Below are 142,803 nucleotides of genomic sequence, written 5' to 3'. Positions count from 1 at the left end.
AAGAATCGAAATTAACATAATCATCAAAATCATTTTTCTTGATTTCAAAAATCTCATTAAAAACAACATGAATGGATTATTCTATAATTAAAGTTCTTTTATTGAAGATACGAAAAGCTTTAGAAATCGAAGAATAACCAAGAAAAATTCCTTCATCGGATTTAGCATCAAATTTTCCTAAGGTATCTTTTTAATTCAAGATAAAACACTTACACCCAAAAACTTTAAAATATGAAACATTGGGTTTTTTATTATTCCATAAATCATAGGGAGTTTTGGTGAGTAAGGGTCTTACTAGAACTCTATTCAAAATATAGCATGTAGTGTTTACGGCTTCGGCCCAAAAATATTTGGGTAGGCTATGTTCATTCAATATGGTTCTTGCCATTTCTTGTAAATTTCTATTCTTTCTTTCTACTACTCTATTTTGTTGAGGATTTCTTGGAGTAGAGAAGTTATGGTTGTATCCATTAGATTCATAAAATTTTTAAAAATCACGGTTTTGAAATTCACCACCATGATTACTTCAAATTGATGAAATCATAAAACCCTTTTCATTTTGAATAAGTTTACAAAACTTGGTGAAATATCTAAAGCATTCATTTTTGTGTTTCAAGAAATAAGTCCATGTGTATCTAATATAGTCATCTACAATGACAAAGGCATATTTGCTACCTCCTTGGCTTGATGTAGAGATTGGTCCGAACAAGTCCATATGGATCAATTGTAAGGGCCTAAAGGTGCTTATTTGATTCTTAGATTTGAAACTACCCTTAATTTGTTTTCCTAATTGACAAGCATCACACACATTATCTTTGATGAACTTGATATGAGAAATTCCTCGTACAAGTTCTTTGGATAATATTTGAGTGATTAGTTTTATGCTAGCATGACCTAATCTCCTATGTCAAAGCCAAGCATCCTTATTCAAAACCGAGAAACACATTTCATTGCAAAGATCATTGATGTCAATGGTGTATACGTTATTATGTTTTAATGCAATCATAGATGTGTTTTTGTGTGATTTTTCAATGATGCAAGCATTAGATTCAAATTTGACGATATATCCTTTATCACATAATTGACTAATACTCAAGAAGTTATGTTTTAAACCATCAACTAACAAAACATCTTCAACAAAGAAGTTGGATTTGTTACCTATGGTTCCTTTGCCAATGATTTTACCTTTGTTGTTGTCTCCAAAGGTGACATAGCCTTCGTCTATGCTAGTGAGCTTAGAGAATTGAGATGGATCTCCGGTCATATGCCTTGAGCATCCACTATCAAGGTACCATCTCTTGCTCCTAGCTTGTGATGGTATATGTCTCTACAAGAAAGGATAATTTTTAGGTACCCATTTACTTTTGGGTGCCTCAAAAACTGATCTACATTGTTTATTATGTTGCATAGAGTTTATCATGGTTCCTTTAGGAAATCAAATCAGTTTGTTCGGGCTAATTTTCTTGAATGGATAATGATACGTTTTATGTTCATGTTTGTAACAAAAGTTGCATTTACTTTGGTGTCGAACATGTAAGATATGGCCCTTTATGAAGGTGGTTGGATTTTGGTAAGGATTTCTCACAAATCTGATTCCACTTCTTTTAGGAATGTGGCCCTTATTTGTAAGGATCATGTTCAAAGACTTGTTACCAACCTCGAACTTCTTCAAGGCGTCCTTAAGTAGCAAGTTCTCCTTTTGGAGAGTTTCTAGATTATGGCATTTTTCACATTGAGCTAAACTATCATGATATTCAGTTTTAATTTATCAAAATTGCTAACAAGACTATCATGCTTATTTTTCAGCAATTTATATTTTTTACTAATTGTTTTACATTCATCAAATAAGTCATGGAAGCCATTTAATAATTATTCAAATGATAAATCTGCATCAATTAAATTTGTTACCTCTTCTCCGATGGCCATTAAGGCGTAATGGGCAACTTACTGGTGTTGGACTCCTCTTCTTCGGACGTGCTCGAGTCATCCCACGTTGCTTTGAGCGCCTTCTTCTTTGATGTTCTCTTCTTGGCTTGGGGACAATCACTTTTGTAGTGTCCTGACTTTTTGCACTCGTAGCAAATTACTTGGTTTTTTTTTTGTTTAAATTTATTTTTTGTGTCATTTTTAAACTTATTTTTCTTAATGAATTTTTTGAATTTTTTTGTTAGAACTGTCAAGTCATCGTCACAGTCCTTATCACTTGAGTTTTCTCTGAAGTGGTCATCTAAAGTTCTAAGTGTCATATCCTTCCTATTCTTTAGAATGATCTCTTCTTGCTATTCATGAGCCTTGCAAGTCATTTCATAGGTCATTAATGACCCGATTAGTTCTTCAAGAGGGAAGTTGTTTAAATCTTTAGCCTCTTTAATAGCAGTGACTTTAGGGTCCCAACTCTTATGAATGGATCTTATAATCTTATTTACGAGTTTAAAATCCGAAAAACTTTTGCCGAGTCATTTTAGACCATTGATGACATCCGTGAAATGGGTGTACATATCGCTAATAGTCTCACTCGGTAAGATTGATTTTTGATTTATCGCCAAAATGCCTCGGCATATCTACCGAGTCATGGTTCCTGGTGACTTAAGCTGCAAATCTTATAGATGGTTTGGAATGGGTAGGGAGCAAAGTGAGTCCAAGAAAACATTGTTATTAGCCAGCGGACCACCATGGCCATTGACTCGTATCGTGGCAAGCACATCGAATTGGCTGCATCACTAGGCATTCAGGTCAGCGACAGGAATGGATCTCTCAACCACTAAGATCAAGACTAATGGGTAACAAATAAAAAATAAAAAATAAAAAAAACAAAAGCAGAGATAACTAATGTGATTCATAGTTTGGCTCGCATGCTTATCCATCGCAAGGACTGTGCTTTCAACCAGCATTCTCCTTCTTCTACCTCATCTTATCCCAAGTGAAGAAGCCACACAAGTTTGCTCGCCGAGGGCAACAGCAAAAGTGATCGGATGCGGAACGTAGAATCCGACCTTTTAATCATTGCCAGTAGAGCGGACCAAACACGTTACTTCTTGTCTGCACCTGCTGCTACTAAACAAACGAAGCTTGCCTTGCCAAACCAAGGAACCTACAAAGCCGATAGATGATGGATGAGCATCTGCAGCCACACATATGTTCCAAAAGCTGTTTCACTTTGTGATCATAAAGCCTGCCACAGCTGGATTCATGAGCAAGCCTTTTGGCCGAGAAACCTAATCCTTGTCCACTTTCCATGCACCCAAATTAGTCTGAGCGTTGTTATCTGCATATTGCAGTGCGTGCAACGCCCTAACCTACGAGGAGGAGATCCTGCTCCTGCTTTCTCTTCCTATGGACTAAATCTATCTCTCGTCTCTTCCAAGGTTGCAAATCAAGTTTCAGCAGCTACTCGATCCATCAGGTGGAAGATACCATGACAAGAAATGTGATCTTCAAAAGTGGCCTCGAGCAAAGCCCAGAGAGTCCCAGCAGAGAGTCCCGTCAACTTGTCCAACTCGACTCCCATATTCCATTTCATCCAAAAAGACTCTTCCCACTATGAAGTCTGTGGTTTAGACTTCTGTTCGGGAGGAAGTGCATGCCATCATTCCCTTTGAAACGCCACTAGTTGCCATCTTGCTTGGTAAGTGCTTGACCTTACATGCTAATGCCATTTGACTTTCTCATAATTGGGGATGATGACGGTCCACCTCAACTACAATTCACCCAATATAATATAACGTAGTGGAAAAATGAGATCAAGAAATCACTTTCACTTCACCACTTTTCCATCTCACTGTAACGCACTCATTCAGCACTCTTTGTTCCCACTTGGTTCATCTCTACATTCTGACGAAGATGTGATCATCTAAACCAATTGTTATGGTAGATTGTTCCCTGTTTCTGTAGGAAATCAGTAACAGGTTGCGGTTTCCTGTCGAGTAGGATTCCAGCGCAAGGAGATCAAATTAACTTTACCGGTGGAAATAAAGAAATGGAATGGCATGGCATCATGTGGATGAAAAGGAAAAGGAAACACAGAACCTAAGAACAGTACCTTTTAAGGGATGAACTGGGTTCGATTTAACGCAAAAAGTAGAACCATTTGGCCTAAGTTGGAACATGATCATATCCAAGGTCTCCATTTAGACTCCCAGGGGAGTCACTTCGTCGTGTATGTGCATCCCTATCGTGCTTGCTTTAGCAAATCATTGCACCTCTCGGTAGAGAGGCACCAGCAAAAAGAGGAGAGCAGGCAGTGGCCAACCCCCATCGCCTGCTCATTAGAATTCCCCTCGAGAGCAGGGAGAAGTTTGGAGGTGTCGGTAGAAGCAAACCATCTTCCATTACCTTTCTGACTTGATACAGCTCCCGGTGGTAGCCATGCTGCAGCTCCTGTCGGCCGTGACGAGGAGGCTGAGATGGCCCAAGAAGCGCAGCGCACGGGTGTTCGACGAGGCGGCTCTGGCGCTCACTCCCGAGGATGCAGCGGCCGCGCGCCGCCCGTGGGGAGCTCTCGCGACGCTGCTGGCGATCGCTCGTGCGCCGCTGGCGGTAGCGACTTGCTTTGCATGCCAGGCTGAGGACATGGAAGCAGGGGGCCGTCTCCATGCAGCGGAGGTAGGTGATTTGATGGTCGGGGAGGCCATGCGCTTTGCCATCTATCTGTAGGCGTTCGGCTTTGATCTTTGTCTATATATAAGAATGATATTATGTACTTTGGAATACCGAGGAAGAAAAATAGAGAGGATTTCAAATGGTTTTCTTGGTTTCATTGTGGTGTTTACTCGAGACTTGGTGACCTTGTTTTGCGTGATTACTCGAGGCTTTCACAACATGATTTATACTTGACACCAAAGAATCAAGAAGATTTCTGATATGCTACTTTAATTTCTGGGTGCTTCAAGGTTGTCAAAGAAGGGAAAGTGAATGAAGTATTTGATCAACTATTGACATAGACTACCATGATTGTTTTGGGAACTCCTGCAACCACAAAGATGCTCTTGGAAATCAGGCTTCGTAGGATTTATTCCTCTGTTTCAGTCTTAACGTATCCTCAAGAAACTGCATAACATGATTCAGGCCACAGTTCACCTTGTTTAGAAAATGCAAACTTGCGGCAATCATCTCATTAAGTCCGTCTCGAATCAGGGAAATATAGTATTACCGGTTGCTTGAAAATTAATCCGATGGCAATTTTATGTTGCCTTCTCTTTATGAATTTGAAGATAGAAATGATCAACAGCTTCTTCTTTTTTTTCTTTTTAATGTGGGACAGGGAATGATCAATGTGTCAAAACTTGTCTTGATCCTTCGTGGTATGAGGTGATAGCGGTGGACAATCTGATGACTGTGGTGGGATGCATGGCCTTTGCCGGTCCTACATAGCATTTCTCCGAGATAAGTTTGCGATAGGATAGTTAGTGGGAGGCCAAAGTAATCCCAGTCCATGATATGTTTGACAATTCCTGGTTGATGAAAGTGACTAAAGAAAGAGATCGAATCGTTTTAAAAGCTCCAGAGAATATTTTTCTACTTTACAGAAAGCAAAAGGGAGAAAAAAAGGTGGGTGAAGAATGTTGCACTTCGATAGAGGAGAGCAACGACTCATTCTTGAAGTCTTTGCCATGCCACCATGTAGATTTAGGAGCAGAAGCAGATTTGGAAAATCTACTTAAGCAAATTTAATTTCTAGTAGCAATTAATAAGTAGCATATTTGGATTCGGGGTTCGGTCCGGTCTTAAGCTTGGAGCTCTTTCAATTTAGTTTTAGAGCTGGAGACTGGTGTAGCTGAGAGATTGAGGTGGTCTTTCTTGCATAGCAAGACTGTGTTCGCCAGCGCGGGGAAAATATACGATGCATGAGCATAAGATGAATGACAAACTTTTGGAGACATGTTCAAGATTCATTGTTAAAGTGGAGGGTCATCCAAAAAGTAGAGGACCCCACAAAGTTACCATATGCTTGACCTCCATTGTGGACTAGAAGCATATGCTTGTCCTTGTAGCCATTGGATGCACATAGTAGTTGTTAAAGAAGTGGTCACTCTCATGGTTGGGTACCCAAGGGGGGATTCCATGTACGCTTAGATGAAGTTTCTGAGACGCAAATGCAATCACAAACTCTCCTGCATGTCATCCTCCATATTAGCTAGGCATCAGGCCTTGGGTTCAGTAGATCGATCACACAAGTGAAATGTGTTCGTAGGGGAGCAACACTAATTAGCCAGAAATATCTATGTATGTATGTATGTATGTAAATTTGCTGAAAATTGCATGATGGCTTTATTATAGGGAACTTTGACTTGAAATTGACTAGAGGAATTTTGACTTAAATCTGCTCTAAGAAGTTATCATACACAGATAGTATGTGCAGATTGTCATACCGTGGCACATCAATTAGAAAAAATGCTTCGGCAGATGTTCCAAGTCGAATGGTTGCAGTTCCCTCAGATTATTGGCAAATTTTGTCCTAATATTCAAAGAGAAATCATAAATGAACTATCCAAAAGTTCATCTGTAGAAATGCAGAACAGAGCCCATGTTGCAGAGTGCGGATTATGCCGGCTTTGGAGGTAGTAATCGAAGGGAAGTAAGTAGCATGGTAGCGTCCATGAATTTGCTGGCCACATGGACGGACACCTTTCTTTCCTATAGAAGAGGAGAAAAAGGCACAGAAATAAATCAAGAATTGATGACATCTGTAATTTGTTAATCAGTTTCTGGAGAAGAAGATGAAGAAAGAAAAATCTTCAAGTTGAAAAGAGATGATGATCAGGAGAAAACAACCACTCATATCTGAGCATGATTGATGATGCAATTCTAGGAACTCGAATAACCTAGAGAAACTTTATCCCGCCTGCCGGGTCTTGATCAGATCCAGATCATACTTGGACTTGATGGGATTGATTTTATTTAATAATAATTTAATAATATTTTATTTTATTTATTATTTATTCACTCAGTGGTTTAAATCATTTAATCATTATTGTACAAATTTTATGAATTACTTGACTAGATCTACGCCATACTCTAACTTGATCCGACTGATTTTATTTTGTAATGATTTTATAATATAGTAATTAATCATGATTAGTTGGTATTTATTATGGTACAAATTTTATGAATGGCTAGTTTAGTATAATTTACTTGATACCAATTCATTAGTTGGTACCAGAGAAAATCTGAATTGTTAAAAAAATATATATTTTTTGACTTATTTACCCCTAAGAGTTTGCAAAAGTTATATCGAGGGGCAAGACCCACTTTGGGAAGAGGATGATTAATAGGTTTCCATATTAGTAGGATTCCTTTGGTTATTGGTCTTCGGAGGAAAAATCCGAGCCACCGCCGCTTGTATCCATCATCCCACCCCATCATCTTCTGCCGATAGAGATATCTCTCCGGTTGGCGCCTCTTGCTTCCTCCTCTTCCACTCGTAGAAGCAGCAAATCATCTTTTGTCGTTTGTCTATCGCAGCCCTCCCGAAGGGACTCCTAGCCTCCTGCCACCATCTATGAAGTTTGGTTTGGATCCAATCCATTCAAACAAATTTCGTTGATTTGATACCTGTATGAGTAGTGAAGCACAAGAGGAATGACAAGCACCGATTCTGACCCGAGAAGGTTATTGGGATGAGGTAATTGGTGCGCTGCATTGGAGTTGGAAGACTAAAGGTAGGCGTTGATGACACTATTTCTTGGGTTGCTCCTCCTAACATATTTTATTGATAGGCATGGGAGGAGCAAGGTTCTGATTTTATATTGCCTTCTGCTCTCTTACTCTCTTGTGCTTTCGGCATGCTTGCAAAGATTGCTGCGCGCTATTCACTGCAAGATGACACTTCACTTTTTTTCTGCAAAGAGTAGATTTAAGATTTGTTATTCCATCTAGATTTCTCCTTATGATTCGGGTATTTGTTGATAAAGGGATGCAAGGTATGCAAGGTATTTGTTGCAATGGCTGAGAAGGGTTGCCACCGACACGAGAGTCCTATTGTTGGGGGATTGCAAAATCACCACAAGACACATTTCGAAGACACATCATTATTGGAGTTGGAAATCAGATGGGAAGATAAAAGGGCAATAATTCATGCTGAATGACAGTCATCGGCTTGATTAAATTGTGGAGTTGCCAGAGAAGTGCTTGTTGGCCCTTTTATAACTTGATACAGCAGCAACTAACAAAGTCTCATATTTATCGTCGTAGTCATTGATGATGTGACTGTCTTTCGCCCATATGTTTCGTTGCTTTAATTTCATGCCATCGTGATCACCACATACATATAAGGGTTTCACGGACTAATTCAACGCAATATTTAAAATAATAATTTTTATTTTTAAATAATAAAAATCTGGGTAAGTATTTATTTCTCTTGCTGGATATGATTAAGTGTTATAGGCTTTGTTTTAAATATGATTTTCGTTCTTTATATATCTTATGATGTGTTAGTATGATTGTTTTAATCATGAATTTTTTATTATAAATTAATGTAAGTGATTATTGCAAGTGGTAAAAAATAGATGAGTGCAAATGTTATATATATTTATGTATTTTTAAATGAGTTTTTATTAATTTTATTATAAAAGTTTATATTGTTAGAATCTTAATGATACTAAGGAGGATTGAATTAGTATAATAATAATTTTAATTAATTTTTAAATTCGATCGAAAAATCAACATATTTTTAAAATCGAGACCAAGTTAATTTACTAGTAAAAAAAAAAAAAACTAAGTCACCATTAAACATATTCGATGTATGTTCACTCTTGATTTTTCTTTTCTCGAAGTTATTGGTTTTTACTATCGATTTTCTTTCCAACAAGCGAAAATTAATAATTCTTATTAATATTTTCTCCTTTTTAAAGTTCTTTTATCTTTTATAAATTAGAATTTCAATCGAGCTTTATAGAAGGAAACTTAAACTATGCTCAAAATGAAAGCTCAAATCATTTCATAAAAGATTTACACTTCACTAGTTTGGAATAGAAGTTCCATTAACAAAGCCTGAGTATGATATTTATAAGCTCCAAAAGACTTCATGAATTGAGTCAAAATTTTAAATCTTTGAAATTTTGAGATATGGATGGTATTATCGATACTTTTGACACGAGTTATGATTCTGGACTTTGATGGTACCGTCATCATAATTTTTGAATTTTAAGTGATATTATCATTGCCCTAAGTAGTACCATTGTTTTAAAATGTTAACAAAGAACAAATAGTGCTTGTTGGCTAGTTTAAGCGATACTATCACTTGGGTCTGCTAGTACCACCACCCAAGTTGTTTAGGCTCGCTAACATACATAATTTAGCTCCACTTTAAGCCCAATAGTTTTATTAATAAGTTGGTTTTGTTTTAGCTCAATACTAACTTAAATTGGGTTGAAATTACCTCGATTAAAACATTGATAAATTAATCATTCATCTAGTATATCCTTAAAGCTTTTGCATATTATCCACTCTTCTGACATGTCATCCGATCTTTCAACACTTTGTCTGAACTTTTAGTACATCACCCTTTCTTTTGACATATTTCACATTCCACCAGTATGTTGATTTTTTCATGACATTCAATCTTCTGATGTAGTATTTGATCCTTCTAGCATGATACCTAAACCTATAGCATTTAATCTAATCTCCAACACGTCGACCAATCTTCTAGCTCGGCATTCAATTTTTGATATGATAATTTTCTCGTACAACATCTAGCTCTCTTACTTGAAAGTTAGCCCCTCGATAGTCCAATTCCATGATTGAAGTATTTTCCTGTATCATTTATCTTAAAATTATATTAGTCCAATAAATTTATTAATTAATTTCATCATTAAAATTCATGATTCAAAAATCTCTTCCTTTTTTATGATGATAACCAATTGATAATGGGTCTTAACAAGTCTCCCATTATATTATAAAAATTATGAAGAATTTGAACTCAAAAATAAAAAGCATATATATTTTCAATACTTATCCTAAATTTAAATTGAAACAAATTCAATCTTTTTGATATTATCATTTTAAACCTAATTATTCAATGAAGGTTTAAATTTCTAGTTATAATTGTGATCATTTTAAATTTTAAATTTCAACCATTATCACGATATAATGTCAATCAAAAGATAAATGTAAATTAACAATTTGCATAAATTAAATATGAGTTGTATAACCAAAAAAGAAAAAAAATAGACAACATGATTCTACTTGTTCATGTATGAGTCACCACATTTCCCCCTTTGTCATCAACAAAGATAAATAAAAGTTAAACAATAGCCATTATTTCTCCCTCTTTGTCAACGATAAAAAAAACATAAGTTACTATTTCTCTCCTTTTGTCATCAGCAAAAATAGAGGAGTAGATCAATGATCCAATTGTGTAAAAATAAAAATTACTTTGATATCATGGTACATGAAAGATCTCAATATTATGTCATTAAAGATAAGTTCAATTCATAGACACTAAGAAATCAAGAGAAAAATCTAGTATAAATCATAATTCATTCGGATAAATCTCTCTCAGATATCAGTAAAAAGAAATAATCATAGAAGAAGTAGTAGTAAAAGGTATTTAATTATACATTTGAAAGATTCAACATTCCTACTTCTTTTCTAATAAAGTTAATTTAAATCCTACTTAGAGGTTTAGTAAAAATATCTATAAGTTGATATTTTATGTCTATGAAATCCAAAAAATATCATGATTACTTACATAATTCCTAATGAAATGATATCTAAGATCAATATGCTTGGTTCAAAAATGTTGAATAGAATATTTTGATTAGCAAATTGCACTAATATTGTCACACTTTATATAGACATTTTAAAAGCAAAATTTATAATCTTTTAAAGTATTTTTCATCCAAACTATCTTTGCACAAAATGCAATTGCCATAGCATATTCAACTTTAGTTGTAGATAGTGCAATAGAGATTTACTTCTCATATGACCAAGAAATAAGTACATGACCTAAGAACTAATAAATTTCAAAGATACTTTTTCCATCTTTTCCATATCCCACAAAGTTAGCATCAATATAGCAATCAAATCAAAAATTTTAGATTTATGATATCATAATCCCAACATTCCTTTTAAGTATTTAATTTTTTTTTACTACTTTATAATAAGATTGTTTAAGATTAAATTAAAATCTTGTACAAAGTCCTATCATTTGAAATCTTGTACAAAGTCCTATCATTAGTTGCAGTAAGGTATCGTAAACTACCTATCATACATCTATAAGTCTTTTAATCAAAGCATTCTCGTTCATTATCCATATCTAATTTAGCAGAGATATTCATTAGTATGTTGATAGCTTTATCATTTTTCATATAAAATTATTTTAATAAATTAAGAATATACTAAGTTTGACTAATTGAAATCTCATTATTTATTTGTTTAATTTGTAATCCTAAGGAAAATGTCAATTCACCTATGAAGCTTATTTCAAATTCTCAACTCATACTTTGATTCACATAAAAATTCAATAGTAGAACAAAAAATAATATCATTAACATAAATTTAAATAATAAAAAATTATTATTAAAATATTCAATAAACAATGTGGTATCGATGTTGTTCTTTGAAAAGTTATTTTGTATAAGAAAAAAACTAAGCTTTTTATATCAAGCCATAGGGGCTTATTTTAACCTATAGAGAATCTTAAATAATTTATATATGATTTGAAAATGATCATTTTTAAATTTAGATGGTTGTTCAACATAAATTTTTTCGGAGATAAAATCACTAGGAAAAATACTTTTAATATCTAATTTGAAATAATTTAAAATTTTTAAAACATACATAGGTAAAAAGTATCCTTATGCCTTCAAGTCTAGTTATAGGAATAAATGTTTATTCATAGTCTATATCTTCTTCTTGGTTGAAACATTTGGCTTATCATAATCTTGTTTTGAATCACGACATATGTTTATCTTATGTATTCCTAAAGACCCATTTCATGTTAATTATAAGATGATCACTAGATCTAAGAATAAGTATTTAAACTTTATTTCATTTAAATTGATTTAGCTTTTCATAGATTATTGAGATTCATGAGTCATATCTAAAAGCATTGTCAATGCACTTAAGCTTAATTTGAGATAAAAAATAGTATTTGTATAAACATTTTTTTTTTAAAAGAATGAGGTTGAACATGTTTTATTATATCCCCAATAATAAGATCTTTAGAATGTACATCTATATACTTTCATTTCTTAGGTAAGATTTCTTTAGAAGTATATATATTTAAATTGCTTTGAAGAGTAGAGAGTTCATTTAAATTTAATTTATCAAATTTAAAATTATTATCAAAATTAATTTTCTTAGTTTGAAGAGATTCATTGAAGACAACATGAATATATTCTCAATAACTAAAGATCTTTTATTTAAAATTTGATAAGTTTTAGAGGTAGAAGAATATCCAAGAAAAATACCTTTCATCATATTTTATATTAAATTTAAAGACATCCTTGTCATTTAAAATAAAATATTTATAATCAAAAGTTTTGAAATATAAAATATTGGGTCTTTTGTGGTTCTACAATTTATGAAGAGTTTTAGATAGATCAGATCTTATAAGAACCTTGGTCATGTCGCATTAATGACTTTGATCCAAAATTATTTAGGTAAGTTATGTTCATTAAATAATGTCATTGTAAGCTCATATATTTTCTTTTGTTGAATCTCGTATTTTGATGATGAAACTCCTTGATATATGTTTATGATTTAATCTGCGTTTTGAGTGACGCAAGATGCCTCAATCAGGATGAGACAATTAAAGCAGGAAAATCATGTTGTGCCGGAGGAACATGTCAGAAGATTGGACGTCGGGCTGGTGGATCGGTCGACGTATCAATAGAAGGCTTCGGGCCGTGGACTCGGGCATCGGGCCAAGAAGAGCGGGTATTGTGCCAAGGATATCGGAGTTGCGAAGCCAACTGGCCGATTGGGCAATAGGCCGCAGGAAAGGACGATGCGCCGAAGAATCGGACGAAGCGTCGAGGGACCAATGACATGCCGGACAACTTGGTTAATTACTTAGGATTAATTGTCTCGATCGAAGTTTTGTTTACATGTGCAGGATTAACTACGATGAAAGTAAGACATGCAGCAGGAGTTGCGCCGGAGTCAAGACAATGATCACGTTGGGAGTTCGAGAGTTCTACGGAAGTTCGGACGGTCGTTGGAGGTTCTGCGGGAACAAATCCGAGAAGTCCAGGAGCTTGCCAAAGAAGCTCGTCGGAACTCGTCAAGTGGATCGTCGCAAGTCCAGGAGTTTGCCGGAAGTCCGCAGGAGCATCACCGAGGGTTCATCGGATGATCGACGGAAGTTTGCCGGAAGCTCGCCGAAAGAAGCGATTGACGTACCGGAGCAAGTTGCAGTAAATGTCTTAGGAAATAATCATAGTTAGCACAATGATTAAGTTAGAAATGGAAGGTGATCCCATTAACTTAATCTTGGGGCAATCGGGCCCTTGAAAGACCCAAATTGGGCCGAATGAATCAACCCATTCGGACCTGAAATAGTGCTAGGAGGTAGCACCGCTAGGGTAGGAGGTAGCACCGCCCAGGAGGCAGTGTCCGAGCGAGACTGGGCGGTGCAACTGCCCCAGCCAGGAGGTAGCACCGCTTGGGCTCAGTCTCCGAGCGAGACTGGGCGGTGCAACCTCTCCTGACAAGAGGTGGCACCGCCTGAGCTCAAGTTTCGAGCTTTGCCAAGCGGTGCAACCGCCCCAGTCAAGAGGTGCAACCGCCTGAGCTCGGTCTTCGAGCTCTAGCAGAGAGGTGCAACCGCCCCTGACAGAGGTGGCACCGCCCAGAGGCTCAGTCTTCGAGCTCTGCCAGGTGGTGCAACCGCCCCAGTCAGGAGGTGCAACCGCCTGATCCTAGAATTTCGGGAATTAACAGTTTTGAGCTCCAAATTTGAACTGGGTTGGGGCCTATAAATACCCCACCCATTCAGCACTAAGACAGTAAGAACTTACCCGAAATCTTGATATTTTTCAGTGATTTTTAGAGCTCAAAACTGTTGTAAAGATCAAAAGTTCTCCTCCTTCTGTTCTTCAAAGTTTGAGTTGTAAAGAGAGAAGAGAAAACTTCTGTAAGGGTTGTCTCCTAAGCCTGTCAAAAGGAGTGAATCTGTAAAAGGGTGGTTGGCCTTCGCCTATTGAAGGAAGGCCTCTAGTTGACGTCGGTGACCTCGTCGGTGGAGGAAGCTAAAAGTGGAGTAGGTCAAGATTGACTGAACCACTCTAAATCTCGGTTTGCATTTCCTTTGAGCATTTTACCTTCACTGCAAACTTCTTAATAGCTTACTGCCTTCTGCGATTTTACGAACGAGTTTCTAAGTTCAGAACTTTCTGAATCTGCGTTTAGACGTAAATCGGCTTTTTTTGTACGATCATCATATTTCAGTTTACGTTTACGTTTTGATTTCAATCATAACTGTTTACTGCCTTCTGCGTCTTACGAATAAGTTTCTAAGTTCAGAACTTTCTAAATCTGCGTTTAGACGTAAATCGGCTTTTATCGTAAGAACGTCGCATTTCAGTTTGCGCTTGTATTCTGCTTTCCATCATAAACTGCAAACTGCCTTCATAGATCTACTTTAACGTCATCTCGCTTAATCTCAAGTTAAAGTAATCTTAGAATCGGCTTTCACATCGAAATCATTTTTATCGAACGAACGCAGCTTTCGTTTTAATCGCTGAAAAATTTCCGCTGCACTAATTCACCCCCCCCTCTTAGTGCTCTTGATCCTAACAATTGGTATCAGAGCTTGGTATTTCTCATTTTAGACTTACACCCAAGAGAAATGGCTCTTCGTGGCTTTCAAGAGGGCTTTTCGATTTTTCGTCCACCGTTGTTTAACGGATTGGACTACACCTATTAGAAGACCCGAATGAGGATCTTTCTTATTTCTATGGATGTTGAACTTTGGAATCTTGTCGAAAACGGTTTTTCAAAGTCTTCTCTTCCAATGATCGAATGGTCGGATTTAGAGAAGAAGCATTTTTCTTTAAACGCAAAGGCTATGAATGCCTTATTTTGCGCTTTGGACAAAAATGAGTTCAATCGGGTTTCTTTGTGCGAAACGGCTTTCGATATTTGACGCACTCTTGAAATCACGCACGAGGGAACTAGTAGAGACAAAGACTCGAAAGTTAATATTTTACTGCATGATTTTGAGCTTTTTCAAATGAAGCCAAGCGAAACCATTGGTGACATGTATACCCGTTTTACGGATGTCGTCAATGGTTTAAGAGCTCAAGGCAAATGTTTTTTGAATTCTGAACTTGTGAACAAGATTTTGCATTCTCTTTCTAAGAAGTGGGATTCAAAAGTAACGGCTTTACAAGAAATAAAATATTTAAATATTTTTCCACTTGAAGAACTAATTGGTTCATTGATCACATATGAAATGACATACAATACACGTGAAGAACTTGAGAACCACCTTCCAAAGAACAGGAAGGATTTGGGACATAGAACATTTGAAGACCACTCGAGTATAAGCTCAAGTGATGGTGAACTTAAACTACAAATGAAACAAAAATTAAAAAGCAAAAAGAATGGAACTACTTGCTTTGAACGCAAGAAGAAGAACAAAAATTGGGATGAATCGAGCTCCTCCGAAGACAAGGAGAAAATTAACAAAGGCGAGGTGGCAAACTACGCCTTTACGCCTTTCGACGCTGAGGTAATCAAAATGCCTTTAATTTACTTTGAAATTACATTATGCTTTTCATAAAGCATTTTTCTTTTTTATTTAATTTTCTTGAAAATTGCATGTTTAATAATTTTATAATGAAAATACAAACAATTAGGAATCATGCTTATCATTCTAGTAATTTTGAAAATAATCATGAAAATTGCATGTTTATGATAAACAAAATGATTTTGATTAAAAATACCTTATGAAATCATGCTATATGTGGTTGAGAAGTAATAATGTGTATCATGTTGATTTCCATTGTTATTTCTCGATTTTGAGTATATGAAATCATGTTTAATTTGAAGTTATGATTAATGAGTATATATTTTTGAAATTATGTATGATGATTCTTGATATTTATGGATTATCGATTTTCATGATAATAATAGTGGCTTTAAAAAAAAAATTGATGCATGTTTTCATAAATGAAAAGACATGCTAACATGAAATCGACCACTTAGAATGAAACACTTAAAAAGGGGAAAAATATATTATCAATGAAATCATGAATCTGTTTATTTTGTGAGCCATAAAAATTATTTTGATGATTTAAATTTGAAAAGAGTTTTATCAAAATCATGATCTTGATTTATCAAATTGAATGAATTGAAAATGAATGATGATTTTTCTCTTGAATGATTGTGACTTGTATTCCTTGTATTCATGATATGATTTTTATGTAATTCTTTGTATTCATGAAATATTTATCTCATCACCCAATTATTTCTTTTCAATATTCCTCAAGTGATGATATGAATGCATGAGATATTCATGAATTTATTTTGATGTATGCAAATGAGAAGTTTCGATCATGCATGGTAGGATGCAATGTGACAAATTAATACCATGATGATTTGAAATATTTATGATTTGGAATGATGCATATGCTTTTTATTATGATAATGTATGATGTATCATGAATGCTTAAAAAATTAAATAAATAAATGTTTATATCATGTTAGATGGTTTTACATATTATGCATGATAAGCTATAGTGATGAGTGAAACAATGATTGAAACAATATGAATGATGATTTGGAATCATGCATATAATAATGAGTTTATATGTTTTGAAAATGTGCATGTTTTAATTTGAAAATATAATGATGCACAAATGAGATTGATATTAACCTTTGTCATGATTTAAAAATTGATGTAAAGGGTTTTTGCCTTCTTTTTGACAATGACAAAAGGGGAGATAGCTAGCTTGCACAATTCAAGAAGAAAGCAAAAATTGCACTTCTCAAAAGAGAAGAAATTGCTATCTTGAACATCACCAAGAAGTGCTATCTTGCAAATCTCAAGACATACAAATGCAATCATGCAAAATTTGTAATTTTGCACATCATTAAAATTTATGATGCTTTGGTGATTATGCATGTTCTAAAATGTTATAAAATTCACTAGCTTGCATGATGTAGAACTTAGCTATATTGAACATCACCAAGGAATGCTATCTTGCCAATCTCAAAAAGCAAAAAGTTAACTTGCACATCTAGCAAAACTTATATTTCAAGAAGCAAGAGTTGCTTTCTTGAACATCTCAAAATTGCTAGCTTGCGGGCCTTAAAATGTAGAAATTTTTTGCTAGCTTGTATATGATAAACTTGCTATCATACAACCATGATGATGAGCATGCCTTATCTTCATGATTATATTTGAAAAACTATGACAAAAATATGTCCGAATGATTAAACGTGTTAAAATTATTTTTCGGACTTTTTTGATTGAATGATCAAATCACTTGATTGCCATAATGATTTTACACAATTACTTGCCATGATTACATGTTGGAAATTATGTGCTTGAATACAAAAATTTCCATGATAATAAGTATGTTTTACCTTCATGATTGTAATTGAATATCTCTAGTAAAACCCTGTCCGAATGTATAAAAGTGTCAAATTTTATTTTTGGAGTTTCTTGATACATTATCATCTTCCGAACTTAACAAGCATATGTCATATCAAGTTTAATTCACATCAATGATTTTTGACATATGGAATCATCTAGCAAATGCACTAATTCATATCAAGTTTTAATCGTTGAAAAATTTCCGCTACACTAATTCACCCCCCCTCTTATTGCTCTTGATCCTAACATCTTTAACAACTCCATTTTCTTACAAATTTCTTGGAGTTAGAGAAATTATAATTAAACTCATTTGAATCATAAAATTCTTAAAAATTATGATTTTCAAATCACTTCTACGTATAGAAGAAATTATAAATTCTCCTTCATTTTGAACTTGTTTATAAAGCTTGATAAAATATTTAAAATAATTATTTTTTATGTGTTATGGAGTATGTCTAAGTATAATTATTATAATCAATAACAACTACAAAAGTATATTTACTATCTTATAGATTTGTGATATTGGGTTTAAATAAATCTATATGAATTAGTTGTAATGGCATAGAGGTACTTCGTTTTTGAATTTGAAATTACTCCTTATATATTTTTCTAATTGGTATGTAACACAAAATTTATCTTTAACAAATTTGATTTTAGGCATTCCTCTTACTAGTTCTTTAGTTTCAATTTGAGAAATCAATTTCATAATAGCATATCGTAGTCTCCCATACTAAAGTCATGCATCATTATTCAAAGCCAAAAAATAAGTTGTCTCATGAAAATCATTAAGATCAATAGTATAAACACTATCATTTCTTAATGTTATTAAGGATTTATTCTTATTTGGTATATTTATGATGTAAGTATAAGATTCAAATTGAACTTTATATCTTTTATCATAATATTGACTAATATTTATTAAGTTGTATTTCAAACCATCTATCAAAATCATATTTTCAATCAAGAGATTTGATTTATTACTAATATTTTTATTTTTTATTTTTTTGTTATCTTCGGAGGTAACATATTTTCCATCTCGAGTAATGAGCTTTGAAAAGTTTATAAAATATCTGATCATGTGCCTTGAGTACCCACTATCAAGATAATATTTTTTACTTATTTATCTTATTTGGAGATATACCTATAAGAAAAAGAGATTTACTTTAAATACCCAGTTAACTTAGGATCTTTCATGGTTATATATATCCTTCTTGCCTTTTAGCTTTAAATCACTTATGATTCCTTTAATAATCCAAACTAATTTAAGATGATTATATTTCTTAAAAGAGCATACGTAAGTATAGTGACATTTTTTCATAAAGATTGTATTTAACTTTAGGAATCTATAGTATGGGTTCTTTTACAATTGATTTATGCTATATCTCTTGTTTGTTAGAAACATGTCATCTTCAGACTCTCTATGTGACATACTTGATGCCAACCGTCTTACTAGTCCAAACTATGTGGATTGACTCTATAACCTGAGAATAGTTCTCATAGTGAAAAAATATATGTCCTAGTCCAAACTATGTGGATTGGCTCCGTATCCAAACTATGTCCTAGATAAAAGTCATACCACAACTTGATGCAGGAGCACCTAAGGAAGAGTTTGCTCGATATGAGAAGAATATAGATGATTCCACTCTCGCTTAGTGTTACTTGTCGGCCTCTATGACTCCTGGGTTATAGAGACAACATGAAAACATGGATACCAGATTCATACTCATGCATCTCTATAAATTGTTTGAGGAGTAGAGAATGACTTAGCAATATGAGATATCTAAGAGTCTCTTCCACACTAGGATAACTAAAGGGCCATCGGTTCAAAACCATATCATAAAGATGATAGAGTGAATTGAGAAACTCACAAGTCTAGGAATAGTCCTAGATGATAACCCGTGCATTGATCTTATACTTTAATCCCTACCAGATTCCTTTTCCTAGTTCATTATGAATTTTAATATGGATAAACTTGAGGTGACTCTCTCTGAGCTCCTCAATATGTTAAGGGAAGCAAAGAGCACCATTAAGAAAGAGAAACTAGTTCTCTACAATGGTGAGACCAAAAGGAAAAGGAAGGCTAGAAAGTCCCTTAAGAAGGGCAAGAGTAAGGGCAAATGGGGTAAGACAAATGTTGCCAAGAATGACCCAACGAAGGACAAAGGCCAGTGCTTCCACTACGACAAAGACAGGAATTGGATGAGGAACTATAAGGAGTACCTTATAAAAAAAGGCAAAACAGAAGCTTGAAGAAGCTTCAGGTACATTCATGATCAGTCTCCATTTGTTAGATTCTTATGATAATGCATGGGTATTGGATACCGGTAGTACTTATTGTTGGGAAATCTTGGGGGTGACATCACATGCGCAGTGGAAAAACAAAAAATAAAATCCCCAATTTCCCAAAGATTTGTTTATCGTCATGCGAAGATTGGTGCGCAAAATCTGTAAAACAAAAAACTACATATAGTAAAGATTGTGTTACCTAGAGAGATCGTATATCCCTGAATCATTGCAGATCTCTAGGAGAGGGTGAAGGAGGTCAAGCACCCTCTTCTCTAGCGGTGATCTACACAATAGGGCTGCAACGACGCTCCTCAAAACTTCAGGCCTGCTTTGAGATGGGGAGGGGGAGGAGAATAGAAGAGGCAAGCAAAGGCTCTAGTCTATAATCCATTGAATCCCTCCTATTTATATAAGTCCCCTATCAACTTAATCATAATGGATCCTCCCCTATTGGGTATTAGATTTTCATCCAACTACTCAAGTCTCTTAAATTAGTGGATCTCTATCCAATAATATCTTTGGGCTTTTATTTAATCTCGTCCATGGGATCCAATAATTTAGGGGCTTATTAGATTTTCAATAAGATAGGGGCTCTAGCGGATATCTTATATCCGAACCTCTACTCATTGTAACGCCTACCATATGTGTGTGACCCTCTATGCCCAATATCAAGCCGGTCATGAGTCATACCTATCAGAACTCTTTATGGCTTAGTGAATTATTATCTCCATAATAATTCACTCGACTCATGGACTGCATACATATTAGGTCACTACGCTGTAGTCCCGATACGATATAGGGGAATCTAATCCATTGGACCTATCTATCCTCAGTTATCATGTCCCTATAGTCCCTCATCTATCTAATATCCCAAAGACCGTATATTGGGCATGGTGCTATCAAACCCATACGGTTTCTACTCGAGTCTCACTATAATCAGATTCTCTCGGAGAACTCTTTCTCTCTCAATCTGAATGACCCTAGCTAGGGATTTGTTTGAGCAAGAATACATGAGACATTCCTCTCATGACACTGAGAGTGGATGATCCTCTATCGACACTCAATAGCCCTCGTAAGGTTGACTATCACTCCCGAAGACTGGTTGTGCTAGATCTGGGACATCCAAACTTATAAGCCTGATATCAAAGAGTAGAGCACTCATATATGACATCCTTGATATCTCAAGTCTAAGAACCAGATACACCACTCGGACCACGGAATCTCTATCTAATAATAAGGTATCATGAACCATCCAGCATTCCATAGGCTAATCAATCAGTTAACTCATTCTCCAATGAGCACCTGTATTGTATCCCTAGTGTCCCCACACGAGCAGCTATGAGACCAACTGCATCCATCATATGGACAGATATATAGTACACCAATCTGTCTGATTATCTCGATGTCCCTCTCGAGTAACCTATGACCGGGATTATTTAGGATATGTGTTTAAAGGTGAATCGGTCTCATTATCACGATCTCATCATGATCCGATTCTCATTACACAAATCCAATTATATCACAATATATATATATATATATATATATATATATATATATATATATATATATATATATATATATATATATATATATATATATATATATATATATATATATATATATATATATGCAACAATCGATATAAAGTGATAAAATATTAAAATATAATAAACAAAAAGACTACATGTCAAGTCATACATGTCATCACTCACGTGATTGGCTTGCAGGGCACATATGACTAGCAATCTCCCATTTGACCTAAAGTCAATCACCTATGTGTCTGATCCTCATTAGACCCTTGTGATGCTCAAAGACAATTTAAGACAATGGCTTTGTTAGTGAATCTACAATGTTATCTTCGGATGGAACTCTTTCCATTGCTATATCTCCTTGGGTCACGATCTCTCTGATTAGGAGGAACCTCCTCAAAACACTTCTGATGAGATATGGGTTCCTTCACTTGAGCAATCGCCCCATTATTATCGCAATATAAGGAAATCGGCTCCTCACTACTCTGCATGACTCCCAAATCTATGATGAACTTCTTATCCAAACTCTCTCTTTGTTGCCTTTGTTGCAGCAATGTACTCCGCCTCCATGGTCGAGTCAATAGTGTTATCTTGCTTAGAACTCTTCCAGCACACTGCTCCTCCATTCAAGGTATACACATACCCCGAATTTGACTTGTTATCATCGATATCAGACTGAAAACTTGAGTTTGTATAGCCTTTAATCCTGAGGCTACTACTTCTATATACTAGTACAAGATCCTTAGTCTTTCTCAAGTACTTAAGGATATACTTTACTGTTTTCCAATGCTCCAAGCCTGGATCCGTCTAATACCTACTCGTGACACTCAAAGCATGCAATATATCAAGCCTGGTATATAGCATGGCATACATGATAGACCCTATTGCTGATGCACAAGGTATCTTATCCATGTTCGCCCTTTCTTCGGGAGTCTTTGGGGACATACTCCTATAAAGCGATATCCCATGTCTCATCGGTATGAGACATCTCTTGGAATTTTCTATGTCAAACCTTTTAACAATGCTGTCTATGTACCTGGACTGGGACAAACTAAGCATCCTCTTGGATCTATCTGTTAGGAACAAGAGCCGCACTAAGAGGGGGGGTGAATTAGTGCAGCGAAAAACTTTCGCAATTTCAAAAGACTTGTTTTGATTAAAACTGATTCCAACGAAAATGGTTTTGATTTAATCCATTTCAGAGAGAATTTGAACTTCAAAGCTTTCGTAAAATTAAAGCCGATCTCGGAAGGTGTTTACTTGAAAGAGTATGTAGGTATAGTAAAAGCACAGTGAGGAGAGGCAGTTTGCTATAAAAGTAAATTGCTCAAAGTAAATGCAAACCGAGTTTTAGAGTGGTTCGGTCAATATGACCTATATCCACTTTGGGATTCCTCCTCTGACGAGGTCACCTGCATCCACTAAAGGCCTTCTTTCAATAGGTGAAGACCGAACACCACTTTATAGCACTTTCTCCTTTTTCTGGGTTTAGAAGATGAACCCTTACAAGTCTCACTCCTCTTTCTTGGATGGTTATAAGGCTAAGAGATGAGGGAGGAGAACTCTAACTTTTACAACACTTTAAGACTCAAGAACTCAAGATTATGCCAATGGGTTTCGTGCCCTTTCATGCAAAAAAGGGTGGGATTTTTATAAGCCCTAGTGGCTTCAAAAATGGAGCCAAAAAATGTCTAATCCCTGATTTCCGGGGTCTTGGCGGTACCACCACCACTACTGAGTGGTACCACTGCCTGACACCTGACACTAGGTAGTACTACCGCTCAGTTTGGGTGGTACCACCGCTTGATAGAGCTCGGAGATCGAGCTCTAGCGGTACCACCGCTTAACAAGGGAGTTACCACCACTGGCAGTAATAACTGCCGGTGGTACCATCGCCCAGACCACTTGGGAGACTAGATCTTCTGGGCGGTGCCACCGCCGGCCATATTTTTCAGGGGCTGATTGGGCTGCTCAATCCGGCCCAAATCAACCCTATTAAGGGCCCAATTGGTCCCTAATTAAGTTAGTGGGATTACCTCCCAATCTTAATTTAATTTATGCTCTAACTATAATAATTAATACATGATCATAACTCTTCTTGTTCCAGTGCGTTAATTGCTCTTCCGGCGAGCTTTCGGTGTACTTCCGGTGAACATCCGACGAACTCTTGACAATGCTCCGGTGGACTCCCGGCAAGCTCTTGGACTTTACGATGATCTTCTTAGCTAGTTTCGACGAGCTTCTTTGGCAAGCTCCTGGACTTTTCGATTGGTTCCGGTAGAACTTCCGACGAATGTCCGGACTTCCGACGAACTCTCGAACTCTCAACGTGATCTCGATCTTGACTCCAGCACAACACATGCTTTATGTCTTATTGCTATCGTAGTTAATCCTGCACACTTTTCTCAACATATAGATTAGATCAAACAAATTACAATGGACTTCATCAACAAAATCCAAGATTCAACAATCTCCTCCTTTTTTATGATGACAATCAATTGATGATGAAGTTAACCTTAACTCCCCTTATCTATATGTCATACTTAAAAAAAAAGAATTCAAAGCCTTTGAATTCAAGTATCAAACTGATAAGTTAGATTCATTTAAACTTATCAACAAGCACATCATAATTACTTATCATGATCTAACATTTTGAAAATGATGTCAAGGCATGACATCCATTTTCAAGTTTGATATTTTAAATAAGAAAGATGATAAAGATAGCAATTCATCATTCTATGGCAAGATATCAATTGTAAAATAGCAAGTTAAACTCTAGATATCTTATCATAATGAAGAAAATTTATGGAGCAAATATTTCAAGTTTATATGATGAAATACATTGCATACATTTGTCATAAATTTATCATATTTTGGTCTTATTTCTCCTCTTTTATTATCAACAAAAAGGAGAACGATTCAATAATGCAAGTGTGGTAAAAATTCATGCCACGTTTCAATTTGTATACCAATTATATTTTAAGCATTCATTACATGGTATCATTCAAAAATTCTCACATTCAAAGTTTTAAATATTAAAGAGATAGCATCCATCAACTTTTCCCTTTTTATTTTTCATCAAAACTTCGCATGAAGAAGGAGAGTAAGGAGGAAAATCCATTGAGAACCAACTTTATGAAATGATTTGAATCAAGTTAAAAAAGTTTCATCTCATACTAAAAAATTCATAAAATTTTTCCTTCGTTAAGAAGGAATTCATGTGAAAGAATCATCATATGAAGGATAAAAGAAATTCCAAGAAATTTCATGAATGATCACATCAAATCCATTTCTCATTAAAAATTCACAAGAGATAAACCCAAGAGATGCATTTGTCAATTAATTCCATGTATCAAAAATCATTAAGTGATGGAGCAAGGGTACGAAGTGAACTTGATATGGTATAAACTCATGAAAGCTCCATTTAAGGAATACATTAAGTGAAAGATAGTCCGAAAAAAATATACATTACATTCATCCATTTGGATAAATTAACATTCCTAACTCTACAAATGATCATAATACATCAAGTCATAGATACCAACAGTTAAATGTCTCAAGGAATTTATCCATTCAAAAGATATATCAAGTCTAATTCTTAGATTGATATATTCATTAAAGTAAGCTCAGAATTTAACTATTAGCGTAGAATTTTACTATCAAAGTAAGTAGCATTTTAGTCATCAAAGCACAGCATAAGTAGCATTTTAAATTTATAATATTAAAGTAAACAATATATGATTACAACATAACAAAGAGGAATTGTGTCCACTTCTCCTTAAATACATACACAGCTTATTCAGGTGGTGGAAAGTTCAAATATCTAAACAAAATATTAAACTGTTGATGAATTTGCTACAACTCAGTTAAGATTTGATCTTGGTGTTGTTCAAGTCGATCTTGTCGTTGTTTAAAACATTATATCCGAGTCACTATGTTGTCAATAGATGAGGGAGATGCTTGCTCTACTGGAGGTGATTCCTTAAAGGGATCAGTTGGAAGAGATTAATTACTCCTAAAAATTAGTGTTTCAGGTTCTGGTTCTGGTTAGAGGGGATCAGTCCTTCTAGATAGTCTAGTCCATATACCATTTCTAAATGTACATCTTATCCGTCGAAGTAGATTTCTATTTATGATACTAAATCTGTCTAGTTTTATAATTTCTTCGTCGAGTGGAATGCCAATATCATAGGCATGGAGTAGTCTTGTGATTAAGCCACCATATGGAAGCATCATATCCTTTTTTGATAGTTCAATCATGTTTTGTTGGATTAGGTAACCAAAATAATTGTTATGTCCCTTCATAATCCAATACATGATACCTAGTTCCATTTAACTTACTTCATTATGATGATATTACTTAAGGAGAATTATACTTATCAAGATGTGATGAAGTATTTTGGTGCTTAAATGTAGTAAATATTCACAGCTTTTTAGAAGAATCGTTAAGTTAGGATTACCAAAAATTGTTCCTAAGGCATCAACGTAAGTAGTCCCAACTGTTTTATCATCCCATTATCCTCTAAAATAACACCCTCTTTCTTTTACCGGAATTCTTATGATGTTGCAAATGGTTCTATCCTTAATGAGTATATAATGTCCTAATAAATAGGTAGATACCCTTTCATCTTTATCTACATGTAAATTATTATAAAATAGCCTAACAAGTCTAGGATAGATAGGTTCACTCATTTGAAGGATTGGGAGAATGTCTAGATTTGTAAGCCATTGAATAGGTTCCAAATCACTTAATTCATCTAAATTAACATATTTTCCCTTATGAACATGTCTAGACTCTATGGATGAAAATTTTAGGGCATATTGATTAGAATCGAAAAGTATGGAGTCATAATTTTCATCTAATCTCCTCTTCCTTTTATCCCTAGAGGATCTTCTAAAACCCATTAAAACTACAATAATGAAGGCAAATAAGGAGCAAGAACAAGTAATACAAAGGAGAATCAATTTGGTGTAGAGATTACCATAGTAGTTTTCCTTTCTAGTGATCTTTCAAAGAATGTCAGAGATTGATCCTTGATCTAGTTGGAAGTGGGGATTTTTGGGTTGCTAGAGGGAGAGCAATGGGTTTAGAGCTGTTTGGAGGAGTGCAAAATGAGTTGGGGTCGGTTCTACCGTCGGCCCTAACTTGGGGTTTATAAGGGGTAGATTGTGGGCGGTGGCATCGCTAGCTGGGCGGTGCTACCGCCTGCCACCCATAACAACTGGCGGTGCTACCGCCAGGTGGGCGGTGCCACCGCCTATAGGTAGTGAGCACTGCTCACATAGTTGTGTGGGGGAAGGGGGGTGACATCAACTTTATCATATAAAAATCGCATCATAAGAAAAGAAAATTCACATTGAAGACTCTACGTTCATGATTCATCATATAAAATACATACCATACTCAAACGTTATATTGAACTTGTATTGTAAAATGCCTACCATAAGTTCATGATTCATCATTTGTAATGCAAACATCATAAAAACTCATATGGAAAAATGCATATGGCTCATTGCGCATACTATAAGATCATGATTCAAGTGAGTGATCAAGAGAGTCTAAAAACTAAAATTAACAAATTCATGATCTTGTTAGATAGAATTCGATTCGAAAAAAAATTTAGGAGGGAATGTATCCTAGAAATTTAGAACTCCAGAAGAAGTTAGAAAGGGAACTTGTGCATAAGAATTTTCAGGTTTGAGGGATCAAGATAAGTGTTTATCACATAAGATTTCAAATAATTATTGCATCATGATCTTATAAGTTTCATTTTGTAACTAACAGTTTTAATTCTTATGATTCCCTTTTTATTATTTTGGCTAGAGAGCTTTATGGGTTATTTTGGATCTTTGGTCATAAGCCTTGAGCATCCAAAATCAAAGTATCATCTCTTGCTCCTAACTTATGATGGTACATTTTTCTACAGAAAAAGATGATTTTTAGGTACCCATTTGACCTTGGGTGCTTCAAAAATCGATCTACATAGTTTATCATGTTACATTGAGTCATTTGAGGTTCTTTTAGAAACCTAAATTAATTTATGTAGACTACATTTCTTGAATGGACAATGATAAGCTACATACCCAAATTTGCAACAAAAGTTACATTTCTTTCGGGGTGAGACATGTAAAGTAGGGCCTTTAACAAAGGTGGTTGGATTTTGGTGAGAGCTACTCACGAATCCGATTCCGCCTTTTCTATGAACATGACCCTTGTTGGCAAGGATCATGTTCAAGGAATTGCTACCAACCTTAAATTTTTTTAAGGTTCCCTTAAGTAGCAAGTTGTCCTTTCTGAGTGTTTCTAGTTCATCACATTTTGTACATTGAGCTAAACTATCATTGTACTCAACTTTTAAACTATTGAAATCATTAACAAGAGAAGCATGCTCCCTTTTTAATAATTAATATTTTCTACTAATTAATTTGTATTCATCAAATAAATCATGAAAAGCATTTAATAATTCATCAAAGGATAAATTTGCATCAAATGAACTTGTTACCTCATCTCCAATGGTTATTAGTGCATATTAAGCAACTTGCTCGGTGATGGTAGGCTCCTCTTCTTCGGATGCACTTGAGTCGTCTCATGTAGCTTTGAGAGTCTTTTTCTTTGGTTGCCTCCTCTTTGCTTGGGGACATTGACTCTTACAGTGTCCCTACTTGCATTCATAACAAATCACTTGTTCTTTCTTAGGTTCAAATTTATTTTTAGTATTATTTTTATAAAAAAAATTTATGAATCTTTTGAACTTCTTTGTTAAGTGTGTCAAGTCACCATCCAAGTCCTCATCACTTGAGTTTTCTTTCAAGTGGTCTTCTTGTGTTCTCAGTACTATGTATTTTCTGTTCTTTGGAAGGGTGTCTTTAAGCTCTTCATGAGCTTTACATATCATTTCATAGGTTATTAGTGACCCAATTAGTTCTTCAAGAGAAAAATTATTTAAATCTTTGGCCTCTTGAATGACCATTACTTTAAGATCTCAACTTTTTGGAAGGGGTCTTAAAATCTTATTAACTAGTTCAACATCCGAGAAACCTTTACTAAGTCCTTTTAGACCATTGACGATATATGTAAATTGAGTGTACATGTTTTCAATAGTCTCACTCGGTTTCATTCGAAACAACTCATAAGAATGCACTAAAAGATTAATTTTTGACTCCTTACTCTACTAGTGCCTTCATGAGTCACTTCGAGTGTGTGCCAAATGTCAAAAGTAATTTCACAAATTGATACTCGATTAAACTCATTTTTATCTAATATACAAAATAAGACATTCATAGCCTTTGCGTTTAAAGCGAAAGTCTTCTTCTCCGATTCATTCATTCCAATTGTTCATTTGAAGAGAAGACTTTTGAAAGTAATTTTCTATAATATTTTATAATTCGAAATCTATTGAAATTATGAAGATCCTCATTCTAGTTTTTCAATACGTATAATCCGCCCTATTGAATATGGGTGGACGTGTAATCGAATGACCCTCTAGGTTGCTGGCAAATGTCATCTCTCTTGGATTTAAAACCAAATAAGAGTGAATCTTGCTCTGATACCAATTGTTAAGATCAAGAGCGACACAAAGAGCGGGGGTGAATTAGTGCAGCGAAAAACTTTCATGATTTCAAAAGATTTATTTTAATTAATACTGATTCCGACGGAAATGATTTCGATTCAATCGACAGTGGAAAACGCTTTATGTCCTCCTCTCTCGCTGAGCCCACCCTTCTCAATTGGACTCACCAAACTTGCAGAAAGAAGACGCCTCGAAAGTCTGATTCGGTGCCATCTCAAATGGTTCCGGGTATGGCCGGGTCCCGCTGCCGTCACCCACCCACGCAGAGCTGACTTGGCGACAGCTCCCTTGGGCGGTGGAGGCAGGCCCACCACTTGGGCACCTCCCGCTCGACGTACGAGGACACGCCACATTTGAGGTTCTCCACCGACCGGTCAATTCGGCCACGTCAGTCGCAGATCAGAAATTTCGATGCATGCCCGACGCGTCTTTTGTGTGTGTTTTTGGCTCCGCGGTGCGTCGAGATCGTGGCTTGTTATTATTCTCGATGATGATAGAGCAAGATCGGAGTGGCTTATGGCCAGCAGCATCATTACACTACACTGGGTGGACCTGAAAAGAAAATTTCTGGTTGCATCATCACAGATGGTGATGGGTTCTCCTTGCTACTTCGAGTGCACCGTGTTGTGATTGCGTGTGCCGAGAGGGATTTTGTTTGCTTCGTCTTGTGAAGTCTCTCAAGTTTGATTCCTTGCATCTGCCAGCTGCTTGTCTTAGCCCATGCGGTCTTGAATCCAAAAAAAAAAAAGGCGATGAAAGATTGAAAGGAAGGAAGGAAGGAAAGAGAGAAAGAAATATTCTGAAATGAAGGTAAGAGAGAAAAGGTAACCAACCCCAAGTGCTAAGGAATGTGATCTTGGTTGATATTCACCACATATATAATAACCTAATCCTAACTAAATTTAGGATATCAAGAGAATGTGACCTTAGTTAATATTCACCACATATATAATAACCTAATCCTAACTAAATAAAGGTTATTAAGAAGATAATGATGCGAGCAAAGTTTTGCAGCAGATCCCTAGCTTTGTCATCACTGCATGATGCATTGCTTCGCATCATATTATCCCTTCCTTGTCCTCGGAATCTCACCGGCAATTCCATCGTCTCGACGTGTTTTAATACCCAAGCTTCCAGCCCTCCATCAGTGCTTCCCTCTTCATCCCTTGTCTCGAGATGATGCATGTCCATCCAAGTTTAACCGCTTCCAGATTATGTGTTTCCGCCGTGCATCCCAAAGGCCTCTTACCTTGTTTACCGAAGAGGAACGGGTGCAGCAGGAAGCCTGGCAGGTCTCTAGTACTACCTGTAACTGCAGCCAAGTCCTCATCGGACATTGGAGGGATCAATCTTCGCCACCTTGAAAGGGCCATAAGACTGCATTCAGCTATCTCCAACAGAAGCATCAAGGAATTCGTAGAGCTGATCGGTGATGAATGCCGACATTGTTTTACGTCTCTTCCAGCTGACCCTTTGGAGCTAAGTAAGGTGAAACTTTACCTAACTCCATTTTACATGCCTGCGCCGATAACTCTTTGGTGAAGAATGAGTTGGTTTGTTGTAGAAAGCATTCCAAATGTTGCACTCTTTCATGGTGTACAACAGCGTGATGTTGGTGATCAAACCAACGGCGGACTATGGCGTTGATATTGGCATTAGATGGATCGCAAGTATGTTTACTAAAACCTTCAGTTTCCTGATATATATATATATATATATATATATATATATATATATATATATATATATATATATATATATATATATATATATATATATATATATATATATTTGACATTCAAGTGAAACCTATGTCTTGCAGATTTTGCGAAGGATAATTTACCCATGGCCTTTGGTTGCAGCATCTCTACAATGCATGTATATGAGGGCATTGTGTTTTGGAGGTGACAGATATTAATGATGGATGGATTATCATTTGCATAGCTTCTTTTGCTTTGACAAACAAATCAGAAGACTTGATTATGAGTTCTAAATTTGTGTTGCAGGAATGCGAAAAACATCATTGACACATTGATCCAAATGCAAGTTGCAGAGGTGAGTTCTATAGCACATTCTTTTTGTTTTTGTCACCAAAGAACATTAATATTGATTAACATCATCTGCTTTTTGTTTTTGTTTTTGTTTTTGTTTTTGTTTTTTTTTTGAACTTTGTCAGAGGTTGGAGAAGATTCTTCTGCCCATCATTGATAAGCTCGTACCGGAGGGTCTCTTCGAAGGGAAGGAAAGGGTTGCCCTAATGTATTCCTTGCTTAGTCTACTAATCATGGTTGTTTCTGTTATCATCCTAAAGAACACATTGGTGTAACATGTCACTTGCTGCGTATACTGAAACCAAACGATGAAATTGTTTCTCGACTCCTCTTGTTCATAAAGAAGATGAGAACTCATGAAAGCGTGTTCAGCAGGAGTGCATCTCTTTCAAGATTACACTGAACATGGGCAACGATGACAACGTGATCTTCCAGCAAGTAATCTCGCAGAATGTTGTTTGATATTAAATGCTAAATTAGATGGAAATCTCCAACCAGAATCCCAAAAGCAGGGAAAAGGTAAACTTTGCAGCAGGTTAATGCTAGATGGTACTTGAGCAAAGTTCATTGTCAGGCCGACAGAACTTGTTTACCTGCGTATAATTCAAATGTTAGGTTGAAGCCATCTGTAACGTAAGCAACTGAAATATCGATTAAAATCAGCAGTAAAACAAGAACATAATCTTGACACAATACAAGAGATGCAGAGGAAGAACAGAGAACATAAAGAAGCAGCAGATGTAACCAGCAAGGCAAAGACCACAGAGCAATGTAGTAGGCATGACCTCGAAGTTTTACCTAATTATTGTGACCTCCAAGTTTGAAAGATGAAACACGGCCAGGATCAACGTTTCAACCTGTAAGACCACAAAGACTCACCAAATCAAAGTTTAATCCCTATGCATTTGGATGATCATTAAGGTGTTATGATGTGCAGTTTGTGTGCTACTTATCACTGGTTTAGACACGGATACTACATCGGGATTGTAAATTGACTTGACATCTTTGATATTGCATCACGTAAGAATTATCTACCGTACCGAGTCCTCAGAAGCTTTAATCGTTTCACATGCATGTCGCGATGATCATAAATGGCATTGATCAGAAGTGCAGCAAAAAGTCCTTTCATGTCGAACTGGGAAAGAACATAATACTATTCAGCTAATTGGAGAAAGAATTATCATCATCAAAGTGTTCAGCTGTTTCATTATTATAAATTATCCAGTGTATTTTGTTTTTGTCTAATAATACATTGCAAGAGTTATAATCTGGCCATAGTATGTATGTATGACAGCTCAAAGTAATGAATGACCCAGATATATTATTTAGGTATTTTTTTTTTGGTTAAAAAAGAAAATATATTACTAAGAGTACAGAAGACGTTCGAAGCAATTGATTAAAAAGGCCAATCCCCTCGTCATTCGTTCGTTAACCGATTAATAACTTTGTTGTCTTATTATGAGGTTGAATCCTTACATGAGATTTTGTTGAAAGAAATTAATCATATTATAGATTATAATGGATTTGAGAGAAGTATGTAGTTGACGCAAGCTCGATATTGATGGCTCTAGCCATCGTGAGCAGGATGGTGGTATAGGTGATGAGGGGTTTGTTGTTGTTTTTTTGTAGGATGCAGAAGTACTATTGATAGATCTATCTTGCAATAATAACAAAGCTATCGCAATTAGAGAAGGGCTTTTGGGAACAAGGAATAAAGGCATACAAAGAATCCACCTTGAATCGATGCAAAAAAAAAAAAAAAAGTCCAGTCACAATATTGAATACCAACACTAACGTACCTCGAGATATTATTGATAAGTTGAATTGTGATGATAATTAAGTGCACTTGAAATGAATGAATATAATGTTTTATTTATATATGTGGAAAGGGAGGATTTTTCAACTGTCAAACGAGATTTTCTCATGCAATTGAGAAAATCTTATCCGTTATCATGTGTCCGCAAGATTGAGCTCCTGCCAAGGATATCAATCTTAGATCGATATAACGAAAATAGTTTGCGGACAAGAGGCTTTGTGAGTAAGTATGCTAGTTGATCAGTCGTATGTACGTGAGAGACATGTAGTTGATGTCTGACAACTTGATTAATGAGATAGACTACAATTTAAAAGGCTGTTGACCAAAAAGTTGGTGGCATAGATGCCTAATATAGAAGTGTGAGACTAGGTTCAACTATATGCCGATGCTTGCGTTCGACAAAACCAACTAATTAAGGAGTATGAGGGAGTGATTTGAGGTGTTGTATACCACAAGCTAAGAGACAAGATGTGAGGGCTTGATGTTCGCTTCCACCATCAGAGTAGACTATTCTAATTGAAGACCGAAAGAAATTCTCGGCCAACTTTCTAAAGTTGGTAAATATTGTTGAAACTTTATATTTTTGGTAAAGAGGATAAAACCATGTATACTTAGTGAAATAATCAATAAAAATGATATTAAATCTGAACTTATCAAAAGAAGGGGTTGGGGCGAGCCCCGAACATCGGTATAAATAATTTTAAACGATTTATAGCAAGATATGAAGGATATTTCAAAATGTAGTCTACGACTTTTATTACTATGGTAAGCATCACAATGAGTTATAGTGCTACTAGTATTAAATGTAGGAAGAAAGTAATAAAAAAGTACTTTTTGCTAGATATAGAACAATGGGTGACCAAGACGTCGATGTCATACATCAAATGGTGCGACAATTGAAGAATAAGCAGTGGGCTGGGTTATTTGTGAAGCTGATGGCTGCTCATAAATATTATCTTTATTCTGGCCTTGAATTAATGATGCCCCCATGCTCAAATCCTTGACAAAAAAAAATCAGGAAAGAATTTAATTGAGATATTATTTTGTTTGCAAAATTAAGAAACGGAAATAAGGTCGCATTTAATATGAGGTGCACACAAAACATCGTCAAAGTGTAAAGGTTATGGTAAGTGAATTAAGCATTATGGTACCAATATGAATAATGGGTATTCTGTAACCGTCACTAATGATGATATCTTCGTTTCCGCCATAATTATTGTGGATAGACAAGTTATGAAGATCGGAGTGTTGAATCTCGGATATTGATGATGAAATCAATTTATAATGTTATGATCTAATCTACGTTTTGAGTGACGTAGGATTATTTTCGATCAAGGAGAGACAAATTTATTGAAATAAGAGGAATCAAATGTTGGGCTGGAGTTGAACATGTTAGAAGATTGGACGTCGGGCCAAAGGATCGGTCGACATATCGGTAGAAAGCTTCGTGCTATGAATTCGAGCATCGAGCCGAAGGATCGAACATTGCACTAAGGAGATCGAAAGTTACGGGTATCAATATGTCGATTGGGCAATACGCTGAAGGAGAGGACGATGCGCCGAAGGATCGGACGAAGCGCTGGAAGAACTAATGATATGCCGGACAATAGATGATTCATGCTTTGTAATAATTTTTCTAGATCGAGTTAGTTTATGTCGTAATTGGATTGGTTTACAATGTAATTAAACCAACTCAATTAGGGACCAAATGGGCCCAAAATAGGGCTATTTTAGGCCAAGATAAAGGCTCATTCAATGACCCAAAAGTTAGGTCCAAGTGGTGGCACCGCTAGTGGCTCAATCTCTAAGACACAGTCTCCAAGACTGTGTCAGGCGGTAGTACTACTAAATTGAGCGATGGTACTTCCCAGTGTTAGGTGGTGGTACCGCCAGTTTGGACGGTAGTATTGCCTAAATATAGTCTCTCAAACTGTGTTAGGTAGTGGTACCACCCAGCATAGGCGGTGGTACCGCCAATATCCCGAAAATCGGGGATGAGACATTTTTAGACTCCAAGTTTGAATCCATTTGGGGCCTATAAATACTCCTCTCATCCCTAGTTAGATAACACAAGAACTAAAAACAAAAATAAAGAAAAATTCTGTTGCAATCTTGTGAGAGTTCTCCTCCTCTAGTCTAAGTGTTAATTTTTGTTTAAGAGAGGAGTAAGTGGGGGTGTAAAGGTTCTCTCCTAAGCCTGTCAAAAGGAAAATAGAGTCGTAAGGGTAGTTAGTCTTCGCCCATTGAAGGAAGACCGTTAGTGGATGCCGGTAGCTTAGATGGAAGAGTAATCGGGAGTGGATATTGGTCACGATGACCGAACCACTATAAAACTTGGTTTGCATTTACTTTAAGCTCTTTATCTTCATTGCAAACTGCTTTCTTTACTTATTCACTATGCTTTCATACACTTTCAAGTTAATATATTTCTGATATGGCTTTTCATCGTACGAAGTTTCAAAATCGATACTTTTAACAAAATCACTAATTCACCCCACAGTGCCGACTTGATCCTAATAGTTGGTATCAGAGTAATGTTTTTCTCATTTAGTTTAACACTCAAGAGAAATGACTCTTTTCGGCTTTCAAGATGATTACTCTATCATTCGTCCTCCTATGTTCAATAAGATAAACTACACTTATTGGAAAACTCGGATGAGAGTTTTCTTGCTTTCATTGAACCTCGATTTACGGAATATCATTGAAAATAATTTTCAAAAGTCTTCTAATCCAATGAGCGAATGAAATAATTTGAATGAGAATTTTTTCTTTAAATGTGAAAGCTATGAATGCTTTATTTTACGCCTTAGATAAAAAAAAATTTAATCATGTTTTTATTTGTGAAACTACGCATGACATTTGGCACACTCTTGAAATCACACTCAAAGGCACTAGTAAAATTAAAGATTCAAAAATTAATCTTTTGATACATGATTTTGAATTATTTTGTATGAAGTCAAGCGAAAGTATTGTTGACATGTACACTCGTTTTACGGATGTCGTTAATAGTTTAAAAGCTCTTGACAAATGTTCTTCGAATCTTGAACTTGTTAATAAAGTTTTACGATTTCTTTCTAAAAATTAAGATTCAAAAGTAACTATAATATAAAAGGTAAAAGACTTAAACAAGTTTCCACTTGAAGAACTTATTGGGTCTTTAATGACCTATGAAATGAGTTATTTGACACAAAATGAATATGAGAATTACCTTTCAAACAATAAGAAGGACTTGATACTTCGAACAATAGAATACCACTTAAGTGATGATGATGATGATTTTGAACTTCTCACTATAAAATTTAAAAAGTTCATAAAATAATAATTAAAGAATAAAAATGAACTTTAAAAGGATAAAACAACTTGCTATAAATGCAATCGACCAGGGTACTTCAAAAGCGAATGTTCACAACGAAAGAAGATGACAATCAAGGCGATAATAGAGGATGAAACAAGTGCATCAAAATATGAGGATGTGAACCACACTTTGTTAGCTTTCGACAATGAGGTAAGTAACTTAACCAAAACTCCTTTACCTTATTTTGAAATTACTTGATGCTTTTCATAAGTTATTTTTAAATTAGTTAGTTAAAAAATTATTATAAAAAATATTATCATGCTTTTTTTTTCTAATGATTTTAAATATATATATAAATAAAAATTTAAGCATGAAAATTGTATGTTAGCTCCTAGAACTAAGCATGAAAAGTTAGAAAGAAAAATGCATTACTATAATAAACAAAATGATGTTGATTGAAAATGTCTTATGTTCAATAAAATCAAGCTTGATGTTTTAATGATATAATGATGTAATAAAAATGTTAAAAAGTTTGGTATCATGATGATTTTATATTATACATGAGGATTTGAAGTAATGATTTAAAATCATTTGTTTTGAAATTATGTATTGTACTTTTTGATCTGGATGGTTTTTGTGATAAATCTTGCTCTTTCGGTTTTTAATAATGATACATGTTTTATTTGGGATTAAAAAAATAAGGACTTGTTTATATGAAATCAATCACATGAATTAAACAATTAAAAAGGGAATGAATTTTGAAAATATTATCAATTTTTTAATATCATTTTGAATATCTTAAAAGTGATTTTTGATGATTTGACAATTTGAATTTGGATGAGTTTCATCTAATCATGATTTTTATCTTGATTTCTCAATATTTATAACTTGAGATTTATTCTATATGAATCAAGATCTTTTATCCTCTATATTTCTTTTTTGCTATCTACTATCTAAATGAATTATGATTGGTATCATTGGTATGTTTCTTCTTATCGTTTACTAAAGAAGAAATTTTTTTAAATGAGTTATGATTTTTCAGAATTATAATTTGTTTGTTCATAATGAATTGAGATATATTATATATGAATCGAGATATGTATTCTCTCATGACTCTTTTTGCTATAGAAATACCTTTATCTATATCATGATCTTGAATTCTCGATATTCAATACTTGAGGTTTTTTTTGTGAATCAAGCTCTTTCATTTGATCTCTTATGTTTTTTTTTTCTATTTGCAAAAGAAGAGATTTGTCAAAAATGACACGTCTTTTGGTATTCAAGAATTAATATTTCATTTTTGAAGATTGAAATATTGATGCAAATTTATCTTTATTGTTTATCTTTGTCATGATATAAAAATTGATGTAAAGAGAAAAGAATTACAAAATTATATTCTTCTTTCTTTTTGACAATGACAAAGGGAAAGATAAAATTTACTAGCTTGCACGATTCAAGAAGTGCTATCTTGCACATCTCAAGAAAAACAAAACTTGCACATCTCAAAAGATATAAAATTTTGCTAACTAACTTTCAAATATGAAAAACTTTCCCTAAAACTTTGCACGATTCTTCGCTTGCACATTTTCAAATGATGTGAAATTTGCTAGCTTACATATTGTAAAATAATATAAAATTTATTAGCTTGCACTTCTCAAAAGAGAAGAAAGAATTTATTAACTTGTATATTTTAAAGCGATGAAAAATTTACTAAATCGTTAAGTTTATATATCTCTAAAACTTAATAGTTATTTTTTTTTTACGATAAAAAAGAAGAATGTATGATGATAATCATGCATGTTAACGTGATGTCCTCCCTCCTCGTGACAGCAAGGAGACCTGTGGCCGGCAAATAATGCATCAGGACAGGTGACAGATCCCTCACCGAGATATATAGATAGATAGTTAAGTGAGCTCGAGCCATCCCCACCGAGGCTTATAACAAATCGTACTAATAGTTTTATATAGATAGATGTATACGTTATATCTATCTATCTATCTTTATTTCCCTGAGACCAAACGGTACTAATACTTTACTCGGATTAAAATTAGAATCTCATGTCCACTGAGAGAGCACTCAGCAACCCGAATAACAATGTATATTGTACCATCCAATGACTGGCCTTTTGGTTCACCGAGGCAGCTACTGCAAAGCCTCCAATCGTTTCAGTGGCCCAAGTGCTGTGTTGAAAGGGCATGAGGCCACTCGGCAACTCCAAATAACTGCTGTTTTTATTTCTTTGGAGCTTGTCAACACGTTCAAAGGAATTACTCCTATTCTCTACACCCTATAGAATTATTTTCATGACATCTCTTGTTGTTTGACATTATTTTGTAAGTCATTCCTGACCAATTTTGGAAGATCTTATATCTCCATTTTTTTTTTTTTCTTTCCGCCACATATGTTTTGTATTATAGTGTTTGTAACTCAGTGTCAAGTTAATAGAATCTCCTAAAAATAAAATAAAATAAAATAAAATAAAGCACTGTACCTTGTTATTCTCATGAGATAACACATTGCAGTGAGTTCCCCTTCTCTCTTTCTCTCTCTCTCTCTCTCTCTGTCTCTCGTGGGACATTTGGAGTCAGGACTTTGGGTAGAGTGCAAGGTGGACAAGGTTTCTTCTTGAATGGAAGAGAGGGCATTTGGTCGGAGGGAGGTCAGGTTGCTTGGGTGGAGCAAGTCTCTCTTCGTTTGGTCTGCATGTTGCCGTCTCTTTAGCCCCCACCTCACCACCTGCCACAACAGTTTCACGTGCCTGACTTTATATCGGACTGCCCTCACGAGATAGTGCATCTCCTGGGCACATCGGCGTTCCTCTGGTTCGGTCAGTTCTTCAAACTCTCCTCCTCGCTGCATTTACTTTTCTTATTCTCATGTTGGTTTAAAGAGTAGTAGTGCCTGTCGTAAATATAGGCAGGAATATGTCTAGGGGGGCTTTCTGGTGGTGTTGATCTTCCTATTTTCAGTTCTCCATAGTCTCCTTGTAAGATTCTTCCTATTTTCCATTGTCCTGGATCTTGTGTGGGGATTCCCTCTCTTGTTTTCACGTACCTAGACTTTTTTTGTTTTTGGGTCTTACTGCATCATGTTCCACAGTCAAAATTTGTAGTTGAAGCTTTGTGATTTCTTTGTGAATGGAAATAAATCTGGGGTTGGAATGCTTTTAGATCTTCTTTTGTGCTCCTGGTTGGATTGGGTCTAGTGTTGCCTCTCGTTTTCCTGGTTTTCCGACTATGGGATTTGGAATAATGTGATGGTTTCAATTATCTTTGTATCTTCTAGTCTATAATTCACCCTAGCATTATTTATTTGTTTATAATGGCCAAAAGAAGGATGTTTATGTTGCTTTCGTGTGCTTGGCTTATGGGATGCAGAAGATATTTTTGGTTGACGCAGTCAGTCTGTTCTTGTTACTTCATCACCGTACATAGTTCTCTAGCTTTTATGGATCGGATTAATTCACTTTGTGGGCTTGCTGTTCCTGTGTGACTCCTCCATGTATCATTTTGCTTTGCTTCCCCCTTTGGAATGTGAATGATATACAAAGCCATTACATTGTCGTTGGTTTCACCAATCGATGGCTGCTTTTATCGATCTAATTTTCAATGGATTTCATGTTTTATGTGCTCTTTGAGTTTAGAATGTTATCTACTGCAAAGACAGCTTTAGCAGTACAACCTGCTTTTTCGGTTGGTTATTTAGTATAATATCTATCATCTACTGCATGGAATAACAGTACCACCATGCTGATTAGATTAATATATAGAAAAGCTTTGTTCTCACAAGATAGATAGATAGATAGATAGATAGATAGATAGAGATTATGCTGTGATCCAGTATCATATAATTAAAAGTGGAATTTGTCTACATATGTTTGCTTATTCCGATCACACTTCTTGAACATTGATATTATTACAGGAAGTGAAGAAAATTTAGATAAATGGGTCCTGTTGCGATCTTTTGTGCCAGTATTCTACTAGCTCTGTCGATGCCTTCTCCTACGAGCGCACAAACTCCACCAGCTCCATTCCTACCTCCATCTCCATCACCTGCCCCACATTTTGTGAACCTCACTGATCTACTCTCGGTCGCTGGCCCTTTCAACACATTCCTCGACTATCTCCTGCAAACCCAAGTCATCGACACGTTTCAGAACCAAGTTAACAACACCAAACAAGGCATCACTGTCTTTGTACCGAAAGATTCGGCTTTTGCATCACTTAAAAAGTCTGACCTTGGCAATCTTACTCGAGACCAACTCAAGACCCTCTTCCTCTACCATGCTTTCCCCAAGTACTACTCGCTATCTGATTTCAAAAACCTGAGCAATTCGAACCCTGTCAGCACGTTCGCCGGTGGGCAGTATACTCTGAATGTCACCGATGCATCTGGGCTTATTCACATTGTTTCGAATTGGGCAAACCCGAAGATAACCAGCAGCGTCTACTCCACAGCTCCCGTGGCAGTTTATGAGATCGATCGTGTTTTACTTCCATCGGCGATCTTCAGCACCGAACCAGCTCTAGCACCAGCTCCTGAGACCAAAACACCGTCAGACCTGGCTCCAGCCCAAAGCGGAATTGCTTCTGTGCCCAAATCTGCAGAGTCATCGACCGGTGATGCTACTTCATACACCACCGCGTTTCGTCTCTTGGAATGCATGGTCTTGATTCTTTCTGCTACTCTGATGCTTATCATGTGAGGCGATTTGCTCTCGAGGAAGGAAGTACTTCGATGTACGACGCTCAGCACATTCACAGCCTTGGCTTCCGTTTTGGTTCGTTTGTGATCATTCTTTTGAGTGGAGCAGATATTATGTTTAGATGGAATTTGAGAAATGCATCGTGCTGAGTTTTTTTTTTTTTTTTTTTGGTTATTTCATTTAGTGAGTGGTATGGAGGATATTGTGATGCTTTACTTCATTTTCTGAGATGATATGTTTTGAGCTTTGCCTGCACATAAATATAAAGCCACAAGTTTTATTCCTCTCCAAGACATTGTTGGAAGCTTACATCCTAAGTATGTTATGGCCAATGTCTTTGGGTCACCGCCAAGTTATTAGTATCAGCCTTATAATTTAGAATAATAGCTTTACATCTATGATTGTGGCTTCTCTACTATGATTGTGCATGATCAAAGCCTATGGAAAATGTTGAATTCATTCTTTGTCATCATGATGCATGCCACTTGCGTAGGAGGAGTAGCCACGAAGGTGATAACCAAAAGGGTGTCGAACCATGCGAACCAATAAAAGACTGTAAAGATTTTTTTAGCAATGCTTTTTCTGTGTGTGGATTGAGGGCATTAATTGATCCATGTGAAGTGGCGAATGTTCCTTGAATACAGACCAATTTCCCTTTTTTTTCTATTAAAAATCTAAGCACTCCTAAGAAGGGTCAGGCAGACACACCCCATTGTTGTCCTCTTCAGCAGACACCCCATTGTTTTCCTCGATTGAAAGAACATAAGAAGGGTCAGGCAGCTGGCTAGTGGTTTTTCTAAAGGGAACCATTGATCTATTGACATCATAAGGGTATCCCCATGGCTGCCATGTTTGTGCACAGAGATAAACAATGCAACTTGTGAGCTGGAAAGGAAGAAGAATTGCAGGCGAAGAAGTGTAGTAAAGCTTGACAACAAGTCGCCAATTGGAACAGCACACACATATCTCTGGTTATATTCAAGATTTCTATTTCTCTCTCTCTCTCTCTCCCCTCTTTTTTTATATTTATCAAGCACTGTTCACTTGTTCATCAAATAGGTATATGTATGCCACTCAAAGTTCATAAAGTTACAGTCGAAGGAATGTTTTTATTGTGCAGCGTTTGATAAGTAAAAGTTCCTTCTTCCTCTTACTTTATATTATATATATATATATATATTAGAATTTTTTAACTTTGGTATCAGAAGGTTTGTTAAGAGACGCTTACGGATATTCACCGTTAGAGTTGTTGGGCTGGTAGCCCATATTTAGCCCATGTGGGCTAAGGCAGCCTACACCCCCTCTTAATTTAACCTTAATTAAGATTAGGGGGTGTGATGGTTGCGTTTTAGAAGCAGAAAAAGGTTATAAAAAGACAGCAACGAGGCATATCTTGAGGGCCACGGGATTCCAAAGAGAAGAAGAAGAACAAGGCAGAAAAGGAAGAAGACAAGGACAACGTAGAAAGACTGTTCTCAATCATCTAGAAGTGTTCTCATCTCAGGTTAGATCAAATCTACAGTAGACTCTTGCTGTGATTACTTGGGGAGGTTTTAGATATTGTGGGCAGTGACGTGATCTTTATATCCCAGTTATTCTCTTGTGGTTGTTGCTAGGGTTTAGAGCAAGAGATTGAGATTTGTATATTCATTATTCTCATAGTGGATTATCTCTGGTTTGCCCCATGGTTTTTACCCTTCACATTGAAGGGGTTTTCCATGTATATCTTGGTATTATATTTGATTGTGTTTCTATTTAATTCCGCTGCGTATTATGGTCTTCTAGTATTTGTTCATATACAAAGGTTATTCCTCTTTATATCCCCATCAACTGGTATCAGAGCGGGGTTTTGGTGATTTAATTTTTTATATTTGAATATGGAGGCAAGTAATAATTCTCGCATGATTAGTTTTAATGAAAATAATTGGATGATATGGAAACCAAGAATGGAAGATCTCTTGCATTGCAAAAATTTGTGTGGACCTTTGCAGGAGGATAGTGCAAAGCCTACAACTATGACAGATGATGAGTGAAAGAGGTTAGATCGAAAAACAATTGGGTTTATTAGACAGTGGCTTGATGATAGTGTCTTTCACCATGTTTCTACTGAAATTTCTACATATTCTCTTTGGAAAAAATTGGAAAGTCTCTATGAAAAGAAAAACAGTTGGCAACAAAGCTTTTTTTATCAGAAAACTTGTGAACCTAAAATATAGAGAGGGTGCTTCTATAGTTGAGAATTTGAATGAAATGCAGAGTATTACTAACCAGTTATCCTCTATGAAAATATCTCTTGATAATGAGTTGCAGAAATTGTTACTTCTCAGTTCATTACCAGAAAGTTGGGAGACACTGGTGGTTTCCCTTAGTAATTCTGCGCCAGATTATCACGGACAAACTTTGAAACAGGATGTTTGATGTAATGCTTATATCTGTCCGTGTCTGTTGGCATGTTCATGCCTTGTACAACGTGTAGAGGGGCAGTCGAAAGCTTATAAGTCCCATTTTAGTTGGGTGATGGCCTCTTTAGGCTTGTAAATAAAGGTTGTGTCATGTGGACACGTGCGAGAGCTTTTCGGTCTGTAATAGACCATTTTACCCTTTGTTGTGCCACTGTTCAGAGCTGGTAAAGTCTGTTTATAATTTGCATTGTCTATGAAGTGTTTTTCGGACATGTTTGCTTGTGGATCCCGATTGAGGCGTTCTCTTTAACCCGTTCTCTCTTTTGTTGGTCCTAAGGGACAATGGGAGGCTTCGGGGAGGCTGACCTTTGCGGACGGACGCGCGAGGGTGCCGCACGACTTAGGCAAAACCAGCTAAGTCCATGTCATATGGTATCAGAGCGGGACAAGCACTCATAGAAACACTTGACATGCAAACGTGGGGGACCTAGCGGGGCTGCATTGAGGGCAGTCAGCAACGCGCGACCGTTTGAGGGAAAACGGGCATGGAGATGTAGAGAAAAGAGTCGCTCAGAGGAGCAGGCATCTAACATTGGCATTCAGAGGAATGGCTAACCCTTCGCGCAAGAGGCACCACGAGAACAGGCAAGCTTGGAAGAATGCGGAGCGCACAAAGGTTGGGATGGCTGAGTTTGAGCTACGGCTCAACGTTAACAACTATACTTGATGGTGCTCTAGGCAAGCGAGGCGCTTGGCAAGAATGAGACCATGCAAGGTGCAATGAGTTGCTCAACGACCAAAAGAGTTATGCAAAGCTCACAGAGGTGAGGGAATTGCTAACTCGAAGAATTTGGTACTCATGCATGGGCTTGTATGCGGACGATGGAATGTTCGTGGCCATTCCAAGGCGACCGAAACTTGGCGCCATGGAGCATTGAAACTTTCTCTTCGGCATGTGAAGGATACGTCCGTCGGAGGCTGAAGTGTGCAACGAGTTCAGCATGTTGCTAGGCCTTGAGGGGTGCAGCGGGGGCTGTATTGACATGAAGTCGCAATCTAGCAAGTGCATTTGCAGGAGGCAGAACAGTGCACAGTTTGTTCAGCAGTTCGGAGTAGTCCAAGGGGATGGTGGTCTCCAAAACGAAGAGAGATGTTGCTCCAACGGGACAGTTATCCAGGAGGGATAAGTCTCGGCTCTCCAGAGGGAGAATCATGTGACATGGACCTCACATGTTGAGGAGGAGTACCTCAACAAACAACAACTCCATGAAGCTCGATGGACTGAGCAAGCGGCGAGGAGTCGTCGCATGATCTCGCTTGAGAGAATGCATTGGTGGATGCATTGCGAGATCAAGTGGGGGAGCGACCTAAAGCAACTTATGAAGGTACATTAGAGTCGATGTGGAGATCGGACTCAAGGGAGAGCTGACCTGTGAAATGGTGGGTGCGAGAGCCACCATCGACTCAATGCAAAAACATGGAGCAGAGGCACAGTGCTTTTCTTAGACAAAGGTCAAGGACATGAACTCTTGCAGAGGCAAGAGTAGGATCATGTTGTTCCATGGGTCCTTCATTCTGACGGAGCGGACTCATCTTGCATGGTGCCAAAGACGAAGGGAGCTTCGAGGCACATGCACCTTATCTCGGAGAAGCATTTGATGGAGGAACTAAGGCGACTCAATTTGCGGAGGCGAAGTTGGGTTCAGAAGGCCTTAGCACGGGGCGAGAGGACGTAGAGGCGGATACTCTTGAAGAATATGCCACAGTGTTGCCATTCGAGTTGCTATGAAGGAAGCGGTGCGCAGCGAAGATTATGCTGGTAAGTAGAGGCCCAGGATCCAGACAATGGTGCACAAATTATAGTGAAGTTGGTGGACTTCGGGAGCTACTAGGCGACGGACTGTCCTAGAGCGGTGCTTCATCTAGGGGTGACCCAAGAGTGGGTGGATGAAGGTCGATTGCCAAAGAAGCGAACAAAATCGAAGGTGGAGGAGACCCTGCGATGTATTGGCAGAGGCCACACATGGAGGGTTCACAATTCGTGTTTATTCCACAAGGATCAGAATGCAATGGAGATGTCACCAGGAGGCGACATGGTGCAGCGGATCGTGGTGGAACAGTTCGTGGCAATGCGATACACACGACCGAGTCCCGTGAGGGATGAGATCATATGGAGGTATGATCGGGAGCTACTGGGAGCTCCACTTCGGTGAACAACATGACGACAAGAAGGGCTATGGATTCAAGGAGTGAAGGCCATGGTACCGTAGAGGCGGGTCTTCCGTGCGTGCATCGAATTTTGCTTCTGATGAAAGCCTTGGTCATCAGCATATGGGGGCTGGGTTCCACCAAGGGAAAAGTTCGAATGCAAGTACTAGTGATTTCCATGGGAGGAACTTGATCATGCAGAGGTATGATCGAAGCAACTGGAGAGTTGGACTGCTCCAGAGCTCATATTCGCTTAAGGGAGCCCGACAAGTCAGGGGACAAGGTCGAGTAAGCGAACGTTTGCTACCAAGGAAGCTAAGGAGAACAGAATCGGTGCAAACCCTACAATGTGATGGCAGAGGCCATGCATGGGAGTTGCAGTCTGTCTTTCCATCGACCAAACGGACTGCTTAGAGAACACAGAGGTGTTGAAGCAAGGGGTCGAAAGGGGCGAGGAAGCGACGACGAGTCCAGAGGGACTTAGCTACCCAAAATCAAGCATCAGTTAGAATGGAGGTGGACTCAGAGGAGTGCCACGGAGACATCTCTACTGATTGTGAAGAAAAGGGATACAGAGGCGAGGCGACGGATAGTAGGGCCATGGGCATGGCAGCGCCATGGTACCGCAGAGGCGGGACTTCCGTGCAAGTCATTGATCCCTTGCTCTCATGGAGGGAGAGCGCTTGGTCGTGAAAGGGGTCGAGGAGGTGGAGCATGCAGAGGCAATCTCCAAGTACCGAGACAAGGCTGAAGGGCAAAGGCCAAGAAACTTCGTAAGACCGGTGTCAACAAGTTTCTCATCAAGATAGCCGTAAGTGAAGGACTTCGGGTCATGCAAGAGTGCACGACCAAGGAACGAAGCAGGCAGTACGCGGTGTTGTACCTTTGCTACTTAGTGGAGTAGGCGGCAGGGTTGATGGAGAAGACGGTACAATCCCAGAGGCGACCTCATCTATCAGAGAATTACTCCAAGTTGGGGTGAAAACTTCCTGCATTCCAAAAGTTTAATGACATTGAGAATGTGAATCACAGTAACTAACTCAACGCAAGGAGTGCAAACACTTCAAGTGCTTCAGAAGTGTGAGCACAGAGCAGGCGAAGGCCAGTAACCAGCTCGATGCATGAAGTACAACCTCGAGGAGGCAGGCGAAGTCAAGTAACCGTTGCCTTCTCAACTCTTAAGAGAATGGGCGAAACCGAGTACCCCAATTCTCTCATCTATCCAGTAGAGGAGCTCTGCACAAGTTCAAAGACCCTTCGAAGATAATAGAAGACAATAGTTGTCAAATCCTCACCAACGGTGATCAGTGTTACTGAGAGTAGATTGTCCGCTTCATTTCCCAACGAAATGCCAATCGAAAGCGGAAGTGATGCGAACCTACTTGGATGTGACAACTAACCGAAAGGAGAGTCAATGAGCAGATTTTGTGGAGGAAGGACCTAAAACTTCAGAAGTTTGCGAGGCGATGCTCGTTAAAGCTCCAACAAGCATCCACCCAATTCAAGCAGCATGTGAAATTTTTGAGAGACTAGCGCATTAAGGATGGTCTTTTCCTTCATTTGGTGGATCCGCAGGAATCAACGAGGATCAACACAACTCAGCCAACCCCACACCAGAGTCAGAGTCATTGGTGAGTTGAGGCAGCATGGCGGATCAAAGGTTCGACTACTCAAAAACAGCAGTAGAGAGCAGCTGGGAGCCAGGAGGCGCATTGCAGCTAGAGCAGAAGATTGAAGACTCAGCAAAGGCTAAGAGTTGCAGTGTTCATAAAGGCTTCGACGAGGATGTCGAAGGGATAAGTGGGGGAGAATGTCACGGACAAACTTTGAAATAGGATGTTTGATGTAATGGTTATATCTGTCTGTGTCTGTTGGTATGTTCATGCCTTGTACAGCGTGTAGAGGGGCAGCCGAAAGCTTATAAGTCTCATTTTAGTTGGGTGGTGGCCTCTTTAGGCTTGTAAATAAAGGTTGTGTCATGTGGACACGTGCGAGAGCTTTTTGATCTGTAATGGACCATTTTACCCTTTGTTATGCCACTGTTCAGAGCTTGTAAAGTCTGTTTGTAATTTGCATTGTCTATGAAGTATTTTTCAGACATGTTTGCTTGTGGATCCCGATTGAGGTGTTCTCTTTAACCCGTTCTCTCTTTTGTTGGTCCTAAGGGACAATGGGAGGCTTCGGGGAGGCTGACCTTTGCGGACGTATGCACGAGGGTGCCGCACGACTTAGGCAAAACCAGCTAAGTCCGTGTCAAGATGGTATTGTCACTATGAGTCAAGTAACAAGCAGTTTGTTGAATGAGGAGTTGAGAAGAAAGAGTTCAACAACATCTCAGAATGATTCACAGGCACTTATCTCAGAGAATAGAGGAAGGTCAAAGTCTAGAAGCAGTTCACGTATGGGTAGAAGCAAGTCAAGATCAAGAAAAGATATTGTTTGCTATAACTGTGGTGAGAAAGGACATTACAAGAACCAATGTAAGCAACCTAAGAAGAACAAGAAAAAGGGAAAAGAAGTAGAGTCTACAGAGTCAAAGGATAATACTACAGCTATAGTGCAAGGTGGTGATTATTTGATTTTGTCTCTTTCTGATGATATTTTTTCTTGTGTGTGTCAGGATCTTGAGTGGGTGATTGACACAGGTGCTTCTTATCATGCTACACCACGGAGGGAGTTTTTTGCTACATATAGGTCTGAAAACTTTGGTGTTGTCAAGATGGGCAACTATGGCACAGCAGACATCATTGGCATGGGTGATATCCATTTAAAGACCAACCTTAGCTGCAAGTTGATGCTTAAGGATGTGAGGCATGTGATTTACTTGAGGCTGAATTTAATTTCAGTTGGAAGACTAGATGATAAAGACTATGAAAGTAGATTTCACAAAGGGCAATGGAAGCTCAGTAAGGGTTCTCTTGTTATAGCTAGTGGAAAGAAATGTCATACTTTGTACAGGTTGCAGGCTAAAGCTTATGGTGAGCAGTTAAATGCTACAGAGAAAGACTTCAGTATGGAGTTGTGGCATAGGCGATTGTGACACATGAGCGAGAAGGGGCTGCAAGCTCTTTCCAAGAGAGAGGTATTGCCAGATCTCAGAGGTATACATCTGAACCCTTGTATTGATTGTTTGGCTGGTAAACAACATAGAGTTTCATTTGCTAGTGTTGCTTTATTTAGAAAAATGCATGCCTTAGACCGTATTTATAAAGATGTATGTGGTTCTTTGAGGACAAAAACTCTTGGTGGATCTGTTGATGTTCTTGGTATAAGTGGTGCACTTTATTTTGTCACTTTTATAGATGATTTTTCCAGGAAAGTTTGGGCCTATGCTTTGAAGACCAAAGATCGGGTTATTAATGTCTTCAAAGAGTTTCATGTTAGGGTTGAAAGGGAGACAGAAAGGAAATTGAAATGCATAAGATCAGATAATGGTGGTGAGTATACAGGATTGTTTAATGACTATTGCAAGTCACATGGGATCCAACATGAGATGACAGTTCCTGGTACACCTCAGCATACATAATGCAATTGCAGAGAGGATGAACCGCACCATCATGAAAAAAATTAGATGTATACTTTCACAGGCCAAGCTACCCAAAAGGTTTTGGGATGAGGCTTTGAGGACTGCAGTTGATGTGATCAACTTATCACCATGTACAGCCCAAGATAGTGATGGTGCAGAGCATGTATGGTCAGAGAAAGATGTTTCCTATAGGCATTTGAGAGTATTTGGTTGTTGCGCATTTGCACATATTCCAAACAATGAGAGGTCCAAGCTGGATGGTAAGTCTAAAGAATGTATTTTTCTTGGTTACTCACATGATCATTTTGGTTACAGGCTTTGGGATCCAGAAAAGCAGAAGGTATTCAGAAGCAGAGATATAGTCTTCTTTGAGGATCAAACCTTTGAAGATTTAAAGAAGAAGACACAGGCCAAGACTTCTGCAGAAGGATTAGCAGATTGTGACTAAGTTATTCCTCCAGTATATCATGGTGATGGGGGAGATGTACAGGAAGATAGTGTAGAGCCTGATGTTGATCTACCTGCAGGACATGTTGAGCAAGAAGAAGTAGGAGAGCAAGTTCCAATAGAACCTTAGTTGAGAAGATCTTCTAGACAACGTCAACCTTCCAGAAGATACTCTACAGATGAGTATGTGATGCTTACTGATTCAGGTGAACCAGAGAGTTACTAGGAAGCAGTTGAAAGTGAGCAGAAAGAGAAGTGGTTAGTTGCTATGTAGGAAGAGATGGATGCTCTTCAAAAGAACCACACTTATAATTTAGTGTTGCTACTAAATGGAATGAAGGCCTTGAAGAACAAGTGGGTTTTTAGGTTGAAGACTCAAGAATATTGTTCTCAACCAAAGTACAAAGCTAGATTGGTTGTGAAAGGCTTTGGTCAAAAGAAAGGTATTGACTTTGAAGAGATTTTCTCTCCTGTTGTTAAAATGCCTTCTATTCGTGTTGCTCTTGGTATTGCTGCTAGCCAGGACTTGGAGGTTGAGCAGTTAGATGTGAAGACAGCTTTCCTTCATGGTGATTTGGAGGAGAAAATTTATATGGAGCAACCAGAAGGCTTCAAAGTCAAAGGTAAAGATAATTTTGTCTGCAAGTTGAAGAAGAGCTTGTATGGGCTAAAGCAAGCTCCAAGACAGTGGTACATAAAGTTTGATTCATTTATGATAGAAAATAGATACAAAAGAACGGCTTCAAATCATTGTGTGTACATCAAATGGTTTGGTGAGGATTTTATTATTCTCTTACTTTATGTTGATGACATGCTTATTCTTGGGAAAGATATGTCTAAAATTGACAAGTTGAAGAAGGAACCGAGTGAGTCTTTTGCAATGAAGGACATGGGGCCAGCAAAGCAAATAATAGACATGCAGATTTTCCGTCATAGGAAAAACAAGAAGATTTGGTTGTCACAGGAGAAATACATCGAGAAGGTATTGGAAAGATTCAGTATGAGCAACGCAAAACCAGTTGGTTCTCCTCTTGCAGGTCACTTCAAGTTGTGCTCAAAACAAAGTCCGTCAAGTGATGAGGAGAAGGAGAAAATGCAAAAGGTTCCTTATGCTTCAGCAGTTGGAAGTTTAATGTATGTAATGGTATGTACGAGGCCGAACATCACATATGCAATGGGTGTTACTAGTAGATTTCTTGCAAATCCAAGCAAAGAGCACTGGGCAGCAATGAAGTGGATTTTTAGATATCTCATAGGGAGCTCTAAGGTTTGTTTAAGCTTTGGAGGTGGACCACATGTGTTGACAGGTTACACAGATGCAGATATAGCAAGAGATATAGATACGAGAAAGTCTACTTTAGGTTATGTACTTACTTTTGCAGGGGGAGTTGTGTCATGGCAATCTAGGTTGCAAAGGTGTATTGCTCTCTCTACCACAGAAGCAGAATATATTGCTGCTACAGAGGTATGCAAAGAAATGTTATAGATGAAAGAATTCTTACAAGAATTGGGGCTGAAACAGGAAAATTATGTGGTGCATTGTGACAGCTAGAGTGTCATCCATTTGTGTAAGAACCCAATGTTTCATTCCAAATCAAAGCATATAGATGTCAGATACCACTGGATTCGAAATGTATTTGAAGAGAAGCAGTTGCAGCTTCAGAAAATTCATACAGATGACAACGGAGCAAACATGTTGACGAAGACCTTACCAAAAGAAAGACAGGAGATATGCCGACAGCTGGTCGGCATGGCTTCACATTGAGGAGTCATGGGACAGCCTCCCTTATGGGCTGAAGGGGGAGGTTGTTGGACTGATAGCCCATATTCAGCCCATGTGGGCTAGGGCAGCCCACAGCCCACACCCCCTCTTAACCTAACCCTAGTTAAGATTAGGGGGGTGTGGTGGCTACGTTTTAGAAGCAAAAAAGGAAGAGAAAGAAAGGGAAGAAGACAAGGAAAACGCAGAAAGATTGTTCTCAATCATCTAATAGTGTTTTCATCTCAGGTTAGATCAAATCTACAATAGACTCTTGCTGTGATTACTTGGGGAGGTTTTAGATATTGTGGGCAGTGACGTAATCCTTGTATCCCAGTTATTCTCTTATGGTTATTGCTAGTGTTTAGGGCAAGAGATTGAGATTTGTATATTCATTATTCTCATAGTGGATTATCTCTAGTTTGCCCCGTGGTTTTTACCCTTCACATTGAAGGGGTTTTCCACGTATATTTTGGTGTTATGTTTGATTGTGTTTCTATTTAATTCCGTTGCGTATTATGGTCTTCTAGTATTTGTTCATATACAAAGGTTATTCCTCTTTATATCCCCATCAACTCATTAGAGTATGGTTCAATCTGAAGAATATTCATTATCAACTTTTAACAATTAACTTGAGTGATTCTTATATTATACAAATATTCGAGTTTTGGATAGGTCAAATTAATTTTTGTTCTCGAGATAAATCATTAATACTATGAATAAACAAGACTCATTATGTATCTTTATTAGAGTACGATACATTTCATCTCTCTCTTACTATCGTACTTGAACGATAATCTATCTCATAACTAAAACAAGGTAATTAATTACTGATATAGGCCCAATTAATGTAGTTATGTAACATGAACCTTGATAATATAGGCATAGAAAATAAGTCATCAAAACTCAAGGCTTAACCGACACATTTGAAGGCATTGAGAAACCGAGAAAGAGAGGGAGAGAGAGAGGTAGATTCTTCAACCAAGAACATGAGGACAATGTTGATCACACGGAGGCCGGCCTGCAAGTGAGAGGGGAGGACTGGGAACATTCTCGGCCTAGGGTTTCTTGGGCCCCATGATAATCGAGTTTGGATTCGATCAATGTTGTCGGGATTAGATTTTCAAATCTTTAGTTTAATTTTCGAGATTCGAAACCCATGCATGAGAAGGAAAAATTAGAGGTAAAAGTATTTACCCTTCCCTAAGGATCGGATCATTAGTCATTACTATGTCATATTAATGTACAACCTATTAGAAATAAAAATATATTAGTCGCCGTGCATGGGAAGCATAAAGAATTTGAAGTAGAGCCTGACAAGATAATAGAGAAAGAGAGGAGGAGAGGACTTGTGCCTCTCTCGTTACTGTCAAGAACAAAACTCTCGTCATCTTCTTGGCAAAACCCTTTCTCCCTTTTCTTATTCTTCTCTCAAATCCTTTTTCTTTAACACCATCGTTAAACTTGTGTTCCATATCTCAACTACGTGTGCAAGGACGCTAGTTTTGTGTTCCATATCTCAGAACGAACTATGCGGCTTGGAGAGCTAGCTGTGGCTTATCACGGATACAATCCTAATAAGTACCTGTTAATTCAGTTACCTGCTTTAATTCTATCAAACTTACCTAGGACGATACGCTTATCGGATCGGGTGTGAATCTTGAATCCGCATCAAACCCAGGTTATAATGCGGTTGCACGCATCTGAAGGCAGTGAATCAACCGTATGCGGTTGATTCGGTGACCCACGAAACATACGTTTTGACTCGACGGACGGATTGTTGTTGGGAGGTTTTATGATAAAATGACGTATTAATCCTTCCAAAATATATTCTTACCGTAGCGTTCCCATTTTACCCAACAGCTGATCACGATACATGGAAGGGGCCAAAAGTACCGAACACCTAATAAATGCATCGCAACCGGTCTTAAATCCCTCACTCTTGTGGGCCTCTGATAGTGCAATATGACAGGGTATGAGAGCGGGTACGAATGCACGCGGGTCGGGAGATGTTTTCTTGCTCCCAATAATAGAGAAAGGAGACGAGGAGCAACAACCAGACACCGGCAAACTCAATCTAGCAAGCAATTCCTCGCATCGATCGGTTTCCTGTAATAGCTCAGACGCCATTCAGGCATTCTACTCGTTTGACTGTCGCGGGTCCATATCTCAGACTGACGGTTCGATGAGAGAGAATTCCTGGACCCTGGATGGATTGTCCCACCATATTTCTTATACTTATCTTTTTAAAACCTTCCGAAAAAGAAATAAAAATGGGCCTCTTTTCCTCCCCCTCATTTGGTGGTCTTCGTCCCGGATGGCGTCGCCCCTTCTCTTCCGCCTGCTCCTCTCCCTCCTCTTCCTCTCGGTCTCATTAGGTTCTTCGAGCACTTTACGACTCCAATCCGATGACGCCTACATCTCCGCTGTCGTCTCCGAGAAAGGCCTCGCGTTTGCCAAGGACCTGCTCGTCGAGCGGGCGGTTGAGACTCTCACCTCGCTCCGCATCCGCGACATCGAGAAGTCCGTGGGGATCCCGATCGTGGGCGTGGTCCGTATGGTCGCCTCCAACATTACCCTGGAGGCCATCCATGTCTCCTCGTCGACGGTCCAGCCTGGGGAGTCCGGGATCGTCATCGTCGCCTCCGGCACCACGGCTAACTTGAGCATGGATTGGTTTTATTCCTACACAACTTGGTTTGTCCCTTTCGAAATCTCCGATAAAGGGGGCGCGTTCATTCAGGTATTACCCCACTGATTGCTCTTTGGTGTCGTTATGGTGTCTAAGAATTGGACTTTGATGCATTGTAGCTGTTTATTCTTTTGTATACTTTAACATGAATTGATTGTTTGGTTGCCTACTTGACATTGCGTAAAATGTACTACTGTGTAGTTTGTAGAAGATAGTCAAGAGAAGTCAAATTGATGTGGATGTACATATCTAACTACGACAAAATCGATTCCTCATTTTTTTTGTCAAGTGTGCTGCAGTAAACTTCTGATTGATTCTTTGAAAACTTTCAGTTGGTCAGCATAATCTCGTCTTCAAATTTGCTCGCAGTAATATCTCATTAACTAGTAACATTCAGTGTTTTTTCTACTGTCATCAGTATTTCTAAAGTTTTAGTATGTCATTTTTTTTTTCTTTCACAAGTATATTACTTCTTTTTTGATATCCGAGCTGATGTCTGGTTTTGTTGATTGTCTTCCTTTGTTCTGACAACTAGGACTTTTCTTTTATGATTTGCAAGCTGGCACATTCTAGATTCACCACTCTTTTTTCTGCTTTTTGAAGCAAGGTTGAAGGCATGGAAGTTGGATTAACCATGACCATGGAGAATAAAAATGGGACACTGGAACTGTCTGTTACACAATGTGGTTGTTACATGAAAAATTTTGTCATAACCTTGAATGGAGGAGCTTCTTGGTTCTACCAAGGGTATGTGAGATACATCGATGGACATACATGGATTGAAACCAATTATGTTACATGATCTGTTTTGTGTTTGATCAGTCAATATATTTTTCTTGTTTGGTAATCTTTTTTTAATACCGATATTTTTTTTTCCAAATAAATGGTGTTTTGTTACTGATATATTTTTCTTTCCGAACACAGTATAAACCTGGTTACTACAAGTTTACATTGAACCTAGGTAATAAATCCAAGACCATTTGATGAAGCTGGCTAATTTTATAGAACATTGACCTGATTCTACAATAATAAAGGGTGGACATCTTGTAATTATTGTTCTAAACATGGACAATTAAATAAAATGCAATGTTGGTGTATTTTGACAAACTTCATTAGAGTTTATAAACTGATAGTTTCAAATGATTGGATATGTTCTTACGTCCTTTGTTGTACCTTTACACAGATATAATTTCCAAAGTAACTCTAAGATGTTTGCTATAGTGTTTGTTGGTGATATCATTTTCATCTTAATCATCTAGTCTCACATGGAGGGAGATATAACAAGATAATTAATTGGTTGAAGTCAAACTTGATTAATTGAAGGTAGCCATGGCTTCAGCAGGAATTGCATGTTCTTCCACTGTTCTTGAATTTATAATCATGGATCTGAAGTATGAACTATCACATTTGTAAATCAAGTGTCTTGTACATACTACTTTCTTCATATTCCTACTTATGAGATGCAAGTGTCTATTCATTTGTAGAGAGTCTGAGAGAATGAAGGACTTTATTCTACTTAGAGTGATTTCAAGATAATGAGCTTCTGATAAAGAAAAAAATCAGTTGTGTTGATACTGAGAATCAATGACATTTTATCTTACGAAACAAATTCCAACATACTCATGAATTTTAAATCACTCAATCAAAATGTAGCATAAAGTAGTGAATAACAGGCTAAAAATTATACAAATTAGAGTTAATACTATGATTACACAATAGGCCTCAGGTTTCTTGGGCAAAAACTTGTTATCTGTTCGAATGAATACTCCTTGGTCATGCCAAAATAAGAGAAGTCATTGTGGAATGTAGGGCATTTCTTCAAAGGGATCCAATGTGGAATCATGAAAATGATGACACTTCTTCTAAACTTTGAGTGCTACAAAGGCTTTGGTACTCTAAACGAGTTAGCAGGCACATTTTAATTTTTAACTTTCAGTGTAGTTTGCTATTCAAAATCATGCTTGGATGGAATTCAGGTGTTTAGCCCAGTTTCAATGGGACCAATTTAAGGACTATGAGGTTACGAAATCATGTGTCTGATTGGATTTAAGGTTTTGAACATTATTTTTCACTTGAGTTTTTGATAGAAATTGGAAAACATTTGGAGGTGCGGTGCTAGATATTGTATGGAAATTGATGTACATAACAGGATGGTCAATTGATGAATTCAGCAAACAAAGGGTTTTTTATATTTTTGGTACTAGTATGAGTGATATCATGGAGAGCGAGGATTAGAAGGAAAAAGGAGAGAGGGAGAGAAATAGCCAGAGGAAGTAAAGAGATCACCTGAAGTTACACTTGTTCCTAGCAGTCACATATAGGTTTCTAATCAGACATCAATCATGCTTTGTACTATGAGATGTGAAAAGAGTAAAACTCATAATTTTATCAATCTCTTCAAGATCTACATAAGGAGATTTAGCTCATAAATTTAATTTCAAAGGGGTCCATCCCAACAGAACTTTGCAAAAATAGTCAAATTTGTGGCATGCAAAATTATACTGAAAGAGAAACTTTGATCATTCAAAGCATGAGTTTGATTACATAATAGTTGTTTTAACTAATTCTTTACCGAAGTTAACTCTCATCAACAACAAGTAGATGTTGGGCGCAAAATGCTTCTTTGAGTGGCCACTGAACAGAGTATGAAAAAAATGTCCTGAAGTATTTGCAGCTTAATGAATAGATAACGTTTGACTCTATTCAGAAGTAAAGTTGATATAAACTCATCTAAAATTGAACTTGAGTCAATCTTGTATCATGCTCTTTCATCAGATCAGTTGACACCTATTGTGTCTGCTTTGTAATTTTATATGCTCTTTTCTTCCATGTCAGGCAGCCTTTTTGACTAAATATCTTCCTGCTCCATTCATACTTTCCAGGTTTCTAAATGCTTTTGCAGATCAGATCAGATCTGCTGTAGAGGATGCAATTGTGAAGAAGATAAATGAAGGGGCACTAAAGCTTGATTCATTGCTGAAAACTGTTCCAAACAAAATTGATGTGGACAAAGTTTCTGCTCTAAATGTCACATTTGTGAATGACCCGACTTTCACAAATTTTTCTGTTGAGTTTGATATTAATGGCTTATTCATTTCACTGGACAAAACTTCTGCCCGTGGTTACTTTCAGAAGACATCACAACTTTCACATTCTTGTGATGGGACACAAAAGATGCTTTGGATGTCATTGGATGAATCTGTATTTAACTCAGCATCTGACGTCTATTTCCAGGTAACCTTCTCTTACATCACTGATTAACCTTGCCTGTAGGTAGAGACACTTGAGGAAATTTTTGGGCCATGCTTATTTAATAAGAAAGACATTTGATTGTTATGTGAAGTTCCATAATACTTCTTTTTTGGTTTCAGACCATATCAAACACACAAATATTAGAATTGTCACAAAGAAGCATGTGGTTGTGTGCCATGTATCTATGGTTTTCTTGTCCATGATAAAAAGGCACATATTAGGTATAATAAGAATGTGTACTCATTTTGTACTCTACACTTGCAATTTGTTGGTTTTTTTGGTAGTTGACAATGCTAGAGAAAAGTGCTTCATGTCCTGGCTTAAAGAGAAAAAATATCTATAAATTATTTGGAAGAAATGGTTAATTTTCTACAGCCTTTGTTCTATGCTGGTGAATCTATGAGCTTGTAGCAGCATTTACTAGCTTTCACACTGTATCATTTTTGGTAGTGGTTCAGAATTGACTGTTATTCCCAAACAGAAAGTCCTTATATTTTTATCAACAAAACCAGGTTCCAAAGGGTTCCTTGTTTGACTTCTACACAATCTAATGGCTAACAATTTTCTTCATTCCAGACATTTGCGGAGTTTTTGCTCTCATGTATTATCTTGTGGACGGTTGGACTGTTCTAATAATAAGTTTGAACCAAGGTATGCAATTTCGAATAATACCGTCTGGTACGGGTGGTACATACCGGTCCGTCAGCTGATCGGTACAAGGACCGTCCGTTATCGGACGGAACGGAATATATATATATATATATATATATATATATATATATATATACTGAGCAGTATACCGAACGGTATATCACTCGGTATACAGTAACGTACCGTACGGAGTGAGCGTCGAAACTCCGGTACGATACGATATTTCAATCCTTGGTTTGAACAATTATAATTGTGCTGGGAACTTAATTTTTAATTAAACTACAATACAGTGGCATGGATAAACCTGATTGTTCAGGGTTACAAGCATAGAAACAATCTTTCCACTTGTAAGGATAAGATTGCATCCATTGACCGTTCTGCGTTTATGGGAGTTTCATGGATTGGACCTTCCTTTTTTAACTAAATGGCACATTATACAAATCAAAACTTGGTTTTGTTATAATCATCCATGTGGCTTTAGTGCTGTAAATAAAATAATTTTAGCAAAAATAAAATAGCTTTTCTTTCTGAAAAAGCTGATGTTTGTATTCTTCCATGTTGATTGCTTCCACTGTTGTGCTAATACTTTTCTCTTATTTGGTTTAGGCAGGAGTGATGCATTGGGTTGTGGAAAAAATACCTGATCAGTCTTTTCTGAACACTGCTAGGTGGAAGTATCTTATTCCCCAATTGTACAAAAAGTACCCTAATGATGACATGCTGTTGAATATGTCATTAACTTCTCCACCGGGCATATGGATTACACCACAAAAAATAGGGGCGACTATTTCTTTAGACATGACCATTGATGTCTTGGATGGCAGTAAGACAATTCCTGTTGCTTGCATATCAGTGGTAATTGATCGTTAAGCAAATTTTATAGATGATGTCGGTTCTGCTAATTATAATCTAATGCATGGTATACATTAATGCTTCTGTATGTATATATGCTAGAGCTATACACTGGTCTTAGTGCTTTTAGACAATAGGTGACTTCAATACGTCTATATATATTCTTCTTTACTTCATACAGAGAGGCATATAATTTGTTCACAAATTGTTATCCTATTTTTGTTGAAATGGGTAAGAGCTAGGTCAAGTTGAACAAGGTAATTGATAATACAGTTTCATGACCTAATCTAACCAACATGACTTGATCATGTTATATTTGAAATTTTGCTATGCCCATTATCTATTGAACTCTCTTTTTATATTTTCGTATGTAGTGCTATCTAAAACAGATTGTTGTTGAAGGGTCATAGTTTTTCATACATTTTTCTACTCCTTTATGATTGTCTTGGAATGGTGGCTTTATATTGTATTCTATATAGACATTTTTCGGTTCATCTTTAAGGAGTTTCACATGTACCAGTCCAGTTATATGAGCAGTGGGGGATCTAACCTCAAATGGTGAAAGGATTTTGAACTTGAGCAACCTTGATACTATCACCAAGTTTAGAGCTAATGCAAGTATAAAGAAAGAAAATTTTGACTTGGATTGCCTTTGTTGATATTTGAAAACTTATAAAAATAATTTATAAAATGGTATCATTTTTATAGTGCCAGAGGGGATTGCATTTCTGAAGAAGCACAGAATTATTATTGCAACAGCTCGGCTAGGCAAAGATTCGATGAACTCAAGTAGTTAAATGCATCTTGGGATATTCTTGTGAACCATATTATTTCTTTGGTTCAAAAACTACACCACTACTTATATGCATCACAAGGTTTGTGTTTAGTTGTTGATTCTGTTATGAACCTTTTCATTTTAGATGGTTCGTGGACAAAATGGAGAGTTTTGAGCATTTATGTCAACTTGTCATCCCCTCTGAAGAAAGTAATAGTATGGATAACAAATCTGTTTCTATGAAGCTTGATCCTGACTGACAGTCCATTGTCAATTTGAATAGCTTTCTATAAGTTTATATTGCTTTTTGCTGATCACAATGTGTATTAGGATAACACTTTTAAGTTTTAACTACAACTAAAACATTACTGCATATAATCCAGCTTGTCGAGCTGCAGGCGTTGTTAGGAATGTTTTTTGCGTCTACACGAAACACATACACATATGCACTACTGCTGATGCTTTTGCGATGCCTCAGGTTTTAATATTTAATATGAATGTTTGCGCTGGTAGCCAGGGTTCTTCCTTGGATCCTACGAGTGCAATTAAGTTAAATCTTTTTATTGATGATTGCAGGTTTTTAATATTGATGTTCTTTCATAGCATTGCAAAATTGATTGCTTCCATGTACTTGTCGCTTGTCTTGTTGCAGCTAGTTAGCGTTTCAGGAGTTGTCGAGATATCAGGGAATAATCTAGCTGGTCAAGTTGAATTAGATGACTTCACCCTTACTCTGAAGTGGAGTGATGTAGGCAACTTTCATATGTATCTTATCCAGGTATGGTTGATCTACTTATTACTCTTCTTCTGTAGCTCAGAAGTTTCTTTCTGGATTTTTGTTAGAAATATGTTTTCATATGAATTTCTGACTGGCTATTGTCATTTGCGATCTTGAGACAAAGAGAGTCTCATTTTGGTTAAAACCATGCTAAGCATGGTCCTCAAGATTTTTACTTTTCAAGAGATGAATGATACCACATGTATTGCATCAGTACTATGCATCATATTGACAGTATGAGATAAAACTGAATTAATCTGTCGAGCACCACTAAATATTCATTTGCTCATGTCGAATTCGCCAAAACCACAATGTTCTACGTAAATGGAACTTGAGGAGTCCTCCTATGGTCTTAAAACATTTCATGGGGCATCAAAATCCAAAAAAATGGGATAATTATTTCACCAGAAGGTTCATCGTGCATACTCTGGTTCTTATTACTTGGAGTTAATTTCACAGTTTACACAAACCGGTGGAGCATTCCTGGTTAAGATATGAAGGTTTGAAATTTGGGGGAGAGTTATCTGATGTTTATTGTTACTTTTGTTAGTTTTTAACGTAATGTGGAAATTTGCATTGCTTCCACTTCGTCTGTTTTTCACGTTCAACTTTATGCTAATTGTTTGTCATAAGCGATTGGTATTAAGGAAAGACACTTAGTAGATTTTAATGTCGATGCAGGGAGTAATGCGAGTTTTCCTGAACACAGTCTTCGTGCCATATGTGAACACGCATCTCCGGAATGGGTTTCCTCTGCCGATTGTCCACGGTTTCACCCTGCAACATGCAGATATCCTTACTGCCAACTCCATGATGATTGTATGCTCTGATGTAGCATTCAACAAAACGACTGGTGTGATCTCTTCCTTGTAATTTTCAATCACACTCAAAGCGACCATACAGATTGAAGTGAATCCTTTGTCTATGTTCAGTACAAATGTGTGCAGATTGAAGTAGAATCCTTTCTCTATGTTCAGTACTAATGTGTGATTGTGAAAGCATTATATACCTTCAGCTTTTTCTTTTATTTTGTACAGTATTCTATGTACACGAGCTCCAACATTATGCTAAAAATACATATATATATATATATATACATATATACATGAATTGGGTTTTTTTTTTTTTTATGTTTTGTCATGTGTACAATTTTTCCAATCATCACTTGTGTATTAAATGGTCCAAAAGATAGAAGAAGATGGATAAGATACAAGCTTTGATTGACCATACAAGTAGAGAATAAGCCTTGAGTATCCATCTATTTTTCCGCATCATTCATAGTATTAACAAAAACTGTGATGCATATGTATCAAACAAAGATAAGATGGGAAGTCGGGTTGATGACGAAACATGCCATGAACAGGGACATCATGAACATAAGAAGAATTGGGGTTTGAGAGTAAATGACCCTAATACAATCCAAACTAATGGGTTTCAACTGAAGGATTGGTCAAAAGTACGAGAGAGAGTAAATGACCCTAATACAATACAAACTAATGGGTTTCAGCTGAAGGATTGGTCAAAAGTTCAAGAGAACGCCGAAGGAAATCCACCGCAACAGGGACATCATCAAATGCAAGTGCACCAACAGCAAACCTTGCTGCCTTATGAGCCTCTGCAATTTTCTCCGCAGGTGGCTGATAACTGCTGTCATACTTGTATCTCTCGGCCGATAGAGGAGCTTGTACCACATGACTCTCGTGGACACTGCCAGAACTGTCCTGTGCTGGTGGTGCATAATGTGAAACAGGAGCAGGTTGGTGAGAGGACGCAGAATCATGGGCATGGTAGTAAGAAGGCTGATGAGTGGGGGCAGACGGGAAGGTGCTATCATGGAAGCTTGGATAAGACTGAAAATTAGGATAGGGAAATGGAGGAGTAGGGTTTTCTGAATGATTATTTTGAGGCATATGTTGGAGCTCATCTCTGTAAGAATGATGATCGTATTGTTGAGAGTAAGCAGAATATTCAGGCCCGCTGGTCTGTTGAAGGTGGTGAACATCTGAACTAGCATAGGAGGATGATGTCGCAGGCGGTTGACCGAAACCCTGCATGGTAACCTCATCAGCATCCTGAGATGATAAGTTGGCACTTTGGTAGCTACCTGCAAAGCTCTCACTTCTTCCTATGATCTGTAGAGGCAGAAGAAAAAAAATATATCTGTTAGAAAAGGTTTCAACAATACCCTTTGGGCAGAAAGAAAAGCAGCTCACATTGACCTTATCTACATGATGAGGTGATGCATCACCACCTCTCTGGCTGGATGGAAAACTGTCACTTGGTTGCAGGTCCTAGCACAGGATAAAAAGATGAGAAGAGACTTTGTAGACCATTTAAACAATTTCTCTTTTATAACAAGAATAGTAATAAAAAAAAATTCAAGGTTTTGACAGAGATAAATCATGATACAAAACAAGAAAATTCAAAAATCTGCAGTCTAACTACTGCAGAATCTTACAAAATCCTCATTAGCTTCATCACTTTGGGGAGTTACATATGCATGTTAAGAGGACCTCTAACTTTTGGCTGTTTTTTAAAAAATAATGAAAGAAATTTTCATTACAAGTGTACATGATGCTCACACATGAACTCCGAATATGAGATCTATTACTTGTGCAACAATGCACTAACTAACTCGGATATCTTAACAGAACATACCTTAAAGGACCTCTAACTTTTGGCTGTTTTATATGCTATGTTCAAAATGCTTGTTTTCTCCTATTCTGGAGAAAAGAGTTATTATACAGAACATACTGAGGCAAACACTGTTCAAGTATAGCACTGTGGAAGGGGCAATACATATGATGAGCCTCACTCCAGCTGACCTACTTTGCAAAATTTGGCAAAAAAAAATGTCAGGAACTAAATCCAAATTTGCTCCAAAGTTAATGGACCAGTGGTTTAATTTATCCTTTGACATAAATAAATCCAAGACTCAAGTACAAATGAAAGTTTAAATGCTATTTTTTGTCAAGCTTACTGGTTTATGTAGTTACTAACAATGTATTCTGAAAAAAGATAACATTATCTTTGCCACTTAAAAACAAATTCCTTGAAAGCAGCAAAATCCTGTCAATTCCCGATACAAGCTCATGAAGCCGGCAAAAATCAGAATGCAGTACTAAATTATAAAATTTTGTCAGTAGTGTATACAACAACAAACCCGTAAACCCCAACTATTTGAGTTCGGCAAGCTTAGTGGTGTATGTGGATGCTAATAATGTGATCTAAATAATACGAATAATGATTTTTTTAATGTTTAAGAACATTTTCTTCTTTGTGAGAATTAAAATCTATCAATTTCTGATATGAACACTTAAAAAAACTTCAGAACACCAAAGAGAGCAAAAGAAAAAATAAGCTATCTTGCCAAACATATGGTTGTGGTTCACATAAAGGAAGCATGCTGTATTATTTGCTCAGCCAATGAGGTATATCATATGCAACTTAAAATGCATACATATGTGTTGCTTGATGGGCTCGAGGAAATTGATAAATCTGTATCACCACCAGGAGGGCCTGGTTCAGGCTTCCGGCCTTCTTTCAAGGCTTTCCTTATATCTGCAGCTTTCCAAACTGCATACTTCTGTTTTTGCTCAATCTGGAAAATGCAACATGACCAACATAAGTCAACTTTCTCAAATTGAATCACAGATCAAGATAACTTTAAATTACCATTAGATGAAAAACTTACATCGGGCTGATGGTCACCAAATTGACTCAAAATCTCAAAAAAGATGCTGGCTGCATAAAAGGTCTTTGCAGTATTCCTGTAACATTTATATCTCATTTATATTGCCTACACTCATGACACTGTAAAACACTAGCTAGTTATGTTAAATAATTGACCAAGGTTCGCCGTACCGTACCGTACCAGCATTTCGACCCGGGCTCGGTACCGGTACGGTACGGTATACCGCTCGGTACACCCAGGTGTACCGAGCACTGTACACTGCTACAGTGTACTGTACACTGCTACAGTGCTCGGTACGGTACGAGCGGTCCGCGTACCGCTGGCCTGTCGTACCGGGCGGTACAGTCCAGTACGGCAAACCTTGTAATTGACAACGAAACACAACAAGTTGTTTTACATACAAGACAGCACGCCCAGCACGATCTTGTTTATCTGCCTTTGCAAAAAGATTAGATACAAATCCCTCCACGTAAAGGTTGTCATCCGGCCCTAACTTTAATGATTTTTTATCCTGTGAGAAGTTACAGGATCTTGCATCAATAAAAAGAAATCTCCATTTAAATTAGTACTAAAATTTTCAGATGAATCTTAAATGGTGACTATTAGCAAATGTTATTGTCTTCAAGTATGCAAACCATCAATGTAAAACTAAATTCTTCATTGCCAGCTAGAGAAGCACTAGATTAACAGGAAACAACCAGTAACACATAATTGGTGAAAGATGGTCACTTTTGCCTAGTTTTCTCTCAGAAAAAGGTGAAAGTTGAATTTAACATGGACCACACAACAAAGCTTAATGATAGAGACAGACTTAATCAATACAAAAATTACAATATCCATATTCCACAAATTACAGTTAACAATGTTTAATTGGATGATGTTAACAGTGTTTAATTGGAAAATTTTGCTGACTGGTCAACACAGAACCCTTTTTTAGCAGAAAGGAATTTGCAAGTAAAGCAATGAAAAACAATTAAAAATATAATTCTGATAGCATAACAATGAATGCTACTGCTGCCATCAAAGATTTGCTACAACCTATTTATGTCAAGGATACAAATCTTTACTCTGACATTCAGCCCTGTTGAGGATGTACTACCAACTAATACAATAATAACAACAAAACCATAAGTCCCAATTATTTGGAATCAACTACATGAATCTTTTACCGCCACTGAAATCTGTTAAAAGTTATATGTTTAGTAAAGTTTAGAATACTTAAATCTTTATTTATAGTTTCTATCAGTGTTTGCCATACCGAATCATACCGCCCGATACGGGCGGTACGTACCGGTCCGACAGGCCAGCGGTACGCGGACTGTCCCGTACCGGTACACCATACCATACCGGTACCGAGCCCAAATCGAAATATCGATACGGTACGGTATTGCGAACCTTGGTTTCTATTAAGGTCTTTTTAATCTTCCTCCATCTCTCCTCGTATCACTAACATTAAACATTTCACCTCTTTTGACTATCGCATATGAAGGTCTCCTAAACACATGTTTATACCATCTTAAACGATTTTCTCTCATCTTATCCCCTATCAAAGGGGTACCTAGTTGTTTACGAATAAAAGTATTTCTTTTCCTATCTTTCCTAGTAACTCTACACATATATCTCAACATTCTTATCTCAACAATATGAATTTTTTATTTTTTTTGCATATGTTGTTTCTTAACTATTAAACACTTAGATTATTAAAGCATTGTTGATTTCACAACTGTTTTATAAAATTTTTCTTTCAATTTGAAAGATATCCAATGATCACATAAGATTCCTGATGCCCCTTGCTATTTTAACCATCATGTTTTCACTTTATGAATAATATTTTTATCGATCTCTCCATTTTGTTAAATAATTGATCCAAGATACCTAAAGTTTTTACTTAAAGAAAATTCTTATTTATCCAACTTAACTATATTTGCTAGTTTATTCCTAGTATTACTATAATTTCATCTCATATATTCAGTTTTCATCATACTTAATCTAAAACCTTTAAATTCCGAGGATTGTCTTCAAAGCTCAAATTTATAATTAATTTCACTTAGGCTCTTATCAACTTAATATAATATCATCAGCGAATAACATACACTAATAAGGTCTATCATGTAAATGACTAATCAGTTCACACATTATCAATGTGAAAAGATAGTGACTTAATGGAGATTCTTGATATAATCCTATGATAATAGAAAACTTACTAGACACATTCCCTATAGTTCTAACACTAGTAGCTACAAGATCATACATATCCTTGATAACATCCATATAGTTAGTAGATATACCGTTCTTTTCTAAAACCCACCATACTAAGCCTCTAGGAACTCTATTATAGGCTTACTCTAGGTCAATAAAAACCATATGCATATCTTCTTTTCTCCTAAAACTTTTCAATAATTATCTTAATAAATAAATAGCTTCTATAGTTGATCGTCCAAACATAAAACTAAATTAATTGTTAGAGATATTTGTCTTAAACCTTATCTTACTTTCGATAACTCTTTTACAAAGTTTCATAGTATGGCTCATGATTTTAATTCCTTAATAATTTGAACAATTTTGTATGTCATCCTTATTCTTGTAAATTGACACTAAAAATCTCTTTCTCTATTCACTAGGCATGTTTATAAATCTCATACTTTTATTAAATAAGCTAGTTAACCAAGTTACTCACTTGTCTTCTAAATTTTTTTTAGACCTCACAGTGATTTAAAAAAGCGCTCGGGCGCTCGCCTAGGTGCTCGGGCGAGGCGAGGTGAGGCCCGAGCGCCTCGCTTCACTTCCAGGCGGCGTGCTTCAAAGAGGCGCCGCCTGGGCGCTCCCCCGAGCCCAGACGCTGGGCGCTTCGGGCGAGCGCCTAGGTTAAACCAGGCGACCGAACCAACGTTTTAGGTCTGGTTCGATCTCCGGTGCTTTAGTTGGTTCAATCGAACCAACTAAAGCACCAATATCAGCTGTCGCTGCCCAACCCTAACCCTGCTCGTTGCCGCTACCGCTCCCACTCCCGCTACTCGCTGCTCTCTACCGTTGCCGCTGTCGCCGCTCTCGTTGCTCATTGCTCCCGCTCCCGTTGCTCGCTGCCGTTGTCGCCACTCCCACTCCTGTTGCTGCTGCCTCCTTACACTCCCGCTCCCGCTCCTGCTGCCGCTGTCGCTTCCTCTTTTCTCAGTCAGCACCCCCTTACACTCCTCTTCCTTCTTTTCCTTCTGTATACTGTTAACAGTATACTAATAATATTTATATTTATTAGATTAATAATATATTATTTTGATTTTGTATCTTAGATTTTCTTAATTTAATAACATATTTTTATTTAAAATTTTAAATAATTATATTTATTAATTATATTATATATTTTTATATTTTAGCACGTCGCTTCGCTCGGGCGAGCGCCTAGCGCCTCGGGCGTTTTTGGATCTTGACGCCTTTTGGCGCATAGTGCTTTTTAAATCACTGAGACCTCAATATGGATACCAATCGGTCCCACACTATTAGTTATTTTTATTTTCTTTAATATGTCTTTTGCTTTACTAGCTCTAATTTTATAAACAAATCTATGATTATTAAATCTACCACTATTATTTATCGTTAAAGCTAATTCCTATGTGGAATATTCATTAAATAGTTTATAAAAATAATTTCTTCACCTTTTCTTGATTCCATCATCATTAACATGTAGTTTGATCTTCATCTTTAATGCATCTAATATTACCTAAATCCTTACACTTTGTTTCCCTAGCTTTAGCAATTCAATATAAATCTTTTTCACCATCTTTAGTACCTGATTTATTATAAAAATTATCATAAGTTTTATATCTTGTCATACTAACTGTTTTTTTAGCCTTTTTTTAGATTCTTTTGTATCTTTTAAATCTATCCTCATTTTTACAATTTTGTCAATATTTAAAACATGATCTTCTAGTAAAAATTATTTTTTAAACTTCCTCGCACCACCACCAACTCTCTCTTAAGTTACCCCTCTACCTTTCGTTTCATCAAGAATCTTCTTTGTTAAGCTCATAATCTTATTAGCCATCGTAGTATAAATAATATTAATATTATCCTTGTCTAAGTTCCAAGTCACCTCCCTTTCCATCCTATTGTTAAAGACCTCTTTACATTATCATATTTAAAATTCCGTCATCTAGTCTTAGTAAATTTTTTAATTATCAATTTCTTCTTCCATTTTCTACGATAAATATCTAATATCAGCAACCTATGTTGATTCATCAAACTTTCGTCGAGTATAACTTTACATTTCTTAAAAATAACTTTATTTACCTTTCTAGTGAGAAAAAAAATCTATTTGGCTATAATTGTGAGTCTGTGACCACTCTTATAAGTAACCAAATCTTCATCTCTCTTCTTAAAGTGAATATTTACAATTATAAGATCATACGAAGTTGAAAAATCTAAAATCATACCATCATTTTCATTTCTATCCCCATAACCATAGCCCCCATGCACTCATTTATATTCAACATATGTTTTCCCCATATAACCATTCAAATCTCCTATAATTGTATCACCAACTAATACAAGTGTCAGATTGCTTGTATTCTTAGGCAATTCTTCTTTGATCTTTTTTCTGTCCTTCGTGATTACTACAACATACGGAAGTCATATCACCTCATTAATAAAACTGATAGTCTTGTTTTATCTCAACAACAATCTTCATGGTCCTCTTCTATTTATTATCTTGTTTCTTTTCATAGCACAAAGGACCCATCGTATGGTTCCCATTTCCGTGGCACTAAGTTTATGGATCTGGTGCTCCATAAGACAACTGTACACTAACTCATAAATCATGGATGGCTTTGTAAATGCCTTATAAAACACTAACTCTTGTCATACTAGAGGGTATTTGAAGGTCATACAACGCTCCCAAATTCACTGTATTTAAACTGTTTGAATTTAGTTTCATAATGTTTTCCATCTTCCCAAATAGAAGGTGCATGCCTGACAGAAACCAAAAATATAAAGCTGCCAATTCATGTATGCCCTTCAGCCCTACCTCGGGCAAAAAGTTGCCCTAATGTTCTTCAGCGACCAAAAATCTTAGTCCAGAAATATAAAAACGAGCAAGAAGACAACTTCTGATCGTTCTAATTAAAGCTCGAACAGCAACATCATCACCATCAAAGGGAACAAATAAATAGCCATGCACCTTAACATACACGAAATTCAACTCGAATCAATCAACAGACAACAAGAAAGGAGTCAACTCTATACTATGAGATTCTTCGCAAGATCGAATTCACAGCATAAAGAGATGAAAAAGAATCATTCAATTAAACAGAATGACGAAGGAGAAAGATTAAACCTACCTTCTCGAGTTGGTTCATGAGGGAGATGAGGAGGGCGTTGGTGGTCTTGGTTCGATCCTTCTGCGGAATCTTCAGCCCTCGCTCCATCGCGTAGAACCGACCTGCCAACCAACCAATCGAAACAACGATTGAAAGGGGAACAAATCTTAGGGTTACTAGGGACGCGAACTATTCCAAAAAGAATCGGAGATCGAATGGTAATACAGTAGTAGGCGACGAGGGGTTCGTGCTTCTGCAGCTCGTCGGCCCTTTGAAGGTAGGGCAGGAGGAGCTTCGCCGGCTCCGCGTCGCCCCCAACACCTGACATGACACCCAGTTAATCCCTCGAAGGTCTCTCTTTTGTGGGAAGATTTGATATTATTGATTGGATCGTTTGTCTCCTCACAGAGGAGCGAATTCTTCTTCCTTATTGTAGCAGACCGTACACAACCCCGAGGAGGAGGCCATCTTGAACGAACCAAGAAGAAATAAGCGGGGGCTGCTTCCATGCGAAGGAAGCTGCTACACGAATTCAATAAATATCTAATACAAAAATACCCCGATTTTTGAAATAATATATATATATATATATAGGTAAATTTTCGTTAAAAAAATTCATAATTTTGAGAAGTTCTCACCCTCATTTTCAATAATTCTCACACATTAACTGATTTAATCAATCTAAAACTTAGATCAGTTCAAAATAAATTATATTAATAATTTATTAACATATATAAATTTATGTTATTTAAAAAATAATAATATAAAAATAAAGTAATTATAATATAGTAAATATAATAAAAATGTAAATAATAAATATAAAAAATATTACCTATAAAGTAAAAAAATAATATAATAATTATATATATATATATATTAAAAATAATATTTAAAAAGAAATATGAAATATCTATTTGATAAATATTTTTTTATTTTTAAGTTTTTAAAATAATTTTTTTGTTTACTGATTTTGACCCTTAAAATATTAAATTTATCTAGAAAATATCAAAAAATTATTACTTAAAGTTTTCAAAAAGAGAAAAAGCTGTGTTTTTCATCTTAGACCGATTCAAATATTCCTTGAAAGTTTCAACTTATTGATAGGCTTTTAATGACTGACTCCCTAATTGGAACTCCTTACCATTTTCCATGTTGTCTAATTGAAACTTCTTACTCCCCTAATTGTTGGGCTTTTAAATGTGATTTCATTTGGACATCTATACCAGCATTAAGGTTGATGTTATCAAAATGCATTTGGATGATCATTCTTTATGCTGTTCGTCATTGTTGTTCGAGAAAGCAGCCTTTCTGCTGTTCATGCAGGGGACAATATTTCGATTCACAGACTGTCGAGACAAAATGGAATTTTCAGGTTAGCCAAGGCAAGGCATATATTGATAACAGTGAGATTTCCTTTGATAATATAGAGATTTCCTCTTCCTCGACTGTACGAGGCAATCTCTGGTTAAAGAAATCTTATCTTTCATCGTATATAAATAGATTTTATATGATACTAATTAAAATATGTTTTTCTGTGCTTTTCTTTATTCTCTCAATTCTTCATGGTACCAGAGCTATCAATTTTCCTTCCACCCAGCAATATTGCCTCAGTTTTTTTCGATCTAATTCAAAGCAACATAAATCTTCTCACAGGGTCTTGATCACTAATCCACAAACAATTCTGTACTTAATTAGATTAAGGATCTCCTTAAAGAACTCAAAGTCAGCTCTACCCATACTCCTACAATATATTATAACAATATTGGAACTACCTACTTATGTGTCAATTTAGTGTTCCACTCACGCATGAAATACATTGTCATCGACTTTCATTTCGTGCGAAATCAAGTTGTCAGATATTATCTTCGTGTCTCTCGTGTTCATATGACTGATCAACTAGCAGACTCACTCACGAAACCTCTAGCCCGTAAATTATTTTTGTTGCATCGGTCCAAGATCGGTATCCTTGACAGGAGCTCGATCTTGCGGGGGCATGATAACAGAGAGATTTCCTCTGATAATAGAGAGATTTATTCATATAGTTGGGAAAATCTTATCTTCTATCATGCCCCCGCAAGATGGTGCTCCTGGCAAAGATACCAATCTTGGATGATCGATACAAAGAATGGTTTACGAGCGAGAGTCGTGAGTAGAGCAAGAGCAGATCGCTGCTGCTATTGTGATTGTTGTTGCTGCAAGGGCATAGGCGTTCCTTTCGTTCTCCTTAAGTCTGTCTTTCGTTCTCCTTAAGCAGAAATTGTGAGGAGCAATTGCTGCTATTGCAACACCTCTATCAAGTCGACGCTGAGAAAAATTCTTGCTGTTCGACATCACACCGCTACTAAATTTCTCCTCATATGCTGCAGTCCCCCCTTTCCAAATCCTAAGCGGATCTGACCCCCCCACTCACCGCCCACAGTTGGTCGTTCGACGGCAGCGTCCCTGCTTCCGGTCTCGACCATGGCTACCGCACCAAATCTTCCTCCCTCCTTACCGTAGAAAAGTACCAACACTTCTTACTTTTTATTTTTCTTCCTCTTTATTGCACATAACTTGTTGATTCTTCTTGCCTTCTTACTACAGAAGTACCAACACTTCTTTCTTTTTATTTTTCTTTTGATCCTTGTCATTGCTACATACTTCTACTTGCTCCCACATAGTAGTTCATATCTTTCATATATCTTTATCATCTACTTCTGTTGCTCCACTTACTGTTCCAATAGGGAATCAGAGTACTTTCCCACGTACAAATCTTATCTCCATAAATGCAGTAATCCTCATCCCTTCAAATTATCCAAAGGTGGCAACTACGCATCCTGGCGTGCTCAATTTTCTAATCTTCTATTTGACTATGACCTTCGAGGCTATGTCGATAGCTCTCTTCCTTGTCCACCAGCGATGATCAACATCCCAGGAGCATCCAATCCAGTATCAAATCCGGACCACAAACTATGGTTACGCCAGGATTATCTCATTCTTCAAGCAATTCAAGCTTCAGTCGCTGGATCCCTCGCCCTACTCATATCTTCGTGTGATACTGTTGTCAAAGGCTAGTGCAAGTTGTAAACCACCCTGGCAAATCGTTCATGAACTCGCATGCTTAGTCTCCTATCCGGACTTATGAAAACAAAACAAGAGGGAAATACTGTTATTGATTATCTGTACAATATGAAGATTATTATCGATAATTTGATCTTGATAGGTTATTCCCTTAATGATGAAGAAGTTACTGGCCATTTCCTCCCTGCCTCTCTAACCGGGATCCTAAGTAGGTTTTTCCCCATAGGCTATAACTTGGCGGGATGGTTTCTTTTGAGATGAATGACCAAAAAAAGATTGGGCTGGGATTGACTGGGTTTGGGATAATTTTCTCATTCCTTGGAATCATTTTTTTCTTTGATAAGGCACTTCTAGCAATGGGCAATATTCTCTTTCTTTTAGGTCCCATTGGGCTAAAATCGACACTACAAATCTTTGCCAAACCTAAGAACTACAAGGGGACAATCTCATTTGGAGCTGGCTTCTTTCTGGTCCTGGTCGGATGGCCTGTAATTGGCATGATCTTGGAATCATATGGTTTCATTGTTCTCTTCAGTGACTTTTGGTCAATCCTTGCAGTTTTCTTGCAGAAGATCCCTTGGATGGATATTCCAACAACCATTTGTCACATCATTCTTTGATTGCCATGGAGGCAAAAGGGTGGCAGTGTAACAATAATTTGGCCAGATTAAAGTACTTAAGTCAAATATTATTATTTTTATTATTTTATCGAACAATTGATAGTAAGCAGATCTGTCGAATTATACGAGGGTTCCTTTTGTTCATCCTTAATCATAGTCTCTTTCTTCGTAAAACAACTCAACTTCATCTTTATACCTTTGTTGATGCTGATTGGGCGAAAAACTTTGATGATAGAACCTCTACGTTAGGGAATGTGATCTTTCTTGGGTCTAATACAATCAGTTGGAGTTCTAAGAAACAAAAGATAGTGGGCCGGTCTACAACTGAAGTTGAATATCGTGCTATTGCTATCGCTGCTGCTGAACTCAATTGGGTCATAAATCTCCTCAAGGAACTCAAAGTCAGTTCTACCCATACTCCTACAATATATTGTAACAATGTTGGAGCTACCTACTTATGTGTCAATGCAGTGTTCCACTCACGCATGAAACACATTACCATCGACTTTCACTTCGTGTGAGATCAAATTGTCAGATATCAACTTCATGTCTCTCATGTTCATACGATTGATCAACTGCATTTGCATGATAGATGAGATTACTATAAGGCAGGCAATCTCTTTGTTCAGTTAAAGAAATCTTATTTTTCATCGTGAATAAATAGAAATGTGCTTTTCCGTTCTCTCAATTCTTCATATCTCGTTCATCGGGCCAAGAGTCTCTTCCCCTTTCAGCACACATCAAAACCAACTACATTTACATACAATCAAAGACGAAAGACATGGCTGCTCGATGCAGAAACTGATCAAGGTTTTTTTTTGTTGTTAGTCATAGATCAAAACTATTATTTTCACTCAATATGATATGCTAGAAATAGCACATGAACAAAACTGAGAATGGAGGTTGGAAGATCTCACACATCATAATTGAGATGCAGAGGAAGAAGCAAGCCAAAGCAATGAGAAGATACGTATGTTACATCCTTCATATCTTGCTTCTATATCTGACCAACTTGGCTAATGTTTCCTGAGCAGCCAAAGTCTGAGCGTGGTTATGGCCTAGCATCACCGTCCTGATACTGATACAAGTTCTACATAGCTCTTCGCCATTGTCAAAATGCCCTCCCCTCAGCAGCAACTTCGCCCGAGTCTCCAGCAATGTCGCTTTGAGGAGCGTCACATCCTGCCAAACATATTCATCCACCTTCTGATCGGAGTGCAGCCTCTTTTTCCAGCACAAAGATCCTTGGTTCCAATCCTGTATCTGAGATACAAATGATTTCTCCACCTCCTCGAGCACGTTGGTGCACACCTTCAGGAGCTCCAGAGCTGAACTGCACCTTGAGAAGGTCATGAAGGACCGGATTGCTAGAGGAAGTGCCGTCTTTTTTATGAAGAAGACCATGTCAACTGCCTTGAGCTGAACCAGAGGGGGTTCTGATTTAAATCCGAAGATAAGAAACGCCGAAGCCCATAGGTGGTCAAAGTTCGCCGTGGCGTTACCGACCTTCATCATGCCATGCACCGTGGCCATGGCTGGCGGCAGCCCGCCTCTCCTCCTGGCAAACGTTTGGGTGATCGGGTGGAATTGGATCCAGCATCCAGGCTGTCTTGCAGTTCCTTTTGCCAGGCCAAGTTTAACCAGCAGGAGAGCAGATTCCACTTCGATTTTTTGAGCTTGGGGTGGTAAATAACATTTGGAGCCACAGAGGAGGAAAGCAGCAGTGAGACCTTTCCCCCATTGATGAAAGCTTCCTCTTGTGTGTAAATTATTAGAAGCAGCTGCTAGTAATGCTGAAGAAACGGGGGCAGTAGCGAACCATGCACCAGTGAGCACCATCCTTGACGCAAGGCTTCTTCCTTTAGCTCGATCCAGTACCGCAAAGCAGAACACCAATACTTTGATTAGGAATGCATTGTTCCTGCAGAAACCATCCTCGCTACCAACCAAGGGAACAGTACTATCGCTGAGGGAGATCCTGTCGATTGCTTCAAGCAATTCGGATGGTGAAATTGCCAGCTCAGAAAGAAGGGAGCCGATTACCGACAACCCAAAGCTCAACCTTGCCAACCTCTCGTCGAATTTTTTTAGTACTTCAATCTCCTCGGCCGAGTAGTCCTTCCTTCTGCCTCTAAGGAGGAGGAGAGAATCTGCCAAGGAAAGCAGTGGAAGTTGCATTGGCTCGAAGCTCATTACCTTGGGAAGTCTCGTCGTGATGATCACATGGGTGGCTCCGGTGTTCCTTGGAATCAGATCATGCAGATCTTTTCCTTCCCACCATTCCTTCTCTGTCTCAAGATTGTCGATCACCAGCAAGTAAGGGATATCTCGGAAGAGCTCCCTCTTCACCCTTTGGAATGCATCAAACTCCTGTTCGTCGAAGCTCCTTATCCTCCCTCTTTCCTTCTCTCCCTCTGAACTGACATCCAATCCCAAGTTCATTGACAGATTCAGAATGTTCTGTCTGAAGTACCTTGCTTCACCACCAATCCACAGCACCATCTTGTATCTCTGAGCGTACCTGTAGGCAAACTCCAAGGCGAGCTCTGTCTTCCCGATGCCTGAAGCCCCATTGACACAGAACACGTTGGCATTGCCATAACCTTTGTTGCCTCCGCTACGTGATTTCTTGTGCTTCGACCGTTGCTTCTGAAGGCTTCTTCCTTTGCTTGTAAGCTCAATCGCTGGTTCTATCCAAGCTTCCAAAGTAGGCTCTTTGCACTTCCTCATTTCCAGACTAATGTACTTCCCGCTTGTTCTAACTGTATCACTCTCCTCATCGGCGAATCCATCACTCGAGCCACCATTCACCAGCGGCTGCTTTGGATGCTCCATCTCATGAACTTCACAACATCCGAAGAAAGTAGCCTCGATCTCCGTCATCTCCTTCTCTCTACCGACAAAATGTCTGTTTCGAGGAAAGGGTAATTCTTCAAAGCCATCGTTTTCCTTGTCTGTGCTACTCTTCCTTGCAAGTTTCGATTTTAGGATCGCGACCGCCTTCGATATGCAGCTTCTCCAGTTGCTATGGTTTGTTTCGAGCTTGAACTCATTGCACTTGGTCAATCCTTCAAATGCTTCCCTACATTCCTTACCCTCCAACCTCCCATCAAGAAGACTTGCGATCTCTGAGAGCTCGGTATCGAACAGAAGCGGAATGAGATTTCTCTTCTGAGCAAAGAACCTGACCTCCTCGACACTCAGAGGATTAAGAAAACTAGATGGTGTCACTGCAATGACACCAAAGGTCGCAGAGCATATGACTCGATCGGCGATCTCATGTCTCTGAGTATCCGAATACTTTTCTCGATCAGCAACAAATGAGGCTATTCCTTGGAGCTCAAGCTCAGACTTGAGCCATTTACAGAAGCGAATGAGATTGTTGTTTTGGCCATGGAATCCGATGTACACATCACAGCTTCGGAGCTTGGCATTGGCCGAAGGAGAGTCCGAGCATTTGGTGAATGAGATCCGAGGGACCGGAAAGGAGAATGAGATACGAGGTGCTGCTGCATCGGAGAACTTGGGCTTTTGGTCGATCTGGTCAGCCAGAGAGCCGTATCTTTCTGATGGAGGAGTGTAGGAAGTGCTTGGGATGTCGTCAGAATGTGAACAGGAGTACGAAACCGGTGATGGGATTGTAGCTGATGGTGTAGTGTTGTTGTTCTCACATGGTAGTTCTAAGGCTCTTGGAGATATATAAGGTGACTGTAATGCTGAAACAAATGCAGAGGATGGTGGAGAAGGTGAATTCAGGTGTGGAGAGATTGATATGGAAGGAGAGATGGGGATAGATGTCTCGCCATTCTCAGATGAAGGCCCTGCTATTTTGATGGTTAACATCTTCGTATTTGGTTCCGTGGGATCTGGGAAAACATCAGGGATCGGAAGGCCTCGAGGAGCTTCAGATGGAATCTGTTCATCCATCGGTGGCCACAGAACTAGATATCGAGTCTTAAATCCGGCAAAAGGAGAATTCAGATTGAAAACACAAAAATAGAATAGGAATCAACAAATGCTGCGTCTAGTCCTTCTTCTCCATTTCGAACATTATCTTACATGGGTTCTCATGGTCTAGAGAATTTGATGAAGAACCAAAAAAGGGTAAGAAACTAAGTAGGAACGACTTACAGAGGGATGTCGATCTCAGTCAGGTACACAGAACTTTGATACTCCTGATGAGAAGACGAGATCAAGTACCCTAGAAGAACAATATCTAGGGAGGAGACATAAACCTGTGACTAGATTACATCTGTCCGCACCTCCATTCATTATAACACATGCATAGATCTGAAGGTGGAGGCCAAACATAAAGGATAAGTGTACAGTTCCCAGTCCAATGGCCGCTGAGAAGTAATAAGGATTTGCAACTGAAAGGAAAGGCGAATCAAGGTCCTCAACATAAATGAAGGGCATAAAAAGGTGCAGCTTCGAAGACACAAAGACCGCACATCTTCCAAGGTGAACGAGATCACGAGCGACTCATCGGAGGATCGCGATGCCGAGGCTCAAAAAGAAGCATACATTTTCGTAAAATCCAATGCCATTCAAGGGGGAAAGCAAAAGTAACAGAGAAACAGGAGTCAGTCATTGCTGTAGTGTTTGCATCACATAAGTTTGAGGGCGAGGATGCAGGGACTACGGACTGGGGGGTTTGAATGAATTGTGATGACACACACACAGTCGTCTTTGCCTTTGGTTTATGCGTTGGGGATTATCTATTTTACTCTCCTCGAAGAACAAGGTTCTCACAATAACTAAAGAAATGGTTGAAAGGGCATCGGGATCGGGAGGGGAACCAAAGCTCAGATCCTGTAGGTTATGGGGGATTCAGAGGGTCAGAAGAAGACAAGCAATAATATTGCTGGGAGGATGCTGAGCATTGTACTCATATGGCAGTGAGCTTTTGCTCTGGTGTTTGGAGCAAAGACTAGTCCAACTGCAACATCAAGGTAGGGAAGGGGGCCTGGCATTCAAATTCACACAGAAGCTCTCTCCCTCTCTCTTTCTCTCTGTGTAACTCTGACCATTTTGCAGACATGGCAGTCTGAAGGCAGGCCAAGGCCAACTATTTTGGATGCTGACTCACGCGTTGACCGAGTGATGCAAAGGCCATTTGGCTCTTCAATGCCATGATGAAGCCAAAGTAAGCCATGCTGGTGGATTCCCTGACATTTTAATTCGAATAAATAGTATTAGTACCTATAGAAGAAAGAAAGAGAGTTGATGATGTATAACCCAGCCCACTTCTGCTCAGGCCATGAAAGCATTAGGTCTCAGACCACTGGCTCAACTAAAATAATAACTATAAAAGTTTGTCGGCGGCTAAAAAGATCTATATATTAAATGGGACTGCAAGGATATATTAGAATCAAAAGACATGCTTTGGAGAGTTGCACCTTGTAGCTGTTTGCTGTGCAATAATCTTTTCTATTCTTCATTGATGAAATTTGAATATTGACAATAAAATCATTTCAGTAGGACAATAATATTTTTATCTTCTTTTTATCCACAAATTTCATCCTCCAACATGAATGAATATCTCCTGCTCAATGTAATGATCAACTGATCATTCAGTTTCTATGGATGAGGAGGAGGAGCTAATGAATTCGAATATTATTGAGATGATGCCATCCTGTCTGGACTATGACAAGTAATATTATTGTTTCTATTGACAATGGTCACTCTTTTTTCAGAAGAAGAAAAAAAAAATCTCAATTTTAGTTTCTCAGATGGAGGATCCCAAGATACCCATTTAAATCTCTATGAATTCATCCCAAGTTTCTTTCACATCCCCTCTTTCATGTTCCAGTAGGATATGGTCTTCTCTCTAAGCTAAGCCTTCCCCACTTGTTTTCAGCAAATCAGGAGCCAATGAAACAAGTTAGTAGCAGATTCTACCTTTAGCATACCATAGACCAATCTTATTGGCAATTAGTTGCACTAGTGATACACAAATTGAAGTTTTGATCACATATTTGAAACCTGGAATTGAGTGACACACAGCTACTCTAAATTTCCACCATCTTTCTCTCAAATTATTCTTTGGATATATGAAGCCTGGAAAGTTGTGTACAGACTGCACATACTTGCAGAGAAGTAAGAAGCTCAAATTTACCTGGTGTTAGACAAGATGGGATGACTGCTCCTTCTTCTTCTTCTTCTTCTTCTTCGAGTCAACTAAGACCATGTCCCACCAAATCCAGCAAATTATGCTCCCCATCAACTTTATAACGAAACACCTTTCATCTTTATTAACGGCCGGCCAACAAGCAAGCCCCTTTCGAGCCATGAAAGGTCTAATCATGCTTTCACATGTGATCAGCCCAAATATATGCTCTGTTACATGCATCTTTCCAGTTTAGAACAGGCCGCTGGCCAAAGCAGGGGCTTAAAGCCTTGACAGCTATGAGTTATCTGTAGAGGAAGAGTTATTTATCCAACTGTTTCCCTAATAAAAAGTTTCCAGTACCATATCATAGTCCAATGGCTTATGTTGTTTGTGAGGTATCACTAGTATAAACCCATTTTGCACAGACCCAGCTTTGCTACCAACCAAATCTTATGGACTCAAACCTACATCGTTGTTTAGTCCCTATATTCCTTAACTAAGTTGAAGGATTGAATCAATTTATTATGTCTTGTATTCCTGTTAAGATGTGATCAAGTTTGGCTGACAGAAGGAAGGAGCTCTCAGTGGTGAGCATGATGACCTCCTGTTCTTTTCTCTCACGACATAACTATCAGGGAGAAGCTGTCCTCTAATTGATATCTTCTTTCTCTCACGACATAACTATCAGGGAGAAGGTGTCCTCTAATTGATATCTCTGTTAGTACTACCCACACTTGAACCAAACGCCAAAAGTACCAGATGTTTCGGAATCTTCTTCCTGCACTGGGTTTCTACGTCTGACACTAATTGCTGAAGGACCTTGAGCGATCGGAGCCATGTCCATCACAACTAAAAGGTCTTGGAAAACTCAAAACAGCCGAAATGACACAACGCTCGCTATGGAACATGACAAAAGACTCGACCATTCCGGTTCTGGTCCTGGTAAACAGCATCATAACCTGTGATGTCAAGTTCAATCGCCGAAGAAATATTTTCAAGGGGACAAGAAAGTGGTGAACTGTTTCAGGACCAGGATATTTATTCTGCAGAAGAGTTCAAAAGGTCTGCAAGGGGCATTTAAATCATCGAACGCTGCTGCTTTTTGTAGTTCCTCTTCGAGCGAGCAGCTTTTGGTACCATATTGGCAAGCATCCGACGTATCTATCTACCTCACCTCAAGCATCCATGTGACCAGTGACTGAGTTCCTCCCGAGAGGGACACTGCGTGCACTTGTATGCCGATGCAAGCACCACAACAAAAACAAAAGCTAATAATAACTCGATTGGTTCTCTGCTGTACATTGGAACTCATATCATTATCCTATCCTGTGTCTGCAATGCAGACTTTCCTCACATCCACTCTGCCAGTTCATGGCCTGTGAAAACTTTGCATTACAAAGTAGATATAGCATCACCATGTTTCTTTCCATTCGTTATACAAACAACCATCTTTCTTAATGCAGATTTGCTTGCTATCACGATTAAATCAAAACTGGGATTGTATCTATTTTTAATTAGTGTAGCTATCAATTTCACACAAGAAAATGACTCGATTTGATGTATTTCATTACAGAAAAAGATTGAAAGTTTTATTCTAAACAAGGAGATCGATCATCTGCATTTTACTCGTTGTTGTTGGCAAGAATAACCAAGAGAATGGGCCAAATCGAATCTACTCAGACAAAAGGATGTAAAAAAGATCAACCATGTCAAAGTTCATGAATTGTTGTAGTGAGGTGGATTACAAGGCCCAAATTGATCATTTCCTGACTTCACCCTATAGCTGCCTGCCTCCGATTTGATCATGGAAAGACATGTTGGCTAGCTTGGACCAGAGGCTAAAACAATAGCATTCGGCCTATATCGAAGCAACAAGTTGTGTCTTGCCGACACTTTGCAGAAACATGACTGAAATGAAAAAAAATTGGCACTAACGATAGTTAAAAGTATATATATATATATATATATATATATATATATATATATATATATCGACACTTTTGTGTTTTCATGATGAAGGTGCATTGAATTTGTAATACTCCAGTTTAGTTTTTTACTTTGGATTGAAGAAATATTTGATTGATTTGATGAGAATATTATTATTAATTTGACTTTAGGCATCTTGTGTTGGTGATAAAATTAATGAGTTGGTATCAGAACTGACCTAATATAGGATCAAGTATAAAAGAACTATTCATGGATTTGTTGCCAGAGGACACTTGGAGTTACAGTTGAGCTAGGCCTTATATACACCATGTCATCCTTAAGTGAGTGAGGATGTTCCGATTTAATTTCATATTAAAAAGGTGAATAAAAAATTTATTTAAAATTGATTATTCAATCTCAACAAAACTAATAGATCAATAATCCAATAAAACAAACATAATTTCTTAAATTAATAAAAAGAAGTCCTATATAAACTTGTAAAGAATGTGTACAAAAGAAGTTCCTCAACCATAGGAAGAAAAAGAGAAAAAAAAGAAAGAAGAGTATAGAGTTGAATGTGTCACAGAGATCACAATGGGCTGATGTAAATTGTCCACTAAACCCACTGTATTAGTTTATCCTATAATAATAGTATGTTGAAGAAGCAACTGTTTACTTGTTCAAGAGAAATGCTGAAATTGGTTTAGTTACAATGTGCTGATGAGTCGCAAAAAAGCAAGCAGCACTCCTTCTACTGTTCTACAGTATCATGTTGCTAGAAATCTTACTGTGTTAGCTTCCGATCGATCGGAGCGGGAGAACGTCGATAGCAGTGAGAACAATCAATCAGAGATGGATGCTGATCCCATTATCGAGTCAATTGCTTCTCTCGAGGCAGCACGGGAAGAACATCTGCTATTTCTTGTGCCCATCATATCTGTGATTCCTTTCTCGTAATCTTTTGAGGTGTGTATGGAGCATAATAATTTCAATTAGGTACTGTAGGAAGCATTCATTTTCTTAACATGATTAGGTAGGTTTGTAAGGATTGCTTTCGTAATATGCTGTCTCATTCTAATAATTTGAAATTGAATCAACCAATAAAATAAAATAAAAATTAATATCCAAATGCCCTCCAAAAGATGAATTTTAATAAATGATGAATTAAAGGGATATTTTAGGTAAATTTAAAAAAAAAAAAAAAAAAAAAAAAGTAAGTGGTTGTGGTTTGGGAATAAGAACTTTTCTGAATCCAACTATTTTGGTTTCAAATTGGATATGATTTCAGATATTTGAAGAATTTAAAATATAAAATATCATTTTTGACTTTGCAATATATTTTTAGGTTTTGATATCCTACACATTTAATAAAAAAAAAATATAGTAATTTCCATCGAGTAATTTGTACTTTAAAAAACCAACCATGGCCAGTCAGTGAATTGATATGAGATGCAAAAAGGAGATGATAGCACCGAAACAACAACGAGTGCAACGCTGCAACGTCAAGAAACATGACTTCTTCCCGGTTTCTCAAGTATGCAGCAGAAACACCAGAACCATTGCACAGATAAGGAGTGTGAGGAGGGAGGCGAGGGTTTGACTCGTGAAATCTGCACTTGCATTGCCATCCTCCGACTCCGGGGGAGTCGCAGGACAAGCCAACCCTTCCTTGCCTTCACGGCATTCGCTGGCAAAGAGCCCAGGTGGGTACTTTCCATAGAGGTTGATGTAGCTGAACATGGTGGAAGCACAGTCATTGGTCTCGTCATTCAACTGATCAGCGAAAGGGCATGCCAATTCCTTGAAAGCTGCACAGCAGAGGTTGGCAGGGTACTGAGGACCCTTGCACTTGCCGGTGATGATTGTGTAGTTCATTCCCTCCAAGTCGATAGGACAACCTAACAGAGTTTCGAGTCAAAAGCAAAACATGACATTTCGCAATCACTTGCAGTCAAACACGTTGGTCGATGATAAATATTGTTCCGCCGTGTTGGATGTTAATGTTAATGCATTGTCGTGAAAAAGAATAAGCTTGCTTTAAGAAATCCAAATCATTTTTCACAATCCAAATGAATAGCGGAAGAAATCCTACTCGTTTTCGCCTGCAGCAAACTCCGCCCGGCAGATCCATGCAACTCGAACACGGTATCTATCCAAATCCATATCGAGAACTATAAGCTCAGGAGGAAAAGGAGGAGAACTCAAATCAAACTAAACATTTTCCCAACTTGATTGGGACCCCCCACCTGAGATGAAGGTAGAACCGGCCGCTAATCCCGCCAAATACATGAGAACGGCAGCGAGCAACCAAACGTCTCGACTCGAGTCCATCCCTTCCCTCCTCCTCCTCCACGGCGACCAACGGGAGAAGGGAAGCAAAGGGGAGAGAGAGAGAGAGAGAGAGAAAGGGAGAGCGTGGCAGAGAGGAAGAAAAGGGCGTTCCTCCGCCGAACGAGGCGGGGATACAGAGCTGGCCACGATCAAACATAAGACTGCTCGTGGACGAGTATATGCCGAAGTTGAAGGAAGACAATACAACTTTGGAGCGACCAAATCTGTGAGGCCATTCTGAAAACATTGCATACATAACCTCCTCCAAATTAGTATTTTTTTTTTGGTATTTATCCCTTAAAATTTAAATGTACACGTAAGCAAGCTATCTATATTTCTATTCTTCTAAACCATATTTACCATTACAAGTTTTTGATACAGCATACATATATCAATGCCTAACATGTCTCTCCATTAATATATACATATACATATACATATATACATATCTAAAATATTCTTAATTTTTTATAACAGTAACAATATATATATATATATATATTGAATTTAAAAATTATATTTGTTTATCGTAATCAATCGCAATCTTGATTAAGATTTCAAAGTTTTGCAAACCTCAATTCTAATTTCAAAATGCATAAAAAGGTCCACAGAATAGATATATAAAATGAACCAACCGAATAAGATAATAAGATGGCCTACCATAATTAGTTTGTCACAGTGGCATCAGAATAACAGATATCACTTGCATCGCACACCATAAGCCAATCGAAAACCAGATGGGCCAGGCTCCGAAAAATAATAATTCAAAAGGGACTCATTTGAATGCCAATATGCATCACAAGTCATTGTCAATATCAAATGGGATCCTTATTGGATATCATGAACAAATGGGAGACTTATTGGATATCATCGTGAACATGTTTTCCGACCATGACATATATAGCTTAATGTTTCCCTTCGTTTTTCACAATCATCACAAGACAACCAACTCCTGCTGATAATATAAAGGAAAAAAAACATGTCATCCTGCTCCCTAGCCGGATTTTATCCATCATCCATTGAAAAAAAAGGAAATAATACAGGATAAGATACCATTTTTTTTATACTACAGCTTGAGTTTAAAATGATCCAAACTAAATCAAGTGTTGATCCAGTCTTTAAATTGCAATACATTTCAGTTCACCCCATACATAACCTCATCAGAAGCAGGAATAACAAATATTGCGAGTTCCGTGGATCCACATGCCAGGGAAAGTTCCAACCCCATCCGCTAATGTATTATAATGTAACTGACCAAGAGGCATTAAGTTCAATTAGGATTTGCGTTACCTCAAAATCCTGGAAAAGACCTCCCCAATTTATCCGATAAAAAAATCAGGACCGAGCTCAGCTTCTAGTCTATCTGCCATGTTTTTGGTTTCTGTTTTCCTTTTTGTCTAATTCTGTTCAGTTCAAACAATATTCATTAATCACTGTCCCAACTTTCATCAATCTCTTTCTTCTTAAGTTCGCCCATCCTCCTGCCATTTCCACTATTACTGTCGGAGTCATCGTTGCTGCTGCTGCTGAGATAATCGTAAGCAGTGCCTTTTGTTTCCAACAAATCATGTGTATCCTCATCTTCTGATTCCCAAATCCCATCCTCCGAATCTTCATGCATATCATTTGATGGCCTGGTATCTTCATTTTCTATCCATTTGTTTCGTTCATTGCCTCTTGTTCTGAAAGCTTCCTCCTGCCCAACTCTGTTGTTCCTCTGTCTTCGGTTTGGTAGTCTTTCAAGAGTCTCATCTTCACTATTCTCATCACTTTGAATATCAGCTACAGCATCATCCACTTCATCATCATATTCCCACTCGTCGCCTTCTGAATCCCCAGATATCTCAGGATCACTATTCCACTTTCGTGTCTCTGTAGTCCTTAGTCCACCAGAAGCACCACTTGAACCTCTTCCGTGGCCCCTATTCTCTTCTGAACTTCTGCTACTCCAGTCCGATGCCCTGCTTGGCATACCCATGCCATCTTGACTCCAGTACCTTATTCTGGATGATTCCTCTTTCTCTGCTGCTTCCTCCTCTGCCCACTCCTTGTCTGCTGCATCCTCTATTTCTTGAATAAAGCGGTCAAGCTCCTCCTGGTCACTGTCTTCAGAAGGTACATCGGCAGGCTCATCTTGAGGATCATCAATCTCAGATGGGGATGGCCTGTTCCCACGAAATACATATGGAGTTCCTTGTTTCTCATCGATAGCCCTGAAAAAGGTAGCAGCAACTCTCTGAATGCTAGCCATAGAGATTGGATCCTCCGGATTGACACCCTTTCGGCGAAGCTGCTGCTCAATTTTCTTTATGTTCAACTTTTGAGATTCGAGAGCTTGCTCAAATCTCGCTTTGAATAAGGCCTGACATAAAATAACCAGGACAAGAATAGGCAAATATTGATGTCAAAGGTAGATACTACAGTAAAGTTCATTGTAAATTGTACATATTAAATCACTTGAAGAAAATCAAGCTGCATTGCCAATCCACACTTTATCCTAATCGATGTTAAGCCTTTAAGACACTCAATAAGAGACTTTGTTATCGTGACTGATCTAGTGAGTAATCAAAATACATGCAGAGGAACAAAAGCAGAGATACAATTGAGTAGTAGTCCATAAGCATAAAAGATGGATCAACTACATCCAGCGACCAACACAACTGCAATACTTAGGAAGGATTCTGATAAATACAAACTAATATAAGCAAAGAGAGTTACGAGAGGCAGTGGAACATCATGCAATAAAGAGAATGGTGGGTGGCAAAAAAAAATCGCAAGTATCTACAGATGCAAACACAACCAAGACAGTGGTTTTTTGTTAAATCTGTTCTTGCATGTTATCTCCATTATGCCCTTTCCACTTCAAGCATGAGAGATGAGTTCTTAATTGGTTACTGCAACATATCAGATAATCCATACAATTTTTGAATTAAAATATAACTGCTTCAAATCCACACATTTCCATCGACCAGTGATCTCTAAAAAGGAGAAAAATGATGTATTATCAAAATAGGAGCAATTGCAGCATATATAACTAATGTGTTGGAAATAAAACGAACCTTCCTTTTGGTCAGGGTGTTGACTGGTATCAGATTCTTTGGTTGTCGGTAATTCCTTCCACGAAACATGATAATAGTTTTGACATTGTGTATATTAACCACGATGCCACCACTTAATGTTGCAAGCATGGTTGCCATTTCTTTAATTTTTTCCTTGGGAAAGTTGTCACAGCAAACTTGTACGGTCTCATGGAACTTCCAGTGGAGATGCATGTTTTGAACCACACCTCCAAATACTCCACGAACTCCAACAGGTACATAGTTCCTATTTCTAAAGCCAATCTTCTTATAAGCCTGGAGCTGTTCTGGTGTAAGAACCTCAGGATCATGGCGAGGGGTTGGTAGCTCTGGCAATTCATATTTCTTGAGTTTCTGTAGAAGCAAAGCCACCTTTTTCTTGGCCTAGACAAAAACTTACAGATATTGTCAGTCAACTGGCCACAAACATAACGTTAAGCATAATACACTGATCATGTAAACGAAAGCACCACCCACAGAAGAGGCAGTTATAATATCTACATGGGTCTCTCAACAAAATAAGTGGAGCATTCAAATGTAAACAACATGTTTTTAAATCGCTTAGTACAATAAAAGTACATTCCAATTTAGAATAAAACCCATCAAAAGTATAATCAATACTTACCAAGTAGGAGATTGACATAGCCATATACAACACAATAATATTTTAGAAAAAATAAACCAAAATAAAGACCACTAGTTAGTGGAGAAGGAAAGCAAAAACAAAAAAAAAAGTTTCCATAATGCTTACTCTACGTAAGTTGTATATTATCCGCTCCTCTTCTGTCATTAATTTCTTTCTAATTTTTTTTGCACGTCTGATCTCCCTTAGAGTTTTCCCTGTTTCTCTCCGCATTCTCTTCTCCACCTTGCTCCGCATACTCCTTCCTTTTGTTGTTGACATAAACCGGCACGCACAAGTTGAAATGAAGTGGGAGATGGAAGTGGAGTTCAATTTTCTCATGGACATTAATCGAAATTCATTATTCGACCATGTTTTCAAATATATATCTCCAAACAGGTAATTCCTGCCAAAGATACAAAAACAGACAACAGAGAGAAAAAAAAAGGATTATTAGAAACTGTATTTCCATATAAGACAGACTACTTTGAAATCATGATATAAAGGTACTTATCCACCTCTTTTCTAGGAGAGAAACACTCTTTAAGCAGTGGTAATATAAGCTTTCTATGAGCTCACATGTTGAAGATCAACATTATTCAACAAAACCCATTGGGGTCTCTTTATTGCAAATTTACACACAGAAAGATTTTTCTTTGGACAATTAAGCATGAAAAAAGAAAAAAAAAGAAGAAAACATAGCCATACATCACACAAGGCTATGTGATGCCAGATGTTAAAAATGGATCATGATCAACAATCAGCACAAAAAACAGAAAAAAATCAAAAGATAATACTAGTCAAAAAGACAAATATCAGATAATACTCCAGGTGTATTCTACCCCCTCATTTTTCTCCTAGGAAACCGGTACAACAAGTTTGCTAGAGTCTCTTAAGTATTTAATGTGCGGCAATTAAAGATATTAACATGTCGAACAACAGTTTCATAAGCCAAGAACAATCAGTGTCAGCTCTTTGTTTGTTCATCCATAACAAGAGAAGTATGAGGAGATTGGCGATTACTATAACTTGTCGACCAAGAAATCAAAAGGACGAAGTGTTGACTAAATTCTGCAACACAAAAAAAAAGGAATCTACCTTGAATCCGCCTTTCCCGAGATTTCATCACGGTGCCTCCGACAATACTGATGCCTCCATCGAGACCTGCAAATATATTCCCCAATCATCCAACACGTTTCATCTACGCTAAAAAGGGCATTCTCACAAGAGATCAAATATTTCTGACAGTGACGGACAGAGTCGAATCAGCCGAAGGCAACGAGGGGTTCAGGGATTCCGAGAATTCTTGGAAACGGTAGACGACGGGATCGGTATCGGGAATAGAAACTGGAAGATGATCGAAGAGCACGGCAGCGGCGGCATTCTTTAGCGAGACGCTGCCGCTGACGCTGGCACCGATACTGCCGTCAGTCGACGAGGAGAACCGCCGGGATCGGAGGAGGAAGCGGCTGAGGAGCGGAGCGGCGGAACGCTGCATCGCCGCCGTCTCGTTCTTGGCTCGACTTATTTGGTCGAGGGCTGCGAAACCCTCCCCTAAACCCCGAGGAGAGCGACGCACGGGCAGCGAGGCCAAATTAACCTGACCCTGACCAGACCTGAAGTCGTTACCAAATTGACCTGACTCGGACCCGATCGTCGTCATTTGACCGGCTCATATGGATTTGTCTAATCCTTCGCACCGCCTTCAGATGGTGAACTTAATTCGCATCAGGAAAAATCTACTCCATTTCTTTATTATGGAGTCACGTCACGAAATATAGAATGGAATAATTCCGTCGAGGAGGAGGCCGTCTTGCCCACTCCAAATGGCACATCTTACTTCAATCTGATATAATTACTAGTAATTCCTGTGCACGATTATTTGAATCGCTTTATGCCTTTTTCTTCCACCTGTAATGTAAACTCACTCTTATAATTTGACCCCGAGAAAGAGAGAGAGAGAGAGAGAGAGAGAGAGGAGCGAGGCTCATTTGCTCCTATTGAAGCCCCACGCCGACTCTACCCCCATCGCCTCGTCGCCAAGGAAGAAGAGCCGCAAATATGGCAATGTCTGGAGGCCTAAACTTCGCTGTACTCCCTCCTCCTGTCTGCATCTCCGTCCGGCCTAGGTCGGTAGTGGCTTTGGCGGCGGCGGAAGGGACGCCGGAGACAGCTGAGAGGAGGGCGAGGAGCCTGTACGAGGTGCTGAGGGTCCGAGAGACGGCGACGGCGGGGGAGATCAAGGCGGCGTACCGGTCCATGGCGAAGCGATTCCACCCGGACGTGACTGCGGGCCGGGGAGGGGACGACTTCGTGGAGATCCGCCGCGCGTACGAGGCGCTGTCGGACCCGGCGGCGAGGGCGCGGTACGACTTATCGATCGGGAGGTGGCGCCAGGGGGCGTGCGGCCTCTCAGGGAGGTGGGAGACGGACCAGTGTTGGTAACCGCTGTTGCATCGAGGAGTCGACACCTTCTTGCTCTTCAATAAAAACTAGGATAAACGGTACTGATGACAGCTGATTTCGTCATCATAACAAAACCACCAAAAGAACCGACTCGAAGTCACACATCTTCTGGGATTATAATTGTGCATTAGGAACCTAAAAATGAAGCAGAAGAAACACAATGAATGGCTGGACCATTTATAATCTACACAGTACATGGCCCTTCCATGGGCCAATATCGTCAAGCATCTCTCTCTTCTTTTATCTTCTGTACATGACCCTAACAGATGATGGTGGGTCAAAGAAAGAGATCACTTACAGGTCGTGAGTACAGAATTTATAACATGCATCAACAGGCGGACGCTGGCTGCTTCAGAGGCACTGGTTGTTGGAAATGCCATTTGGTGGCCCAACATGTTGTAGACTTGCTCAAATATAGGCCTCACATGCAGTGCGATCATCGGGTCAGCCGGGTTGATTGCAACGGCAACGTCCGTCATCCAGCCGACTTTTCTCGATGTCTCATGACCGATATCACATGCTAGTTGCTGCACAAGTGCTAAAAGGACTCCTTGACTCAAAGGGAGCGGCTGCCCCGTGGAACAAATCACCCGCAAATCAACCTACAAGATAACGCGAGCATGAGCAAAGAAAAGAGGATAAGAAGCGGGGATAGTTGAGACAGAAAATGACAACATTAGAGAAATGAGAAATTTCGACTGATAAGAAATGCTGAGGCAGAAGAAAAAAAAAACAAGGTCCAAATTGAACCATCTCCATAATTGAGTTTTGTTTAAGGCCAGTACCTGTGTGCATAGCCAAGATACGATCGACACATCACTTCTTTGAAGTGCCATCGTGAATGCCTCCTCGTACTTCCGCTCGGATATCAATCTCGACAGCTCCTTTGTTGGATCTAGTGGTGCCCCCACCTGCTGGATAGATAAGGCCTGATGTGGGTCAATTTCAAGTATCTTTGAGTCGAGCAGACTTCCAAGAAACACAGCGATCTAAGTACAACTACAGAGGAGGAGGATTTACAACACAAATATAAGTCTCAATGTAAGAATTACTAAATGGAACCTGGAATTGATGTTTTACCATCTCAGGAAGGCCAACCGAAGGGCCATTTGCTTGCTGCACAGCAAGAGGATCTAATGCCTTTGTGTTTCCTGCAGCAAAAAGCCCCAAAAGCTTGCGCTGACCATCAATTAATTCAGTGGTGAGATTTTGGGTAATTGATGAAGCAGAATTGATTGTGTCCTGCATATAGGAATAAACAATTTACTGCAAAGAAAATGATTTACATTGCAGATAATGAATATCACACCATAGCAAAGGATGCATCAGATCATAACAATGAAGCCAAAGATTGTAAAGCACTTACCCTCAAAGTAAGTGCTAATGAACTATTTGCCACCTCAAGCTGCTGCAGAGCAGCAGCAGTGTGTTCACTCATTCCCTTCTTGAATACATTTCCCACTTGCTCAGACATTGTTTTACAAGAGTGCTCAAATGCCGGAACCACTGATGATTCCAAACAAGACCTCAAGGCGTCCTGCATTCAAGTAAGAGACACAAGTCGTCAGAACAAAAAGGATTCTGCAGACAGATAAGGTTGGCACCAAATATTCAGAAAGAACAAAAAAGATCAGTACCAAATTAAATAACAAACAACATGTATCCTATCAGTAACCTATTCTTTGTGTTGTCTTAACATCAACATATGAGGACCACATATTTATTAAACAGCAACACTGAGAGTACCTACAGCTTGCGGGTAGGTTAGATAAGAGCCTCTCTATATGAAAAGAATGAAACAATGTTTTTCATCAGAAAGATTACTAATTTGATGCAGCATTAAGAGGTCAACCATAGGAAAAGCTTTGTTGGCAATCTTTCATACCTCAAGAACTTGCTTCCCAGAAGTTTGGAACTGCGTTTGGATTTGTCTTGCAACTGTAGCTTCAAGTTTAGAACTGATGGACTTCTCCAATTGGTTCACTGATTTATCACCAACACCCTTCTGAGATGAGAACATGACATGTTCGATAAATGCAACAGATTTTAGCCAAAATGATAACCACAAAGTCAAACAAAAACCTGAAATGACTCTGCAATAGCTGAAGAAATAATAGGTGTAATTGCACGCGCAACAGTTGACCCTATTACAGAAAGTTCTTTCTTCGTTGCCTTCTCTAAAATGGTTGGCAAGTCCTTGTTCACATGGTTGGTTATTAGATTTGTCATCTGCTGGACACGGTCCTTCTCAAACTTCTCATATTTGGCATTTTCTTCTTGGATACGGGCCCACACAGCCTCTAAATTGGCCTTGATGATCTTCTCCATGCTCCGACTTAATGTGGTCTCCACCCTCTTGCCTTCCTTTGCTACTGATGCAGACACCATTAGACTCATCTGCTTTTGCATTTCCTTTTGCATACTTATAATCTGCAAAGAACCCATCAATTAAGTTGACGACTACACGATAAATGCAAAAGGTGTGGAAGTGAAAAATGCAAACAGCAAAAACAGTCTCTCTAAGTTTGTCCAATAATAGAAAATGGCATTCTTTCTTAGGTTTTAGCAAGCAAAAATCTGATTGTTAGATATCAGTTGGAAGAGAAACTTTAATAGTATTAATAAGTTCGACAGTAGGAATATGCATAGGGTATCAGTTCAGTTTTTTAGAGTAAGCCTATACCTAGAAGATGGATACATAGGCTACAAGCCTACAAAAAGAGTTGCTTCTAGAATTGGCCGCTTAGAACTACATAGTCAAGTGCATGGCACCATGCCGCTAAATTATATTATGATACCAACTCTCAGTCACCTTCAACAATCAACCAAACTTAATAGAGAAGAAGATATATTGAAGTACTGTTAACAAGTATATCCATGTACTATGTCCTCTTCAGGAATTCATGCCTCTGTACTTAATTCTTCATTATCACAACCTTCCAGTAAAAATATGAACTCTATTGGAAGTATCACATATAACTCCTACATATTTTTCAGTAACATTAAACTAAGAAAAACAACAAATTCCAACAAATAAAACCCTTACGCATATTTTTACTGAAGTATGAAGATTGCAACTTCTTATAGCATTATAAACAACGTATTAAATTCTTAAACATGTGTTCTATGGAAGCACTCCTCAATGAATTAAAACAGTAAACTGCTAAATGGCGATCGACTTGTGTGTCACAGACACAAAACACATTATCCAACAAATGGAGTGCATAGACCAATAGCTTATGAGATAGCAGATGTTAAAAACTAATATGGAACTGTCAATAACCCTTAAAATGAAAGCAAAGAATAATTTACTGGTTGTGCTCTACATACAAATGACAGTTTTAGCACACAAGAACCTAAACCTAAGTTCTCAATGAAGAGGGAGGGAGGGGAAGATCTCAAGATTGATGCCCCAAGTATCATGGTGGCACTGGTTACTATATACTCAGTACTCAGCTGATAATACATATCGGCAAGGATAATAAAATATTCAAACGATCAGGTCAATTTCAGGGACTGATTCAATGCTTCGGAATTTCAGAATGGAAAATGGAGAGGACCGGGTTGGATCAGCAAGCCCAAATTGCTGGACATGCATTTTGACTGAACAGTAATTAAAAAAATTAAAATATAAATCAAATATAGTATACTCGTCCAATCTACTTCTCGACAGCATACAGTTCCAGTCAATCAGTTGGTGAGAATTTGGTCAGGCACAGTTCAGTGGAGGCATTGTTGAGGCCATGAAGACCACATACTCAAGCACATCCTCAACAGCCAGAATCAGATAAAGATACTACTAGGAATTGACCAATCTGAAGTAAGCCAATTTTGTCAAGTGCGGCCATTCCTTGACCTTGATCCGTCAAGCTGAAGAAGCAAATATGCTCAAATTGGCCATTGCCAATCTGCTTCGTTTCTGGACTCATCTAAACAATTTTGATATAACACATCAATATCAGCCAATTAATGCGAGAACAGGAAATACAAACGCAGACCAGCACATCAATCCCTATCGAGAAAAATCTCCAAACAAACAGTATCAGACACATTTAAATGAGAAGAAACATTTTAAAAAATGAAATAAAACTTTCACCTGGTTCACAGTTTCCTGCAGAGCAGGAATTTCAGAAAAAGCAGCATTAGCTAGAGGAGCACCTGTACTGCTCCCTGGTTCGTTAAAAGATTCGGTAGAATTAAAAGGGCTTGATGAAGGTGATGAAGGGCTGAATCTTTGGGAAGTCTTTTCTATTTGTTTCTTCCCACTGGCAGCTAAAGGAGATTGAGATGCTGCCATTACAGCAGATCCTGTCACCTCTTCTGTTGTATTTTTCACGCCATCTTGAATTTTTGCCTCAAAAGTGCTTGGTAGATGTTTCTTTGACTGGGAAATTGCATTGTCCTCACCTGGTCGAGTTTCTTCCAGAGTTCCTTTTACAGTAGAGCACTCATTTTCCATCCTAAAGTCGGCTATTGAAATCTGGGGGGAGATTTCCTTATCCTCAGCAGCAAAATCTTCAGGCACTTTCTGCGAATCAAATTCCTGCAGACCTGGTTTATCCTCACCCACTACTTTTACTTCCAGTTCAGCACATTCTATGTCATCACAAGTGGTCATATCTTGAGCCTTCACTTCCTTGATGGATCTTTTATTGGCATGGCTGCTTTCTGAAGAAGATATAGCACCTGACAAAATTTCTGCGGGGGTTACCAGGTGAGTTGAGTTACCACCAAGCTTAAACATCAAACGAGGATTAGATAACATGGAGAGATCATTCTGTCCAGCTTTAGATTCATCCTTCAGTGTGCTTCCTTCTGTCATAGGAACATCAAGTGCACTTTCAATGAAAGAATCCACTCTCCTGTCAACTGAATACTCTGAAATTGACTGATCCATTTCACAACCACCAATTGATGGTGCGTCCTCAGATTTTTCAGGGCTCTTCAGGTCAGGTAAAGTTCCTGCAAAATCCGCACTCAGAGCTGGAGGAACTGGTGTAACATGCAATGCATCAACATCTACACTCGGAGCTGGAGGAGCACTGGGCTGAACTTCAAAACTTGATTCAGACAACTCAAGGGTACTGGTGCCTACAGTAGAAACTTTTGTTACAGCTTGTGAAGCTGCAGGTGCCCTGTCAATGCTGCTATTGGTAAGATGGGTTTTTGGTGAAGTATTTTCTGTAGAAAAATCATTGACAGAAAGTCCACAGGATGGCTCTGGAACAGCGAGTCCTTCCATACCACGTGTCTCAACAACATGAGATAAATGATCCCTTTCCAACCCAGCACTAGCAGTTGGTGGTGGTAGACATTGAATTAAATCCAGAGCATACTGCTGTATAGCCTGTGTCTGGACACAGTAGACTTGGACCACCTGTTCTCCATCAGGAAGGCAATCATGTGTTCCAGTAAGACTCAAAATAGGCATTGCAACGGTAAAGTCTGCTATATAATCCATGCGTGTAGAAGAAGGATATGGACCATAGTCAACATGCACTGCATAAATAGCATTCTTCTTTGCATTGGCAATAACAATAAGGCTTGGTTGAGGCAAAACTACTATTTGATTGAAAAATGCCTCTTCAGTACGAGATTCTAAGGAACTTCTCAAGTCCAAGGTCTGAGTGCACCGCCATGATTCAGAATCGGTCGGCAATAGCCAACCTTCTTCACCAGCAGAAGCCCAAATTTTCACTTCTCGGCTCAAAGGCCCCTGCAACATAACATTATACAGTTCAAAATGTCATAATAAAGGAAGGCATCAAAGAAGAAAGGACGTTATTAATGAAAGGAGGGTGGAATAAAGAATAAGACATTACTCATGACATTGAAATGCATTAAAAGCCAATAAACTAAAATTAGGATCATCATCAATACATTCAGAAGCACATCATATGAATTTGGCATAAAGGATAACATCTGAGAAATAAAAAAATATTCATGCAAAAGAAAATCTGTGGCAAAATACAACTTAAAAGAAGGTTAAAGCATGCATACTGCTGTAATGAGATTGATGTGATCAGGGCAATGAGGTGATGTCATGAATGCCACTGAGTTAACAGGATGACCATCATGTGGCTTGAACATGGCAAGGGGCACTACTTTACGATCATCCCAGATCATAACCTGTAGCAGAATCAGATAACCAAATCATCAAACAAATATACCATAAATAAAAACAAGATTCTAGAACACCATAAGTATTAAATGATATATTAACATAAATATTAATGCTTCATAAAAAAATAAACACCTCATACTTCTCTACACAGAAGAATTCAAAAAGAAACAAAAGTTTTAAGTTGGCTTTAAGTCCAGTAATATGTGTGTGTCATCATAAAATAATAACATTTGACAACAAGGCAATTAAAGGAAAATGTTAATAAATAAGAGTAGAATTTCTTGTGTTTTTTATACATCAGAATGAAAGGCAATATGTTTTCCTTTTTACATCTTCCTGTCAGAAAAAGACAGCATCCATCTGGGTGAAGTTTGAGGATACTCGGGTTTCATAGAAATACTTTGCTCTATACAGGCAGTGAAATTCTATTCAATTCACCAAGTATATAGCATTAAAATGGAGAAAATATCAAATGATTTCCCGAGGAAAATGTTTCATAACATGTACACTGGATTATCAATATCAAAGAACTAAAAACAGCTGGACATCAGCATCTTAGTAGAGCAAGAGCAACCACTGATGCAAGAACACTGATGTGTTTACTAAACATATGCTGTCAATGATAAAAAAGAATTTGAAAGAGTCGGCACATCGAATACAGACATGAGAAAGAGGCCCTTGCCAACACTAGCTGGCCAATTCTCTCCTGCAAGAAAGACACCACAAGATTTCTGATTTTTCTTATAACATGCATATGCATACCTCACAAGTTAGAATAATGCATTGCTTTTTGGTGTCAAAACAAGCCATTGCAGGTTAGACAACCATATGAAATATTTACTTAATGAATGCATGTTCACCACAAAAAAAATGGAATAATTTTTAATAATCAAGCAGTTAAATAGGCATGAGTACAAACTGTTCCATCTTTTGATGCTGATACTAAACGAGTGATCATCCACTGGGATATGGACAGATCTGTCACTTCTCCATCATGTTTACCAGTAATTTGCACTCCATCAATCAACTTCTCAACATGGCATTTGAGAGGTTCCTCTGCTAAAAATTCTTTTCCTCTTCCAACTTTATTTATGTCAATTTTCAAGACCCAATTTCCAACTCCAACAAACAATATTTCCTGCAAAAAGTAAAATGGAAAATTGAACTATGAGCTTCATAGAAAACACCAACAAGTAAAATAATAGGACTATGAGAAGTACCAAAACATGGATCCTTATATCAATAAATCAAAAGGTACCAGAAATGTACTTTGTAAATACAGTTAGGCCAAAGGAGTTCATGCATACATAAAAGGTCACTTTACTTGTTTGTGGGAATGCCAACATATTCGTGGATGATGTGATTCTCCCTGTCCTACAATCTGAATAGCCATTATGATTTTTCCTGTTATCTGCGGCTTGTTTTCCTCATCAGGCGCTTCATTGATCTTCCACACGAATATTCTCCCATCAATACTTGCACTGCAATGAACAAACGAGTAGGTTGTCAAAGCAACAGGAAGAACAACAAAAGGCGTACAATAAAATCAAATAGTAGCAAAAGTACCTGGCTAAGAAGTGCACATCTTCAGCAAAGAAAGCCATGTCAGTGACCCTCTAGAGAAATGCAACTTTAATTAATACAAAAATGTCAACAAATACATAAAAGAAAAGACTGTGACAAAGAGAGCTTCAGATTGTGCTTCAAAAGTGTCACAGGAACTCAGGAAGAAAGGAACATCTTGGCTTATTGTAAAATTACAACTAAGTGTAAAGAGAGAACCTATAGTAGTTTCTCCCTAATAGAGAAGTGTCAAAATTGACTATGAATAATAAATGATAACAAAGAATCTGTACTTAAACATTAGTAGATTAAAAAAGATTCATATTTGCAAACCATATTGTGTTGTTACATTAATGGGCACATGTCAAAACTCAAAATATTATGCAAAAAAAAAAAAGAATAATATACAACAATTAGAACATAAGCAAAGTATGATTATTATAGTCATGAATGGCAAAATCATTATTGGCAAAATCAGGTACATTCAATCTACATGAATTTACCAATTAACATTTTTCTTAAAAACAAAACTCCAAACAAACGAATCTCCAAGAAAACAAAACCTACAACGCACTTAATCATTTAAATGTTTTCATTTCCGTTAATTGTAACATAATCTTTCTTCCAATTTCCCACTAACAAAATAGAATCTGCAGATATCTAACTACAACAAACAAATAATTGAAAACCAGAACAGCATTTGTTAAGTTCCATAAGTAATAATGAGGCATACTAGCACCTACAGTTCAATAAACCCCAAAAACAAACAAAGTTTAATTATATCAAACCAGAGTATAACTCCAGAGTGATCTATAACATTATCATATGAAGAGCAAACCTACTGATGTCATGAACAAAAGTTGACAAAATGAACTACTTGTTTATATAATATGCTCAACATCTGAAGAACTTTGAGGGATCCAGTTGTGATTTTTCCATTTGTTAATTGAATCAGAAAAAGTATGTACTTTCCTCAAGTAACTAAGATAGCATCAATAAACTAACATCAAGCACAATAAAACCAACAGCAACATCCATCTTGGTAACCATCTTCCACGAAGATGAAGGTCAAAGCCTATACACCATACTTTCATTAACTGGGGGGTAGTAAAAATTATTTAAGATCGAAAATCAAAATGTAAGATTTACTTTGGATCCAATGCACAAATGACTTGCCACTTGGCAGCCAAAACTAGTTTATGTTAGAAATCTGCAATGGTTAACAAATTAAGCTCCTTAGGTATCAGCAACTTTTTGTACCTCCAAAAACCCAGCTCAATCAGCTTGTTAAGAAGCAACCAGTAGTTAAGAGTAACATCATCGGCATCAAATGCTACATAACATCCCAAAGTTATTTACAGCTGAGAGTCCTGGGCTAAACAAATACTAAATAACAATTCGCCGTATAGGCAACAAGGTGAAAGCTACATCGAAAAAGAACAAAATATCCAAAGAAGTCACTCCAGTCACATAAACATAAATCCTACAACCGTCATATTGTCTTAATAGAGAAATAAACAGGACAGAACATACACTTAGGTCAAAGAAATTCGTCAATGAAACACAGAAAAGCTTAAAAATCTAACTGCCATTTCTAAATATCGAACCTGAGAATGCCCCTTGAGCAATGATCTCAGAGCTGTGTTGATATTGAGCACCCGGATAGCACCAAGCTTAAGGCCATAGCATATATAGTTCCGGTTGACCGCGATCTGGCGGCCCAAAACAAGCCCAGGGTCCGAGATATATTTGGTGATCGGCGTTACCTCGAGCTGTGGCGGCTGCAACTCTCCCGGTAGTCTCAAATCCACATCGTAGACCACCCTTTCTCCGGAACCAAGAAGCCGTCCTCTTGGCAACTTATTGCTTGGCATCCTCACCGGTGTTGGCCGAACCAGAGCCGCTGGCGGAGCCGACGGAACGGGATGGAGAATGGCGGTCGCGGTTGCGGAAGGGGACAGGAAGTCCGATGGCGTGGAGGAAGGGAGCGGCATCGAAACGGGGGATTCCAGGTGGGCAGGAGGATTCAGGAGGGCCATGAGGCGAGCGCCGGGATTGGAGTTGGGGCTAGGACTAGGGTTAGGTGTGGGATTAGGATTGGTGAGCTGGGGAGAGGCGGCGGTGGGGGAATAAATGGCGGGGGGACGGTGGAGGGGCTCCTGCGCATAGTGGAGGAAGGGGTGGTGGTGGAACGGCGGGGTGGCCGGTGGGTAGGAGAATGCCCCAGGGAGAGGCGGTGTGGGGTACGATGACGGAGGCGCGGGGTAGGCGGAAGGAAGATGGAAAGGCGGCCGGGGGTTGGAGCCGGGGCTAGGGCCGGCGTTGGGGGGCTTGAAGACCGCCTGCGCCTCGTAATTTCCCGACGTGTTGGGACTCCCGGCGGGAGACGCCATCAACGTTGGCGGAAGAAGGCGACGGAAACACTAGGGTTTGGTCTATCGTACGCCGAGGTGGGGGAGCGGCGTACGTTAACGGAGATCTCAGCGGGGAAGGAGGCTCGAGATTGGAGAAGACGAGGGGCCAAAAAGGAATGAACCTTTTGTACTCTTTGGTGCCTTCAAAGTTTTTAAGATGGAGAGATTATTTCTTCTAATGGTTTCCGCTAAGAGAGTCAGCAAGCGAATGAATAGACCCAATGTCAAACGAGCTGGTCCAATATCCATAACTAAGTCCGACTCTGTTCTTGTCCTGTCGGTTGGTTAATTTGGGCTCGGTACTAATGCCTCGGTCTCCTCTTCACTAGTTTTAAAGGGGGTTTCGGAACCCCCGACCGCTAAGTCGAACCAAGAACGCGACGGGGGAGAGATGCTCCGCTCCTCCGCATGCTCCCTCCTCCGACCCCGGCGGTTCTCCTCCCTTGCTGACGGAAGCTTCGGCGGAGACGCCAGCAGCAGCGTCTCGGAAAAGATTGCCGTCGCCGTGCTATTCGAGCGGCTTCCAGTTGTCATCCCCAAGACGGATCCCGTCGTCTACGCCGTCCAAGAATTATCGTAAGCTCCGACCCCTTCGTTGCCGTCGTCTGGGTTGATTCGGTCTGTTTCTGTTCGAAGGTTTCGATCTATAATGATCATGAGACTACGGTCATTGTTTCTGTTTGTCATAGCATCATTGCATTTTTTCTGTTGCCCTTTTAGCGTAATTCGGATGCGAATAGATAGATTTTGTTGCATGACTGTGGAATATAGATTGCAAGTTTCTATGGAGGCAGCAGGTATCGTCGGAGGTACCCTGATGAGGTCCTGGGAAAGGCGAATGCAAGGTAGAGTTGGTTTTTCTTTTTTCTTTTTTTTTTCGGTCCACAGAAATTAGTCTGCACTTTGTGGATTTGATTTCTTGATTGAAAATATTCCTGTATGAGGAAAAAATTACTCCTTAATTAATTTTTTTTGTGATGTTTATGGACGAACGAAGGGCTGATGGTGATGCTGTCCACCTTAGCTTATTCAACCATTATTTGACATGTTAATTTTCTAAATTGTTGAAGCCTCAAAGACAAATAGGTTAAGATAAATAATTTACCTTCATCCACAAGTGTCATCGGCTCATTGTTTAGTTTATTAATTTGCATAGGAAAAATGAGTGGCATTGCCTTTTTGGCTATCGGAAGCAACCATAACACATATAAACTCACCAGGACATAAATAGCATTATGGATTAAATGTTTAAGCAATATAAAAATCAGGAAGGCAAAAATCAAAAAACAAAAAAAGGGAAGGTGATATAACATAATGTTTTTACTGTATTGTTTTCCATTTGATTATATATATATATATATATATATATATATATATATATATATTGTAAAACTCTACTTCTATAAGTAAAGTAGGATGTCATATTTCAATTTTCTTTGCTATACAATATTTTTGACACTTGTACATAATTATAACCTTTGACTAAAAGAATAGTACAAAAATAATATGTTCAAAATTTATACAAAAAATGTCCACAGGTCATCGTTCGTATCTGCACTAGCATGGACTTGCACGTGCTTACTTCCCTACCTAAAGTGGGGTATTAATATACTTACTTGCAAAATAAGATTTATAGTGACTAATCACTTAGTAACTATAAACCTTTGTAGTTTTATTTAGGTAAACATGCATCATGTCATGTATACAACATTTCAAAATCATTGGCATATGAAGTTTAACGGTAGATATCTCATCCTATGACTTCTCTAGCAAGCATAATCCTACAACATAGTATATACACAATAAGGAGGTAAGATTTTACATTGAAATAATTCAAGTGCTTATATGCACATATAGAAAACATAAAAAATTCATCAACTTCTATACCCCATATCATAACATATACATGCATTCCCACACCGTACGTTATTGTAATATATATGTGTACTTTCATACTGCATGTCATGATATATATGTGTACTCCTATACCGCACATCATAATATATACGTGCACTTTCATACCACACATTATAATATATACGTGCACTACCACACCGCACATCATAATATATATGTGCACTCCCACACTGCACGTCATGATACATACGTGCATTGTCACATCGTACATCATAGCATATATATGCATTGTATATCATAACATATACGTGTACTTCCACACCACACATCATAGAAAACATGAGCACTCTCATACCACATGTCATCATATGTGCATGCATACAAGACATTTTTATCGTAATCATAAATTTTTTATGCTTACAAAATACTTATATTCACACTTAGCTCATGACAATCATATTTTTTGAAACATACTTTTCAAAATACATTATTATGCATATGATAATTTATACAACCATTATTTTGCAATGAATTAAATTTATATTTGCCTTATTGAACTCAAAAATAAATATGTCAATGAAAGATCACATTCCTTAATGATCGAGTGTGCTAGGGAGCGATATACCTATCAAATTGGGAGCATAGAATCATGAAATGCCTTAATTAAGAATCCTTCATCTTGAATTATTGATTTATAATAATTTATAATAATAATTCATAAAAAACAGTTTGATACAATCTCTTATAAAATATACTATACTCAACCTGAAAATTCATCTAAATTCCATCACCAATTTTTCAACAATTCACTCTATAACCAAATGAACTACTTAATATCAATAAAGTCATCGCACAATTCTACGAACAAATTTTACTTCACTATTTTAGTGGACCAAACGATCTTGAATTATCATAAAATTTTATAAAAAACATATAAAACTAAATACATACCAAATTTCAGCTTAAAACAAAATCATTTAGCGGTTAAACTACCCTCCTAATTTAACTACCAACACCTATTCTATTATGCTAAAACTAGGTTAGGACTGTCTAAACTTATAAACCTCATATCTTGGTGTACAAAGGTGGTATTCACTCAATTCCAAATCTTACAGAACTCTAGGGAACCTTTTAAAACATATCAAAAGGCTAGAGCCTAATCATATTCCTAAGGGGGTTAATTCAACTCGAATAGAATCCCTTCTCAGAAAACAAGGGCTTCTGAGTACCTCAGATTGGGACAGTAGTAACTCTATGCACTAATCTCAAATTAAAGTCATACCAGAGGCCTTAAAGTCATCAGAGATTCATACAAAATATATCAAAAAATCAAAGATAAATTTGAAGTCTAGGTTACTCAAAAGCAGTTGAAAATATCAACCTAAAATTTGTAAAAACTGAAACCCTAAGTATAACAAGGGAAGAATTGGGATTTTCTTACCTCGATCTTCCTTAGAGCTGGGGTTTCATAGCCTCCATAAGAAAAGTTAAGAAAATGGCTAAAGAAGAAGAGAAAGAGTCATAGGTTATCAGGTTGGTAAAGAGGATAAGGTCAAAATAAGGTAGAGATACTTAAGAGGTTACCTTGAGGTCTAGAGTTCAATCCTATTAGGCCTCATTTAAAGTTTTTCTTTTCTTTTCTTCTTTTATTAATATAATTCTAATGTTGCAGCAACTTACATTGAGTTTAATTTGATTTGACAAAGTTGATATTTTTGATCTAAACACATCATTCAATCTCACTTATGTTTCTAAACATTTTTAGTATAACACTTCTTTTTTATTTCTATCTCCATTTAATTTTTTATTAATCCATCCGTGCTTAAATATATTATTATCTTCTATATACATGGGGTTTAAGACTTAAACCTTCTTATGTTAATCATGATCAAACCCATTGAAGCCTTGAGATTCATTTAAGGTCGATTAAAATTCACCTGCTATTTCTAGTCACTATATGCATGCATATTATCATAACTTAACCTCATAGTCAAATCCATTAGCACACTTTGGTTTGTTGCGCTATGCTTAATGTAAACATTAATGCCTGTGCATGCTCAATCAACATTTTGTAGAACACTGAGAATGATATTTTTGGAAAGCATCATGCTTATTATCATAACTTAACCTCATAGTCAAGTCCGTTAGCACACTTTGGCTTGTTGTGTCTTGCTTAACGTAAATATTAATGCTTAGCTCAACCAACATTTCGTAGAATGCTGAGAATGACATTTTTGGAAAGCATGTACTTCAATCTTAAAAGTCAAAAACTTATATCATCTATCATATTTATGAAGCATAGACATCACAAATCATATCACTAAGTGAGGGTAACATATATAAATAAATAAATAAATATATATACATATATATATATATTATTTATGCTTCTATTAACATATTCGTTATAGTTTAAAATGTGTGGGACTTGGACACTATATATATATATATATATATATATATATATGTATTTACATTAATGCTTATTGTCCTGATTGGGGTATGTATTTATTCACATTAATGTTTATTGTCCTGATAGGGGAAAAGGTGACTATCAAATTGTTTTGACATAATTTATTTAAGTTTATGTATGTATATATGTATTCACATTAATACTTAGTATGTATGTATGTTTGTTTGTACATTAATGCTTATTGTCGTAATAGGGGAAAAGGTGACTATCAAATTGTTTTGACATAAAATTTTATTTAAGAAGTTTGCTCTTTTTGTCGAAGTCATATAATTAGTTTATATTGAAGTACTCCAAGAGAACCGTGAAGCTCTTGTTAGTGATGGTGAATGTGAACTTGTAATGTGTATGCTTGATAACCACATTCTCACTGGTATTTTACCAAGAGAGACTACACAACTTCCTCTCTGCCTCTTCTCTATTTCTTATTTTCTACTCTCTAATTCTCTTTGCTTTTTTTTTTCCTACTTATCTTTCTCCCTGTTAATCTCCAATCTATAAATAAATTATCACTGGTACTCGTTGCAATTTTTCAAGAGCTTAATAGTTTTTATTTATTTCATGCCCATAAAATGGTTATAGACTTAGATACATAATCTGAATTCTTTCTTGAGCTTTGTGCACAAGTGGAAGAAGATTTTGAATTAATTTATAATTTTATAAGGACTTGATGAGGTTGTACTATTATTATATCATAATCTTACCTGATTAGTTAACTAATCCATTTATTTATTGAGCATGAACTATTGACCTAAAATATTTAAATCCAACTTAATGATAGTGCTTACATCAAGTCTTTAATCAAGTCCAAGTCTGTAATTGGAGAACTTAATCAAACATATTTTGTGGGCAGTGCTCCAATTACACATGCTGTGGTGGAACCAGGAATTCCAACCTTGAAACAAGTATTCGTTTTGCAGCTTTTTTCATTAGTAGTCTTTGATTTTAGATATTTGTCTTATCCTTGTTCAATTGCAGCCTGGATGCTAAGACATGTTTAATATTTTGCCTCCCTTTGATCATTCTTTCTCAAAATGCAGACATTTAGTGTCTAAATTCTTATACTGCAGTTATTTTGTTCAACTCTATGTTCCTTATGGAAAACCTGAAAAATGGAAAGATGCTTTCTATGCAATGTGATAATCTTTTAATAGCCTACTGGTTTCTTTCCACTTGGTTAACCTTTTTTTCTCATATGGTGGCCACTTTTTTGGGGTTTATTGGTAGGCTAGCACCCATATGGCAGCTCCTTAGGATTGTGAATATCATGACTGGTAGTTTTCTAAAATATAGATTAATGAAATGGAAGTTTTGAATGAAGGCCCTCTATTGGAATGTGGTTGTGATTTGTTTGATATTAGATTGTTTATTTAGTTATGAACTGGTTGTATTTGAACTAAATTAAATGATGTAAGTTTTTATTTTTATTTTTTAGATTGAAAGAGATTTTCATTACATTAAATGTCTGTGTATATGGCACTCACACAATTCATACTTGTGAATTTGAATCTGAGGCCTAATGCCACCTAATGCTAACTGCAATAATACACTAATCATTGATGCAGAAATCTATAGTTCGATGTGTACCTCATGCAGGTTCACAAGATCTTTCAAGATTGTTAGCTTTGCTGCTTTCCTCGCGTTTTTCTCTTTCTTTTTTTACATCACAAGAAATTGGCATCAGCAAACTTCACATCTGAAAAGTGTAAAGATGTTGGCTGGGTTACAAAGGATGAGTTGGTGGAGGTACTTTCCAGAGCAAGTCTCCTCATTTAACTAGATTATTATTAGCTGAAAACTGCCATGGAGAATGGAGAGTAGACACGCATGTCCTCGATCGATCGGTTAGCTCCGAGCTCTTTGCTTGTGCTTTCAGAAAGTTTAGATGTGATATCTGAATTGTCTGCTTTGGACATCTGGAGTTGGCGAAGGAATTTTATCCTGAGGATCCTTCAAACACAATTAGCTTATTCAACATCAAAAGTATGCACGTGTGGTATCTAATTTTTACGACTAACCGTTCCCATTTGTGGACACTACACACAGTTCCAGTATTGCATTTGAACACACACCTTCCTTTTTTCAGGTTAATGGATAGGAGCCTTATTTGGAGACACATGATTGTTTTATTTTTGTTTAAACCTGGAATGGAGTAAGAGTGTTTGATTTGGTGATATATTGTATTAGTCTGTACATTCATTGTTGATATTTTGGGATTTCCTAACTGCTTTGTCAGGCTTTTCAAGATTGCTTATAGAGTCTTCTTCTATTGTTTCTAACAGGTTAGATTGCAGAAGAGAAGAAGCATCACAATCTTTGTGGCCGTCCAAGAAAGAAGAGAGTTACAAAAAAGATAACAGAAGAAGAAGAAGAAGATACAACAACATACAGCAGCAATCTTTATCCTTTTAGACAGACTCGAAGATCATAGGATTTAGCTCTTCACAAAATCAGGTTGATTTGTCACTGTTCGTACCCACGCCCATTTGTGATCTCTTGTGTCCACCACATTCCTTGCGACTGCCGCCTCCTCCGCCGGGATGTAGCCATAGTTACCATTTATTGGGCCAGCCACAAATCCAGTGTACCCTGCCATCACTCCATGGATTGCAGAATGAGCCAATATGGTGCAGTATAGGTTGTCTGTTGCATTAGCCGGCACTGCCCGTATCATATACATGGGATCGATATACTTCACTGTGAACACTTGTCCCGCATGTTCTACCTCCCACCACTTGTTCAGCTCAGATTTCAGCCATGTTCCTACATCCAGAAACACCGGATTGCCTGACTCATCCTTCTCCTCCTCGGCATCCGTTCGTGGCATCAAACCCTGTCCTGCTCCCTCGGCTATCACAACGACGGCATGCCCATTCTGCTTCAACCTCTGGTCGAGGAACTCGAAGAGTCCACCTTTCCCTTCCAAGAAGAAGTCGTTCTCAGGGATCAAGCAGCAGTCCACGTCGCGGCTGCTCAACGTGGCATGCACTGCAATGTGCCCGGTGCTCCTGCCCATCAGCTTCACAAGCCCGATGCCGTTCACGGCGCTCTCGGCCTCCACATGGGCTGCGCTGATCGCTTGCTGCGCTATCTCCACGGCCGTCTGGAATCCAAATGACTTGTCTATGATGCCGATGTCGTTGTCTACTGTTTTCGGAATTCCGGTTACCGATACATTGAGCTTGCGACGCTGAATCTCTTTGTAAATCTTAACCACGCCTTTCATGGTTCCGTCGCCTCCAATGCAGTAGACCTGAAAGATTAGATGTCATCCTCTCGGACGGTACAAGAACTTGTGCATCGCAAACATCACCTGGTTGAAACGGCGCGCTTCGATGGCATCGACGATCTTCTCGAGGTCGAATCCGCCCCTGGACGTGGCGAGAGCCGTGCCGCCCATCTTGTGCCAGCCGTGCACGATCATGGGGTCCAGCGGCAGCGGCTCGGCCGAGTAGAACCCCCGGTAGCCCGACGGCACACCGAAGATGTGCCGGACGCCGTAGAGCTCCCACAGCCCCACCACCAGCTCCCTGATCACCGTGTTCATCCCCGGGCAGAGCCCGCCGCAGGTGACGATGGCCGCCCGCACGTCCGCCGGGTCGAAGCGGATGGTTCGGCGGGGCCCGGCTCGGTGGTAGGCAACGAGGAGATCTCCGAGGGCGGAGGGGGAGGAGAGGTCGAAGAGGATGTGGCGGAGGATGAAGTCGGAGGGCGCGATGTAGAAGCCGTCGGAGGGCCGGTATAAGGGGTTACGGTCGATGGGGTTGGTGAGGGCGGTGGGGTTCGGGAGGTAGTCGGAGAGGTGTGGGAGCCCCCGGAGAGCCAAGGGCGGGAGCGTGAGCTCGTCGCCGTCGGAGACAGTAGCGGGTACGGAGGAGGCGTTGGAGGAGAGAGCCATCAGATGTTGCAACCGGCGGTAATAGAAGTGCGTGCAGCGGCAGTGCCGGAGAACACCTCATTGCGTAAAATGGAAACGAGGGACTACGTGGAAGACGTTGAGTTTTCGATGATGCCCTTGCATGCTGTCTGCATGCCACGTAGTAATTTGAAGACGTGCGTCGAACCCTTGAGACTTGAGCCTTTAGCCCGATGAGCTCTATTCATACCTGATGGGTCTTAAACTCAAGTAGGAGATGCACTATAAGCATTCTGGGCCGTCTTTTTTCGCTTGAACAAAAATATTTTTTTTTAAATATTATTAAAAATTATTTATTTTAATGCTTAATTATCATAAAATCATCAAAGAAATAAAAAATGATACTAATCATATTAAAATCATGCTCTAACTATTATGTAAAATTTTGAGTTGATTTAGTGGAAATTGAGATGGTAATACTCAGAGTTGAATTAAGTTATACTCTATTATGGTTTTAAAAAATTCTTAAAATTTATTAATTAGTTATCATAAAAATCTAAAAAGATAATACTAATTTTCTTTAAACCATATCTGATATTATAGAAGTTTGGATAGGTTTAATAATAAAGGTTGGCCATGTTATGTTGGGAAGTGATCTAAGATATACTCATGAAGGGAACCTATACAAAAAAAAAAAGTCTTTAATTTTAATTAGGTTTTGGTTCATGAATGTTTTTATGTGATTTATTAGAAAGGAGGGAGTCCCCATAGAAAATGAATGGAGGGGCGCCACCTGATAGAGATCTTTTCAAATATAATTCCGAGAAAGAAAATATTTGTAAATATTACTAATATTTTTCCGTTGACTCGAGTAATGCTACTTGAGTCAATGCATTATCCTCCAATGACTGAGGTCTTCCACATTCCCAATCACGTATGTGGATACAGCGTGAACACGAAGGGAAGCTTCCAATTGTTCGAGGAGATGCTAAAGACTTGACTTGGATGAGAAAAGAATTTAAGGAAAACACAAACAAAACCATCACGGAACGCATTAAACTACTAAATTTATACAAGACTTAGTCCTCCTTTCATATAGTCAAGCAACCAAAGCAGATCCCAAGAGGAGAATTCAGAGTTCAGAAGGGTTCAGACATACCCAGACTTCACCAGGAGTCTTTGGCCTCCGTCCGTGGAATTGGATACAAGTAGTCGTTGCATGCAGTAGGTGCACCTGATGAAATCTAGACTCAATGTCTAGCCTTTCTTCCCTAAAGAGTACAACCTGGTAGAGCAAAGAGAACCATATAGCACTCGGAAGATGGCGAGAAGTCACCTTGACTTGTCTCGGTTAAATTAATAGGCTGGTGCTTGACCTTTTCATTCCCAATGCTTTCCATGAGAAAAGCGGAACTTTGACAGACAGTCCAACACAAACAAGTGCTTCCAGTTAGCGGAGATCATTCCTCAGAAGATAAAACACATCATTATTCTATATGCTTATAAACTTCGATTCAAGCTTTCACCTATGGGTTGTTGTTAACTTGTAGGTAAAATTTGCATTGACTTCGTTCTGCACTATGTTCTTGGTCTTCTTCTCTACGTAAAAAAAACAGCAAGGACATTGTGTGTTTATATATAGGTAGGTGTCTCATCCCCTTCCACTACTCGATAAGCACCACAGTCTTCTTGTTTGGCTCAAACACATAGACAAATCAGGTTCTTCTCCATCCATCAGGAAAGAGGAGCATGAAGGTATGCATACCTCTCGCTTGGTTTTTTTTTTTTTTGCATCATCAGCAAAGGGAAATGGAGTGATAAGAGGTTTTGTACCTTGAAAGGTACCCAGCAAGGGTGATTTCTCTTTTGTTGTTGATATTACCTTTTTGCATCATCTTCATCGGCCTTTGCAGAAGAAGATAGTGATCAAAGTGCAGATGAAGTGCGACAGGTGCCGCGTCAAAGCCATGCAGGTTGTTGCTGCAGCAGGTACGCTTCTGGAATCGATCAGACTTGTCTTGGGTGATCAAGCTTGAGCTCTTTCATGATCGTGAAGAACTCATCCAAACTTGGGGTGATGCTGTTTCGGAAGGCGCTGATTCAGTTGCGGTGGAAGGGGAGGAGAAGGATCAACTGGTGGTGGTGGGAGATTGCGTGGATCCTGCAAACTTAACAACCACCCTGAGGAAGAAAGTAGGCCATGCATGCATAGTCAAGGTGGAGGAAGCGAAGAAGAAGGAATCAGTGGCGTGGTGCTGCCCCGGTTACCCTCTACGTCATAAGGTGGAGGCAGCGAAAGAATCTGCGAGGTGGTGCTACCCTCCATGTCAAAAGGTGGTGATGTATGATCATGAAATCTATGCCTCCGACCCTGGTGGTTGTTCCATCTTGTAAACGATGGATCATTAGGTTCCAGAAACTTTGGATGTTTGGATTAATGATATCTTGGTATTGTTATTCTTCCTCTGAATATTTAGAGAGGATATTTTCGTTGAGCCGCAAAAGCACTTTGTTACTTACTTACTATTGCATAAAACTTGTTACTTACTTTTTTTTGGATATAAAAATATAATAACACAGGATCAAGTTAAAATAAATTATAAAAAATACAACCTGTTGAGAAGGAAGGAAGGAAGAGTTGGGTTCTGTCAAGAATTGAAACATCGAATGATCGAGTTAAAATAATAATAATAATAATGATACTATATTTCCTTTCTCCAAAGAAACAAGACTCCATCGGTGTATTTCCTTTGGAGCTCATTAAGTTTGTGGTTTGGTGTTGTCGTCGGAAAAATCGATCGATAATCTTCAAAGTAAATTATTCTTGAGTAATACCAACCTTTGGTTGTTAGAACACTAACGAAAACATCTAACTTGGATTAAAACAATTAATAGAATTAAAAATTCGAAAGAAAAAAACACCTCGTACGCTGTCCTAAGACTATTTCTCCCTCTGATGGAAGTTGTAATCGGAATACAGGGATGTTGAACAATCCAAACACTAGCGATTACTAATATGTCAACATTAAATATAATGAGAGAAAAAAAAGTCAAATTTTCTGGTATCATCTAAAATACCCTAATATATAGAGATGGTTAGAGGGAAAAATTTTCCCCATTATGGGACTAGAGAAATTAAGTTTTTTTTTAATTTTTTTATAATAAAATTTGATTATCCGATCTACAACATGATTTAGATCCTACCATATCTCTTTCCCAATAATGTCACGGGCTAATTAGAATCTTAGAGCACTAACTAAATCATCTTGTAAGACTGCTCAGCCACGTATTTGACCAACCCGATGCTTAAATTTTAAAAAAATTCATATGATATGATGATTCGAGTTAGTTAGTTATTATTATGCATTTAATCATGTGCTAAATTTGAACATCTTACGGTCAGTCACTTAAATAGTTCCTTTCTCAATCACATATTACTCAAGTGTTATTTTTAAAATATTATTTGTGCCATCCGGTATCGATGTGATCTTTGTTAACGTCATAATGGAACTACCGAGAGATGGAGAAAGGTGAATTAATACAATAGTATTTTTAATTAATTTTAAAACTTATCAATAAATTAATATATTTTGAGAAACTAAGTCACAGTAAACGATTACTAAGTAAAGAGAGCCATTCATTTTTACTATCTATCTTTGATAGGGGTAATAATGTCGTACGTCGGCCTCACCTGGGCGCCACTCTGTCCGAGGAGGAGGGCAATAATGCTGACTCGACATGCGCTGATGTCATCCGCTCTCAGACAACGACTTCATCGTTACCTGACCCCGCGCGCTTGACTGAGGCAGAGGAGGACGACGATCGACCCTCGCCCATACCCTGCGACATTTCGGTTCTCCACGCAACGTCAATAGCAATGTCAGACGCCATCAGAGGTACAATCCCGCCTCCCACAGGCAGGCACATCAGGTAATATAATAAACTGCCCTATAAATACCCTCCTTCTAGCGCCAGGAGGGGGGGGACTGCTTCACGAGGAAAACTCCCTTCCACATCATCTGACTTGATTGTCGGAGGGGTCGGGCCGAGCTTCCGACCTGACCTGCGTGCAGGAACGAAGGCGAGGTCGCACCTCCCCGACGCCACATTCCATCTGGACTACCGCGACTAGCCACCCCGGCTGTCCCGAGGAGCGCCGCGCCGGATCCCCACGTATTCGGACCCGAACCAAGCCGCGTCGGCCCCGAGGCCACGGCTTACAATTGTTTCCCGCAACATTTTTGGCGCTAGAAGGAGGGCTCCGAATGTCGAGCGGTCAGCAGATCCACTCCGGCGAACCCGCAGCCATGGGGTCGCGTCCGATCAACACCCCAGAAGAACATCCCCTGGGGGATGAACCTCGTGACGAGCACCCTGCCACGACATCGGAGCGCTACTGGCGGCTGTTCAACAACCCGGGTTTGTCGCCACCCGACGTCCCCGTTGGCCCACCACCTGTTTCGCCCGAAGCCTTCCACGATCTCGCTCACCAAGTCCGAGCGTTGGCAGGCGCGATGCAGACTATCATCCCGCTCGTCTCCCAGCCGACGCCCCCACATGCAACCCAGCCTTCGCAACAGCATGAGCCCCCTGCCCGGACGCATGTGCCACTCCCCGAGCGCCCAATTTCTCCTCGAAACCGAACGGCCCAGCTCGGGGACCGAGAGGCGGAAGGCACGTCGAGTCACCCAGGGCCTGAGGTACCACCCACGGACTCGACGAGCTTCCTGTGAGCCTAGTTGCGCCTCTTCAATCAACGCCTCGACGAAGTACAACAAGAGGTTCGTAGGTCGAAGGGGGAGCTCGGGGTGGACGGATACCAAGGGTCACCGTTCGCGCCTGAAATACAAGATCAAGCGATTCCACCACACTTCCGGCTCCCGTCCCTAGACGCCTATGACGGCGCCACCGACCCTGCGGATCACGTGGCCGCGTTTCGCGCCCAAATGGCGCTATATGGGACTTCTGAGGCCTTGATGTGCAGGGCGTTCCCAACGACCTTAAGGGGACCGGCCCGCGCATGGTACAGCGGCCTGAAGACTGGGACCATCTCTTCCTTCGACCAACTCGCCCGAGATTTCAAACTCAACTTCCTAGCCTACGCCCATCCGAAGCCATCCGTGGCGTTGCTCCTCGGGCTCCACCAAAGGGAGGACGAGCCCCTCTCCCACTTCGTAAATCGTTTTACGACGCAGATCCGAGGACTCTCAGACGCTCACCCTTCTCTATTGATGCAGGCGTTCATGATAGGCCTACGGCCCTCCAGGTTCTTCTGGTCTCTGGTGGAGCGACCTCCCACGTCGGTACCCGAGATGCTCCAACGGGCAAGCCAGTTCGTCGCCACGGAGACATGGATGGCCGGGAGATGCGAGGAGCACAAGAGGATCAAGCCGGAGCCGCCCCGGCAGCAGCAACCCGCTGCGTCTCGGCGCAGGTTGGACAGATCCGACCCGCCAGTATCAAGGCCCCCTCTCCCAGCCTTGAACTCGTCCCAAACAGAAATATTCCTCCACATAAGGGAGAAGGGACTGCTCAAAGAACCTTACCCGATGAGGAATCCACGGGCGCTGGCGGACCAATCGAAGTACTGCCGCTTCCACCGGCAACATGGGCACGACACCGAACAATGTCGGGAGCTAAAGAGGCAGATCGAGGAGCTCATTCGTAGGGGATACCTCGGTCAGTACCTTCGACCGGACAAGGAACTTTCACCACACCCGGAGGGTCCCATCGAATGACACATCGACACAATAGCGGGCGGCCCCGCGTCTGGCGGGGATTCTATGACCCGAAGAAAGGCGTACGCCAGGGCCACTTCGGCTGAAGCTCCTAGGCATGGGCTCGAGCCTAACATCACTTTCCCGGCCGAGGCATCCGAACAAACCGAGCACGACGATGCGCTCGTGATATCAGCCAGAATAGCCAATGCTCAAGTAAGAAGGATCATGGTCGATACCGGGAGCTCGACCGACATACTCTACTTCGACGCCTTCCAAAAGCTCGGCTTGTACGGAGATAACATGAAGCCGATGCTCTCGGCACTCACCGGATTTACCAGTGACTCGATCTCGCCGCTGGGGGCGATCACTTTACCTTTGACCCTGGGAGCCCCGCCGAGGTCAAAGACGGTGATGACCACCTTCATGGTAATCGACCTTCCCGCTGCATATAACGCCATTCTCGGCCGACCGACCCTCAACAAAATAAGAGCTGTCGTCTCGACCTACTACCAAACTGTGAAGTTCCCGGCCCATGCCGGGACCGGAGAGGTCGCAGGAAGCCCCCGAAAATCCAGGCGCTGCTACCTGGCTGCTGTTTCGTTGCACAAGAAGGCCAGGATCGAACCACCGTTGGCGGACCCCCGGAGACAAAGAAGCCAGCCCCCTATCCTGAGCTGAGGGGGTCCACCATCGACGTGCCGCTGCTAGAGGATCGGCCGGAGCAGACGGTTAAGATCGGGTCGGAGCTACCCGAGCAAGAATGAAGACAGCTCGTCGACCCCCTATAGCAGAATGTTGACGTCTTCGCCTGGTCGCCATCTGACATGACGAGCATCGACCCAGAAGTCGTATAGCACCACCTCAGTATTTCACCCGACGCCCGCCCTATAAAGCAAAAACCCAAGCGGCACGCCCATGATCGGCAGTTGGCCATACGAGAAGAAGTGGGTCGGCTACTGGAGGCGGACTTCATAGAAGAAGCCAGATACCCACAATGGCTATCCAATGTAGTCCTCGTAAAGAAAGCTAATGAAAACTGGAGGATGTGTGTTGATTACACCAGTCTCAACAATGCATGCCCGAAGGATTGCTACCCGCTTCCAAAAGTCGACCAGTTGGTCGACGCTACGACCGGACACACTCGCCTCTCGTTTATGGACGCCTTCTCAGGGTATAACCATATCAGAATGGCACCCGAAGACCGAGAGCATACGACCTTCCTCACCGATCAAGGGGTCTACTTCTACAAGGTAATGCCCTTCGGTTTGAAGAACGCCGGGGCTACGTACTAGAGAACAGTAAACAAGATGTTCGCCCACCAGATCGGGCGGAACATGGAAGTTTACGTCGACGACATGATTGTCAAAAGCCAAGAGGCAGGAGCCCACCTGGCCGATCTGGCCGAGGTATTTGCCACACTACGCAAATACGGCATGAGACTCAACCCCACGAAGTGCGCCTTCGGCGTTACTTCGGGAAAGTTCCTCGGGTTTATCATACACAAAAGAGGAATTGACGCCAACCCAGAGAAAGTCCAAGCGATCATCAATATGCAGTCACCTCGGACGATCAAAGACCTACAACGCCTTAACGGGAGGCTCATCGCCATGTCCCGTTTCCTTGCCCGATCAGGTGATCGCTGCCTCCCCTTCTTCAGAGCGTTAAAGAACCCGAAGAACTTTCAATAGACGGCGGAGTGCGAGGAAGCCCTCAAGCAAATAAAGCAACACTTGGCCAACCTCCCCCGACTTGCCTTAGTCTCTCCTGGGGAGAAGCTGGGCCTCTACCTGGCTGCCTCCCAGCACGCAGTCAGTTCCGTCCTGGTCAAGGAAGATTCCGGCGAACAGCTCCTAGTCTACTATGCCAGCCACATCCTGGCCGGGCTAGAGGAATGATATCCCCCAATCGAGAAGCTGGCGCTGGCGCTCGTGCTGTCAGCCCGAAAGCTACGCCCCTACTTCCAGGCTCACCCAATGGAGGTCATTACTAACTAGCCGCTTCGGCAGATCCTATCTAAATTAGATGTTGCAGGACGTCTCCTCAAATGGGCGGTCGAGCTTGGCGAGCATGACATACGATACATGCCCAGGACCGCTATCAAAGCCCAGTCCGTGGCCGACTTCATCGCGGAATTAACACAGATCGGGGACGAGGATCTCGAACAACCCCCCGAGGCTTGAGTCCTGCACGTCGACGGATCGGCCAACTCAAAAGGTGTCGGCACGGGGCTGGTGTTGCAAGCTCCCGATGGGTGGTCGTTCGAGCGCTCCCTTCGCTTCAGGTTCCAGGCCACTAACAACGAGGCGGAATACAAGGCGCTCCTAGCAGGACTCCGGTTGGCCCTCGAGATGCAGGTGGTCGCCATCCGTGTCCTCACTGACTCGCAGCTGGTAGCCGAACAACTCAGCGAGGGATACAAAGCTCGGGACCCGATCATGGCCAAGTACTTGGCACAGGTAAATGACTTGACCACCAAGTTCCCTCACTTTACATTGTCTAGTATCCCGAGGGGAGAGAACGAGCGAGTCGACGCGCTAGCTAAGCTGGCGTCAAAGCCGACCCCAGAAGCCGGGCCCAAAGTCGAGGAGCTTCCTGCCTGTGCCATCGAAGTCACAACGGCAACCTCGAGCGGCGCGCCTATCACCTGGGTACAAGAGTTGCTGCGCTTCAAACGGGATGGGACTCTTCCCCCCGACAAAGCAGCAGCTCGACGCCTGCGTCGCACGCATGCGTGGTATACCGAGGTGAGCGGACAACTCTACAAGCGGTCCTTCACATAACCCCTCCTACGGTGCCTAGAGCCCAACAAAACTCAGACGGTTCTGGCTGAGGTCCACGAGGGAGTCTACGGGGAACACATCGGAGGGCAGACCCTGGCACACAAAAATACTTCGCCAAGGCTACTACTGGCCGACCATGTGCCGGGACGCGAAGGCCCACGCGCAACGATGTAGTTCGTGCCAAGAACACGCCTGCACACCCCGACAGCCCGCGTGTTGGGAAATCCTTGGGGGCAACATCATATGCGTAGCGGAAGAACAAGAAAAACAAAATCCCCGATTCTCAAAGAGATGTTCGTCGTCATGCGAAGATTGGTACGCAAAAATCCACGAAACATGAAACTGCGTATAGAGTAGATTGTGTTACCTAGGGAGATCGTATATCCCTGTTTCCTTGCAGATCCTTAGGAGAGGGTGAAGGAGGTCAAGCGTCCTCCTTTCTAGCGGTGATCTACACAGTAGGGTTGCGACGACGCTCCTCAAAATTCCAGACCTACTCTGAGGTGGAGATGGAGAGGAGAATAGGAAAAGGCAAACAAAAGCTCTCTAGCTCATGGGGCTCTGAATCCCTCCTATTTATAAGGTCCCCTGCCAAACCCTAATGGGTCCTCCCCTAGTGGGTATTGGATCTGCATCCAATAAGACAAGGGCTCCGTCGGATATCTCATATCTGAACCTCTATTCATCGCAATGCCTACCATATGTGTGTGACCCTCTGGGCCCAATATCGAGCTGGCCGTGAGTCATACCTGTCAGAACTCCTTCTAACTCAATGAATTATTATCTCTGTAATAATTCACTCGACTCATCGACTACGGACGTACTAGGCCACTACGCCGTAGTCCCTAGACGATACAGGGGAATCCAATCCATTGGACCTGTCTGTCCTCAGTTACCGTGTACCTATAGTCCCTCATCCATCTAATATACCAGAGACTGTATATCGAGCATGGTGTTGTTAGACCCACACGGTTTCTTCTCGAGTCTCGCTCTAATCGGATTCTCCCGGAGAACTGTTTCTCTCTCAACCCGAATGACCCTGGCCAGGGATTTGTCTGAGCAAGAACACATGAGATATTCCTCTCATGACGCCGAGAGTGGATGATCCTCTATCGACACTCAATAGCCCTCGTAAGGTCGACTACCACTCCCAATGACCAGCTGTACTAGATCTAAGACAGCCAAACCTATAAGTCTGGTATCAAAGAGTGGAGCACTCATACAGGACATCCTTGGTGTCTCAAGTCTAAGGACCAGATACACCACTAGGACTACGGAATCACTGTTTGACAATAAGGCATCATCAACCATCCAGCATTCCGTAAGCGGATCAATCAGTGAACTCATTCTCCAATGAGCACCTGTACTGTATCCCTAGTGTCCCTACACAAGCAGCTATGAGACCAGCTGCATCCATCATATGGACGGGTATACAACACACCAGTATGTCCGGTTATCACGATATCCCTCTCGAGTAACCTATGACCGGGATTATTTATGATATGTGTTTAAAGGTGAATCGATCTAACTATCGTGATCTCATCACGATCCGATTCCCATTGCACAAATCCAAGGACATCACAATATATGTATTCATTTATGCAATAGTTATAAAGTGATATATGCCAAAATATAATAAGCAAAAAGATTCTATATTAAGTCACACGTTCCATCACTCACGTGATTGGCTTGCTAGGCACCTATGACTAGCAATCTCCCACTTGACCTAAAGCCAATCACCTATGTGTCTGATTCCCATCAGACCTCTGTGACGCTCAAAACAAATCTGAGACAACGGCTTTGTTAGTGGATCTGCATTGTTACCTTCGGATGGAACTCTTTCCACTACTACATCTCCTCGGGTCACGATCTCTCTGATAAGGTGGAACCTCCTCAGAAAATGCTTAGATTTCTGATGAGACCTAGGTTCCTTTGCTTGAGCAATCGCCCCGTTGTTGTCGCAATATAGGGAGATCGGCTCTTCGCTACCCGGCACGACTCCCAAATCTGTGATGAACTTCTTCACCCAAACTCCCTCCTTTGCTACATCTGATGCAGCAATGTACTCCACCACTGTGGTCGAGTCAGTAGTGGTATCTTGCTTGGAACTCTTCCAGCACACTGCTCCTCCATTCAAGGTGTACACATACCCTGAATTCGACTTGCTATCATCGACATCAGACTAAAAACTTGAGTCAGTGTAGCCTTCAACCTTAAGGCTATTACCTCCATATACTAGTAAAAGATCCTTAGTCCTTCTCAAGTACTTAAGGATACACTTTACTGCTTTCCAGTGCTCCAAGCCTAGATCCGCTTGATACTTGCTCGTGACACTCAGAGCATGCGCTATATCAGGCCTAGTACATAGCATGACATACATGATAGACCCTATTGCTGAGGCATAAGGTATCATATCCATGTTCGCCCTTTCTTCTGGAGTCTTTGGGGACATACTCGTAGAAAGCGATATCCCATGTCTCATTGGTATGAGACCTCTCTTGGAATTTTCCATGCCAAACCTTTTGACAATGATTTCTATGTACCTGGACTAGGACAAGCCAAGCATTCTCTTGGATCTATCTCTATAGATTCTAATCCCCAAAATATAGGATGCTTCCCCTAAGTCCTTCATGGAGAAGTGTCTAGATAACCAAGCCTTTACTGTAGATAGCATTCCTACGTCATTCCCAATGATCAGGATGTCATCCACATACAACACCAAAAAGGTGATAGCGCTCTCACTTACCTTTCTGTATACACAAGGCTCATCTTCGTTCTTAACGAAGTCATAAGATCTAATTGCCTCATCAAATCTTATGTTCCAACTTCGGGAAGCTTGCTTTAATCCATAAATGGATCTAAGCAACCTACACACTTTATCTAGACAGTTCTTGGACACATATCCCTCAGGTTGTATCATATACACCTTCTCCTCGAGGTTCCCATTGAGGAATGCGGTTTTCACATCCATCTGCTAGATCTTATAATCATAGTGTGCTGCAATAGCCAATAGAATTCTGATGGATTTTAGCATTGCTACGGGTGAGAAGGTTTCGTCATAGTCAACACCTTGCCTTTGACGATACCCCTTAGCCACTAGCCTTGCTTTATCGGTCTCTACCTTTCCATCTACTCCGATCTTTTTCTTAAAGATCCACTTGCAACCGATGGGTACAATACCTTCGGACGCATCAACTAGGTTTCAAACCTTATTGGAGTACATATAATCCATCTCAGAATTCATGGCTTCTTGCCACTTCCCGGAGTCTATACTCATAATAGCCTCCTCGTAGGTCTGAGGATCAATATCCTCTGCATCCTCTCCTCTAATATGTCCCACATATCTCTTAGGAGGATGAGATACTCTATCAGATCTACGTAAAGTTGAAACTTGTGTATTAGGTACCTGAACAGACTCGGGCTGTAGAGTGGTGCTTGAGCTTGGTTCTCCAACCTCGCTCAATTCTATCATTCTCCCACTATCTCCGCCAAGAATGTGTTCCTTCTCAAGGAACACTGCTTTCTTAGCTACAAAGACCTTTTGGTCCTCGAGATGATAGAAATAATACTCACAAGTTTCCTTGGGGTATCCCACAAATTTGCATCGCTTTGTCCTTGATTCTAACTTATCGAGGTTGTGTCTTTTAACATGTGTAGGGCAGCCCCAAATCTTAACAACCTTAAGATCATACTTCTTCCCTTTCCATATCTCATATGGTGTATAACACTACCGACTTAGTTGGAACTCTGTTCAGAAGGTAAGCTGCGGTTTCTAGGGCATATCCCCAGAATGAGATGGGTAGGTCAGCGAAACTCATCATGAACCGTACCATATCTAATAATGTACGATTTCTCCTTTCAGAGACACCATTGAGCTGAGGTGTATAAGGAGGTGTCCATTGGGATAATATCTCATGGTCCTTGAGGAACTGAGTGAACTCTGTACTTAAGTATTCACCATCTCGATCTGATTGAAGAGTTTTGATACTCTTTCCAGTCTGGTTCTCCACCTCATTCTTATACTCTCCGAATTTTTCAAAGGCCTCGGACTTGTACTTCATTAAGTACACATATCCATACCTTGAGAAATCATCAGTAAATGTAATGAAGTAGGAGTAACATCCAATGGCATGAGTTGACATGGATCCACATACATCACTATGTATGAGTTCCAACAACTCAGTGGCTCTCTCTCCAGTTCCACAAAATGGAGAGTTGGTTAGTTTTCCACGAATGTAAGGCTCACAAGTTGCATATGACACATAGTCGAATGGATCTAGATATCCATCATTTAGCAACTTTTGAATCCTTCTTTCATGGATGTGACCTAGCCTACAATGCCACAGGTATGCACTGTTCAACTCATCTCGTTTCCCTTTGGACACATTTACATTCATGATATGTGGAGTGGTGTCTAATATAAATAAACCATTATGCAATGTTCCTTTCATGATGATCTTATCATCTAATAATATCGAACAACCATTGTTCTCAAAAATAAATTTATATCCACTAACTATTAAACATGAAATGGAGATAATGTTTTGATAATAGAAGGAACAAAATAACATGCATCTAATGCAATAAAAGCTCCACTAGGCAGATGTAGGGTGACCTCGCCAACAACTACTACAACAACTTTTGCTCCATTACCCATCTTGAGGTCCATCTCGCCTCTCTCTAGTCTCCTAGGCCTTGCTAGAACCTACAACGAATTGCATATATGATAAGCACTACCGGTATCCAATACCCATATGTTATCATAAGAGTCTGACAAATGGAGACTGATCATGAATGTACCTGAAGCTTCATCAAGCTTTTGTTTCGCCCTTTATGCAAGGTACTCTTTGTAGTTTCTCTTCCAGTGCCCATCTTTACCACAGTGGAAGCACTGGCCTTTGTCCTTTGTTGGGTCTTTCTTAGCAACCTTTGCTTTACCTGGTTTGACCTTGCCCTTTCCCTTCTTAAGGGACCTTTCTGCTTTCCTTTTCCTTTTGGTCTCACCAGTGTAGAGAACTGGCTTCTCTTTCTTGATAGTACTCTTTGCCTCCCTCAATATATTGAGAAGCTCTGGGAGAGTCACTTCAAGCTTGTTCATATTAAAATTCATTATGAACTGTGAAAAGGAATCTGGTAGGGATTGAAACATAATGTCCACACACAAGTTATCCTCTAGGACCATTCCTAGACCTGTGAGTTTCTCTATCCACTCAATCATCTTTAGGACATGGTTCTGAACCGGTGTCCCCTTAGTCATCCTAGCGCGGAAGAGGCTCTTAGATATCTCATATCGCTGAGTCCTTCCCTGTTCCTCAAACAATTTGCCGACATGTAGGAGAATGGATCTGGCATCCATCTTTTCATGTTGTCTCTGTAACTCAGGAGTCATAGAGCCCAACATATAGCACTGAGCAAGAGTGGAGTCATAAATGTACTTCACGTAGCGTGCGATCTCATCCTCGTTTGCCCCTTCTTCGGGCGCAGGCATCACTGTATCAAGGACGTACATGATTTTCTCCGCTGTGAGAACAATTCTCAAGTTACAGAGTCAATCCGTATAATTTGGACCAGTGAGGCGGTTGACATCAAGTATGCCACGTAAGGGATTTGAAAGCGACATTTTCTGAAAATAAAGATGCAGCAGAAATGAATAACATGCAGATTTTGCAAGAAATAAACTATCAAGATATGGACTTCTATCATAATATGCTCCCACTATTTTACTAACGAGTCACGCGACACCCTCAGCACGTGAAACGGAAGTCTTCGGCAGACTTCTAGTGGGGATCAGGATCCAATCAGCGTCTTAGTGTAATCTCGAGGGACTCGACCAATCACACTAAGCCTAAAAGGTACGCAACTCTTGTCGATCACAACTCCTTGTGATTCCCGTCCTATTCGGCCTCCGAATCACCATGGCCTCGAGGGACTCGACCAACCATGATGCTCGGTTAAGTCAACACCTTCGTTACAAGATGAGTCTGATTTGATGATATACCCTCAAGGGACTCGACCAAGTATACCATGCCCTCAGTTCACCGGTGACATCTCTATGTCGTAAGCAAGATAGCGAATTGTGATATAGGTGAGTCTCGAGGGACTCGACCAACTCAACCTACACCAGGAATTAGTTCCTACTTATAACGATGGAAGGCCACGTGGGTCAATCTAATTGCCTCACGTTTACCGACTTAATATTATCGAGAGATGTTTCTATGATTTGGTCTCCTAATATGACATGTCACACATATACATATTTAATATATATCTACATCGCATGCAAATATATATACATATCTAGTAGGTGTATAAGCAATCACACCAGATGATCATGGACCACAACCTAATATGATTAGGCCCGAGCCAGTAGGCCTAATCACTCACATCAAGATCTATGTGTGCAACGGTGCATCTCCATGCCTTGTGATCGTCCATCTCGTCCTCGTCGGTTCTGTCGACATCTTGATGCATCTCCATGCATCACGATCGTCCGTCTCGTGGGTCCCGCTATGGCATCCACGCTCCCGCTGCGCCTCCTCATGTGATTACAACTTAATCATAGGCACGCAGGCCCGACAATAAACGAGAAATATAATGGAGGTTCGCAGACCTCAATAATAATAATCACAAGTACACACATCACACGGTCCATGATCATCCGTCCACACATCATACATCACATGTATAAATAATCATCATCATGTAGGACTGCTAGATAATAATAAAAATAATAATCAACTAAACCTTTTAATTAATTAATATTTTCTGAAATCAGGGATATATAGGGAATTTCTCAATTCCTAAGGGTATTTTCGTAATTTGGACAAAAGACAGAAACTGGAATTTCTCAAATTCCGAGGGGCAAAACTGTCTTTTGCCCAGAAAACCCTAATACCCTTTGCCCTTTTTTGCTGCTGCCGCCGCCGCCACCCTGCCGGCGGCGGCCTGTGCGGCGGGGCGAGGGCACTGCCCTCGCCTGCAGGCGGCACGCCCGCTGGCGGCGATGCCGCTGCGGGCGGGCGCCCCCTTCGTGCGCCGCTGCCTCCGCAGACGGTGCTGTACCGCCGGGCGGCCGCCCCTGGGGGGGGTTTCGCCCGCGGGAGCAGCGGCGGCAGGCGCCGCTTCCTTTCGGCGGTAGGCGCCGCTTCCTTTCGGCGGCAGGCGCCGCTGCCCTGCGGCGCCTCTGCCCGTGGGTTGCCAGCCCCGCCAGCAGCAAGCCTGCTGCAAGCAGACCGCCGGCCGGCTGCTGCAGGCACAGCGCTTGCGCATGCGCCGGCGCTGTGTTGCCTGGCTGAGGCTGCCGCTGCAGGTGGCTGCAGGTATGCAGATCGAGGGCAGCAACTGTTGCTGCCCTTCCTTGCTTTTGCGTCAACGAGTTTGACGTCAATATTCTTCCTAAACACAACACACGCAGTTCAAAAACCAATCATTCGCACGAACAACCTGTTGAATCTCGTATTTTGATGATGAAACTACTTGATATATGTTTATGATTTAATCTGCGTTTTGAGTGACGCAGGATGCTTTGATCAGGATGAGACAATTAAAGCAGGAAAATCATGTCGTGCCGGAGAAACATGTCAGAAGATTGGACGTCGGGCCGGTGGATCGGTCGACGTATCGACAGAAGGCTTCGGGCCGTGGACTCGGGCATCGGGCCAAGAAGAGCGGGTATTGTGCCAAGGATATCGGAGTTGCGGAGTCAACTGGCTGATTGGGCAATAGGCCGCAGGAGAGGACGATGCGCCGAAGAATCAGACGAAGCGTCGAGGGACCAATGACATGCCAGACAACTTGGTTAATTGCTTAGGATTAATTGTCTCGATCGAAGTTTTGGTTTTGTGCAGGATTAACTATGATAACGATGAAGACATAAAGCGAAACAAAGTGTCGGAGTCAAGCGCGAAGGATTTGTTGCGAGTTCGAGAGTTCGACGGAAGTCCGAAGATTCGTTGGGAGTTCGCGGAGCTCGTCGAGAAAGATCGGAGCTTGCCGAAGAAGCTCGTTGGAACTCGCTAAGAACAAATCGTGAAGTCTAGGAGCTTGCCGGGAGTCCGCAAAATGGTTTCCGAGAGTTCATCGGAAGACCGCCGGAAGTTTGCCGGAAGCTCGCTAGAAGAAGTCTTGACTTGCGGACTTTGTAATAGCTTAGAAAATGTCTTTAAATTCATAGTTAGCACGTTAATTAGGGTTAGGATTAGGTGTTAATCCTATAACCCAAGTAGGGGCCAATTAGGCCCAAGTTCGGACTGGTTTGGACCAAGTTTGGAGCCAAACCAAGTGAGCTGGAATAGTGAAGAGGTGCCACCGCCAGGGTTAGAGGTAGCACCGCCCAGGCTATGTCTTCCTGCGAGGTTGGGAGGTGCAACCGCCCCAGCCAGGAGGTGCAACCGCCTGGGCTGTGGGGTTGGGAGGTGCAACCGCCCCAGCCAGGAGGTGCAACCGCCAGGGCTGCGAGGCTGGGAGGTGCAACCGCCCCAGCCGAGAGGTGCAACCGCCCAGAGCTCAGTCTTCGAGCTAGACTGGGCGGTGCAACCTCCTCTGCCAAGAGGTAGCACCGCCAGAGCTCAAGTTTCGAGCTCTGCCAGGCGATGCAACCATCGAGCTCAGTCTTCGAGCTTTGGCAGAGAGGTGCATCAGCCTGAGCTCAATCTCGAGCTCTGCCAGGTGATGCATTCACCGAGCTCAGTCTTCGAGCTCTGGCAGAGAGGTGCATCAGCCTGAGCTCAGCTTGGAGCTCTGCCAGGTGATGCAACCACCGAGCTCAGTTTCGAGCTCTGCCAGGTGATGCAATCACCAAGCTCAGTCTTCGAGCTCTGCCAGGTGATGCAACCATCGAGCTCAGTCTTCGAGCTCTGGCAGAGAGAAGCAATCACCTGAGCTCAGTCTTCGAGCTCTGCCAGGCGGTGCCACCTCTCCAGTCAAGAGGTGCAACCGCCTGATCCCAGAATTCTGGGATTTGATCGATTTGATCGTTTTGAGCTCGAATTTTGAATTGGGTTGGGGCCTATAAATACCCCACCCATTCAGCACTGAAAAGAGACAGACCTACATCGAAATCTTGATCTTTTCTGTGATTCTAAGAAGCTCAAAAGTGTTGTAAAGCCTTTAAGTCTCCTCCTTCTGTTCTTCAAGTTTTCAGTTGTAAAGTGAGGAGAGAAAGGTCTGTAAAGGTTGTCTCCTGAGCCTATCAAAAGGAGAGAAATTGTAAAAGGGAAGTTTGGCCTTCGCCCATTGAAGGAAGGCACCTAGTTGACGTCGGCAACCTCATCGGTGGAGGAAGCCAAAAGTGGAGTAGGTCAAGGCTGACCGAACCACTCTAAATCTCTGGTTTGCGTTTATTTTCGAGCACTTTATCATTACTGCAAACCTCCCTCATTACTACTGCTCTCTGCGCTTTCACGAACAAGTTCTAAGTGCTGTTCTTCCGAATCTGCATTCAGACGTAAATTCATATTTTCATACATTACAGTTTACGTTTACGTTTGATTCTGCAGAACTGTTTTCCGTGCTTTTACGAACGAGCTTCTTTGCAGTTTACACTTACACTTTAATCCTATTGATAACTGCAATCTGTCCTCTACGATTTTACGAACGAGTTTCAGCATTTAGACGTAAAACTGCATTCAGACGTAAATCGGCTTTCCTCGCTCAATCATCAGATCTCAGTTCACATTTACGTCTTGATTCCAACAGCATACTGCCTTCTGCGAGTATACAAACAAGTTTTTGAGTTTAGACGTAAATCTGCGTTTAGACGTAAAACTGCGTTTAGATGTAAATCTGCGTTTAGACGTAAATCTGCGTTTAGACGTAAATCTGCGTTTAGACGTAAAACAGAGTTTAGACGTAAATATGAGTTTAGACGTAAATCTGCGTTTAGACGTAAATCTGCGTTTAAACGTAAAACAGTGTTTAGACGTAAATCTGAGTTTAGACGTAAACTGCGCTTAGACGCAAAACTGCGCTTAGACGCAATCTGCGCTTAGACGCAAACTGCACTTAGATACAAATTGAGAATTTGCTTTTGCATCATAATAGTTTTTGAACGAACGCAGCTTTTGGTTTTTAATCGCTGTAAGATTTCCGCGGCACTAATTCACCCCCCCCCTCTTAGTGCTCTCGATCCTAACACAACCTGGCTCTGATACCACTGTTGGGAAATCATAGGGGGCGACATCATATGCGCAGCGGAAGAACAAGAAAACAAAAATCCCCGATTCCCAAAAAGATGTTCATCGTCGTGCGAAGATTGGTGCGCAAAATCCGCAAAAAACACAAAACTGCGTATAGAGATTGTGTTACCTAGGGAGATCGTATATCCCTGTTTCCTTGCAGATCCTTAGGAGAGGGTGAAGGAGGTCAAGCGTCCTCCTCTCTAGCGGTGATCCACACAGCAGGGTTGCGACGACGCTCCTCAAAACTCCAGGCCTACTCTGAGGTGGAGAGGGAGAGGAGAATAGGAAGGGCAAACAAAGACTCTAGCCTATGAGGCTGTGAATCCCTCCTATTTATAGAGATCCCGTGTCAAACCCTAATAGGTCCTTCCCTAGTGGGTATTGGATCTGCATCCAATAAGACAAGGGCTCCGTCGGATATCTCATATCCGAACCTCTACTCATCGCAATGCCTACCATATGTGTGTGACCCTCTAGGCCCAATATCGAGCTGGCCGTGAGTCATACCTGTCAGAACTCCTTCTAACTCAGTGAATTATTATCTCTGTAATAATTCACTCGACTCATCGACTACGGAAGTACTAGGCCACTACGCCGTAGTCCCCAGACGATACAGGGGAATCCAATCCATTGGACCTGTCTGTCCTCAGTTACCATGTACCTATAGTCCCTCATCCATCTAATATCCCAGAGACCGTATATCGAGCATGGTGCTGTCAGACCCATACGGTTTCTACTCGAGTCTCGCTCTAATCGGATTCTCCCGGAGAACTCTTTCTCTCTCAACCCGAATGACCCTGGCCAGGGATTTGTCTGAGCAAGAACACATGGGATATTCCTCTCATGATACCGAGAGTGGATGATCCTCTATCGACACTCAATAGCCCTCGTAAGGTCGACTACCACTCCCAATGACCAGCTGTACTAGATCTGGGAACAGCCAAACCTATAAGTCTGGTATCAAAGAGTGGAGCACTCATACAGGACATCCTTGGTGTCTCAAGTCTAAGAACCAGATACACCACTAGGACTACGGAATCGTTGTCTGACAATAAGGCATCATCAACCATCCAGCATTCCGTAAGCGGATCAATCAGTGAACTCATTCTCCAATGAGCACCTGTACTGTATCCCTAGTGTCCCTACACGAGCAGCTATGAGACCAGCTGCATCCATCATATGGACGGGTATACAGCACACCAGTCTATCCGGTTATCACGATGTCCCTCTCGAGTAACCTATGACCGGGATTATTTAGGATATGTGTTTAAAGGTGAATCGATCTCATTATCGTGATCTCATCACGATCCGATTCCCATTGCACAAATCCAAGGACATCACAATATATATGCATTTATGCAATAGTTATAAAGTGATATACGCCAAAATATAATAAGCAAAAAGATTCTGTATCAAGTCACACGTGCCATCACTCACGTGATTGGCTTGCCGGGCACTTATGACTAGCAGATGAGTCGAGTGAATTATTACAGAGATAATAATTCATTGAGTTAGAAGATGTTCTAATAGGTATGACTCACGGCCAGCTCGATATTGGGCCTAGAGGGTCACACACATATGGTAGGCATTGCGATGAGTAGAGGTTCGGATATGAGATATACGACGGAGCCCTTGTCTTATTGGACGCAGATCCAATACCCACTAGGGAAGGACCCATTAGGGTTTGACACGGGATCTCTATAAATAGGAGGGATTCACAGCCTCATAGGCTAGAGTCTTTGCTTGCCCTTCCTATTCTCCTCTCCCTCTCCACCTCAGAGTAGGCCTGGAGTTTTGAGGAGCGTCGTCGCAACCCTGCTGTGTGGATCACCGCTAGAGAGGAGGACGCTTGACCTCCTTCACCCTCTCCTAAGGATCTGCAAGGAAACAGGGATATACGATCTCCCTAGGTAACACAATCTCTATACGCAGTTTTTATGTTTTGCGGATTTTTACGCACCAATCTTCGCACGACGACGAACATCTTTTTGGGAATCGGGGATTTTTGTTTACTTGTTCTTCCGCTGCGCATATGATGTCGCCCCCCATGATTTCTCAATAGGACATCCTTGGTGTCTCAGGTCTAAGGACCATATACACCACTAGGACTACGGAATCGCTGTCTGACAATAAGGCATCATCAACTGTCCAGCATTCCGTAAGCGGATCAATCAGTGAACTCATTCTCCAATGAGCACCTGTACTGTATCCCTAGTGTCCCTACACAAGCAACTATGAGACCAGCTGCATCCATCATATGGACGGGTATACAACACACCTGTCTGTCCGGTTATCATGATATCCCTCTCGAGTAACCTATGACCGGGATTATTTAGGATATTAGTTTAAAGGTGAATCGATCTCACTATCGTGATCTCATCACGATCCGATTCCCATTGCACAAATCCAAGGACATCACAATATATGTATGCATTTATGCAATAGTTATAAAGTGATATATGCCAAAATATAATAAGAAAAAAGATTCTATATTAAGTCACACGTGCCATCACTCACGTGATTGGCTTGCTGGACACCTATGACTAGCACCACGGTCCCGCTCGCCCCCATCGACTGCGCATGGCCATTCGCACAATGGGGTCTGGACCTGCTCGGCCCTTTTCCCCCAACCCTGGGACAACGAAAGTACATTGTCGTGGGCGTGGATTACTTCACAAAGTGGGTGGAGGCCGAACCACTGGCGACGATCACCGAACAACAAATAGAAAAGTTCGTATGGAAGAACCTGGTGACCTGGTTTGGCTTGCCCAAAACCATCATCACAGACAACGAGCCCCAATTCGCTGGTAGAAGGTTCCAGGAGTTCTGCGCGAACCACGGAATCCAGTTGAGGTTCATCTCGGTGGCCTATCCTCAAACGAACGGACTAGTAGAGGTAACCAATCGATCCATCCTAGACGGGCTCAAAAGAAGAGTATCCGCAGCCCGATCGGCCTGGACGAATGTGTTGGGAAATCATAGGGGGCGACATCATATGCGCAGCGGAAGAACAAGAAAACAAAAATCCCCGATTCCCAAAAAGATGTTCATCGTCGTGCGAAGATTGGTGCGCAAAATCCGCAAAAACACAAAACTGCGTATAGAGATTGTGTTACCTAGGGAGATCGTATATCCCTGTTTCCTTGCAGATCCTTAGGAGAGGGTGAAGGAGGTCAAGCGTCCTCCTCTCTAGCGGTGATCCACACAGCAGGGTTGCGACGACGCTCCTCAAAACTCCAGGCCTACTCTGAGGTGGAGAGGGAGAGGAGAATAGGAAGGGCAAGCAAAGACTCTAGCCTATGAGGCTGTGAATCCCTCCTATTTATAGAGATCCCGTGTCAAAACCCTAATGGGTCCTTTCCCTAGTGGGTATTGGATCTGCATCCAATAAGACAAGGGCTCCGTCGGATATCTCATATCCGAACCTCTACTCATCGCAATGCCTACCATATGTGTGTGACCCTCTAGGCCCAATATCGAGCTGGCCGTGAGTCATACCTGTCAGAACTCCTTCTAACTCAGTGAATTATTATCTCTGTAATAATTCACTCGACTCATCGACTACGGAAGTACTAGGCCACTACGCCGTAGTCCCCAGACGATACAGGGGAATCCAATCCATTGGACCTGTCTGTCCTCAGTTACCATGTACCTATAGTCCCTCATCCATCTAATATCCCAGAGACCGTATATCGAGCATGGTGCTGTCAGACCCATACGGTTTCTACTCGAGTCTCGCTCTAATCGGATTCTCCCGGAGAACTCTTTCTCTCTCAACCCGAATGACCCTGGCCAGGGATTTGTCTGAGCAAGAACACATGGGATATTCCTCTCATGATACCGAGAGTGGATGATCCTCTATCGACACTCAATAGCCCTCGTAAGGTCGACTATCACTCCCAATGACCAGCTGTACTAGATCTGGGAACAGCCAAACCTATAAGTCTGGTATCAAAGAGTGGAGCACTCATACAGGACATCCTTGGTGTCTCAAGTCTAAGAACCAGATACACCACTAGGACTACGGAATCGTTGTCTGACAATAAGGCATCATCAACCATCCAGCATTCCGTAAGCGGATCAATCAGTGAACTCATTCTCCAATGAGCACCTGTACTGTATCCCTAGTGTCCCTACACGAGCAGCTATGAGACCAGCTGCATCCATCATATGGACGGGTATACAGCACACCAGTCTATCCGGTTATCACGATGTCCCTCTCGAGTAACCTATGACCGGGATTATTTAGGATATGTGTTTAAAGGTGAATCGATCTCATTATCGTGATCTCATCACGATCCGATTCCCATTGCACAAATCCAAGGACATCACAATATATATGCATTTATGCAATAGTTATAAAGTGATATACGCCAAAATATAATAAGCAAAAAAGATTCTGTATCAAGTCACACGTGCCATCACTCACGTGATTGGCTTGCTGGGCACTTATGACTAGCAATCTCCCACTTGACCTAAAGCCAATCACCTATGTGTCTGATCCCCATCAGACCCCTGTGACGCTCAAAGACAAAATGAGACAACGGCTTTGTCAGTGGATCTGCAATGTTATCTTCGGATGAAACTCTTTCCATTGCTACATCTCCTCGGGTTACGATCTCTCTTATAAGCTGGAACCTCCTCAGAACACTTCTGATAAGACCCGGGTTCCCTTATTTGAGTAATCACCCCATAGTGGTCGTAATATAAGGAAGTCGACTTGTCGCTATCTGTATCGACTCCCAAACTCCCTCCTTTGCTGCATCTAATGCGGCAATGTACTCCGCCTCTGTGGTCGAGTCAGCAGTGGTATCTTGCTTGGAACTCTTCCAGCACACTGCTCCTCCATTCAAGGTGTACACATACCCTGAATTCGACTTGCTATCATCGACATCAGACTGAAAACTTGAGTCAGTGTAGCCTTCAACCTTAAGGCTATTACCTCCATATACTAGTAAAAGATCCTTAGTCCTTCTCAAGTACTTAAGGATACACTTTAGGATGCTTCCCCAAAATATAGGATGCTTCCCCTAAGTCCTTTATGGAGAAGTGTCTAGATAACCAAGCCTTTACTGTGGATAGCATTCCTATGTCATTCCCAATGATGAGGATGTCATCCACATATAACACCAAAAAGCTAATAGCGCTCCCACTTACCTTTCTGTATACACAAGGCTCATCTTCGTTCTTAACGAAGTCATAAGATCTGATTGCCTCATCAAATCTTATGTTCCAACTTCGGGAAGCTTGCTTTAGTCCATAAATGGATCTAAGCAACCTACACACCTTATCTGGGCAGTTCTTGGACACGAATCCCTCAGGTTGCATCATATACACCTCCTCCTCCAGGTTCCCGTTGAGGAATGCGGTTTTCACATCCATCTGCCAGATCTCATAATCATAGTGTGCTGCAATAGCCAATAGAATTCTGATGGATTTTAGCATTGCTACGGGTGAGAAAGTTTCGTCGTAGTCAACACCTTGCCTTTGACGATACCCCTTAGCCACTAGCCTTGCTTTATAGGTCTCTACCTTTCCATCTACTCCGATCTTTTTCTTAAAGATCCACTTGCAACCGATGGGTACAATACCTTCGGGTGCATCAACTAGGTTCCAAACCTTATTGGAGTACATAGAATCCATCTCAGAATTCATGGCTTCTTTCCACTTCCCGGAGTCTATACTCATAATAGCCTCCTCGTAGGTCTGAGGATCAATATCCTCTACATCCTCTGCTCTAATATGTCCCACATATCTCTCAGGAGGATGGGATACTCTATCAGACCTGCGTAAAGTTGAAACTTGTGTATTAGATACTTGAACAGACTCGGGCTGTAGAGTGGTGCTTGAGCTTGGTTCTCTAACCTCGCTCAATTCTATCATTCTCCCACTGTCTCCGTCAAGAATGTGTTCCTTCTCAAGGAACACTGCTCTCTTAGCTACAAAGACCTTTTGGTCCTCGAGATGATAGAAGTAATACCCACAAGTTTCCTTGGGGTATCCCACAAATTTACATCGCCCTGTCCTTGATTCTAACTTATCGGGGTTGTGTCTTTTAACATGGGCAGAGCAGCCCCAAATCTTAACAACCTTAAGATCAGGCTTCTTCCCATTCCATATCTCATATGGTGTAGACACCACCGACTTAGTTGGAACTCTGTTCAGAAGGTAAGCTGCGGTTTCTAGGGCATATCCCCAGAATGAGATGGGTAGGTCAGCGAAACTCATCATGGACCGTACCATATCTAATAATGTACGATTTCTCATTTCAGAGACACCATTGAGCTGAGGTGTATAAGGAGGTGTCCATTGGGATAATATCCCATGGTCCTTGAGGAAGTGAGTAAACTCTGTACTTAAGTACTCACCTCCTCGATCTGATCGAAGAGTTTTGATACTCTTTCCAGTCTGGTTCTCCACCTCATTCTTATACTCTCTGAATTTCTCAAAGGCCTCGGACTTGTACTTCATTAAGTACACATATCCATACCTTGAGAAATCATCAGTAAATGTAATGAAGTAGGAGTAACCTCCAATGGCATGAGTTGACATGGGTCCACATACATCACTATGTATGAGTTCCAACAACTCAGTGGCTCTCTCTCCAGTTCCACTAAATGGAGAGTTGGTCAGTTTTCCACGAATGCAAGGCTCACAAGTTGCATATGACACATAGTCGAATGGATCTAGATATCCATCATTTAGCAACTTTTGAATCCTTCTTTCATGGATGTGACCTAGCCTACAATGCCACAGGTATGCACTGTTCAACTCATCTCGTTTCCTTTTGGACACATTTATATTCATGATATGTGGAGTGGTGTCTAACATAAATAAACCATTATGCAATGTTCCTTTCGTGATGATCTTATCATCTAATAATATCGAACAACCATTGTTCTCAAAAACAAATTTATATCCACTAACTGTTAAACATGAAATGGAGATAATGTTTTTGATAATAGAAGGAACAAAATAACATGCATCTAATGCAATAAAAGCTCCACTAGGCAGATGTAGGGCGACCTCGCCAACAGCTAATACAGCAACTTTTGCTCCATTACCCATCTTGAGGTCCATCTCGCCTCTCTCTAGTCTCCTAGGCCTTGCCAGAACCTGCAACGAATTACATATATGATAAGCACTACCGGTATCTAATACCCATGTGTTATCATAAGAGTCTGACAAATGGAGACTAATCATGAATGTACCTGAAGCTTCATCAAGCTTTTGTTTCGCCCTTTCTGCAAGGTACTCTTTGCAGTTTCTCTTCCAGTGCCCATCTTTACCACAGTGGAAGCACTGGCCTTTGTCCTTTGTTGGGTCTTTCTTAGCAACCTTTGCTTTACCTTGTTTGCCCTTGCCCTTTCCCTTCTTAAGGGACCTTTCTGCTTTCCTTTTCTTTCTGGTCTCACCAGTGTAGAGAACTGGCTTCTCTTTCTTAATAGTACTCTCTGCCTCCCTCAACATATTGAGGAGCTCTGGGAGAGTCACCTCAAGCTTGTTCATATTAAAGTTCATTATGAACTGTGAAAAGGAATCTGGTAGGGACTGAAGCACAATGTCTACACACAAGTTATCCTCTAGGACCATTCCTAGACCTGTGAGTTTCTCTATCCACTCAATCATCTTTAGGACATGGTTCTGAACCGGTGTCCCCTCAGTTATCCTAGCACGGAAAAGGCTCTTGGATATCTCATATCGTTGAGTCCTTCCCTGTTCCTCAAACAATTTACGGACATGTAGGAGAATGGATCTGGCATCCATCTTTTCATGTTGTCTCTATAACTCTGGAGTCATAGAGCCCAACATATAGCACTGAGCAAGAGTGGAGTCATCAATGTACTTCACGTAGCGAGCGATCTCATCCTCGCTTGCCCCTTCTTCGGGCGTAGGCATCACTGTATCAAGGACGTACACGATTTTCTCCACTGTGAGAACAATTCTCAAGTTACGGAGCCAATCCGTATAATTTGGACCAGTGAGGCGGTTGACATCAAGTATGCCACGTAAGGGATTTGAAAGCGACATTTTCTGAAAATAAAGATGTAGCAAAAATGAATAACATGCAGATTTTGCAAGAAATAAACTATCAAGATATGGACTTCTATCTTAATATGCTCCCACTATTTTACTAACGAGTCACGCAACACCCTCAGCACGTGAAACGGAAGTCTCCGGCAGACTTCTAGTGGGGATCAGGATCCAATCAGCGTCTTAGTGTAACCTCGAGGGACTCGACCAATCACACTAAGCCTAAAAGGTAGACAACTCTTGCCGATCACAACTCCTTGTGATTCCCGTCCTGTTCGGCCTCCGAATCACCATGGCCTCGAGGGACTCGACCAACCATGATGCTCGGTTAAGTCAACACCTTCGTTACAAGATGAGTCTGATTTGATGATATACCCTCGAGGGACTCGACCAAGCATATCATGCCCTCAGGTCACCGGTGACATCTCTATGTCGTAAGCAAGATAGCGAATCGCGATATAGGTGAGTCTCGAGGGACTCGACCAACTCAACCTACACCGGGATTCGGTTCCTACTCATAACGATGGAAGGCCACGTGGGTCAATCTAATTGCCTCACGTTTACCGACTTAATATTATCGAGAGATGTTTCTATGATTTGGTCTCCTAATATGACATGTCACACATATACATATTTAATATATATCTACATCGCATGCAAATATATATACATATCTAGTAGGTGTATAAGCAATCACACCAGATGATCATGGACCACAACCTAATATGATTAGGCCCGAGCCAGTAGGCCTAATCACTCACATCAAGATCTATGTGTGCAACGGTGCATCTCCATGCCTTGTGATCGTCCATCTCGTCCTCGTCGGTTCCGTCGACATCTTGATGCATCTCCATGCATCACGATCGTCCGTCTCGTGGGTCCCGCTATGGCATCCACGCTCCCGCTGCGCCTCCTCATGTGATTACAACTTAATCATAGGCACGCAGGCCCGACAATAAACGAGAAATATAATGGAGGTTCGCAGACCTCAATAATAATAATCACAAGTACACACATCACACGGTCCATGATCATCCGTCCACTCATCATACATCACATGTATAAATAATCATCATCATGTAGGACTACTAGATAATAATAAAAATAATAATCAACTAAACCTTTTAATTAATTAATATTTTTTGAAATCAGGGATATATAGGGAATTTCTCAATTCCTAAGGGTATTTTCATAATTTGGACAAAAGACAGAAACTGGAATTTCTCAAATTCCGAGGGGGCAAAACTATCTTTTTGCCCAGAAAACCCTAATGCCCTTCTCCCCCTTGCTGCTGCGCCGCCGCCGCCGCCACCCTGCTGGCGGCGGCCTGTGCGGCGAGGGCGAGGGCACTGCCCTCGCCTGCAGGTGGCACGCCCGCTGGGGTCGCTGCCGCTGCAGGTGGGCGCCCCCGCGGGCGCCGCCGCCTCCGCGGGCGGTTCTGCCCGCGAGTCAGCGCCCGTAGGTGGTGCTGTTTCGCTGGCGGCCGCCCCTGCGGGGTTTTTTCCCGTGGGAGCAGCGGCCACAGGCGCCGCTACCCTGCGGTGCCTCAGCCCGCTCTGCTGCCCCGCGGCGCCTCTGCCCGCGGGCTCAGTGGCCGCAGGCGCTTCTACCGAGCGGGCTGCCAGCCCCGCCGGCCGCAAGCCTACTGCAAGCAGACCGCCGGCCGGCTGCTGCAGGCACAGCGCTTGCGCATGCGCCGGCGCTGTGCTGCCTGGCTGCGGCTGCGGCTGGCTGCAGGCATGCAGATCGAGGGCAGCAACTGTTGCTGCCCTTCCTCGCTTTTGCGTCAACGATTTTGACGTCAATATTCTTCCTAAACACAACACACGCAGTTCAAAAACCAATCATTCGCACGAACAACCTGGCTCTGATACCACTGTTGGGAAATCATAGGGGGCGACATCATATGCGCAGCGGAAGAACAAGAAAACAAAAATCCCCGATTCCCAAAAAGATGTTCATCGTCGTGCGAAGATTGGTGCGCAAAATCCGCAAAAACACAAAACTGCGTATAGAGATTGTGTTACCTAGGGAGATCGTATATCCCTGTTTCCTTGCAGATCCTTAGGAGAGGGTGAAGGAGGTCAAGCGTCCTCCTCTCTAGCGGTGATCCACACAGTAGGGTTGCGACGACGCTCCTCAAAACTCCAGGCCTACTCTGAGGTGGAGAGGGAGAGGAGAATAGGAAGGGCAAGCAAAGACTCTAGCCTATGAGGCTGTGAATCCCTCCTATTTATAGAGATCCCGTGTCAAAACCCTAATGGGTCATTTCCCTAGTGGGTATTGGATCTGCATCCAATAAGACAAGGGCTCCGTCGGATATCTCATATCCGAACCTCTACTCATCGCAATGCCTACCATATGTGTGTGACCCTCTAGGCCCAATATCGAGCTGGCCGTGAGTCATACCTGTCAGAACTCCTTCTAACTCAGTGAATTATTATCTCTGTAATAATTCACTCGACTCATCGACTACGGAAGTACTAGGCCACTACGCCGTAGTCCCCAGACGATACAGGGGAATCCAATCCATTGGACCTGTCTGTCCTCAGTTACCATGTACCTATAGTCCCTCATCCATCTAATATCCCAGAGACCGTATATCGAGCATGGTGCTGTCAGACCCATACGGTTTCTACTCGAGTCTCGCTCTAATCGGATTCTCCCGGAGAACTCTTTCTCTCTCAACCCGAATGACCCTGGCCAGGGATTTGTCTGAGCAAGAACACATGGGATATTCCTCTCATGATACCGAGAGTGGATGATCCTCTATCGACACTCAATAGCCCTCGTAAGGTCGACTACCACTCCCAATGACCAACTGTACTAGATCTGGGAACAGCCAAACCTATAAGTCTGGTATCAAAGAGTGGAGCACTCATACAGGACATCCTTGGTGTCTCAAGTCTAAGAACCAGATACACCACTAGGACTACGGAATCATTGTCTGACAATAAGGCATCATCAACCATCCAGCATTCCGTAAGCGGATCAATCAGTGAACTCATTCTCCAATGAGCACCTGTACTGTATCCCTAGTGTCCCTACACGAGCAGCTATGAGACCAGCTGCATCCATCATATGGACGGGTATACAGCACACCAGTCTATCCGGTTATCACGATGTCCCTCTCGAGTAACCTATGACCGGGATTATTTAGGATATGTGTTTAAAGGTGAATCGATCTCATTATCGTGATCTCATCACGATCCGATTCCCATTGCACAAATCCAAGGACATCACAATATATATGCATTTATGCAATAGTTATAAAGTGATATACACCAAAATATAATAAGCAAAAAGGATTCTGTATCAAGTCACACGTGCCATCACTCACGTGATTGGCTTGCTGGGCACTTATGATTAGCAGAATGAACTCCCGAGCGTCTTGTGGGAACTACGCACCACCCCCAAGATCGCAATAGGAGAGTCCCCTTACAACCTCGCGTTCAGAACTGAAGCCATTTTGCCGCCCGAGGTAGCCATTGCCACCCTTCGGACGATAAGCTATGACGAGGAAGTCTCGAACGTGGGACTTCGTTCCGACCTCGACATGCTTGAGGAACGACGCGCCGACGCACACCTGAAGGCCCTCTCTTACTAGAGAGCCGTCGCAAGGGTCTACAACAGGAAGGTACGACCCCGACCGGTTAAGTTAGGCAACCTGGTCCTGTGAAAGACCGAGGTCAGCGATCCGACCCGAGCGAGGGGGAAGTTGGCCCCCAAGTGGGAAGGGCCTTACCGAGTCGTCGAGGTAGTCCGACCGGGTACTTACCGGCTTGCGACAACGAACGGTTCTCCCTTACCGAGAACCTGGAATGTCCGGAATCTTAAGAAGTTTTTTGTTTAAAACAAAGAAACCTTTTTGTCTAAGGAAAAAGAAGTTTCCCACCCGAGGAGTAAGAAGCTTTTTAGGAAGAAGAAGACGACGCACGAGAAAAGTAAAAGTTTTCTTTTATTCAAGGAAAACTTACAAGACTCGACTTACAGGACTCCGACTTACAGAATTGACTAGCATCTTAGAAAACAAAAAACAACAGGACCCTTCCTTATTACAATGGAGCGTCCAGGCGATCATCGAAGGGGACCTCCTCGGGCATATCTACCTCCTGATCCTCGGGGTGGGGGATGAAGGGGTCCTCCTCCACCTCAAGACCAGGATGATGACAGCGGAAACGGGAAGTGGCGATTCGGAATCCATACTCAAAGGACACCCGCCCCGACCACGTAAGCCCGAGTTCAAACCCCTCGGACTTCTTGTACGCCTCGAGGAGCCCCTTATCTCTGGCAGGTCGAAGCCGGGCCTCCTCCGCCAGTGCCTCCGAGGCTACCCTCGTCTCGGCCTTGGCCTCCTCCAGCTTCTTGCTGAGGGCACTCGCCTCCGTCTTCAATAGGCGGAGTTCGGTCCGCTCCACCCTTATTGTCTTCTGGAGCTCCTCGTTTGCCTTCTTGGAGGCTTCAAGCTCGGACCGAAGGCGAGCCGCCTCCACCTCAAAATCCGTTGCGCGCTTCTCGGTGGCCGCCACAGCCTTTAGGCCGGCCCCGGCTCGGACCTCCTCGACCTGGCGGTGAAGATCGGCGTTGCGACTGACGAGGCCCCCAATGACACGGTCGGCGTCACGCCCCCTGTCCATCAAGGCCGTCGCATAATGGAGGCCCTACAAAAGGAGAAACATGTCAAGAAGGTCGACGTCGAACAGACAAAACCAAACGGGAAAAGAGGAGACGTGCTTTCCCAGGTTAGTGATTGGGCGGACTTATTGAGCAGCACCTTCGAGGGCAGGACGTACAAATCCCGAGCCATATCGGGATGAAGCGCGCTTGGAGGAACGCTGCGGAGGGATCCCCTCCGGCCCACACTCTATCCCCCCGGGACAAGCCCTCCCAGCGGGCGACCAAGGGCTCACTGGACTCCCTGAGTGGGATCTCGCTCGCTAGCCACATCAGGAACGACTCCCCGTCCCCGGTTGGCAGTCGACACAGGTCGCGTACGGAGATTGGGGGCGGACCCTTCCCAGCCGCCTGCCGACTAGGCCCAACCACGCCTCGACGGGAGCCCGCCTCAGGCCCCTACAACGGGGCTGTCTTCGCCTTCTTCGGAGGGCGCCCAGCCTCGACCTCCAACGGGGTGCCCTCCGAGCCGGGTTGTGGGTCGATCGGCGGAGCTGGGGGAGAGGCTTGCGACGCCTGACCCCCCAGAAGCGACCGGAGGTTCACCATTTCTGCAAGAGACGAAAAATGTTAGTACCCGAAACCAACCACGCCAACACCCGAACCAAGCATCTCTAACGTACCCAAAGGCATCGGGTTGAGACCCACCTCGGCCAGCCATCGCTCGGTCATATTCTGGATAGCCTGCGACCTAGGGAGAATCTCTTTGAGCCTCCCCAGATCTTGACGCTCTGCTTCGCCCAAACATGAGGTGGTATTATCGATCGCCCTCGCGGACCACCGAACTCCAAAACCCCAGTCCTTCGCGCAACTAATATAAAAAAACCTCCCCTTCCACCCTTTATTACTGGAAGGGGCCCCTCCGACTCGGAAGCCCGTCCGAGTGGACAGGAAGTAACCCCCCGAACCCTTGGAAAGACGATAGCAGGAAAGAAAGAGGTTGAGGGTGGGGGTGATATCGGCGTAATGACATTCCCCCAAGAATACCACTAGGTAACACCAAGAGTTCGACACCACTTGGGATGGCGAAATCCGCTAGAAAGACAGACAAGACATAATGAGGGGGTGAAGGGGAAAGCGCAGACCTGCCTCTAGGGCATCCAAAGTCAGCGCAAAACCCTTCGGGACAGGGTCATACGCCCGCTGCCCCGGCTCTGGGGCACTATGGATGTGATCCTCCTGGATGCAATAGCGCTCCCGGAGTCCCCCCAGCAGAGACTCACTCACGGTGGAGTCGATATCATGCGGCCACATCAAGGCCTCCAGGTCACGCGCCGCTTCCCCATCAGAGGATTCTACAGGGGGCGTCGAAGGACGTCCCCCCCCCCCCCCTAGCCACACGGGAAGGTAAAGAAGGGGAAGGAGGAGAGGACGACATCTCAACTGACCTTAACAGGGAGGTGCTACGGAGAAGGGGAAGACGACGCAGGAAGCAGAAGGTTGGAAAGGGGACGGCAAGGCCAGGGGAGGGAGACTCAGCAGCAAAAGATGGAAGTAAAGCCGGGCGTCCGCTATTTAAAAGGAGATACACCACCGAGACCAGCGCCCCTTCACCTCCCGAGAGTGGGCGGTAGCCCACCTGCGCATATGCGTAACCGTCACATCGCATCGGAAATGACCAAAAGGCGCCTCGCCTTAATGAAAACATGACATAACAACCCAACCGAAGCGGCAGCAGGCTGGCGCCTCGATCTCCATGCCCGAAAGCATGTTGTCACGGACTTAGCTGGTTTTGCCTAAGTCGTGCGGCACCCTTGCATGTCCGTCCGCAAAGGTCAGCCTCCCCGAAGCCTCCCTTGGTCCCTTAGGTCCCACAAAAGAGAGAACAGGACAGAGAAAAGGCCTCACTCGGGATCCACAAGCAAACATCTCCGAAAAACACTTTATAGACAATGCAAATTACAAACATACTTTACAAGCTTTGAACAGTTGCACAACAAAGGGTAAAATGGTCCATTATAGATCAAAAATCTCTCACACATGTCCACATGACACAACCTTTATTTACAAGCCTAAAGCGGCCACCAACCCAACTAAAATGGGACTATTAAGCCTTCGGCCGTCCCTCAACATGCTGTACAAAGCATGAACATACCAAAAGACACGGACATACATAAGCATTACATCAAACATCCTGTTTAGAAGTTTATCCATGACAGTGTGGCGAAAGCAACCAATCCCTTCTGAAAGGAGGTCAAATACGACAGCTTTCTGGCCCCTGCTACTGATAAGTAGCTAAGGAGGGAAAGAAACACTGACAAGTAGCCTCTCGGGTCGTCAAGCCGTGCCGCGCTACTCAACCGCATGATGCCCGAGCCCCCTACCTGCGCGGTCGGCCCGCCCGCGCCGCGCTCCCCGGCTGCAGGCCGCCCGAGGCCACCTCCTCGGCCGCGTAATGCCCGAGGCCATCTCCTCGGCCGTGAAATGCCCGAGGCCACCTCCTCCGCCGCGTAATGCCCGAGGCCATCTCCTCAGCCGCGTAATGCCCGAGGTCATCTCCTCGGCCGCATAATGCCTAAGACCACCAGCGCGACCACGCCCGCACAGTCTGTCCGCCTACGTCGTGCTCCTTGGTCCCACATTCCCGAGACCACCAACGCGGCCAGCCCGCCTGCGTCATGCTCCTCGGCCGCATAATGCCCGAGACCACCAGCGCGGCCAGCCCTCTTGCATCGTGCTCCTCGGCAGCATAATGCCCGAGACCACCAGCGTGGCCAGCCCGCCTGCGTCATGCTCCTCGGCCGCATAATGCCCGAGGCTACCAGCGCGGCCAGCCCGCTTGCGTCGTGCTCCTCGGCTCTATACTCCCGCCTGCTCGCTCAAGACCAGCTCCACCTTATGTCGCCTGAGACTATTGCAAACACCAAGGGTCAAAGCCATGCATCGGACTCCCCCCCCCCAATGACAAAAACTGACGCATAGCTTCTTCCGGGGGGGGGGGGGATATGATAGGGGTAATAATGGGGACATGACACGTCACGACGTCGGCCTCACCTGAGCGCCACTCTGTCTGAGGAGGAGGGCAATAATGCTGACTTGACATGAGCTGACATCATCCGCTCTCAGACAACGACTTCATCGTTGCCTGACCCCGCGTGCTTGACCGAGGCAGAGGAGGACGACGACCGACCCTCGCCCATACCCTGCGACATTTCGGTTCTCCACGCAACGTCAATAACAATGTCAGACGTCATCAGAGGTACGATCCTGCCTCCCACAGGCAGGCACATCAGGTAATACTAAACTGCCCTATAAATGCCCTCCTTCTAGCGCCAGGAGGGGGGGGACTACTTCACGAGGAAAACTCCCTTCCACATCATCTGACTTGATCGTCGGAGGGGTCAGGCCGAGCTTCCGACCCGACCTGCGTGCAGGAACGAAGGCGAGGTCGCACCTCCCCGACACCACATTCCATCCGGACTACCGCGACCAGCCACCCCGGCTGCCCCGAGGAGCACCGCGCCGGATCCTCGCGCATTCGAACCCGAACCAAGCCGCGTCGGCCCCGAGTCCACGGCTTACAGTTGTTTCCTGCAACAATCTTCTCCGATTTAAATTGATAAAAAATAATCTCGATTAAGACCTTGACAAATCAACCATACATCTAACATATTTATGAAACTTTTGACATGCTCTATATCTTTTGGCATATCATCCGATCTTTCGTTCAAAACTTTGGTACATCATTCTTTCCTTTAATATATTGCTCATTCCACCAATATGTTGATTTTCTCACAACATCCAATATTTTGGCATAATATCCTATCCTTCT

At 40.6% G+C, this 142,803-nt stretch overlaps 12 protein-coding genes, 3 long non-coding RNA genes and 1 pseudogene across 23 annotated transcripts; 9 read left to right on the top strand and 7 right to left on the bottom strand.

Annotated features, from left to right (window-relative positions):
- Positions 1-2,738: 2,738 nt before the first annotated feature.
- On the bottom strand, positions 2,739-4,801 carry LOC135623265 (uncharacterized). Its single transcript, XR_010491320.1, has 2 exons — positions 4,040-4,801; positions 2,739-3,916 (listed from the first exon to the last, which is right to left on the bottom strand). It is a non-coding gene; the product is annotated as an uncharacterized LOC135623265 (long non-coding RNA).
- Positions 4,802-7,298: 2,497 nt separating this feature from the next.
- Positions 7,299-8,354, top strand: LOC108951196 (uncharacterized). Its single transcript, XR_001975515.2, has 2 exons — positions 7,299-7,658; positions 7,911-8,354. It is a non-coding gene; the product is annotated as an uncharacterized LOC108951196 (long non-coding RNA).
- A 21,712-nt stretch (positions 8,355-30,066) lies between these two features.
- LOC103998447 (uncharacterized) lies at positions 30,067-31,306 on the top strand. Of its 2 annotated transcripts, none has more exons than XM_009419925.3 (5): positions 30,067-30,422; positions 30,499-30,604; positions 30,757-30,838; positions 30,941-30,989; positions 31,111-31,306. In XM_009419925.3, exons 1-5 carry the CDS (start codon positions 30,111-30,113, stop codon positions 31,258-31,260), a joined length of 699 nt encoding a protein of 232 aa, XP_009418200.3. In that variant the 5' UTR covers positions 30,067-30,110; the 3' UTR covers positions 31,261-31,306. The 2 variants fall into 2 exon arrangements, with proteins under 2 accessions (XP_009418200.3, XP_064979890.1); XM_065123818.1 differs by having other exon boundaries at positions 30,283-30,422; positions 30,797-30,838.
- Positions 31,307-38,662: 7,356 nt separating this feature from the next.
- On the top strand, positions 38,663-41,204 carry LOC135623931 (fasciclin-like arabinogalactan protein 7). 2 transcript variants are annotated; one of them, XM_065127394.1, is made up of 2 exons: positions 38,663-38,924; positions 40,019-41,181. In XM_065127394.1, exon 2 carries the CDS (start codon positions 40,041-40,043, stop codon positions 40,800-40,802), a length of 762 nt encoding a protein of 253 aa, XP_064983466.1. In that variant the 5' UTR covers positions 38,663-38,924; positions 40,019-40,040; the 3' UTR covers positions 40,803-41,181. The 2 variants fall into 2 exon arrangements, with proteins under 2 accessions (XP_064983466.1, XP_064983467.1); XM_065127395.1 differs by lacking the exon at positions 38,663-38,924 and adding an exon at positions 38,931-39,083 and having other exon boundaries at positions 40,019-41,204.
- Positions 41,205-53,421: 12,217 nt separating this feature from the next.
- LOC135623254 (putative BPI/LBP family protein At1g04970) lies at positions 53,422-61,171 on the top strand. Its single transcript, XM_065126006.1, has 6 exons — positions 53,422-53,887; positions 54,444-54,583; positions 56,719-57,070; positions 58,346-58,594; positions 60,019-60,144; positions 60,826-61,171. Exons 1-6 carry the CDS (start codon positions 53,462-53,464, stop codon positions 61,015-61,017), a joined length of 1,485 nt encoding a protein of 494 aa, XP_064982078.1. The 5' UTR covers positions 53,422-53,461; the 3' UTR covers positions 61,018-61,171.
- A 206-nt stretch (positions 61,172-61,377) lies between these two features.
- Positions 61,378-69,660, bottom strand: LOC135623255 (protein HOMOLOG OF MAMMALIAN LYST-INTERACTING PROTEIN 5-like). Of its 3 annotated transcripts, none has more exons than XM_065126007.1 (7): positions 69,373-69,660; positions 69,169-69,269; positions 64,240-64,349; positions 63,839-63,914; positions 63,605-63,745; positions 62,358-62,435; positions 61,378-62,276 (listed from the first exon to the last, which is right to left on the bottom strand). In XM_065126007.1, the coding sequence occupies exons 1-7, from the start codon at positions 69,473-69,475 to the stop codon at positions 61,638-61,640; spliced, it is 1,248 nt and encodes a 415-aa protein (XP_064982079.1). In that variant the 5' UTR covers positions 69,476-69,660; the 3' UTR covers positions 61,378-61,637. The 3 variants fall into 3 exon arrangements, with proteins under 3 accessions (XP_064982079.1, XP_064982080.1, XP_064982081.1); XM_065126008.1 differs by having other exon boundaries at positions 62,364-62,435; XM_065126009.1 differs by lacking the exons at positions 63,839-63,914; positions 64,240-64,349.
- A 2,722-nt stretch (positions 69,661-72,382) lies between these two features.
- Positions 72,383-72,873, top strand: LOC135621976 (vesicle transport protein GOT1-like; annotated as a pseudogene).
- Positions 72,874-73,811: 938 nt separating this feature from the next.
- LOC135623949 (uncharacterized) lies at positions 73,812-77,056 on the bottom strand. The gene has a single exon (XM_065127422.1). It carries the CDS (start codon positions 76,752-76,754, stop codon positions 73,812-73,814), a length of 2,943 nt encoding a protein of 980 aa, XP_064983494.1. The 5' UTR covers positions 76,755-77,056.
- A 5,311-nt stretch (positions 77,057-82,367) lies between these two features.
- LOC103998457 (GPI-anchored protein LLG1-like) lies at positions 82,368-83,251 on the bottom strand. The gene is made up of 3 exons (XM_009419939.3): positions 83,112-83,251; positions 82,958-83,014; positions 82,368-82,763 (listed from the first exon to the last, which is right to left on the bottom strand). The coding sequence occupies exons 1-3, from the start codon at positions 83,194-83,196 to the stop codon at positions 82,396-82,398; spliced, it is 510 nt and encodes a 169-aa protein (XP_009418214.2). The 5' UTR covers positions 83,197-83,251; the 3' UTR covers positions 82,368-82,395.
- A 781-nt stretch (positions 83,252-84,032) lies between these two features.
- Positions 84,033-88,702, bottom strand: LOC103998442 (CRM-domain containing factor CFM9, mitochondrial). Its single transcript, XM_009419920.3, has 5 exons — positions 88,152-88,702; positions 87,994-88,059; positions 87,025-87,301; positions 86,256-86,657; positions 84,033-85,558 (listed from the first exon to the last, which is right to left on the bottom strand). The coding sequence occupies exons 1-5, from the start codon at positions 88,556-88,558 to the stop codon at positions 84,623-84,625; spliced, it is 2,088 nt and encodes a 695-aa protein (XP_009418195.3). The 5' UTR covers positions 88,559-88,702; the 3' UTR covers positions 84,033-84,622.
- A 254-nt stretch (positions 88,703-88,956) lies between these two features.
- On the top strand, positions 88,957-89,340 carry LOC135622012 (chaperone protein dnaJ 11, chloroplastic-like). The gene has a single exon (XM_065123640.1). The coding sequence runs from the start codon at positions 88,957-88,959 to the stop codon at positions 89,338-89,340; it is 384 nt and encodes a 127-aa protein (XP_064979712.1).
- Positions 89,341-89,503: 163 nt separating this feature from the next.
- LOC135623251 (enhancer of mRNA-decapping protein 4-like) lies at positions 89,504-99,579 on the bottom strand. Of its 5 annotated transcripts, none has more exons than XM_065126000.1 (12): positions 98,656-99,579; positions 97,052-97,101; positions 96,810-96,966; positions 96,405-96,623; positions 95,362-95,490; positions 93,458-95,077; positions 91,444-91,791; positions 91,247-91,366; positions 90,728-90,898; positions 90,442-90,603; positions 90,147-90,290; positions 89,504-89,963 (listed from the first exon to the last, which is right to left on the bottom strand). In XM_065126000.1, exons 1-12 carry the CDS (start codon positions 99,439-99,441, stop codon positions 89,652-89,654), a joined length of 4,218 nt encoding a protein of 1,405 aa, XP_064982072.1. In that variant the 5' UTR covers positions 99,442-99,579; the 3' UTR covers positions 89,504-89,651. The 5 variants fall into 5 exon arrangements, with proteins under 5 accessions (XP_064982072.1, XP_064982074.1, XP_064982075.1 ...); XM_065126002.1 differs by having other exon boundaries at positions 90,147-90,275; XM_065126003.1 differs by having other exon boundaries at positions 90,147-90,272.
- Positions 99,580-99,728: 149 nt separating this feature from the next.
- LOC135623253 (uncharacterized) lies at positions 99,729-106,438 on the top strand. The gene is made up of 2 exons (XR_010491319.1): positions 99,729-100,038; positions 106,072-106,438. It is a non-coding gene; the product is annotated as an uncharacterized LOC135623253 (long non-coding RNA).
- Positions 106,224-107,698, bottom strand: LOC103998455 (ATP-dependent 6-phosphofructokinase 2-like). The gene is made up of 2 exons (XM_009419937.3): positions 107,103-107,698; positions 106,224-107,042 (listed from the first exon to the last, which is right to left on the bottom strand). Exons 1-2 carry the CDS (start codon positions 107,685-107,687, stop codon positions 106,224-106,226), a joined length of 1,404 nt encoding a protein of 467 aa, XP_009418212.2. The 5' UTR covers positions 107,688-107,698.
- Positions 107,699-109,302: 1,604 nt separating this feature from the next.
- On the top strand, positions 109,303-110,115 carry LOC103998454 (heavy metal-associated isoprenylated plant protein 47-like). Its single transcript, XM_009419936.2, has 3 exons — positions 109,303-109,400; positions 109,559-109,634; positions 109,738-110,115. The coding sequence occupies exons 1-3, from the start codon at positions 109,395-109,397 to the stop codon at positions 110,037-110,039; spliced, it is 384 nt and encodes a 127-aa protein (XP_009418211.2). The 5' UTR covers positions 109,303-109,394; the 3' UTR covers positions 110,040-110,115.
- Positions 110,116-112,591: 2,476 nt separating this feature from the next.
- Positions 112,592-113,383, top strand: LOC103970939 (uncharacterized). Its single transcript, XM_065123639.1, has one exon. The coding sequence runs from the start codon at positions 112,592-112,594 to the stop codon at positions 113,381-113,383; it is 792 nt and encodes a 263-aa protein (XP_064979711.1).
- The last annotated feature ends 29,420 nt before the right edge of the window (positions 113,384-142,803 follow it).

Source organism: Musa acuminata, chromosome BXJ2-9, assembly GCF_036884655.1.
Source record: "Musa acuminata AAA Group cultivar baxijiao chromosome BXJ2-9, Cavendish_Baxijiao_AAA, whole genome shotgun sequence".
Taxonomy (NCBI): Eukaryota; Viridiplantae; Streptophyta; class Magnoliopsida; order Zingiberales; family Musaceae; genus Musa; species Musa acuminata.
Note: the sequence above shows the minus strand (reverse complement) of the source record. Positions and strands in the feature narration are given on the sequence as shown.

Bases quoted from the DNA above. Each gene is read 5' to 3' on its own strand.
- LOC103998454 (XM_009419936.2), top strand. The intron at 109,635-109,737 runs GTACGCTTCTGG...CTGTTTCGGAAG, and splicing joins GCAGGTTGTTGCTGCAGCAG to GCGCTGATTCAGTTGCGGTG.
- LOC103998455 (XM_009419937.3), bottom strand. From the start codon at position 107,687: ATGGCTCTCTCCTCCAACGCCTCCTCCGTACCCGCTACTGTCTCCGAC. The intron at 107,043-107,102 runs GTGATGTTTGCG...CTAATCTTTCAG, and splicing joins AAGCGCGCCGTTTCAACCAG to GTCTACTGCATTGGAGGCGA.
- LOC103998447 (XM_009419925.3), top strand. From the start codon at position 30,111: ATGATGCATGTCCATCCAAGTTTAACCGCTTCCAGATTATGTGTTTCC. The intron at 30,423-30,498 runs GTGAAACTTTAC...GGTTTGTTGTAG, and splicing joins ACCCTTTGGAGCTAAGTAAG to AAAGCATTCCAAATGTTGCA. The intron at 30,839-30,940 runs GTGACAGATATT...TTTGTGTTGCAG, and splicing joins GAGGGCATTGTGTTTTGGAG to GAATGCGAAAAACATCATTG.
- LOC103998457 (XM_009419939.3), bottom strand. From the start codon at position 83,196: ATGGACTCGAGTCGAGACGTTTGGTTGCTCGCTGCCGTTCTCATGTAT. The intron at 83,015-83,111 runs GTGGGGGGTCCC...GGATTTGGATAG, and splicing joins CGGTTCTACCTTCATCTCAG to ATACCGTGTTCGAGTTGCAT. The intron at 82,764-82,957 runs GTAGGATTTCTT...AAACTCTGTTAG, and splicing joins TTTGCTGCAGGCGAAAACGA to GTTGTCCTATCGACTTGGAG.
- LOC135622012 (XM_065123640.1), top strand. From the start codon at position 88,957: ATGGCAATGTCTGGAGGCCTAAACTTCGCTGTACTCCCTCCTCCTGTC.
- LOC103998442 (XM_009419920.3), bottom strand. From the start codon at position 88,558: ATGACGACGATCGGGTCCGAGTCAGGTCAATTTGGTAACGACTTCAGG. The intron at 86,658-87,024 runs GTAAGCATTATG...GTTTTTGTCTAG, and splicing joins TAATATACAACTTACGTAGA to GCCAAGAAAAAGGTGGCTTT. The intron at 85,559-86,255 runs GTTCGTTTTATT...ATTTTATGTCAG, and splicing joins ACACCCTGACCAAAAGGAAG to GCCTTATTCAAAGCGAGATT.
- LOC135623931 (XM_065127395.1), top strand. From the start codon at position 40,041: ATGGGTCCTGTTGCGATCTTTTGTGCCAGTATTCTACTAGCTCTGTCG.
- LOC135623949 (XM_065127422.1), bottom strand. From the start codon at position 76,754: ATGGATGAACAGATTCCATCTGAAGCTCCTCGAGGCCTTCCGATCCCT.
- LOC103970939 (XM_065123639.1), top strand. From the start codon at position 112,592: ATGGCGCTATATGGGACTTCTGAGGCCTTGATGTGCAGGGCGTTCCCA.
- LOC135623251 (XM_065126000.1), bottom strand. From the start codon at position 99,441: ATGGCGTCTCCCGCCGGGAGTCCCAACACGTCGGGAAATTACGAGGCG. The intron at 95,078-95,361 runs GTATGCATGCTT...GTTATGTTGCAG, and splicing joins ACATCAATCTCATTACAGCA to GGGCCTTTGAGCCGAGAAGT. The intron at 91,792-93,457 runs GTGAAAGTTTTA...GGTTCTTTGCAG, and splicing joins TGCAGGAAACTGTGAACCAG to ATTATAAGTATGCAAAAGGA.
- LOC135623254 (XM_065126006.1), top strand. From the start codon at position 53,462: ATGGCGTCGCCCCTTCTCTTCCGCCTGCTCCTCTCCCTCCTCTTCCTC. The intron at 54,584-56,718 runs GTATGTGAGATA...CATACTTTCCAG, and splicing joins GCTTCTTGGTTCTACCAAGG to GTTTCTAAATGCTTTTGCAG. The intron at 57,071-58,345 runs GTAACCTTCTCT...TATTTGGTTTAG, and splicing joins CATCTGACGTCTATTTCCAG to GCAGGAGTGATGCATTGGGT.
- LOC135623255 (XM_065126007.1), bottom strand. From the start codon at position 69,475: ATGTCAGGTGTTGGGGGCGACGCGGAGCCGGCGAAGCTCCTCCTGCCC. The intron at 64,350-69,168 runs GTAGGTTTAATC...AACTTCTCACAG, and splicing joins TCATGAACCAACTCGAGAAG to GATAAAAAATCATTAAAGTT. The intron at 63,746-63,838 runs GTAAGTTTTTCA...TGCATTTTCCAG, and splicing joins TTGGTGACCATCAGCCCGAT to ATTGAGCAAAAACAGAAGTA.